The sequence below is a fragment of the Hordeum vulgare genome, chromosome 4H (assembly GCF_904849725.1).
Source record: "Hordeum vulgare subsp. vulgare chromosome 4H, MorexV3_pseudomolecules_assembly, whole genome shotgun sequence".
NCBI lineage: Eukaryota > Viridiplantae > Streptophyta > Magnoliopsida > Poales > Poaceae > Hordeum > Hordeum vulgare.
The window spans coordinates 304290604-304434371 of record NC_058521.1 but is presented as its reverse complement, the minus strand read 5'-3'; the positions used below and the strand labels follow the sequence as shown (position 1 = coordinate 304434371).

General features: G+C 50.1%; 2 protein-coding genes across 11 annotated transcripts; both read left to right on the top strand.

Moving 5' to 3' along the window:
* The first annotated feature begins 23907 nt into the window (after positions 1-23907).
* On the top strand, positions 23908-100943 carry LOC123448538 (ATP-dependent DNA helicase At3g02060, chloroplastic). Of its 10 annotated transcripts, none has more exons than XM_045125473.1 (16): positions 23908-24594; positions 25832-26057; positions 26879-27193; positions 33177-33422; positions 33821-33955; positions 34235-34359; positions 55778-55917; positions 61312-61382; positions 66432-66593; positions 66706-66792; positions 83262-83435; positions 95450-95494; positions 95621-95791; positions 95876-96061; positions 99985-100385; positions 100479-100943. In XM_045125473.1, exons 1-15 carry the CDS (start codon positions 23984-23986, stop codon positions 100084-100086), a joined length of 2796 nt encoding a protein of 931 aa, XP_044981408.1. In that variant the 5' UTR covers positions 23908-23983; the 3' UTR covers positions 100087-100385; positions 100479-100943. The 10 variants fall into 10 exon arrangements, with proteins under 10 accessions (XP_044981408.1, XP_044981407.1, XP_044981406.1 ...); XM_045125472.1 differs by having other exon boundaries at positions 26792-27193; positions 66435-66593; XM_045125471.1 differs by having other exon boundaries at positions 26792-27193.
* Positions 41982-43079, top strand: LOC123448540. The gene has a single exon (XM_045125482.1). It carries the CDS (start codon positions 41982-41984, stop codon positions 43077-43079), a length of 1098 nt encoding a protein of 365 aa, XP_044981417.1.
* Positions 100944-143768: the final 42825 nt, after the last annotated feature.

Below are 143768 nucleotides of genomic sequence, written 5' to 3'. Positions count from 1 at the left end.
TCGCTCTCTCTCCCTCCCTCTCTCTCTCCCTCCCTCTCCCTCCTCTCTCGCTCTCTCCCTCCTCTCTCTCTCGCTCTCCCTCCTCCCGCCCTCTCACCGTCCCTCCCTACCCACATCGCTCTCTCTCTCTCCCTCTCTCCCTCCCTCCCTCTCCCTCCTCTCTCTCTCTCTCCCTCCTCTCTCGCTCTCTCCCTCCTCTCTCTCTCTATCCCTCTCCCTCCCTCCCTCCCTCCCTCCTACCTCCCTCCCTCCCTCTCTCCCTCTCTCTCTCCCCCTCCTCTATCTCTCTCTCCCTCTCCCTCTCTCTCCCTCCTCCTCCTCTCTCTCCCTCCTATATCTCTCTCTCCCTCTCTCTCCCCCTCTCTCTCCCCCTCTCTCTCCCTACCTCTCCATCCTCTCTCGATCTCTCCCTCCTCTCTCTCTCTCCATCTCCCTCCATCCCTCCCCTCTCTCTCTCCATCTCCCTCCCTCCTCTCTTCTCTCCCTCTCCCTCCATCCATCCCTCTCTCTCTCTCCCTCCCTCCCTCCCTCCCTCTCTCTCTCACCGTCCCTCCCTCCACCCCTCGCTCTCCTCCCTCCTCTCTCTCTCCCTCCTCTCTTGCTCCCTCCCTCTCTCCCTCCTTTGTCTTTCGCTCTCTCCCTCCTCCCTTCCATCTTTCTCTCTCCCTCTCTCTCTCCCTCTCCCTCTTTCTCTCTCCCTCTCTCTCTCCCTCTCTCTCCCTCCCTCACTCTATCCCTATCTCTCTCTCCCTCTCTCCCTCCCTCTCCCTCTCTCTCTCCCTCTCCCTCTCCCTATCCCTCTCTCTGTCCCTCTCCCTCTCCCTCTCCCTCTCCCTCTCCCTCTCCCTCTCTCTCCCTCTCTCTCTCTCGCTCCCTCTCTCTCTCTCTTTCTCGCTCGCTCCCTCCCTCCCTCCCTCCCACTCACCGTCCCTCCCAACCTCCATCGCTCTCTCTCCCTCCCTCTCCCTCCTTTCTCGCTCTCTCCTTCCTCTGTCTCTCTCCCTCTCCCTCTCCCTCCATCCCTCCCCTCTCTCTCCCTCTCCCTCCCTCCCTCCCCCTCTGTCTCTCTCTCTTTCTCTCTCTCTGTCCCTCCCCTATCTCTTTCTCTCCCTCCTCTATCTCCCTCCCTCTCTCTCTCCCTCTCCCTCCCTCTCCCTCTCTCTCCCTCTCTCTCTCCCTCCTCCTCTCTCTCTCCCTCCTCTATCTATCTCCCCCTCTCTCTCTCCTTCTCAATCCCTCCCTCTCCATCCTTTATCGCTATCTCCCTCCTCTCTCTCTCTCCCTCTCCCTCCATCCCTCCCTCTCTCTCTCCCTCTCCCTACGTCCTCTCTCTCTCCCTCTCCCTCCATACCTCTCTCTATCTCCCTCCCTCCCTTCATCCCTCCATCCCTCTGTCTCTCTCTCACCGTCCGTCCCTCCCTCACTCGCTCTCTCTCTCCCTCCAATCTCTCCCTCTCTCTCCCCCCTCTCTCACTCCCTCACTCTCTTCCTCCTCTCTCTCACTCGCTCTCTCCCTCCTCCCTCCCATCTCCCTCTTCCTCTCTCCCTCCCTTCCTTCTCTCTCTCCCTCTGTCTCTCTCTATCTCTCTCTCTATCCCTCTCTCCCTCCCTCTCTATCCCTCCTCTCTCGCTCCCTCCCTCTCTCCCTCCTCTCTATATCGCTCTCTCCCTCCTGTCTCAGTCTCTCCCTCTCTCCCTCCCATCTCTCTCCCTCCCACTCTCTCTCCCTCCCTCTCTCTCTCCCTCTCCCTCCATCCCTCCCTCTCTCTCTCCCTCCCTCCCTCCCTCTCTCTCTCTCACCGTCCCTCCCTCCACCCCTCGCTCTCTCTCCATCTCTCTCCCTCTCTCTATCTCCTTCCTCTATCTCTCTCTCCCTCCCTCTCCCTCTCTCTCTCTCTCTTCATCTCTCTCCCTCCTCCTCTCTCTCTCCCTCCTATATCTCTCTCCCTCTCTCTCCCTCCCTCTCCATCCTCTCTCGATCTCTCCCTCCTCTCTCTCCCTCTCCCTCCATCCCTCCCCTCTCTCTCTCCCTCTCCCTCCCTCCTCTCTATCTCTCCCTCCCTCCCTCTCTCTCTCTCACCGTCCCTCCCTCCACCCCTCGCTCTCTCTCTCCCTCCTCTCTCTCTCTCCCTCCTCTCTTGCTCCCTCCCTCTCTGCCTCCTCTGTCTCCCGCTCTCTGCCTCCTCCCTCCCATCTTTCTCTCTCCCTCTCTCTCCCTCTCCCTCTTTCTCTCTCCCTCTCTCTCCCTCCCTCATTCTATCCCTATCTCTCTCTCCCTCTCTCTCTCCCACTCCCTCTCTCTCTCCCTCTCCCTATCCCTATCCCTATCCCTCTCTCTCTCCCTCTCCCTCTCCCTCTCTCTCTCCCTCTCACTCCCTCTCTCTCTCTCTCTCTCTCTCGCTCGCTCGCTCCCTCCCTCCCTCCCTCTCACCGTCCCTCCCAACCTCCATCGCTCTCTCTCCCTCCCTCTCCCTCCTCTCTCGCTCTCTCCCTCCCTCTCCCTCCTCTCTCGCTCTCCCCCTCCTCTCTCTGTCCCTCTCCCTCTCCCTCCATCCCTCCCCTCTCTCTCTCCCTCTCCCTCCCTCCCTCCCTCCCTCTCTCTCTCTCTTTCTCTCTCTCTGTCCCTCCTCTATCTCTCTCTCCCTCCTCTTTCTCTCTCTTTCTCCCTCTCTGTCCCTCCTCTATCTCTTTCTCCCTCCTCTATCTCTCTCTCCATCTCTCTCTCTCCCTCTCCCTCCCTCTCTCTCTCCCTCGTCCTCTCTCTCTCCCTCCTCTATCTCTCCCCCTCTCTCTCTCCCTCTCTCTCTCCCTCCTCTATTTCTCTCTCCCTCCTCTCTCTCTCCCTCTCCCTCCATCCCTCTCTCTCTCTCCCTCTCCCTCCGTCCTGTCTCTCTCCCTCTCCCTCCATCCCTCTCTCTCTCTCTCCCTCCCTCCCTCCCTCCATCACTCTATCCCTCTCTCTCTCTCACCGTCCGTCCCTCCCTCACTCGCTCTCTCTCTCCCTCCTCTCTCTCTCCCTCCAATATCTCCCTCTCTCTCCCCCCTCTCTTGCTCCCTCACTCCCTCCCTCCTCTCTCTCTCTCTCGCTCTCTCCCTCCTCCCTCCCATCTCCCTCTCTCTCTCCCTCCCTCCCATCTCTCTCTCCCTCTATCTCTCTCTATCCCTCTATCTCTCTCTATCCCTCTATCTCTATCCTTCTCTCCCTCGCTCTCTCTCCCTCCTCTCTTGCTCCCTCCCTCTCTCCCTCCTCTCTCTCTCTCTCTCTTGCTCTCTCCCTCCTGTCTCTGTCTATCCCTCTCTCCCTCCCATCTCTCTGTATCACTCTCTCTCCCTCCCACTCTCTCTCCCTCCCTCTCTCTCTCTCTCTCTCCGTCCCTGCCTCCCTTCCTCCTTCCCTCCCCCCTCTCTCGCCTCTCTCTCTCTCTCTATCTCGATCTCTCTCTTCCTCCATCTCTCCCTCCCTCCCTGTGTGTGTGTGTCTCACTCTCTCCGTCCCTGCCTCCCTCCCCCCCTCTCTCTCTATCTCTCTATCTCTTTCCCCGGTCCGCCCAGCTTCGCCTTCGCCTCCCTGTTCGCCGCCTCCGCCTCGCTTCCACGGTCTCTCTTTCTCTCTGTCCCTCCATATCCTTCTCCCTCCCTCCCCACTCTCTCCCCCCCCTCTCCCTCCCTCTCTCTCCTCTCTCTCCCTCTCACCATCCCTCCCTGCCTCCCTCGCTCTCTCTCTCTGCCCCTCTCTCTCTCTCTCTTTCCCTCTCTCTCTCCCTCTCTCCCTCTCCCTCCATGCCTCCCCTATCTCTCTCCCTCTCCCTTCCTCCCTCCCTCTCTCCCTCTCTCTCTCCCCCCCTCTCTCTCTCCCTCTCCCTCCATCCCCCCTCCCCCTCCCTCTCTCTCTTTCCCTCTCTCTGTCTCCCTCCTCTGTCTCTGTCTCTATCTCCCTCCATCCCTCCTCTCTCTCTCTCTCTCTCTATCCTCTCTCCCTCAGCCTCCATCCCTCCCCTCTCTCTCCCTCTCCCTCCCTCCCTCCCTCCCTCTCCCTCTCCCTTGTTGGGGAACGTCGCATGGGAAACAAAAAATTTCCTACGCGCACGAAGACCTATCATGGTGATGTCCATCTACGAGAGGGGGTGAGTGATATATGTACCCTTGTAGACCGTACAGCAGAAGCGTTAGTGAACGCGGTTGATGTAGTGGAACGTCCTCACGTCCCTCGATCCGCCCCGCAAACTATCCCGCGATCAGTCCCACGATCTAGTGCCGAACGGACGGCACCTCCGCGTTCAGCACACGTACAGCTCGACGATGATCTCGGCCTTCTTGATCCAGCAAGAGAGACGGAGAGGTAGAAGAGTTCTCCGGCAGCGTGACGGCGCTCCGGAGGTTGGTGATGACCTTGTCTCAGCAGGGCTCCGCCCGAGCTCCATAGAAACGCGATCTAGAGGAAAAACCATGGAGGTATGTGGTCGGGCTGCCGTGGAAAAGTCGTCTCAAATCAGCCCTAAAACCTCCATATATATAGGTGGGAGAGGGGGGGCCTTGCCTTGGGGCTCAAGGAGCCCCAAGGGGGTCGGCCGAGCCAAGGGGGAAGGTCTCCCCCCCCCCCAAACCGAGTTGGACTTGGTTTGGTGGGTGGGAGTCCTTCCTTCCCTTCCCACCTCCTCCCTTTTTTTCTCTTTGATTTTTCTTCCAATGCGCATAGGGCCCTTTTTGGGCTGTCCCACCAGCCCACTAAGGGCTGGTGCGCCACCCTCAAGGCCTATGGGCTTCCCCGGGGTGGGTTGCCCCCCCTGGTGAACTCCCGGAACCCATTCGTCATTCCCGGTACATTCCCAGTAACTCCGAAAACCTTCCGGTAATCAAATGAGGTCATCCTATATATCAATCTTCGTTTACGGACCATTCCGGAAACCCTCGTGACGTCCGTGATCTCATCCGAGACTCCGAACAACATTCGGTAACCAACCATATAACTCAAATACGCATAAAACAACGTCGAACCTTAAGTGTGCAGACCTTGCGGGTTCGAGAACTATGTAGACATGACCCGAGAGACTCCTCGGTCAATATCCAATAGCGGGACCTGGATGCCCATATTGGATCCTACATATTCTATGAAGATCTTATCGTTTGAACCTCAGTGCCAAGGATTCATATAATCCCGTATGTCATTCCCTTTGTCCTTCGGTATGTTACTTGCCCGAGATTCGATCGTCAGTATCCCCATACCTATTTCAATCTCGTTTACCGGCAAGTCTCTTTACTCGTTCCGTAATACAAGATCCCGCAACTTACACTAAGTCACATTGCTTGCAAGGCTTGTGTGTGATGTTGTATTACCGAGTGGGCCCCGAGATACCTCTCCGTCACACGGAGTGACAAATCCCAGTCTTGATCCATACTAACTCAACTAACACCTTCGGAGATACCTGTAGAGCATCTTTATAGTCACCCAGTTACATTGCAACGTTTGATACACACAAAGTATTCCTCTGGTGTCAGTGAGTTATATGATCTCATGGTCATAGGAACAAAATACTTGACACGCAGAAAACAGTAGCAACAAAATGACACGATCAACATGCTACGTCTATTAGTTTGGGTCTAGTCCATCACGTGATTCTCCTAATGACGTGATCCAGTTATCAAGCAACAACACCTTGTTCATAATCAGAAGACACTGACTATCTTTGATCAACTGGCTAGCCAACTAGAGGCTTGCTAGGGACAGTGTTTTGTCTATGTATCCACACATGTAAATGAGTCTTCATTCAATACAATTATAGCATGGATAATAAACGATTATCTTGATACAGGAATTATAATAATAACTATATTTATTATTGCCTCTAGGGCATAATTCCAACAGTCTCGCACTTGCACTAGAGTCAATAATCTAGTCCTCACATCATCATGCGAATTACATTGTAATAAATCTAACACCCATACAGTTCTGGTGTTGATCATGCTTAGCCCGTGGAAGAGGTTTAGTCAGCGGGTCTGCTACATTCAGATCCGTGTGCACTTTGCATATATTCACGTCCTCCCCTTCGACGTAGTCGCGGATGAGGTTGAAGCGTCGTTTGATGTGTCTGGACTTCTTGTGAAACCGTGGTCCCTTTGCTAAAGCAATGGCACCCGTGTTGTCACAGAACAAGGTTATTGGATTCAGTGCGCTTGGCACCACTCCAAGATCCTGTTGGGGAACGTCGCATGGGAAACAAAAAATTTCCTCCGCGCACGAAGACCTATCATGGTGATGTCCATCTACGAGAGGGGATGAGTGATCTACGTACCCTTGTAGATCGTACAGCAGAAGCGTTAGTGAACGCGGTTGATGTAGTGGAATCGTCCTCACGTCCCTCGATCCTCCCCGCGAACAATCCCGCGATCAGTCCCACGATCTAGTACCGAACGGACGGCACCTCCGCGTTCAGCACACGTACAGCTCGACGATGATCTCGGCCTTCTTGATCCAGCAAGAGAGACGGAGAGGTAGAAGAGTTCTCCGGCAGCGTGACGGCGCTCCGGAGGTTGGTGATGACCTTGTCTCAGCAGGGCTCCGCCCGAGCTCCGCAGAAACGCGATCTAGAGGAAAAACCGTGGAGGTATGTGGTCGGGCTGCCGTGGAAAAGTCGTCTCAAATCAGCCCTAAAACCTCCGTATATATAGGTGGGAGGGAGGGGAGGAGGCAGCCTCAAAACCTAAAGGTTTGGCCGAAATTGGAGGTGGAGGAGTCCTACTCCAATCCTACTTGGAGTAGGATTCCACCTTCCCACTTGGAAACTCTTTCCACCTTGTGTTTTTCCTTCTCAAACCTTATGGGCCTTAGTGGGAACTTATTCCAGCCCACTAGTGGCTGGTTTATCTCTTACCATAGCCCATGAGACCCCTTGGGGCGTGACACCCCTCCCGATGGTCCCCGGCACCCCTCCCGGCACTCCCGGTACACTACCGATGAGCCCGAAACTTTTCCGGTAATGCACGAAAACCTTCCGGTAACCAAATGAGGTCATCCTATATATCAATCTTCGTTTCCGGACCATTCCAGAAACCCTCGTGACGTCCGTGATCTCATCCGGGACTCCGAACAACATTCGGTAATCAACCATATAACTCAAATACGCATAAAACAACGTCGAACCTTAAGTGTGCAGACCCTGCGGGTTCGAGAACTATGCAGACATGACCCGAGAGACTCCTCGGTCAATATCCAATAGCGGGACCTGGATGCCCATATTGGATCCTACATATTCTACGAAGATCTTATCGTTTGAACCTCAGTGCCAAGGATTCATATAATCCCGTATGTCATTCCCTTTGTCCTTCGGTATGTTACTTGCCCGAGATTCGATCGTTAGTATCCGCATACCTATTTCAATCTCGTTTACCGGCAAGTCTCTTTACTCGTTCCGTAATACAAGATCCCGCAACTTACATTAAGTTACATTGCTTGCAAGGCTTGTGTGTGATGTTGTATTACCAAGTGGGCCCCGAGATACCTCTCCGTCACACGGAGTGACAAATCCTAGCCTCGATCTGTACTAACTCAACGAACACCTTCGGAGATACCTGTAGAGCATCTTTATAGTCACCCAGTTACGTTGCGACGTTTGATACACACAAAGCATTCCTCCGGTGTCCGTGAGTTATATGATCTCATGGTCATAGGAACAAATACTTTACACGCAGAAAACAGTAGCAACAAAATGACATGATCAACATGCTACGTCTATTAGTTTGGGTCTAGTCCATCACATGATTCTCCAAATGATGTGATCCCGTTATCAAGTGACAACACTTGCCTATGGCCAGGAAACCTTGACCATCTTTGATCAACGAGCTGGTCAACTAGAGGCTTACTAGGGACAGTGTTTTGTCTATGTATCCACACAAGTATTGTGTTTCCAATCAATACAATTATAGCATGGATAATAAACGATTATCATGAACTAAGAAATATAATAATAACTAATTTATTATTGCCTCTAGGGCATATTTCCAAGAGTCTCCCACTTGCACTAGAGTCAATAATCTAGTTCACATCACCATGTGATTCCAACGAATCCAACACCCATATAGTTATGGGGTCTGATCACGTCTTGCTCGTGAGAGAGGTTTTAGTCAACGGTTCTGAAACTTTCAGATTCGTGATTTCTTTACAAATCTTTATGTCATCTTATAGATGCTGCTACTACGTGCTATTCGGAAATGCTCCAAATATCTACTCTACTATACGAATCCGTTTCACTACTCATAGTTATCTGGATTAGTGTCAAAGCTTGCATTGACGTAACCCTTTACGACAAGCTCTTTAACCACCTCCATAATCGAGAAAAATTCCTTAGTCCATTAGTTACTAAGGATAAATTTCGACCGCTGCTAGTGATTCAATCATGGATCACTCTCTGTACCTCTCAACATACTTTGAGTCAAGGCACACTTCAGGTGCGGTACACAGCATGGCATACTTTAGATTCTACAACTAAGGCATAGAAGACGACCTTCGTCTATTCTCTTTATTCTGCCGTGGTTGGGTTTTGAGTCTTACTCAAATTCACACCTCACAACGCAACCAAGAACTCCTTCTTTGCTGGTCTATTTTGAACTCTTTCAAAAACTTGTCAAGGCATGCATCTTGTTGAAACTTTCATTAAGCGCTTTTGATCTATCTCCATAGATCTTTGATGCTCAACGTTCAAGTAGCGCAATCCAGGTATTCCTTTGAAAACTCCTTTCAAACAACCTTGTATGCTTTACAGAAATTCTACATTACTTTTGATCCAAAATATGTCAACCACATATACTTATCAGAAATTCTATAGTGCTCCCACTCACTTCTTTGGAAATACAAGTTTCTCATAAACCTTGTACAAACCCAAAATCTTTGATCATCTCATCAAAGTATATATATTCCAACTCCGAGATGCTTGCACCAGTCCATTGAAGGATCGCTGGAGCTTGCATACTTGCTAGTATCTTTAGGATCGACAAAACCTTCTGGTTGTATCACATACAATGTTTGCTCAAGGAAACCGTCGAGAAAACAATGTTTTGACATCTTACGTGCAATATTTCACAAATAATGCATCAACAACTAACATAATTCTAACAGACCTTTAGCATCGCTACGAGTGAGAAAGTCTCATCATAGTCAACGGTTTGATCTTGTCGAAAACATCTTTGCGACAAGTCGAGCTTTTCTTAATAGTGACTTGTCACCATCATTGTCTGTCTTCCTTTCAAAGATCCATCTTTACTCAATAGTCTTATGACCATCAAGTAGTTCTTCCAAAGTCTACACTTTGTTTTCATACATGGATCCTCTCTCGGATTTCATGGTTTCCAACCATTTGTCGGAATCCGGGCCCACCATCGCTTTCTCCATAACTCGTAGGTTCACTGTTGCTCAACAACATGACCTCCAAGACAGGGTTACCGTACTACTCTGCAGCAGTACGCGACCTTGTCGACCTACGAGGTTTGTAGTAACTTGATTCGAAGCTCAATGATCATCATCATCAGCTTCCACTTCAATTGGTGTAGGCGCCACATGAACAACTTCCTGCGCCCTGCTACACACTGGTTGAAGTGATGGTTCAATAACCTCATCAAGTTCTACTACCCTCCCACTCAATTCTTTTGAGAGAAACCTTTCCTCGAGAAAGGATCCGTTTCTAGAAACAAACACTTTGCTTTCGATCTGAGATAGGAGATGTACCCAACTGTTTTGGATATCCTATGAAGATGCATTTATCCGCTTTGGGTTCGAGCTTATCAGACTGAAACTTTTTCACATAAGTGTCGAAACCCCAAACTTTCAAGAAACGACAGTTTAGATTTCTCTAAACCTCAGTCTATACTGTGTCATCTCAACGGAAATACGCGGTGCCCTATTTAAAGTGAGTGCGGTTGTCTCTAATGCATAACCCATAAACGATAGTGGTAATTCGATAAGAGACATCATAGTATGCACCATACCAAATAGTGCGTGGCTATGACGTTCAGACACATCATCACACTATGATGTTCCACGTGGCATGAACTGCGAAACAATTTCCACATTGTCTTAACTGTGTACCAAAACTCGTAACTCAGATATTCATTTCCATGATCATATCGTAGACAGTTTATCCTCTTGTTACGACGAACTTCACTCTGAAACGGAATTGAACTTTTCAACATTTTAGACTTGTGATTCATTAAGTAAATACTCCTGTATCTACTCAAATCGTCAGTGAAGTAAGAACATAATGATATCCACTGCGTGCCTCGGCACCCATTGGACTGCATACATCAAAATGTATCACTTCCAACAAGTTACTATCTTATTTCATCTCAATGAAAACAAGGCCTTGCTCATGTGGTATGATTCGCATGTCACTAGTGATTCGAAATCAGATGAGTACAAAGATCCATCAGCATGGAGCCTCTTCATGCAATTTATACTAACATGACTCAAGCGGCAGTGCCACAAGTAAGTGGTACTATCATCATCAACTCGTATCTTTTGGCACCAGTATCATGAACATGTGTAACACTACGATCGAGATTCAATAAACCATTGAAGGTGATTATTCAAGAAAATAGAGTAACCATTATTCTCTTTAAATGAATAATCGTATTGCAATAAACACGATCCAATCATGTTCATGCTTAACGCAAGGACCAAACAACAATTATTTAGGTTTAACACCAATCCCGATGGTAGAGGGAGCGTGCGACGTTTGATCATATCAATCTTGGAAACACTTCCAACACGTATCGTCACCTCGCCTTTAGCTAGTCTCCGTTTATGCCGTAGCTTTCATTTCGTGTCACTAATCACTTAGCAACCGAACCGCTATCCAATACCCTCGTGCTACTAGGAGTACTAGTAAAGTACACATCAACATCATGTATATCAAATACACTTCTTTCGACTTTTGCCAGCCTTCTTATCTACCAAGTATCTTGAGTTGCTCCGCCTTAGTGATTGTTCCCCTCATTACAGAAGCACTTAGTCTCGGGTTTGGGTTTAATCTTGGGTCTCTTCATTAGTGCAGCAACTGTTTTGCCGTTTCACGAAGTATCCCTTCTAGCCCTTGCCTTTCTTGAAACTTAGTGGTTTTACAAACCATCAACTATTGATGCTCCTTCTTGATTTCTACTTTCGCAGTGTCAAACTTCGCGAATCGCTCAAGGATCATTGTATGTATCCTTGATATGTTATAGTTCATCACGAAGCTCTCACAGCTTGGTGGCAGTGACTTTGGAGAACTATCACTATCTCATCTGGAAGATTAACTCCCACTTGATTCAAGCGATTGTCGTACTCAGACAATCTGAGTACATGCTCAACGATTGAGCCTTTTCTCCTGTGCTTTGTGGACAAAGAATCTTGTCGGAGGTCCCGTACCTCTTAACAAGGGCGCAAGCATGAAATCACAATTTCATCTCTTTAGAACATCACTTATGTTCCGTGACGTTTTACAACGTTTTAGGCGCCTTGCTTCTAAGCCATTAAGTATTTTTGTACTGAACTATCGTGTAGTCATCAGAAACGTGTATGTCGGATGTTCACAACATCCACAGACGACGCTCGAGGTGCAGCACACCGAGTGGTGCATTAAGGACATAAGCCTTCTGTGCAGCAACGAGGACAATCCTCGGTTTTACAGACTCAGTCTGCAAAGTTTGCTACTATCAACTTTCAACTAAATTTTCTCTAGGAACATATAAAACAGTAGAGCTATAGCGCAAGCTACATCGTAATTCGCAAAGACCATTAGACTATGTTCATGACAATTAGTTCAATTAATCATATTACTTAAGAACTCCCACTCAAAAAGTACATCTCTCTAGTCATTTGAGTGGTACATGATCCAAATCCACTATCTCAAGTCCGATCATCACGTGAGTCGAGAATAGTTTCAGTGGTAAGCATCTCTATGCTAATCATATCAACTATACGATTCATGCTCGACCTTTCGGTCTCATGTGTTCCGAGGCCATGTCTGCACATGCTAGGCTCGTCAAGCTTAACCCGAGTGTTCCGCGTGCGCAACTGTTTTGCACCCGTTGTATGTGAACGTTGAGTCTATCACACCCGATCATCACGTGGTGTCTCGAAACGACGAACTGTAGCAACGGTGCACAGTCGGGGAGAACACAATTTCGTCTTGAAATTTTAGTGAGAGATCACCTCATAATGCTACCGTCGTTCTAAGCAAAATAAGGTGCATAAAAGGATTAACATCACATGCAATTTATAAGTGACATGATATGGCCATCATCACGTGCTTCTTGATCTCCATCACCAAAGCACCGGCACGATCTTCTTGTCACCGGCGTCACACCATGATCTCCATCAACGTGTCGCCATCGGGGTTGTCGTGCTACTCATGCTGTTACTACTAAAGCTACGTCCTAGCAAAATAGTAAACGCATCTGCAAGCACAAACGTTAGTTATAAAGACAACCCTATGGCTCCTGCCGGTTGCCGTACCATCGACGTGCAAGTCGATATTATCTATTACAACATGATCATCTCATACATCCAATATATCACATCACATCGTTGGCCATATCACATCACAAGCATACCCTGCAAAAACAAGTTAGACGTCCTCTAATTTTGTTGTTGCATGTTTTACGTGGTGACCATGGGTATCTAGTAGGATCGCATCTTACTTACGCAAACACCACAACGGAGATATATGAGTTGCTATTTAACCTCATCCAAGGACCTCCTCGGTCAAATCCGATTCAACTAAAGTTGGAGAAACCGACACTTGCCAGTCATCTTTGAGCAACGGGGTTACTCGTAGCGATGAAACCAGTCTCTCGTAAGCGTACGAGTAATGTCGGTCCAAGCCGCTTCAATCCAACAATACCGCGGAATCAAGAAAAGACTAAGGAGGGCAGCAAAACGCACATCACCGCCCACGAAAACTTTTGTGTTCTACTCAAGAAGACATCTACGCATGAACCTAGCTCATGATGCCACTGTTGGGGAACGTCGCATGGGAAACAAAAAATTTCCTACGCGCACGAAGACCTATCATGGTGATGTCCATCTACGAGAGGGGATGAGTGATCTACGTACCCTTGTAGATCGTACAGCAGAAGCGTTAGTGAACGCGGTTGATGTAGTGGAACGTCCTCACGTCCCTCGATCCGCCCCGCGAACAATCCCGCGATCAGTCCCACGATCTAGTACCGAACGGACGGCACCTCCGCGTTCAGCACACGTACAGCTCGACGATGATCTCGGCCTTCTTGATCCAGCAAGAGAGACGGAGAGGTAGAAGAGTTCTCCGGCAGCGTGACGGCGCTCCGGGGGTTGGTGATGACCTTGTCTCAGCAGGGCTCCGCCCGAGCTCCGCAGAAACGCGATCTAGAGGAAAAACCGTGGAGGTATGTGGTCGGGCTGCCGTGGAAAAGTCGTCTCAAATCAGCCCTAAAACCTCCGTATATATAGGTGGGAGGGAGGGGAGGAGGCAGCCTCAAAACCTAAAGGTTTGGCCGAAATTGGAGGTGGAGGAGTCCTACTCCAATCCTACTTGGAGTAGGATTCCACCTTCCACTTGGAAACTCTTTCCACCTTGTGTTTTTCCTTCTCAAACCTTATGGGCCTTAGTGGGAACTTATTCCAGCCCACTAGTGGCTGGTTTATCTCTTACCATAGCCCATGAGACCCCTTGGGGCGTGACACCCCTCCCGATGGTCCCCGGCACCCCTCCCGGCACTCCCGGTACACTACCGATGAGCCCGAAACTTTTCCGGTAATGCACGAAAACCTTCCGGTAACCAAATGAGGTCATCCTATATATCAATCTTCATTTCCGGACCATTCCAGAAACCCTCGTGACGTCCGTGATCTCATCCGGGACTCCGAACAACATTCGGTAACCAACCATATAACTCAAATACGCATAAAACAACGTCGAACCTTAAGTGTGCAGACCCTGCGGGTTCGAGAACTATGCAGACATGACCCGAGAGACTCCTCGGTCAATATCCAATAGCGGGACCTAGATGCCCATATTGGATCCTACATATTCTACGAAGATCTTATCGTTTGAACCTCAGTGCCAAGGATTCATATAATCCCGTATGTCATTCCCTTTGTCCTTCGGTATGTTACTTGCCCGAGATTCGATCGTTAGTATCCGCATACCTATTTCAATCTCGTTTACCGGCAAGTCTCTTTACTCGTTCCGTAATACAAGATCCCGCAACTTACATTAAGTTACATTGCTTGCAAGGCTTGTGTGTGATGTTGTATTACCGAGTGGGCCCCGAGATACCTCTCCGTCACACGGAGTGACAAATCCCAGTCTCGATCTATACTAACTCAACGAACACCTTCGGAGATACCTGTAGAGCATCTTTATAGTCACCCAGTTACGTTGCGACGTTTGATACACACAAAGCATTCCTCCGGTGTCCGTGAGTTATATGATCTCATGGTCATAGGAACAAATACTTGACACGCAGAAAACAGTAGCAACAAAATGACACGATCAACATGCTACGTCTATTAGTTTGGGTCTAGTCCATCACATGATTCTCCTAATGATGTGATCCCGTTATCAAGTGACAACACTTGCCTATGGCCAGGAAACCTTGACCATCTTTGATCAACGAGCTGGTCAACTAGAGGCTTACTAGGGACAGTGTTTTGTCTATGTATCCACACAAGTATTGTGTTTCCAATCAATACAATTATAGCATGGATAATAAACGATTATCATGAACTAAGAAATATAATAATAACTAATTTATTATTGCCTCTAGGGCATATTTCCAAGAGATCCGTCATGAATTGCTTCATCCAGACACCCTCCTTAGCCGCCTCCGAGGCAGCCATGTACTCCGCTTCACATGTAGAATCTGCTACGACGCTTTGCTTGGAACTGCACCAGCTTACCGCACCCCCATTAAGAATAAATACGTATCCGGTTTGCGACTTAGAGTCGTCCAGATCTGTGTCAAAGCTTGCATCGACGTAACCTTTTACGGCGAGCTCTTCGTCACCTCCATACACGAGAAACATCTCCTTAGTCCTTTTCAGGTACTTCAGGATATTCTTGACCGCTGTCCAGTGATCCACTCCTGGATTACTCTAGAACCTATCTACCATACTTATGGCCAGGCTAACGTCCGGTCTAGTGCACAGCATTGCATACATGATAGAACCTATGGCTGAAGCATAGGGGACGGAACGCATATGCTCTCTATCTTCATCAGTTGCTGGGCACTGAGTCTTACTCAATCTCATACCTTGTAAAACTGGCAAGAACCCCTTCTTGGACTGTTCCATTTTGAACCTCTTTAAAACTTTATCAAGGTATGTGCTTTGTGAAAGTCCTATCAGGCGTTTTGATCTATCCCTATAGATCTTAATGCCTAGAATGTAAGCAGCTTCTCCTAGGTCCTTCATAGAGAAACTTTTATTCAAGTAATCCTTTATGCTCTCCAAAAACTCCACGTTGTTTCCAATCAGCAATATGTCATCCACATACAATATTAGAAATGCCACAGAGCTCCCACTCACTTTCTTGTAAATACAAGATTCTCCAACCACTTGTATAAACCGAAATGCTTTGATCACCTCATCAAAGCGTTTGTTCCAACTCCGAGATGCTTGCACCAGTCCATAAATGGATCGCTGGAGCTTGCACACCTTGTTAGCATTCTTAGGATCACAAAACCTTCGGGTTGTATCATATACAATTCTTCCTTAAGGAAACCGTTAAGGAACGTCGTTTTGACATCCATCTGCCAGATTTCATAATCGAAAAATGCAGCTATTGCTAACATGATTCTGACAGACTTAAGCATCGCTACGGGTGAGAATGTCTCATCGTAGTCAACTCCTTGAACTTGTGAAAAACCCTTTGCCACAAGTCGAGCTTTATAAACGGTCACATTGCCGTCAGCGTCCGTCTTCCTCTTAAAGATCCATTTGTTCTGAATAGCCTTGCGGCCCTCAGGCAGTACCTCCAAAGTCCACACTTTGTTCTCATACATGGATCCTATCTCGAACTTCATGGCTTCTAGCCATTTGTTGGAATCTGGGCCCACAATTGCTTCTTCATAATTTGTAGGTTCATTGTTGTCCAACAACATGATTGACAAGACGGGATTACCGTACCACTCTGGAGCAGCACGTGGTCTCGTCGACCTGCGTGGTTCGACAGAAACTTGAACCGGAGTTTCATGATCATCATCATTAACTTCCTCCTCAACCGGCGTCGCAACGACAGAGGTTTCCCCATGCCCCGCGCCACCATCCAGAGGGATGAGAGGTTCGATAACCTCGTCAAGTTTTATCTTCCTCCCACTCAATTCTCTCGAGAGAAACTCCTTCTCGAGAAAAGCTCCGTTTTTAGCAACAAACACTTTGCCCTCGGATTTTAGATAGAAGGTGTACCCAACTGTCTCTTTTGGGTAACCTATGAAGACGCACTTTTCCGCTTTGGGTTCCAGCTTTTCAGGCTGAAGCTTTTTGACATAAGCATCACATCCCCAAACTTTAAGAAACGACAACTTTGGCTTTTTGCCATACCACAGTTCGTATGGTGTCGTCTCAACGGATTTTGATGGTGCCCTATTTAAAGTGAATGCAGCTGTTTCTAATGCATAACCCCAAAACGATAACGGCAAATCGGTAAGAGACATCATAGATCGCACCATCGCTAATAAAGTACGATTACGACGTTCGGACACACCATTACGCTGTGGTGTTCCAGGCGGTGTCAACTGTGAAACAATTCCACATTGTCTTAAGTGAGCACCAAACTCGAAACTCAGATATTCACCCCCACGATCAGACCGTAGGAACTTGATCTTCTTGTTATGATGATTTTCAACTTCACTCTGAAATTGCTTGAACTTTTCAAATGTTTCACACTTGTGCTTCATCAAGTAGACATAACCATATCTACTCAAATCGTCAGTGAAGGTGAGAAAATAACGATATCCGCCGCGTGCCTCCATGCTCATCGGACCACACACATCGGTATGTATGATTTCCAACAAGTCACTTGCACGCTCCATTGTTCCGGAGAACGGAGTCTTAGTCATCTTGCCCATGAGGCATGGTTCGCACGTGTCAAGTGAATCAAAGTCAAGTGACTCCAAAAGTCCATCAGCATGGAGTTTCTTCATGCGCTTTACACCAATATGACCTAAGGGGCAGTGCCACAAAAATATGGCGCTATCATTGTTAACTCTAACTCTTTTGGTCTCAATGTTATGTATGTGTGTATCGCTATCAAGATTCAATATGAACAATCCTCTCACATTGGGTGCATGACCATAAAAGATGTTACTCATAGAAATAGAACAACCATTATTCTCTGACTTAAAAGAGTAACCGTCTCGCAATAAACAAGATCCAGATATAATGTTCATGCTCAACGCAGGCACTAAATAACAATGATTCAAGTTCATAACTAATCCTGATGGTAACTGAAGTGAAACTGTGCCGACGGCGATTGCATCAACCTTGGAACCATTTCCTACGCGCATCGTCACTTCATCTTTCGCCAGCCTTCGTCTATTCCGCAGTTCCTGTTTCGAGTTGCAAATATGAGAAACAGAACCGGTATCGAATACCCAGACACTACTACGAGAGCCGGTTAAGTACACATCAATAACATGTATATCCAATATACCTGATTTTTCTTTGGCCGCCTTCTTATCTGCCAGATACTTGGGGCAATTGCGCTTCCAGTGACCCATACCCTTGCAATAGTAACACTCTGTTTCAGGCTTAGGTCCAGCTTTGGGTTTCTTCGTCGGATTGGCAACAGGCTTGCCACTCTTCTTTGAATTACCCTTCTTGCCTTTGCCGTTCCTCTTGAAACTAGTGGTCTTATTCACCATCAACACTTGATGCTCTTTACAGAGTTCAGACTCTGCGACTTTCAGCATCGCAAACAACTCGCCGGGAGACTTGTTCATCCCTTGCATGTTGTAGTTCAACACAAAGCCTTTATAGCTTGGCGGCAGTGATTGAAGGATTCTGTCAGTGATAGCCTCTTGCGGGAGTTCAATCCCCAGCTCAGCTAGACGGTTTGAGTACCCAGACATTTTGAGCACATGTTCACTGACAGACGAGTTTTCCTCCATCTTGCAAGCATAGAATTTATCGGAGGTCTCATACCTCTCAATCCGGGCGTTCTTCTGAAAGATAAACTTCAACTCCTGGAACATCTCAAATGCTCCATGACGCTCAAAGCGACGTTGAAGTCCCGGTTCTAAGCCATACAAGACTGCACATTGAACTACTGAGTAGTCCTCCTTACGTGCTAACCAAGCGTTCTTAACATCCTGATCAGCCGTAGCGGGTGGTTCATCTCCTAGCGCAGCATTAAGGACATAATCCTTCTTCCCAGCTTGTAAGATTAGCTTAAGATTACGAGCCCAGTCTACAAAGTTGCTTCCATCATCTTTCGACTTAGCTTTCTCTAGGAACGTATTGAAATTCAGGGTGACTATCGCGTGAGCCATGATCTACAACACAAATATATTCAAAATGGACTTAGACTATGTTCAAGATAATTAGAGTTTAACTTAATAAAATTATTCGCTAAACTCCCACTCAAAAAGTACATCTCTCTAGTCATTTGAGTGGTTCATGATCCACTTACACTAGCTCAAGTCCGATCATCACGTGAGTTGAGCATAGTTTCAGTGGTAAGCATCCCTATGCTAATCATATCATCTATATGATTCATGATCGACCTTTCGGTCTCATTTGTTCCGAGGCCATGTCTGCACATGCTAGGCTCGTCAAGCTTAACCCGAGTGTTCCGCGTGCGCAACTGTTTTGCACCCGTTGTATGTGAACGTTGAGTCTATCACACCCGATCATCACGTGGTGTCTCGAAACGACGAACTGTAGCAACGGTGCACAGTCGGGGAGAACACAATTTCGTCTTGAAATTTTAGTGAGAGATCACCTCATAATGCTACCGTCGTTCTAAGCAAAATAAGGTGCATAAAAAGGATTAACATCACATGCAATTCATAAGTGACATGATATGGCCATCATCACGTGCTCCTTGATCTCCATCACCAAAGCACCGGCACGATCTTCTTGTCACCGGCGCCGCACCATGATCTCCATCAACGTGTCGCCATCGGGGTTGTCGTGCTACTCATGCTATTACTACTAAAGCTACATCCTAGCAAAATAGTAAACGCATCTGCAAGCACAAACGTTAGTATAAAGACAACCCTATGGCTCTTGCCGGTTTTCGTACCATCGATGTGCAAGTCGATATTATCTATTACAACATGATCATCTTATACATCCAATATATCACATCACATCGTTGGCCATATCACATCACAAGCATACCCTGCAAAAACAAGTTAGACGTCCTCTAATTTTGTTGTTGCATGTTTTACGTGGTGACCACGGGTATCTAGTAGGATCGCATCTTACTTACGCAAACACCACAACGGAGATATATGAGTTGCTATTTAACCTCATCCAAGGACCTCCTCGGTCAAATCTGATTCAACTAAAGTTGGAGAAACCGACACTTGCCAGTCATCTTTGAGCAACGGGGTTACTCGTAGCGATGAAACCAGCCTGTCGTAAGCGTACGAGTAATGTCGGTCCAAGCCGCTTCAATCCAACAATACCGCGTCATCAAGAAAAGACTAAGGAGGGCAGCAAAACGCACCTCACCGCCCTCTCTCCCTCTCTCTCCCTCCTCTATCTCTCTCTCCCTCCTATACATCTCTCTCCCCCTCTCTCCCTCTCTATCTCCCTCCTCCTCCTCTCTCTCTCCCTTCTCTATATCTCTCTCTCCCTCTCCCTCTCAATCCTCTCTCGCTCTCTCCCTCGTCTCTCTCCCCCTCTCCCTCCATCCCTCCACTCTCTCTCTCCCTCTCCCTCCCTCCCTCCCTCCCCCTCTCTCTCTCTCCCTCCCCCTCTCCCTCCTCTCTCTCTCCCTCCTTGGACTTGGATAGACACATTGATTACTCAACAGTTACCGACTAGGACTTGGACGTCACACACATTGATTACTCAGCAGTTTCCCCCTCTCACCGTCCCTCCCTCCCTCGCTCTCTCTCTCCATCTCTCTCTCCCTCCTCTCTTGCTCTCTCCCTCTCTCTTGCTCTCGCCCTCCTCTCTCTGTCTATCTCTCTCTTCTCTCTCTCTCCCTCCCTCTCTCTCCCTCCCTCCCTACCTCCCTCCCCGCTCTCTCTCTCCGTCTCCCTGCCCACTCTCTCTCTCCGTCTCCCTACCCACTCTCTCTCTCCCTCCCTCTCTCCCTCTCCCCCCCACTCTCTCTCTCCTCTCTCTATCTCCCTCTCCCTTTCTCTCTCCCCTCTCTCCCTCTCCCTCCATCCCTCCCCTCTACCTATCCCTCTCGCTCCATCTCTCTCTCCCTCTCCCTCCATCCCTCCCTCTCTCCCTCTCTCTCTCCCTCCCCTCTCTCTCTCTATCTCTCCCTCTCTCTCCCTCTCTCTCTCCCTCACCTTCCCTCCTTCCCTCCTTCCCTCCCTCGCTCTCTCTCCCTCCTCTCTCTCTCCTCTGTCCCTCCTCTCTCGCTCCCTCCCTCTCTCCCTCCTCTCTCTCTCGCTCTCTCCCTCCCCTCTCTCTTTGTCTCCCTCCCTCCCTCCCATCTCTCTCTCTCCCTCTCCCTCCCTCTCTCCCTCCCACTCTCTCCCTCCCACTCTCTCTCTCCCTCTCTCTCTCTCACTCTCTCTCTCCCTCCCTCTCTCTCTATCTCTCTCCCTCTCTCTCTATCTCTCTCTCTCCATCCCTGTCTCCCTTCTTCCCTCCCACTCTCTTTCTCTCTCCCTCCCTCCTTCCCTCCCCCCTCTCTCGCTCCCTCCCTCCCTCCCTCTCCCCTCTCCCTCTCTCTCTCGCTCTCGCTCTTTCTCTCTCCCTCTCTCTCTCTCTCTCTCTCTCTCTCGCTTGCTCTCTCTCTCCCTCGCTCCCTCTCACCGTCCCTCCCTACCTCCCTCGCTCTCTCTCCCTCTCTCTCTCCTTCCCTCTCCCTCCTCTCTCTCTCCCTCTCCCTCCATCCCCCCCTCTCTCCCTCTCCCTCCCTCCCTTCCTCTCTCTCCCTCTTCTATCTCTCTCTCCCTCCTCTATCTCTCTCTCCCTCCTCTATCTCTCTCCCTCTCTCTCCCTCTCCCTCTCCCTCCCTCTCTATCTCCCTCCTCCTCTCTCTCCCTCCTCTATCTCTCTCTCCCCCCTCTCTCTCCCCCTCCCTCTCCATCCTCTCTCGCTCTCTCCCTCCTCTTTCTCGCCCCTCTCCCTCCATCCCTCCCCTCTCTCTCTCCCTGTCCCTCCCTCCCTACCTCACTCCCTCTCTCTCTCTCTCCCTCCTCTCTCTATCCCTCCTTGGACTTGGATGGACACATTGATTACTCAGCAGTTACCGACTAGGACTTGGACGTTGGACACATTGATTACTCAGCAGTTTCCCCCTCTCACCGTCCCTCCCTCGCTCTCTCTCTCCATCTCTCTCCCCTCCTCTCTTGCTCTCTCCCTCCTCTACCTCTCTATCTCTCTCCCTCTCCCTCCCTCCCTCTCTCTCTCCCTCCCTCCCTCCCTCCCCCGCTCTCTCTCTCCCTCCTTCTCTCCCTCTCCCTCCCCACTCTCTCTCTCCTCTCTCTATCTACCTCATCTCTCTCCCCCCTCTCTCCCTCTCCCTCCATCCCTCCCCTCTCTCCCTCTCCCTCCCTCCCTCCTTTCCCTCTCCCTATCCCTATCCCTCCCTCTCTCTCTCTCTCCCTCTCCCTCCATTCCTCTCCTCTCTCTCCCTCTCCCTCCATCCCTCCCTCTCCCTCCATCCCTCCCTCTCCCTCTCTCTCTCCCCCACTCCCTCCCTCCCCACTCTCTCCCTCCCCTCTCTCTATATCTCTCCATCTCTCCCTCTCTCTCTCCCTCCCTCTCTCTCTCTCTCACCCTCCCTCCCTCCCTCCCTTGCTCTCTCTCCCGCATCTCTCTCCTGTGTCCCTCTCTCTCCTTCCTCTCTCGCTCCCTCCCTCTCTCCCTCCTCTCTCTCGCTCGCTCTCTCCCTCCCCTCTCTCTGTCTCTCTCCCTCCCTCCCATCTCTCCCTCCCTCTCTCCCTCCCACTCTCTCTCTCTCACTCACTCACTCACTCTCTCTCCCTCTCCCTCTCTCTCCCCCTCTCTCCCTCCCTCTCTCTCCCCTCTCTCTCTCTCTCTCCGTCCCTGCCTCCCTTTCTACCTCCCACTCTCTCTCCCTCCCTCCTTCCCTCCCCCTCTCTCCCTCCCTCTCTCCCTCCCCCTCTCTCTATATCTCTCTCCCTCCTCTCTCTCTCCGTCCCTGCCTCCCTTCCTCCCTCCCACTCTGTCTCTCTCTCCCTCCCTCCTTTCCTCCCCCTCTCTCCCTCCTTCCCTCCCTCCCTCCCCCTCTCTCTATCTCTCTCACCCTCCCTCTCTCCCTCCCTCCCTCTCTCTCTCTGCGTGTGTCTCACTCTCTCCGTCCCTGCCTCCCTCCCTCCCTCTCTATCTATATATGTATATATTGTGCGAGAGCGCGCGTTACATTTTAGCACGTGTGTTGGAGCTAGTCGCGCTGCATCCGCGCCAAAACTGACGAACGACGCATTGCAAATTCATTTTTAACGCGTCGGGCGTTGGACGGCGGCTGTTGGAGATGCTCTTAGAATTCTGTTGACATGCAACAAAATCCTAGTAGAAACGTAGAACCTAACGGGGTCCTTAAAGCCATGCTGCTCCCATGCTGTTCCTGACCCCCGCCTCCACGACACATCTATGGCCACCCTCATCCCTCGTGGTCCACCACCAAATCCCCACCGCAGTTCCTCCTCCACCGACCACCAACCCTATCCACCCAGCTTCACCTCCGCCTCCGTGTTCGCCGCCTCCGCCTCGCTTCCCCTGTCTCTCCCTCTCTCTCCCCCTCCATGTCCATCTCCCTCCCCACTCTCTCCCTCCCCTCTCTCTCCCCTCTCTCTCCCCCTCTCTCTCCCTCTCTATCTCTATCTCTCTCTCTCCCTCCCTCCCTCTCACGTCCCTCCCTCTCACCGTCCCTCCCTCTCTCTCTCTCTCCCTCCCTCCCTCTCCCTCTCTCTCTCTCCCTCTCTCGCTCCCTCTCTCTCTCTCCCTCCCTCTCCCCTCTCTCTCCCTCCCTCTCCCTCTCTCTCTCTCCCCCTCTCCCTCCATCCCTCCCCTCTATCTCCCCCTCTCCCTCCCTCCCTTCCCCCCTCTCTCCCTCCCTCCCTTCCTCTCCCTCCCTCTCTCCCTCCCTCTCTCTCTCCCTCCTCTCTCTCCCTCCTTGGACTTGCATGGACACATTGATTACTCAACAGTTACCGACTTGGACTTGGACGTCGGACACATTGATTACTCAGCAGTTCCCCCTCTCACCGTCCCTCCCTCCCTCCCTCCCTCCCCCCCTCTCTCTCTCCCTCTCCCTTCCTCTCCATCCTCTCTCTCTCTCTCTGTCCATCTCTCTCTCCCTCCCTCTTTTTCTCTCTCTCTCTCCCCCCTCTCTCTCCCTCTCTCTCACCGTCCCTCTCTCCCTCCTCTCTCTCTCACTCTCTCACCTCCTCTCTCTCCCTCCCTCCCTCCCACTCTCTCTCTTCCCCTCTCTCTCTCCCTCCCCTCTCACGCTCTCCCTCTCTCTCTCTCTCTCCGTCCGTCCCTCCCTCCCTCCCTCCCTCCCTCTCTCTGTGTGTGTCTCACTCTCTCCGTCCGTGCCTCCCTCCCTCCATCTCTCTCTCTCTATATATATACATTGTGCGAGAGCGCGCGTTACATTTTAGCTAGTCGCGCTGCACCGCGTCAAAACTGACGAACGACGCGTTGGAAATTTATTTTTAATGCGCCGGGCGTTGGACGACGGCTGTTGGAGATGGTCTTAAAATTCGGTTGACACACAGCAAAATCCTAGTAGAAACCCACAACCAAACGGGGTCCTTAAAGCCATGCTGCTCCCATGCTGTTCCTGAACCCCGCCTCCACGACACATCCATGGCCACCCTCATCCCTCGTGGTCCACCACCAAATCCCCACCGCCAGTTCCTCCTCCACCGACCACCGACCCTATCCGCCCAGCTTCGCCTCCGCCTCCCTGTTCGCCGCCTCCGCCTCGCTTCCCCGGTCGCGGCCATTGCCACGGCGACGGCCGCCGTGCCCCCCGACGACATCTCGCAGCTCAATAACCGTCTCCGCGCCCTCGTCCGCCGCCGTGGTGTCTCTTCCGCTGCCTCATCCCCCATGGACCCCGCCCAGGCGGAGGCCTACCTCCACATGATCCGCGAGCAGCAGCGCCTCGGCCTCCGCCAGCTCCGCCGGGACGCGGCCGAACCGGAATACGAGAGAGACGTCGGCAGCAACGGGGAGGACGAGGAGGAGGGCGGCGGAAGGAGGAAGGGGATGGCGGCCGGGAGCTCGTTGGGGCACCGTGTGGACCCGCGTGAGCTGGAGCCTGGCGAGTACGTCGTTCACAAGAAGGTCGGCGTCGGCAAGTTCGTCTGTATAAGCGGAGAGGACGGAGAGGACTACGTGTTCATTCAGTATGCGGACGCCATGGCCAAACTTGCAGTCGACCAGGCCGCACGCATGCTCTACCGCTACAACCTGTATACCTCCGCGGTTAACCTGCTCACCTCTCTTCTCCTATTGTTTGTACTCCCTCTCTCCCGGTTTAGAAGGCGTGCTTGAAAATTCTCTGAAACCTAGGTGATTATTGATTGACTGTGAGGTGGGATAGAAAATAGCATTCACCCTAAGTATGCATATAGAAATAATATAACGAAGTACTAATTAGCTGTTAGAAGTAATGCAATGCGCCCTAAACCTTGTCTATTGTGAAAATGCACGTAAATTTAACCGTGCCTTCTAAACCGTGACGGAGGGAGTAGGATATATTTATGTGGCTAATGCTGACGTTGATACTGGGCAGTATATTAATTAGCAGAAGGTGCTAAATGTGTGTAGTACCATGAATGTGTTAAACCCCGGAGCAACGTAGACCATTGGATATATGCTGTTGAACGGTTGAGAACTTGAGATTTGTTGGATCTTAGCAACTCACTATTTTAGCAATGTAGACCATTGGATATATGCTGTTGAACGGTTGAGAACTTGAGATTTGTTGGATCTTCGCAACTCACTAGTTTTATACCCAAATGATAAGTTCCATACGTGTGGCACTAAGCACTCTGGCCCGACGTTTTTTAAACTAAAGTTGCCATCCGAAAATGATAGGACAAACAAAAAAACCTGAAATTTGCCATCCCAGAAGGAAGTTGTCATGCTTGACAACTAAATTGCCATCCTCGCGTCACTAAACTTGTCATAAAAATTGTTCGGAGTTGTCATGTGTTCGTGCCACACCTGTGGCACTTATCAGGGTCCTTTTTATATTGGTATATAGGTATATAGATTGTATGTAGGACTGGAATTGTTGGATCAACTTCGTTGTCCAGACGTGTCTAAACAAATGTTATTTTATGTATTAAAGTAAACAAAACTATATCATTGCCACATTGCAAAGTGGTGGTGATTAGGTTAGCCATGTGACTGGGATTGGTTGAAAACTTACAATTGCCAATTTTATGCGAGGTGCATGCCATATTTTCCAGTTTTCAAGTTTGATGCAATTTAAAAGAATGTGATTCCTTATCTGAGTAGTTGCCCTACTGAGCACACTAAGAAAATTTGCTTATGGATGCACTTTAGTTGCACCTGTTCTTTAGTTAGCTGGTATCTGTGCTTAAATTTTGATTTACATGCTATGTTGTGGGATGGTCACTTGAGTTCGATGGAAATTAAAAATGCACGTTGACCATTTATCCAGTCTGAACTTTTATGCAGTCCTCATGAGAAAAAGAGGCCAAGGAATCTAAGCAAGCTGAATGATCCTTCTGCATGGGAGAAGAGGAGGCTGAAAGGAAAGCTTGCTGTTCAAAAGATGGTGGTCAACTTGATGGAGTTATATTTACAAAGGATGAGGCAGAGAAGGCCGCCGTACCGGAAGCCTGAGGCGATGGATCAGTTTGCTTCTGAATTTCCTTACGAGCCTACCCCAGACCAAAACCAGGTTTGCTAACAACTAAAAGCCGTGTTCTTTTCTTTATGCAGTTAATGTTCTTTATAAAATTGTTAATCTTTCATGGATGTGGTTGGCAACCATATGTTTGCCTGTTATTTGTTTACATCAAGGGTGAAATGTAAGGCGATGATAGTTTGATTACTTCTGAGGTCAGAAACACTTTGTTTGGGTTACTTCACATCAGCTTGGAAGCTTAAATTCAGATCTTTTTACAGTTTAAACTTGCTTGAGAAATTTGAAATTACCTATTCATTTCCTGCATATGATACTTGTTGTGAGTAACATATTTCCATTACGCTGTAGTGTGGACAACTTTTAGATTTTGCGTGTGTGTTGTGACACAATAAATGTAAGGTTGTCGAATGATCTGTTGGAATTTGCTAATAGGCTTTTGGCCCACAGCCCAACAAATTTTTCAAATTTTCATGGTCCATTCATGCATGGCTGTGTGTGGTGTGAGTGGGACTAATGTTTAGTCCTATACCGCTAGTTGGGAGAGAGTTGCACCACGTTATAAGGTGAGCTCTTCTAGCACTTGTATGAGCATGAGAAGAGGAGACCTATACGCACGCTCCTCCTCCTCGCTCGCCCCGTCGCGTCGTGCTGGGTTTCGGGAATGAGCTGAGCCGAGGACAAAGCTATGCATGTTGTCTATATTTTTGCTGCTCGGGAAAATTAATGTCATTAATTGATAATTAACGGACACATTGATTACTCAGCAGTTTCCGATTCTTTTGGATCGTGGGGCTGTTACCGGCTTGGACGTCGGTTTACTCCCACGACCTACCCGATCTGCACTATATAAACAGGCGAACGTCTACCCTAGTTGCTACCTCAACATATGGTTTTGCACCGTTCCAGAACATTGCGCCGTCATACAAGTCTTCTCCATCCCTCCTTTCGGCGTGCACTGCGAGAAGGGACAACAGGCCTCTAGAACCCTGCCCCTCGTGAAAGTCATGATCCTGTACGAGAGAGGGGCGATCAGGTTTTTGGGAGGGCACTTGCGTGACTGCTGGCAGCAACTACTACCCGGACGACGACTTCTTCCCCGATCTCGGGAACCTCTTCATCAACGACATGGGCGACGACACCAACACCGGTGGTTCTGCTCCTGTTGCACTGTATGCAATCCCCTCTTCTCTGTTTGAGATCATGCTAAAATTCCGTTTCTAATATGTGTCTTAGATTCGATCTATTCACCTAGTCCTACTCGCTGGTACTATCATGATGCTTTATTTACTATTTATTCGAATTAAAACTCATAGTAATTCGCTCATATTTTCAACAATCCAAAAACCTGATTATAAGCAATTTACTCCGAGTAGTTTTGCTGCGCATCTGAAGCCGCCCACCTTAAGGGGTGCAATATAAGAGGTGGCGCAGAAGAGCAGTTTACTGGTTTCAGACTATGTACTGCTATGGTGCCATCAAGGGCAAGCCTGAGGGCGATCTTAATTCTGCACAACAGGAAGCTTTTGAGAAGATCAATACCCTCTTCAAGGGCGCCCTTTTGAGTGTTCTTGATGACACCATTGTGGATTCGTATATGTCATTTGAAAATGGCAAGGACACGTGGGCTGCGCTCGAGGCCAAGTTTGGCGCCTCGGACGCTGGCAGCGAGTTGTGCATAACTGGAGAGGGCCCAAGGGCGCAGCCACTTAAGGGCCGGTCCAACTTATCTTATAGTTATTAGGGGCTTATCCCAGTTTATCTTATTTGTTAGCGCTAGGGAGATTATATATACTCATGTAAGGACTCAATTTTGGTTAAGCAGAAGCAATCATATTTGCTCGACTCCCAACAGGTGCCGACGCCTAAACCCTAGCCGCCTCGTCTCTCTCTCTTGTTCGCGCGATCATGACGCCCCGTTGCCGCCGGCCGTGCGCCTCGCCCCGCCAACCTCTCTTCCACCCCTATAACCTAAGACCTAGACCTGGTAGGGATCCTATTACTATCACCATCTTAACGAGGTCAACCATGGAAGAACTCACAACATTAGATACAACCACTGTTGAAGCAGAGTGGCATAGTTAGCTCTTGATGGATTTACATGTGGTTGAAAAACCAATACCCGCTATCCCGATGAACTATGATAATCAAACTATGATCAAATATAAACAGTTCTAAGGATAATATGAAGTCCTCAAGGCATGTGAAGAGGAGATTGAAATCTGTCAGAAAATTGAAGAACTTCGGAGTTACAATGGTATGAACAACTTCCCTACCAGGGCGTGCTTGCAGGTTGTAGGGGTGTTGCGGTGGATGGCGAGGCGGCTGGCGCGGCCGACGGTGCTGGGGCGCCGTGGTCGCGAGCGCGCGAGAGAGAGAGTTGGGCGCGACTAGGGTTAGGGCGCCGGCTCCTTCTAGGAGCCGATAAAAATAGATTGATCTTGCTTAATCTCAAAGGTGTTCATTACACGAGTATATATAACTCCTCTAGGCTATCAACTATAATAAACTGGGCTAAGCCTCTAATACTATAAGATAACCGGGCCAGCTTGGCTAACTGGGCCTCCTCCGGTTATAATGTAAACCGGTCATAACATCTCTCCCCGTCTGCGCAAACAGCGCGTCCTCGAGCTGGGAATCTGGATAATGCTGATGAAACTCCTCCAGGTTCTCCCACGTAGCATCCTCCTTTGCAAGACGTGCCACTGGATCAAAAGGCGCCATACACCACGGCTTTGCTGGGCCTTCAATACCTTGGCTGGAGCAGGAAGTAAGCGGCCGTCAGAGGTTGGCGGAAGATCTGGTCCAGACGCGGGCGGCTCCCGATGGAAAGGCTTCAATAAGCCCACATGGAAGACATCATGGAGACGTGCACCAGGAGGAAGCTTCAGTCGGTAGGCGACGCCGCCAATGCGCAAGCTGGGTCCTCGCTATGCAAGGCCCTTTCAGGTGTTGGAACGCCCTGGGGAAGGCCCTGGGGCTCGTCGAAGAGATCGCGGTGCTGCTGCAGGAGATGGGCCAACAGGGGCCGCTCTGAATCGGCGGTTGCTGTCAACAACTGTGGTGGGGCAACTGCCGACGACGCACCACCCTCACCCTTCCACTGCACCTTGCGGCCTTGACGCCAACACGTCATGGTCAGGGCGTCGAAGTTCCAAAGGATGGGACCGAGGGTCCGCAAGAAATCCACGCCGAACATGAAGTTGAAGCATCCCAAGTCAATGCCCACGCAAGTAACGGCGAAGTGCTCGTCGCCGGTGATGATGGGAACTTGCCGTGCAATCCCATGGCAGCGAAGACAATCACCGTTAGCCACGGTAACCCAGACCTGCTCTTCGCCGGTTGGTTGAAGGGTTAGCCGACGCATGGTAGACTCAGGCAGGAAGTTGTGTGTAGAGCCCGTGTCTATTAGAGCTAGGAGACGCTCCCCATTAACCGTCATTGGCAGCATCATAGTCTATTCCTTGCGGATGCTTGTGAGGGCATGGAGGGAGACGACGAGGGCGGTGGCAGCATCCGGTTTCGTCTCCTCAACCAGCTCTGGAGAGGCTGTATCCTCCTCGACGTAGTCCGCTGCCTCCAGGTAGAAAAGGCGTGGGCAAACGTGGCCCGACACGTAGGATTCGTCGCAGTTGAAGCAGAGCCCCTGGCGGCGACGCTCGAGCTGCTCAGCTGGAGTGAGCCGGCGGAACGGGCGAGTCGCGACCGTGGTGGGGGACCCTGTCGCCGCCTGTAGCCCGAGCCGGAAACGCCTGCTGCATGGTGACGGCACACTGCTCGAATGCGCGGGCGTAGTACATAGCCGTCTGGAGGTCCTACGGTCCGCGCGTCTCGACGTCCATGCGGATGTGGTCGGGGAGGCCGCTTACAAAGAGTTCGACCTGTTGGAGGGCCGAGACGCCTGGAGCGTGGCAGGCCAGCGCTTGGAAGAGCTAGGCAAAATCCTGCACCGAGGAGCGGAACGGGAGGCGTCCGAGTTCTGCCAGCCTGCTGCTGCGGACGGGTGGCCCGAACCGTAGAAGACAGGTCGCGGAAGCGTTCCCATGGCGGCATCCCGCCCTCGTCCTGCTCGAGGGCGTAGTACCACGTCTACGCCGCTCCCCGGAGGTGGTACGAGGCGATCCAGGTGCGGTCGGACGCGAGCGTCCGTTGCCCCCGGAAAAACTGGTCGCACTGGTTGAGCCAGTTCAGGGGGCGCCGGTGCCGTTGTAGGTGGCGAACTCCAGCTTGGAGAAACGCAGCGGGTGTTGGCCGTAGCCGGCAGCCATTGGCGGCTCGGCCGCGCGGAGCAGTGCGCCGACTGACCCGGGAGGACGGGTTGCAGTGGCCCGCCGTGGAACAGGGGGCCGTCAACCCCCGCGTAGGGTCCCACCGGTCCAGCGGAGCCGGTGGGTGGCCCGGCCAGGTGCACCGCGACTGGGGCCGGTAGGGACGGCTGCATCGTGGCCGACATGTAGACGGGCTCGGTGAGCCAGGCGGTGAGCGGGGACGGCGACGGAGGGAACCGCACCTCCTGAATGGGTGCGCCCGGGTCGGAGGCGGCCCACTCAGCGCGGAGGTGGATCCCAGGTGTTGCGCCGTCGCGAGGCTTGGTGGAGGCGCTACGGCGGGGAAGAAGGCCGCGACTGGCTGGTGCGGCACGGGGTTCCCCGCGAGGAGCGCGCGTCGAGCTCCAGCAGCGCGGCGGTAATCTCCGCGGGGGAGAGAACCAGGCCGGCCGAGAGCGGCGGAGGGCAGGCGGCCTCAGGAGGCAGGCCGGTGACGGCTGCAGCAGCGACCGCCGTGGCCATCGGCGTGGTGGCCAGCAGCGGTGGGGGGGACGCCGGCGGAAAGCTGGAAGCGGGCGGAGGGGCAGACATGGCCGAACCTGTGCAAGCTGATACCAAATTGGTAGGAACTGATTCCCTACCAGGGCGTGCTCGCAGGTTGTAGGGGTGCTGCGGTGGATGCGAGGCGGCTGGCGCGGCCGACGGTGCTGGGGCGCCGTGCTCGCGAGCGAGAGAGAGAGAGTTGGGCGCGGCTAGGGTTAGGGCACCGGCTCCTTCTAGGAGCCGATCAAAATAGGTTGATCTTGCTTAATCTCAAAGATGTTCATTACATGAGTATAACTCCTCTAGGCTATCAACTATAATAAACTGGGCTAAGCCCCTAATACTATAAGATAACTGGGCCAGCTTGGCTAACTGGGCCTCCTCCGGTTATAATGTAAACCGGTCATAACATACAACTCCGGAATTATCGCGTTGAATTATATCCATAACATCTAAAAACTTGACAGATCCTTTCACAAAGGGTTTATCACGTAATGTGATAGAAATTGCATCGAGGAAGATGAGTTTGAGACCCACCATATGAGTTGTCCATAGTGGTAATCAAGATCGGAGATCCCGTGAAGTTGAAGTGGGAGACAAGCTGTTGGGCAGCTCGAAGGAGTGTATCCCTATATTTGTTATCCCACTACGTGAAGATGCAATACTCTCATAATCTGCATGGCAAGTTGATACTCATCTTAGTGTGTTCCAAGTGGCCTATTTGTGTAAGCAGAGACTCTCATAATCTGCATGGCAAGTTGATACTCATCTTAGTGTGTTCCAAGTGGCCTATTTGTGTAAGCAGAGATGTTGTCCTGCAGAGCATCTCCTGAGGAACACACCTATGAGTTTGACTGTCAAACGTCGCAGTATGTGAGAATTGGGTGTTCTCTAATAAATTCATGAAAGACCCTGGAGTATGACGTATACGCTCCACTCGCGGGGAAGCCTTGCGGCAGCCAAGTATCGGTCAAGGATTTATGTGAAACTAGTCCAATAGAAAGCTTGTAGTTCAAGGCATAGTCCACTATTCAAGTTGTGATCTAGTGTAGCATAAAATTCTAAATGGAAGTTCAACTTAACCGTCTCCATTAAGCACTGGTATATAAACAATGTTTTGGAACTAAATGATGAGATGTGCCAATGAGACTTTGTGGGGGATTGTTGGAATTTGCTAGTAGGCTTTTGGCCCAAAGCACAACAGAATTCTGAAATTCTCATGGCCCATTCACGCATGGCTGTGTGTGGTGTGAGTGGGACTAATGTTTAGTCCCATACCGCTAGTTGGGAGAGAGTTGCACCACCCTATAAGGTGAGCTCTTCTAGCAGTTGTATGAGCATGAGAAGAGGAGACCTATACGCGCTCCTCCTCCTCCTCGCTCGCCTCGCCACGCCACGCCTCGTCAGACCCCCACGCCGGGTTTCGGGAATGAGCCGAGCCGAAGACAAAGCTATGCATGTTGTCTATATTTTTGCTGCTCGGGAAAATTAATGAGTCATTAATTGATAATTAACAGACGCATTGATTACTCAACAATTTCCGATTATTCTGGATCGTGGGGATGTTACTGACGTGGGCCACGACCTACCCGATCCACACTATATAAACAGGCAAACGTCTACCCTAGCCGCCACCGCAGCATATGGTTTCACACCTTTCCAAAACATTGCGTCGCCACCCAAGGCTTCTCCATCACTCCTTCCGGCGTGCACCGGGAGAATCGACAGCTGGCCTCCAGAACCCCGCCTCTCGTGATCCTGTATGGAAGAGGGGCGATCAGGTTTTAGGGGAGGGCACTCGCGAGACTTCTGGCACCAACTACTTCCCGGATGACGACTTTTCCCCCGATCTCGAGAACCTCTTCATCAACGACATGGGCGACAACACCAACGCTGGCGGTTCTGCTCCCACTGTTTGAGATCGTGCTAAAATTTCTGTTTCTAGTCTGCCTTAGATTCGATCTATTCATCTACTATACTAGTCCGCATGATTAGTTTACTCTTTGTTACTATCGTCATGATTTATTTACTGTTTGTTCGAATTAAAACTCATAGTAATCTGTTCATATTTTCAACATGACCTTGGTTGACTTGTGTAGATGTCCAGCTTAGATATACATAGCCTTTGGCACAATACTGATTGCTATTTATTTCCAGTCATTGCCAATTTTTTCTTTTGCTTCTCATCTTCTTTAAACTTTTACCTTGCCCGTGGTTTCTTTTCTTTTGCTTCTCATCTTCTTTAAACTTTTTACTTTGCCTGGGGTTTCTTTTCTTATCTACTTACACTGTTAATGGATAATTTTAAAAAGAGCTTTTTTAACGGTGCTCATACTGATGACAGGCTTTCATAGATATTGAGAATGATCTGACTGAAAGAGAAACACCAATGGACAGACTGATCTGTGGAGATGTCGGGTTTGGTAAAACGGAAGTTGCAATGCGTGCTATATTCATCGTTGTATCTACAGGATATCAAGCTATGGTTCTCGCACCAACTGTAATACTAGCCAATCAACACTTTGACGTAATGTCTGAGCGTTTCTCCAACTATCCTGATATAAAGGTTGCCATATTCAGTGGTGCTCAGGTATGCCACGATACAAATTGAGTATAACCCATAATACAACTCATTATGTAAAATTATCTTTCTTTGTTTATGCTTCCAAATAACAATTTTAGTAATTATTTAATTATTTAGTTTGTGTAATTCATCTTGACCCTAGAAAACATTCCACTCTTGTTTTGTTGTAATACTTTAATTTGTATATGTGGCTTTTGTTGTAGCTGTACAAAAAATGTTTATATAATCTATACTTTATGCAATCTGGGGCAGCGCTATCTCATTTCCACTTTTCATATTCACCGACTGTTCTTAACTCAAATCATGATCAATTTTGGTAACGCGACTTATACAATGCCAAGTACATTTGTTTGCTGAAGGGATTGACTATCTTTTGCATGGCTTGGTATGTGTTTTCCTTGCAGAGCAAGGATGAAAAGGATGAGCTAATAACAAAAATTACGAATGGGCATTTGCAAATAATTGTTGGAACTCATGCTCTTCTTACAGAACGGATGGCCTATAACAATCTTGGTCTCCTAGTGGTGGATGAGGAACAGGTACTCTATAATGTCTCTCTCACGGTGATAGCATATCCATGCCGTGTATTCATTTGACATTATTTTTGTGTGGTTGCTGGTCTAGTCTGCCAATGATACACTTCAGTTTGATGGTTATAATTTGGGTACTAATAACATAAAAATGTTCTCTTTTTAGGATAAGCAAGAGAGAGCTCTGTCGTTAGTAATCTGTTAAAAAGATCAGAAGATATAATATCTTTGAAGCAAACTCTGCCTATTTTTGTATGCACACCTCACAAACTCCATCTTCTCCAACAGAAGTTCGGTGTGCAACAAAAGGAGAAGATTGCATCACTCAAAGCTTCTATTGATGTTCTTACCCTGTCCGCAACACCCATTCCGCGAACTCTGTATCTTGCTTTAACCGGTTTCCGTGATGCAAGGTACGATTTTATTGCAGTGCTTGATGAGGAACACTAGATGAAAATAATAATAATCATATGTCAGATTTGTTTAGTTACTTGTAGATGCTTCCACACTAGTGTAGTACTCCCTCGGTCCCAAAATAAGTGTCATTGAGCTAGTATAAAATTTGTACTCCCTCCTTCTCGGTGCATTAGACATCTTAGAAGGTGCACTGCAACCTAGACACACAGAGATTGGGTAGGAGAAGAAATTTAATTGCAAAAGAAGCCAATCATACTATTCCTTTCTCAACTAAAAACGTGCTATTAATTAGGAGACCTCTTCAAATCCAAAAAGCGTGCCACATAAATTGCATGCATTGGTCCTTCAGTTAATAGATGGTGTCTAATTAATATGCATGCAACTAGTACTAATGTAATATGCCTTAGCGTTTTGGGATTATTTGATTTTCGTAAGATGCCTAATGCACCGAGACGGAGGGAGTGCTAGTCTAGGATTAAATTTGCAACACTTATTTTGGGACGGAGGGAGTATTTCTTTTTCTTTTCTACCTTACCTACTGTTTTCTAGAGTCCTCTAGTTGTGGGTAGCTATGAGTAGAATGGTGAATCTTAAGTAATGTTTTCTAGAGTGTTCTAGCCATAAGTACAAGTATGTGAAGGCTTCCCAAAGCCCTATAAATAGAGGTCCTCACCTCTAGTTTGTGACCAGACTATGTACCCCCCACTACCTATAATAGAACTTGGTGTTCTTATCTAAGATCTTGTGTCTAGGAGTTCTAGATTGAACTCTTGTTGCCATATTGGCCTACACTCTCCTCTAGAGCGATATCTAGCGCAGCACGTTGAAGTAGTTCCTTCAACACTTGTGCTATACACATTGTAGCAGCAAGGTGGAGTTGCTCCTCCACAACCTTGTGCTGCTTCAGGTGGTACCAGAGCCCCGTTGGTCCATACAAGTTCTTGCTGTTCTCTTTGAGAGCAAGCTGCAGCAAGCAATGGAGCAATTGGAGAAGAGGATGGATGCTGCAGAACAACAAATCAAAGAGTTGCGTGAAGATCTTAATCAGAGGTTTGACCAGCTGGTTGAGATGATAAGAAAAGGTGCCCCCCCTGCTGCCAATCAAGGAGATTCATCTAAAGAAGAAGAGGTTCAAGAAAGAAGGAGAGGTAATCTTGGGGCAAGATCGCCACAACAACGTGGTGTTCAACGTACTTCAAGAAGGCCAACTTATGTTGAAGCTTCTGAAGGTGAAGAATATGATGGTGCCCTCAAAGAACCTGATCTCTATGCATATCCGAGAGTACTCAACTCTACATATGCAAGGTATACATACAAGGTGAAAGCTGAGATCCCAACTTCTCATGGAAATGTTGATATTGAAGGGTTCCTTGATTGGTTATATGAAGTGGAGACTTTCTTTGGGGTCATGGAGGTTTCGGAAGATCGTAGAGTTCCTTTGATCGCGTACAAGCTGAAAGGAGGAGGCGGTGCGTGGTGGCATCGCGTTCAAGAAGAACGCAGACTGAGAGGAGAACCTCATGTGAGAACTTGGCGGCAAATGAAGTCTTTTGAAAAGCAGATCTTTACCCGCTCATTATGACCAAATCCTATTTATCCAATTTCAAAATTGTGTTCAAGGGAATAGGACTGTTTCAGATTACACGGTGTTGGCTTTTCGCCCTCAGGATCGAACACACGATCACCCTGCAGCTCGACTAGTTGTATACACGTAACTCGGCTTGACGTATACGAACTAGCTGTGGCACTCGATATCTCGTCGGTGCTCACGCAAACACCGGGATCAGAACACACGCGCACGAATGCAGCAACACAAAGATGGCCAGAGGCACGTGTCGTGCCTCACAATAATCTCTTTATTGCTTTTCGCTTTTCTTCAATACAACTCGATACACGACCCGGTGCATATATATGCACAACACTTCTCTTCTCGACCAACACAAGTCTAATCCTACTCGTACTGGATATCCTAGCACTACATGGACTGCTAATACATAGCTGACTCGGGCACACACTGTTAGGAAAGCAACTTGTCTATTATTGAAGGCCCAAGGGGCATATCTATATTACACATGACTTGAGGTGCAAGGAAAGTAAACATAGACTAATAAGGACTCCTAGACTAATACTAGTAGACTAATAAGGACTCCTAATACTAATACTTCCTAACACCCCCCCTCAAATGCAAAGCGTATGCAATAGCATTGCATTTGAAGAAGTGTAATACTAAAAACAATGATAATCCAAATCCGCGTCTTGAGAGTGTCGTCGTAGCATGAAGAGTCTTCAAAACTTGTCGAGTCGCCGAAGGAGATAACGAAGAGATGGCACATCAGAGGTAGACACCGCATCACATGAAGATACAACAAAAGTATCAGGAGAAGATGGGTTGTCAAAAGAAGATGGCACATCGAGAGGAATAAAGCATTGTGCAGAAAATCATAGTCCACGACAACCGTCGGCGAAGGAAGCTCGGCGGATAAGGCACGATGGACGTAGATCGACAATGCAAAAGAAGTCCAGAAAATCCTATAGAAAACAACAAGGGCAAATAGACCACAAAAGTTGCATAGAAAGGATCAGGACCGGAGAAAGGCTCACGGACTAAGTTATGGTGGACTCGCATGTCATGAGAAAACACAAAATATCAACGGATTTGGTGGACGCAGCGGAAAACAAGGAAAACTAGAAAACACACTAGATTAGAGATGATGGCAGCGGAAGAGAAAAAAATAAGATCATGGCGGCGAAGGCCAATTCCAACCAGAGTGTGCGTGAGACGGTCCCGACTGTGTAGGAGGTGGTTGCTCAGTGCGGGAAGCCTGAGTCAGAATACCAGCAGTACCCGTCGAGAAAGAACCTGAAGCAGCGAGCAGACGCTTAAGGCGCAGAATATCCTGCTCAGTCAAAGCGATGGCTGAAGCTGTCGAGGTAGATGACGAAGTCTCTGTAGATGATGATTGCGCCTGGCGCAAGTGGTTCTTCTTCGTGTAGCAGTGGGACTCAATATGACCATCATTGTTGCAGTAGCCACAATATGGATGGGGGCGACCTGAGCCTCCAGAAGGAGTGGGTAAGAGCGACGGAGCACTCGAGTGAGAAGGGGTCGGTGCAGCAGGGGGCGTAGAAGTAGCCCGAGCAGTGAGCACCGAGGGAGCCTCCAGCAAACCAGCACCACGTAAGCGAGTCTCCTCAGCACGAATCTTAGAAAGCGCCTCCATGAGAGAAATACGGCCACGAGCAAACAACTGAGCACGCCGAGGCCCAAACTCCTTACGGAGCCGAGACAGGAATTCGTAGACGCGATGAAACTCCAAGTTGGTCTGGACAGCCTGGCAACAGGGGCAAGTATGACAACCAGCAGTGCGGAGAGAATCGAGCTGGCGCCAGATAGCAGAACTCCGTGCATAGAAGTCATCAACAGTAGAGTCACCTTGCTGAAGAGCATGCTCCTGACGAACCACGGAGAGGTATAAGGCATCACCAGAGGGCGCATAGCGCTGACGAAGGCGAGTCCACATCTCAAAGGCAGTAGGAAGGCCCAAAAACTCAGAGGCAAACTGAGGCAGAACACTAGCAGTGAGAACAGCTGCAGCACGGGCATCATCATCAAGCCACTGGGTGTAAACGGTCAGAGCACCACGATACACCTGAAGAGCCTCCTCATAAGCCAAGACCTTCTCATCATAAGCACTCACAACGGCCTCATCAGCAAGTTTAGCCGGATCCTTTGCGGTCTGAGAAGCATCCGTAGGAAGAGCCGGTGGGGTCGGCGGAGTGGGAGCCACGGGAGGAACCGGACATGGCGGACAGCAGACCTCGCCAGAAAGAACACCCCATAGACGGATGCCACGCATGTGAATGCGCATAAAGCCAATGAACTCAGTGTAGTTACTACCATCGAAGATCACCGAACAACGAGGGACAGCAACATAGCCCGATGCAGTAGACATCTTCTTCTTCTTTTTTTTTTTTTTTTTTTTTTTAGAACTCAGTCAGCAAACCGCGTCCACGTATGACAGCAGCGGACTCGATCTGGCGAGATGTAGCGTCAGATCTGGCTGCAGCGGACTCAATCTGGCTCTATTGGACTCGATCCCTTTGCCAGACTGGTTGTAGCAGACTCAATCCCTCTGCCAGATGCGAGCTGCAGCGGCTACTAGTTGTAGACAGCCTCGAGCTGGAGCGACCAAAGCTGCTGGCGACCTTGAAGCAGAACCGGGCGAAGCGGGATGGGAGACCAAAGCTGCTGGCGGCGTACAGCAGCGGGAAGGGGCGGCGGCGTCCAGATCGATCCCCTGCTGGGCTCTCCGCCTTCGTTCCTTCAGGGTCGAGACAGGTGGAGTCGGCCTCCAGATTGAGGCAGCGGCGAGGACAAGATATCCTGCAGCCAGGGAGAAAACGGATCGGGAGCGAGATCCAGCGGCGTTGGACAGACCGCGGCGGGGTGGGGCAGGCTGGAGACGCGGCTGCAGCACGAGCACGACGCGAGAGGAAGCGTCGGCTAGAGAGGCTGTAGCGAGAGCGTCGGGTTAGAGGAAAAAGCACGAGTTGCGCGTGCGAAAAAAGAACCTAGGGCTCTAATACCATGTTAGGAAAGCAACTTGTCTATTATTGAAGGCCCAAGGGGCATATCTATATTACACATGACTTGAGGTGCAAGGAAAGTAAACATAGACTACTGATTATACTACTGATTTTAACCCGGCACAACTATCACATGTTTAGATTACTCCAACATTCACCCCCTAATCTAAACATCGACTTGTTGACTTGAAACCAACATATTACCTGGATTACCAGCCCACGCCGTCACATCTTAGCGTGCTACATGCAGACTAAACACATAGCCTCTCATGCAGGAACTCAACTTAACTGGTGCGCATCCATCTTCACGTTGGCCTTCGTCTTCTCGTCGAGACACACTAACGACTCAGACACAAAAAAAAACTAGACACAACTCTTTTTTTGTTTTTTTTCCCGCCGCAGCTTCATCAAAGCAACCCTGGGCCGTCATCCACGCCCACTTTAGCTAGTTGCAGAATCTCGTGCTCCTTTTTTGCCTCCTTCCGCGGATGAGGACACTCTCAAGAATAGTGTCCATAGTCCTGACAATCGTAGCACTGAACTTTAGATTTGTCAAACTTTCGATACTTCTGCTTATCTTTCTCCTTATTACGCGAGAACATCAACTGCTCCTCTCCTTGGTCGCGTTCCCGTCCTTTCAACGTCAACTCATAGGTCTTTAGTCGCCCGATCACCTCCATCACCGACATCTTCGCCACATCGCCCCACTGCTCGATGGTGCCAACGATCGGTAAAAACTTGTCGGGAACAGCTTGTAGTAATTTCTCCACAACCACAATGTCCTCCATCTTTGATCCAAGAGCTCGCATCTCATTAACCGGGGAGGTTAGTTTTAGCGCAAATTCACCAACCCCTTCTGACGCCTTCATGCTCATCCTCTCGAACTCCCTCCTTAGAGCTTGAACACGTGCCCTCTTGACACGATCATCTCCAGCATGCATCTCCTTGAGCACTTGCCAAGCTTCCTTTGCCGTCTCTTTCTCCGATATAGACATGAAAACAGCATCAGACACACCTTGGGCTATGACGGCGAAAGCCTCTTGGTCCTTTTTCTCTTCGACCGCGCCGTCACCTTCCACCGCTGCCCAAACTCCACGCGCACGCATGAAGATCTTCATCTTCGCGGCCCACACCCCATAATTGTCACCATCAAGCATGGGGTACTGGATGGTCACACCACCACCACTCGCCTTCGAAGTCGACATGATCCTCCTCTTCGATTTTCCGTCGTCCGTGACACAACTTGACGGCGATGACAACTCCACCGTAACGCAACTTGACGGCGAAGCCTCCACACCTTGCTCTAGATACCAATTGTTGGCTTTTCGCCCTCAGGATCGAACACACGATCACCCTGCAGCTCGACTAGTTGTATACGCGTAACTCGGCTTGACGTATACGAACTAGCTGTGGCACTCGATATCTCGCCGGTGCTCACGCAAACACTGGGATCAGAACACACGCGCACGAACGCATCAACACAAAGATGGCCAGAGGCACGTGTCGTGTCTCACACACAGAGGAGTTTCTAAGGCTACAAGTGAGGTGCAACCTTGCTGAAACTGAAGATCAACAAGTTGCAAGGTACATCAATGGTCTCAGTGATGCTATTCAAGATCGATTGATGATGCAACAAATCTGGTCCATTGATCAAGCACAAGCTCTAGCCTTGAAGGACGCGAGGCTTGTGAGGACGAGAAAGACAATTATGGCTCCATATCCTCCATATCCCCATACCGAAGGCTCGTCTAGGAGTCAGCCTAATAGAGTGGAAGAAAAGACCGCTCCACCAAAGGCAAAATGATCCATCCAGAAGCAAACAGAAGGCAAGGCTAAGTCCAATGAATGTCCAGAATGCTATAAATGTGGTGAAGAGGGGCACATATCTGGCTGTTGCCCACTAAGGAAATTTGTTAACACAACTATCCATGATGGTGAAGACAATGAGGAGGAATACGAATCTGAAGATGTAGAGGGACAAGAGGTTTGTCAAGAAGAAGGTGAAGAGGTGGTATGTGTGATTCTGATTCAACGTCTCCTATGTTCCACACCACAACCTGACGACACACAACGGAAGAAAATATTTGAGAGCAAATGCACGATGAATGGCAAGGCATGCAAATTTGTGATTGATAGTTGCAGCTGTGAGAATCTTATCTCCCAGAAGTTGGTGAACCATTTAAAACTTAAAACCCACAATCATTCAAATCCCTACACTATTGGATGGATCAAGAAAGGAGTGACTATGAGGATCACCAAACAATGCAACCTGCCACTTTCTTTGGGCAAGCATTATCGCTCAAATGTGTTGTGTGACGTAGTTGATATGGACGCCAACCATCTTCTTCTTGGAAGACCTTGGCAATTTGATGTGTATAGTCCCTTTACTGCCTTTTACCACATGTATATGTACCGGCCCTTGCCCCCTGTGAATGTCAATTGCCCATTCATAAAATGGTATCAGATGCTTAGGTTTTTCCTCCCGCACGTTGCAACTCGCGTGCTCCACCTTCACCGCTGCCGCTAGCTCCGGCCGCCCCGCTCGCCCCGAGCCTCTCCGGCCACCTTGTCGGCCGGCCTCCTCCCGCCCGGCTGCTCCAGCGTGCGTTGCCGGACCCGTTTTGCCGGCCTTGCCCGGGATCCGGCGCTACGGCTGTCCCTTTTCTTCGCCAGGCCCCGCCCCGCCGGGATCCGTCGCTGCCGTTTCCTGTTAGCTTGGCCGTGCCCAGATCCGCCGCCGACGGCTGCTCTGCGCCCGGCCTTCCCCAGCCTTGCTGCCGCCGGCGGTGCCTCTGCGTCTGGCCGACGCTCTTCGTGGCCGCTGCTTCCCTCCTCTGCCGCGGCCGCCTGCCTGCCTCTGCCGGCTGCTGCCACTCTGCCCGACTGCTGCCAAGTCGCCTGGCCTCTCGTCGCTCGGCTGCTGGTAGCCGCCCCTGCCGCTGCCGGTCTCCGCTCGGGCCCGATCCAGATCGGGATTGGGTGGGTTGACTCTGTCAAAAAAAAGAAAAAAAAGAAAAAAAGGCAGATCAGCATGACTTCTTCAAGCTATGTTGCTGTTCCTCGGTGCTCGGTGATCTTCGATGGCACCAACTATGCTGAGTTTGTGGGCTTCATGCGCATCCACATGCGCGGTCTTCTGCTATGGGGCGTTCTCTATGGTGAGCTCCCCCGTCCGCCATGCCCTGTTGCTCCCATGGCTCCTACCCCGCCGGTGCCGCCTATTCTGGCTGCTGATGCTTCCCAGGCTGATCGGGATGCAACCAAAGCTCTCGATGATGCTGCGTTCGATGCCTATGATCAACAGGTATCAGCTTATTCAGATGCTCTTTCTGTCTACCGTGATGACCTGTCTGCTTACATTCAATGGCGCAACGATGATGCTCGGGCTGCTGCTATTCTCACTGCGGCTGTTCTCCCTCAGTTTGCCTCAGAGTTCATGGGTCTTGGCACTGTTGCAACAATGTGGTCTTTCCTCTGTCAGCGCTATCAGCCCTCTCGTGATTCTCTCTACTTATCTGTGGTGCGTCAGGAGCATGCTCTTCAGCAAGGTGACTCTTCTGTTGATGAGTTCTACACACAGAGTTCCGCCATCTGGCGCCATCTTGACTCTCTTCGGACAACTGTTTGTGGAGCTTATCGTTGTTGCCAGACTACATGGTCAGACTTGGAGTTTCAGTGTGTCCATGAGTTCTTAGGTGGCCTTCGCCCCGAGTTTGAGCCTCGACGTGCTCACTTGCTTGCTTGTGGCCGTGTTCCTATCACAGAGGTACTTGCTGAACTTCGTGCTGAGGATACCCGCCTTCCTTCTGCTGGTTTGCTTGCGGCTCCTTCTGTGTTGGCTGTCCGAGCTCTTGTGCCATCTGCTCGTCCCACTGCACCGTCGCTCCTGCCCACACCTACAGAGGGGTGGGTCGCCCTCCTTATGCCGAGAAGGGCCGGTCACGCCGTGATACATTTTGTGGCTACTGCTCCAGGCCAGGTCACCCAGAGTCTGATTGTCGCCAGAAACAACGAGACCAGAGACGTTCTTCCTCCAGTGGGAGTCCTGCATCTTCCTCGACTTCGTCACTCACTGACCAGGACATTATACAGCTCAAGCGCCTCTTGGCTTCCTTTGGCTCTTCATTGACGGGTTCCGCTGCCGCTGTGACCGCTCCCACCCCTGCATCACCATTGACACCTTCACAGTCAGGTACATCTTTGTGGGTTTTGGATTCTGGATCTTCTTTTCATATGTCTTCTGATTCTTCCACGTTGTCTTCTCTTCAACCTCTTGATTTGCCTGTTAATGTTCTCACTGCCGATGGCACTCCTCTTCCTGTTGCTAGTCGTGGCACTTTTGAGTTGGAATGTGATGCAAGTGGAGTAGGCATTGGAGTTGTTCTATCTCAAGAAAGGAAGCCCATTGCTTTTTTTAGTGAGAAGTTAAGCGAAGCTAGACAGAAATGGAGTACATATCAACAAGAATTGTATGCCGTTTTCATAGCCTTGAAGACTTGGGAAGTCTATTTGCTGCCTAAATAGTTCATTGTTTATAGTGACAATCAATCCTTTTTTTCGGAAAACGCAACAGACCTTTGTGTTTCATTTCATTGAAAAGAGAGATAGTTGTGAAATTACAGTCCTCCTAGGAGATGGTTACACATATCGGATGGTCACTAGTGCACATCCCATGAGGCTGGCAGCACAACCCTAAGCCCTTCGGCACCAGCAGTGGCCCAAAGCCTGGCCTCGTCTTTGATCCTACCCACGAGAGTGTGGAGGGCGGATGCACGTGATCGAAAAGGCAATCGTTCCTATGCTTCCAAATCATCCAAGGTGTCAGGAGCGCCACAGATGCAAGTCCCTTGCGCATCAGCTGAGGGGTGTCCTGCCTAGCATGGTGCCACCAGTCGAGCAGGGAGCTTTCATTGTCGGGCGGTCTGCAGGTTGCACACACCCAAGCACGGAGCTCATGCCAAACCTGCCGCGAGAAGGGGCATGATAGTAGGAGGTAGTGCGGCGTCTCCGGGGCCTAGTCACACAAGGGGCAAGCCGCATGGTGCTGCATTCCATGCCGAGCGAGCCGATCTGCCGTCCAGTAGTGATCTAAGCTGGCGAGCCAGTGGAAGAATTTCACTTCCGACGGCGCCCAACTCTTCCAGATGAACTTCCAGTCATCGGAGGCGATTGATCCGTGGAAGGATGCGTGGTAGGCAGATCTAGCGTGTATGTGCCGGCCTCGTTCCACTTCCAAACCAGCTTATCCGGCTCGATGGAGAGTGACACGCTCTCAAGGAGACTCCAAAGCAGCAAGTACTGCCCGATCTCGTGGACTCCCAGGACGCCGTGGATGTCGCGCGCCCAAAGGTGGGCCTGTAAGCCCTCGACCACCGTCCCGTTCTTTCTCCATCGAGCGTGGAGCAGGGACGCGATCTCGTAGACGGAGCGCCCATTGATCCACCTGTCCTCCCAGAATCTAGTGCTCTCGCCGTTCCAGATTATCGTGTGGGTGCTCGCGAAAAAGAAGGCGCGTTCCTCAGCAGAGAACTGGAGGTCGAGCCCAGCCCATGCACGACGTTCATCAGTTTTGCTGAACCATAGCCAACGAGTCCTCAACGCCATGCCGGTGCGCTCCAAGTCATGCACACCGAGCCCACCAAGGCATTTGGTGCGCGCAACCCGACGCCAGCTAACGTGACAGTGACCACCGTTAGCCTCGGCGTGGCCGGCCTAAAGGAACCCTCGCTCGATCCTCTCAAGCATCTTGAGGATCTTCATTGGCAGCGCCAACACGAGCAGCTGGTGTAGTGGGATTGCATCGAGCACAGATTTCACCAAGGCAAGGCGACCCGCTTTATTCATGAGTCAGGCCTTCCATGTGGGCAACCTCCCAGCAACCTTGTAAACGAGAGGGAGCAGTTAAGCTGTGGCCGACTGCCTGATGGTGAACGGGATGCCCAAGTATGTGATGGGGAGGCCAACAATTGGGCAGCCTAGGCTCCCAACGATGGGCCTTCTGGTGTCGTTGTCGCATCTGATGAGCATAGCAGTGCTCTTGCGAAATTGACGCGTAGCCCAGATGCTCGGCCAAAGAGCAACATGATTGCCCTCGCGGCCTCAATGTCGTCTGGCAGAGGATGGCAAAATAGGACCACGTCATCCGCATACAACGAGATGGGGGGGATCGACCTTGTGGGGTGCAGCTGTCAGATGACGCCGAGCTCGGTGGCGCGCTTGAACAGGCGTTTGAGGGCGTCGACGGCGAGGACGAACAACTGCGGTGACATGGAATCACCCCGACGCAGGCCCTGCCGATGCCAAATAGGCGGGCCATGGCTTCCATTTGGCAACACCTTGGTGCTGGCCGAGGATTAGCAGGATCGCCACCCACTCTAGAAATCTGTCCCCGAAGCCATACTGCCTCACCACCTCGAAGAGGAAGGGCCAGGACAACGAGTCAAAAGCCCGCGCTAGATCGAGCTTTAGTAAGACGTGTGGCACGCCCAGCTGGTGCAGCAAGCGAGCAGATTGGCGGATCAACACAAAATTGTCATGCAGGCTTCGCCCGTGGATGAAGGCATTCTGGTTGCTGACGAGGGCGTCGAGCCGTGGCACGAGACGGGGCGAGAGCACCTTGTTGAAAATCTTGGCAACAAGGTGTATGAGGTTGATCGACCGATAATCGCTCAGGCAGCCCGTGTCGGCGCGCTTGGGGAACAGCAAGAGCAACGCTTGGTTTAAGCGCGAGAACCCACATCCGCACAGGTCGTAGAGCTGCCGGAGAAGGCGACGAAGTAGGCCTTGATCATGGGCCAGCAGACGCGCAGAAACTCGGCGGTGAAGGCGTCGGGTTCGGAGCCTTGCGTGCCGGCAATCTTGTGACCGCGCACTAGATCTCCTCGTCATCAAAGGGTGCGTCCAGCTCAAGGAGGGGAGGGCATGATCAACTGCAAGAGGCCCCCCCCCCTCGACGACATCGTAGCATGCTAGCAAGATGGATAACATATCTGGACATATTTAACTATCTCATCGTGCATAAATCTGGAACAACTAACCGAGTGGCCGATGCTTTGAGTCGTTGTGCATTGCCTCTTGACTTGATGAAGACTTTGGCCATGTTTGGGTAAAGCACCTCAGGGACCAGCCATTAGGTGATGACTATTTGGTGCAGGTGGCCATCTCTTAAAAAATGATCGTTTGTGCATCGCAAGGAGTTCTTTGCGTGACAAACTAATTAGAGAACTCTATTCAAGTGATCTTAGTGGTCATGTTGGATGAGATAAGACAATCACTAACCTAGAAGCTCGCTACTTTTGGCGACAACTAAAGAGAGATGCTGAAAATTTTGTTCAGCAATGCCCTGTATGTCAAACCTGCAAAGGCCAAGTGCAGAACACATGGTTATACATGCCTTTACCTGTTCCTGTTGCTCCATGGGAGGACATCTCTATGGACTTCGTCTTGGGTTTGCCAAGAACAAGACGAGGGAGTGATGCCGTGTTTGTGGATAGATTCTCTAATGTTGGAAAAGAGAATAGGGATTGGTGGAATAATTGTTGTATTGCTTGAGCCTCGTGGGCATATATATATATGAGTACATGATCATCTTGGAGTACAAGTCAAGGCAGGAACAAATCCTAGTCTATCTATGTTTCCTAAGCAATCACGTTACTCAACATCCCCCCGCAGTCACAACGGTAGCGACACAGACGGTGAGACTGGAGAAGAATCCGAAGGTAAGCCGACGGTCATCCCCCCACAGTCGTAAGGGTCGATGCATCGCAGAAGTTGTAGCTGGAGTGGAAACCGACGAGGTTGCTCAAGCAAGGCGGTAGCCCTTTGTTCGTTTGTCGAGGTAGCCGAGAGCGTAGGGTGGTGTAGCCGTGGTCGAGGTAGCCTGCGAAGAATGCCGTGGTCGATGTCGAGTTGGGGTAGCCGGTGTCGAGGAAGTCGTCGTGAAGCCGCGGGCGCAAGGAGGCGTCGAGTTAGTCATGGGTGCAATGGTGTCGAAGTAGTGATGCGCCGGGAAGGAGACATAGTTGACGATGCGTCGCGCCAGGTTTGCCAAGCCCGAGGACACTTCGTGGACGAAGGCACGCATCGGTGTTGCCAGCATCGGGCATGCGTAGACGGATGAAGACGATGTTGACGATGCGTCGCTCCAGGTTTGCCAGGCCCGGGAACACACCGGCGACGAAGGCACGAGACGGTGTTGCCAGCACCGAGCATGGGTAGATGGGGACCTGCACACAACTTGTACGGCATGTTGAGGAGGCTAGCAGAGAAGGATTCGACAATGGTTGCCGAGCAAATCGGCGGGGGCCGATGTAGCCCGCGGTGGTCGGGAAAGACGACAGCGACACTGGCGATGAGCTGGTGCTGGACGGAGATGAAGGAGGTGGACGGGCGGCGCGGCTTGGGTGAGCGAGCTGCAACAGCGCCAGAGGAGAGCGGCGGCAGCGGCCTGATGGCGGTGGCGGCGGCTGATTAGGAGCACGACGGCGATGCTCAAAGTTGGCGAGGAAGAGCCCGACAACATGACGAAGACCGGCGCGGACGATGGCGTTCACGCGTCGAAGGAGACGGCGCGGCGCATACCACAGGAAGTCGACGCGCGGGGACGACGGAGTGGATCGCGTGCCGCGGCGCTACGACCCGAAGGGGCGACGAAGCGGCAACATGCGGGTCGGGGTGACGGCGAGAAAACCTTGGGGTGGCGGCGTAGACCGCGTGCCGCGACGCTACGGTCTGAAGGGGTGATGCAGCGGCGGTGCGCGGGTCGGTGCAGCCACGGGGACGGCCTCGGGTGACGGCGAGGACCGCGTGCCGCTGCGCTACAGCCCGAAAGGGCGGAGTAGCGGCGGGTCGCGGGTCGGTGCAGCCGCGAGGAGAACCACGGGGCGGCGGCGCTACGGCCCGACGGGGCGACGCAACAGCGGTTCGGTGCTCGATCGGTAGAGGGCCGCGCTTTACTCGGGACAGTCTTCATGGGATCTGCAAAGGCACGCGCAACCGATGGGCCAGATCGGTCGCACGGCGTAGCTGAGGTGGATCGCGGACGGGCGGGTGATCAATCCGACTTCGCGCGAGGTCGGGGACGTTGCTCGATGGAGGCGGTGTGGCGGCGTCCGAGATTAAGCCGTCGATGACGATTGCAGCCGGAGCCGACAGTCGGCCAGAGGCAGCCGGCGAGGCCGACGCAGCCGACAGCTAGCAGCCGGCTTGAGGCAGCCGACGATGTCGATGGTCGGAGCCGGCAGTCGGCCAGAGGCAGCCTACGCAGCCGACAGCGAGCAGCTGGCACGGCCGTCCCGAAGATGCCGATGAGGCCGACGCGGCTGGAGCCGGGAGCCGACCCGACGCAGCCGGTGCACGAACGTACGAAGCGCCGGCGGAGGCGGATGGTGATCAAGCAGTCCCGGTCGGAGAAGAGCGACGACGGCCGGTGCGGGATGACGACGGGAAGACGCGTGGTCGACGGCTAGAAGGGGCCGCTGCGTGAGGCCGCCGGGTCGGTGTAGGTGATGATCGCGCCGATGTCGAAGTAGAGGCGCGGTTGTCGACGGCAGCAACGGGCGACGTAAACCAATCTTAGATCGGAAAACAAAAAAGGAAGAACGCCGATCAAGAGACCGAAAAAAGAGAGAAAACCCGGATCAAGAGATCATGAAAAAGACTCTCTAGGGCAGCCGGTCAACAAGGTCGGCGGACGAACCCTAGGTATGGGTGGCGCAGCCCCTGGCGGCGGTCATGGAGGTCGACCGACCCGGGGGCGGCGCGCGGCGGCTAGGTCTAGAAACTTGCGGTAGATACCATGTTGGAAGGGAATAGAGATTGGTGGAATAATTGTTGTATTGCTCGAGCCTCGTGGGCATATATATAGGAGCCTCCTAAGCAATCACCATACTCAACATCTAAGATGGCTTATTTCATCCCATGCCGCAAGTTGATGGATGCTCATCATGTTGCAAACCTATTCTTTCGAGAAGGTGTCAGACTTCATGGAGTTCCAAGGCCCATCGTCTCAGACCGTGATAGCAAGTTTCTTGCTGCATTTTGGCTCACTTTGTGGAAGCAATTCAGCACCGAATTGAAATTTTTTAGCACCGCCCATCCACAAACAGATTGACAAACTGAAGTGGTGAACAAAATTTTGGGTAATCTGATCCGGTGCATTTGTGGAGAAAGAAAGGGACAATGGGATTTGGCTTTATCTCTTGCAGAGTTCTCCTACAATAACTCCAAGCATAGATCCACAGGAAGGAGTCCTTTTCCCATTGTTTACACTGAAGTTCCAACACATGTGGTGGACCTGGTGAAGCTACCATCAAGGGAAAGCTCAAAATCAGCATTGTCCTTTGCTGATAATTACACCAAGTTATTTGAAGAAATTTGTGGTGTTTTGGAAGCACAAAATCAGAAGTATAAACAACTTGCTGACTGCAAAAGGAGGCCGAAATCATTCCAAGTTGGTGATAAGGTCTACCTCCGAAAAGAGAGGCTGCCTTTAGGCAGCGAAGGCATGGGCCCTTCTCTATCGTGAGGAAGATAAATAAATCTGACATCCGAAATCATTCCTCATCATTCTCCCCTGGTTGTTTGGAACTCGCACTAGATGAAAAGATAATAATCGTATGTCAGATTTATTTAGTTACTTCTAGATGCTTCCACACTAGTGTAGTATTTCTTTTTCTTTTCTACCTTACCTACTGTTTTCTAGAGTCCTCTAGTTGTGAGTAGGTATGAGTAGAATGGTGAATCTTAAGTAATGTTTTCTAAAGTGTTCTAGCCATAAGTAGAAGTATGTGAAGGCTTCCCGAAGCCCTATAAATAGAGGTCCTCACCTCTAGTTTGTCACCAAGCTATGTACCCCCCACTACCTATAACAGTGTTAGACCTTTCAACCTGAGCATTGATAGTTGTGGATGACACTAGGAGAGTTGGGACAATTTTCGTTGGTTTATTTCTCACACAATGCCATGCCAACCTGAGGGGTTGGGGATACATATTTATAGGCTGCTAGCCAGCCAAGCATATGCTAAGATGCTAGTCTAAGATGCTAGTCTAAGATGCTGCTAAGATGCTAATCCAAGATGCTATCCTAACTGCCAGTCCTTGATGGTCAAGGATTCTATCCTAACAGCCACAAGGACCATGTGCTGCAGCCCCACAAAGGACTATGTGCTGCAGCCCCACAAAGACCATAGTACATAGACTTATCCATCATTCTCCCCCTAAGTCTTGTACGTCGTCTTGTGGGAGAGTCGAATCATCCCAATCCTGGAGCAGAGTTCGAGGAACTTGATCCTCCCAAGAGGCTTGGTGAGCAGGTCTGCGAGCTGGTCCGTGGTGTTGATGTAGCTCGCCTCGATGCTCCCTTCTTCCAAGCAGCTGCGGATGAAGTGATACCTCAATCGGATGTGCTTGCTCCTTTCGTGGAAAACGGGGTTCTTTGCCAGAGCCAGGGCGGACTTGCTGTCCACCAGGAGCTGCACCGTTCTGGTGTCTCGGACGAGGAGATCACCAAGCAGTCGAGCGAGCCAGAGCGCCTGAGTGCAAGCGGTGGAGGCCGCTATATACTCGGCCTCACAGCTGGACAGGGCCACCACCTGCTGCTTGACCGATTGCCAGCTCACGAGACATTTGCCGAGGAAGAAGAGGATCCCGCTCGTGCTCTTGCTGGTGTCGATGTCGCCGGCGTGGTCGCTGTCGCTGTACCCGACGAAGTGTGCCGCCCCCGGACACCTAGGGTAGTGGAGGCCGTGGTCGAGGGTCCCTGCCACGTAGCGGACGATCCTCTTCACTGCCTGCTGGTGCTCCGACGTCGGTCGCTCCATGAACCGACTGACATAGCCGACGGAGAATGCCAAGTCCGGCCGTGTGTGAGCAAGGTAGCGAAGGCTCCCCACAAGGCGTCGGTACTACGTAGCGTCCACTTCCTCCGTCGTGCTGTCGCGGCTCAGTTTCAGCCTCTCCTCCATCGGAGTGAGAGCTGGGTGGCAGTCGGTGAGCCCAGCTAGCTCAACGATGCGCTTGGCGTAGGCGGACTGTCGAAGCGCGATCCCGGAGTGATCCTGGTGCACCTCGATCCCTAGATAGAAGGAGAGGAGCCCCAGATCACTCATCTGGAAGGTGGCCTTCATGTCTTCTTTGAACGCCGCCACCTCTGCATCTTTGATGCCGGTGATCACCAAGTCGTCAACATAGACGCCCACCAGCAGGGCATTTCCTCCGCTGCCCCGTCGGTAGACGGCCGCCTCATGCGGGCTTTGCTCGAAGCCCATCTTCTTTAGCGTGGAGTCCAGCTTGGCGTTCCACGCCCTAGGTGCCTGCCGTAGGCCGTAGAGGGCCTTACGCAGGCGGAGTACCTTGCCCTCCTGGCCAGGGATCGCAAATCCCGGTGGTTGATGCACATAGACTTCCTCCTTCAAGTCGCCGTTGAGGAATGCCGACTTGACATCCATGTGATGGACACGCCAGCCCTCCTGGGCAGCTAGCGCAAGGAGAAGTCGCACGGACTCCATCCGTGCTACGGGAGCGAAGGCGTCGTCGAAGTCGACTCCTTCCTGCTGCAAGAAGCCTCGAGCCACCAAGCGAGCCTTGTGCTTGATGATGGCGCCGGTTCCATCCCTCTTCAGCTTGAACACCCACTTAAGGGTGATTGCGCGGTGACCACGAGGGAGGTCAGCGAGCTCCCAGGTGCGGTTCTGCTCGACCGCATCCATCTCCAACTTCATCGCGGCGCGCCATGCCGCGTCTTTCTCGGCCTCTGCAAAAGACCGAGGTTCGCCGTCCTCACACGCGAGTTGTAGCTGTGCCTCCAGGTCGCGTGGCACCAGTCCCGGCACCGGCTGGTCGCCGAGTAGATTATCCATCGTACGATACCGTAGCGGTTCACCGCTATGATACGCGTCGATGCGCTCCTCGTCGTGAGTGAGCGGGGAAGCGAACTTCATCGGGTTGTGCTCTGCGTGAGCTGGTGCTGATGAAGACGAGCCCGGAGTGGTGACTGCCGGGGCTGGAGTATGCGGCGTCGCCGGTTGTGGTGCCGTCGGCGTAGCAGGCACCGGAGTCGATGTAGTTTTGGGGGCTGGGGTAGACGTGCTCGGCGAAGAGGAGCTGCTTGCTCCCCCAGCTTCCTTGAAGTGGACGTACTCGACAATGAAGTCGTCATACGTCGGCGTCGAGCCGTCGTCCACCGCCTTGTCCCATTTCCACCCTCGCCCTTCGTTGAACACGACGTCTCGCGCCGTGCGCACACGCTGTGTCTTTGGGTCGAGGATGCGGTAGGCCTTTGAGCCCTCCGCATAGCCGATGAAGACTCCCGGAGTACTCCTGTCGTCGAGCTTGCCGATGTGGCCGAGCTCTTTGGCGAACGCAAGGCAGCCAAAGACCCGCAAGTGAGAGACCGCCGGCTTCCGCCCATGCCAGGCCTCGTACGGCGTCCTGCCGTCGAGTGCCTTAGTAGGCGAGCGGTTGAGGATGTAGACGGCCGTTAGCACCGCCTCTCCCCAGAAAACAGCCGGCATCCCTCTCTGCTTGAGGAGAGCCCGAGCCATCCCCACAACCGTCTGGTTGCGCCGCTCGACGACGCCGTTTTGCTGCGGGCTGTACGGTGCGGAGTAGTGGCGCTGGATGCCCTCATCAGCGCAGTACGACGCGAATTCAGCCGCCGTGAATTCGCCACCGTTGTCAGTGCGCAACACACGCAGTTTGCGGCCGCTCTCCGCCTCCACAGCAACCTGCGCACGCCTGATGGCGTCCGGCGCCTCTCCCTTACTACCGAGGACCATCACCCACATGTAGCGAGAGAGGTCGTCGACGAGCAGCAGGAAGTAGCGTCGACCTCCTGGTGTGGCTGGCGTCACCGGGCCGCACAGATCTCCGTGCACGAGCTCCAGCCTCTCCTTGGCCCGAAAACTCGCCTGCTGGGGAAAGGGGAGTCGTCTCTGCTTCGTCAGCACACAGATGTCGCAGAACTGCTCCACATGGTCGAGGCATGGCAGGCCTCGCACCATCTCCTTGGCACTTAGACGCTTCAGGGCCTCAAAATGAAGGTGCCCAAAGCGCTCATGCCATTGCCACGCCTCGTCGTCCCGACGGACAGCGAGACAGACCGGTTGTGCCACCTGCACATCAAGGACGTAGAGTCGATTTTCACCTCTGGGTACCTTGGCGAGAAGGCGACGCTGGCGATCCCAGATGCGTAGGACCCCATGCTCAATCAGCACGCGTGAGCCGTTCTCATCCAGCTGTCCCAAGCTGATGATGGAGTTCCTTAGCGCGGGGATGTAGTAGACACCGGTGAGCAGCCGGTGCTCTCCCGTCTTGGTGGTGAAGATGACGGAGCCGACGCCCTTAATTTCCACAGCTGAGGCATCCCCAAACTTGACGGAGCCTCGCGCGTCGGAGTCGAGCTCGGCGAAGAATTCCCTTCGACCGGTCATGTGGTGGGTGGCGCCGGTATCGAGGCACCACCCCGCAGTCTTGTCCTTCCCGGAGCCATCGCCGAGAAGAGCGTGTGCTTTTGGCTCGTCGAGGTGGAGGGGAGCCTTTGCGACTGGTGTCGCTGAAGGTAGCTCGATGCTTGCATGCGCCATGAACAGAGCCGTCTCCTCCTCCGCCGCCTGTGCGACGTGAGCCTGGCCTTGTCGTGGTTGGCGACACTCATTGGCCCAATGGCCAAGCCGGCCACAGTTGTGGCAGCTGTTGTCCTGTGCCGGCTTGGGCTTGCCAGCGACGCCGTCCTTGGCGCCTCCGCGGGCGTCACCTTCGGCACGTCCTTGTGCCTTGCCGCCCCTTCGCGCCTTGCGCTGCTTGCCGCGCTTGCGGCCGCCCGTCGTGGAAGAAGGCTCCCCCTTCTTCTTGTCACCAAGGCTGGCATCCCACTGCTCCCGAGTTAGGAGCAGCTTCCCGCCGGTGGTGGTGGGCCCCGAGGGAGGCTGTGGCTCGTCGGTGTCGACGACCTTGAGGCGACCTATCGCCTCCTCGATCGTCATCGTGGAGAGGTCCAGCAAAGACTCGATCGAGCGAGCCATCTGCTTGTACTTCTCGGGAATGCACCGGAAAAGCTTCTCGACAGCTCTCTCCTCGGTGTAGGTGGCATCGCCGAACTTCACCATCTTCTGCAGTAGAGTGTTGAGACGGAGAGCAAAGTCATCAACGTCCTCACCTGGCTTGAAGGCCAGGCTCTCCCACTCCTTACGAAGTGCCTGCAGTGTGGACTTGCGAGCACGGTCGCTGCCGATGCGTGCCGCGGCGATGGCGTCCCAAGCCTCCTTGGCAGTCCCCTTGTTGGAAAGCGAGAACTGCATCTCGGGCGGGACTGCGGCGATGAGGGCGTCCAGCGCCCGTCGATCTTCTTGGTGGTCGACGTTGCTGTCCTGGACTGCTTCCCACAGCCGCCGCACCTGGAGCCTGATCTTCATGATCGCGGCCCACTCGACGTAGTTGGTTTTAGTGAGGGTAGGCCACCCAACACTGGGACCAACATCCCTGACCACAGTCCGGACCTCGTAGAGGCCGCGGTCCTGGTCGTTGCAGCCGCCGTCGCCGTGCGCACCTGCACCCGGAGCGCGGGCGTGCTCGGCTGCCCACTGTGCTGTCCGCTCTTGCGCCACTTTGGCACGGTCTGCGTCGGCACCGTCGTCCGCAAGTGCGGAGCCGTTGGAGCTGCCGGAGCCGACGCGGAGTGCCTTGGCACCCGCTGTAGCCTCACGTGCTGCCTCCGCTGCTGCTGCTGCTTCTACCTCCGCCCTGGCTGCTTCTACCTCCGCTCTGGCTGCTGCCAGCTCCGCTGCAGCCAGCCTTGACACCCTTGCTGCCGCAGCAGCTGCTGCTACAGCTGCTCGCTCACGCTCCTCTGCCACGGCGCGCTCGGCCTCCTGCCGGCGCCGTATGCTCGAGGTAGCCGTGTGCTGAGAGCGACCTGCAGACATGGCTCGCTGCAGGGGGGCTGTTGCGTGAAGAGGAGGCTGTTGCTGACGAGCTGCTGCTCGACAGTCCGGAGGGAGGGAGGTAACTAGGGGCAGTCGGAGCAGCAGCTGCTACCGGCTTAGGCTGCTCAGCTCCCGGTGAGAGAGGTGAGCAAGAAATGCTCAGGGTGCAAGATAACCTGGCTCTGATACCACTTGTTAGACCTTTCAACCTGAGCATTGATAGTTGTGGATGACACTAGGAGAGTTGGGACAATTTTCGTTGGTTTATTTCTCACACAATGCCATGCCAACCTGAGGGGTTGGGGATACATATTTATAGGCTGCTAGCCAGCCAAGCATATGCTAAGATGCTAGTCTAAGATGCTAGTCTAAGATGCTGCTAAGATGCTAATCCAAGATGCTATCCTAACTGCCAGTCCTTGATGGTCAAGGATTCTATCCTAACAGCCACAAGGACCATGTGCTGCAGCCCCACAAAGGACTATGTGCTGCAGCCCCACAAAGACCATAGTACATAGACTTATCCATCAAACAGAACTTGGTGTTCTTATCTAAGATCTTGGAGTAGACCTTGTGCTCTAGGAGTTGTAGATTGAACTCTTGCTGCCATATTGGCTTACACTCGCCTCTAGAGCGATATCTGGCACAACACGTTGAAGTAGTTTCTTCAACACTTGTGCTGTACACATTGTAGCAGCAAGGTGGAATTGCTCCTCCACAACCTTGTGCTGCTTCAGTGCTTGCCATTTTTTCCTTTTCATTTCAGTTGGAAGGGAAATATTGCTCTTCTTAAAAGAGATGATAATTTTTTGTGGGTTTTTTGTTCATCATAGCTTCTGTACTTTGGTTTCATTCAACTTTTGAACTCCTTTTTCTGTTCTTAACAGAACTGTATGCTTGCTTTCAGTTTAATGTCTACACCACCTCCGGAAAGAGTTGCTGTCAAGACCTATGTGTCAGCATTTAGTAGAGAAAGTGCTCTATCAGCTATCAAATTGGAGTTGAAGCGTGGAGGTCAAGTTTTCTATGTTGTTCCTCGAATAAAAGGTCACATCTTTGTTATCTTCAGATGACATTTTGTTTATGATAAAAAATTCAGTTTAATGCATGAACCTGAAGATATATGTCGAAATTTTTAGTTTAGTGTTTTTTTATGTGTGGCTTGTGACTATGGATGGCACTACATCTGTAAACTAATATAAGACGAGACACTTTAGATCACTAATTATATTAGTTTACAGAAGGAGTAGATCTTGTTTGGTTTGGTTGGCTGGTAATCTTACTACGCGGGATCAGATCCCAGCCCAATAAGAAACCGATTCCGGTAGGAAACCGATGTAAATCTGAAAGCGATACAACCAGTCTCTCACATAAGCGACTCCTCTACATGAAGCGAACTATCCTCCATGATCTCCTCCGGTAACAACATTTGAACCAAACATGTTATGTTTTCTGTCAATTATGTTTACAGTCCCGGTGCAATTCCATCATGTTCACATTTGCGTTACCTGTTGGGACCATACACCTTCCAAACATTTGCTTGATCAAATGTTGCATTTGTTGTCCATGAATCATTATATAATTTTGAGATCAAGGGCTAAGAACTAGGGGGGGGGGATAGTTCTCTGAAAATCACTACTACAAATTTTAACCAAGCTGGCATTGCTTAGAACAACTACTACTATAGTTTATCCTTGTGCCTAAAGAAGACGAGTTAAAGAGTATGTCAGTGGAACAGAGTACCTTGCAAGAATGTAAATGGTGATTTAGAGGATGCACACACAAGGGGCTCAACGATGTTTTTCCCGTGGTACGGATAGTTGGCGCTATCCTACCCCATGTTGATGGAGGCTTCAAACCAAATGGTTTCTAGGATCACTCGCGAATCTTCCGTTGTGTCACCCACCAAAGGTCCACCAAGCACAACCAAATCTACCATGGCTTGAACCGAGAAGCCTCACTAAGCTCTTGTTCGGTTGCAAGGGGTTTGAAGGGGATTGGAGTGGATTGGAGAGGATTAAATCCTCTGCAAGTCAAATTCCCCCTCAATCCCCTCCAAACCTCTTCAATCCTCTCCAAGAGAGGTTTAACCGAACAAGGCCTAAAGGTTCTAGGATCACTTGGGGATCTTCGCAAAGTAGGTGATCACCTTGCCTTCACAAACTCTCGAGTTCTTCACACATAGATGACCTCAAGTGACTCCTATCCGTTTAGGAGGTGCACACCCTCCCTCCAAGAGTAACAAGCAAAGCAAAGTCACTTGGTAGTACTTCCTCAAAAGATCTTCAACCAAAGTATCTGTCATGAACCCATAGGATCTCTCTCTCTCTCACAAAGGATATGATTGTGGTGACGAATATATGAAATTGAGGTGCAGGGTTCAAGAAAGGGAGTAGTTTTTGCCCTCAAGAGTCAAGAAGCGTCCTTGGAATCACCCAACACTTGTCTTCTTGGCTTCTTCTTTCTTGCCTCAGAGCTCTCTCTATCTCTTTTTGCAGTTGGATGGAGTGAGTGGGGTGGTTGCTTTCTTGCTGCCACTGGAGCGAGGAAAGAATAGACGGACACGAGTGCCACGAAGATATTGGAGAACACGAAGGAGGTGACTATAGTGAACCGAAGTGGGAGCAGAGACAAATTGACTCAGAATATGAACCGGATAAGAGATATCTGGACGAGTGACAGCTAGATACACAAGACTCCCAACAAGATGACGGTAACGCGTCGGATCAAGCAAGGGATCACCATCAGTATCACAGAGGTGAACATTGAGCTCCATGGGAGTCTCAACAATGCACTCATGGAGGTGAACATTGAGCTCCATGGGAGTCTCAACAATGCACTCATAAGTAAGAGCAGCACGAGCAAGAAGATCTTGGATATACTTTTCTTGAGATATAAAAAAGCCATTAGAGGTAGTAGAGACTTCAATCCCAAGAAAGTAGCGAAGAGGTCCAAGATCGGACATAAGAAATTGCTCACTAAGAGGGCCTTTACAAAGGTAATATACTCAGGGTCGTCGCCAGTGATGATCATGTCATCGACATAGAGAAGAAGAGTCTGCCCACAAGCTGAAAGGTGGACAAACAACGCCGGATCATGAGCACTCGCTGAAAAACCAGCGGCGTTTACCATAGAGGCAAAATTCTCAAACTACGCACGGGGGGCTTGCTTAAGGCCATAGAGAGAGCGACGAAGACGACATTACATGTCAGCAGGAACAAAATACCTAGGTGGTGGCTGCATGTATACCTCCTCACGCAACTCACCATTAAGAAATGCATTCTTAACGTCAAGCTGAGATACAGACCAGTGGCCTGCAGAGGCCACAACAAGAAGTGTATGAATAATGGTCATATGGGCCACAAGAGCAAAAGTCTCGTCGTAATCATGACCATGCTCCTACTGAAAGCCACGAGCCACAAGATGAGCTTTGTAATGCTCAAGAGAACCATCAGAGCGAGTCTTAACCTTGTAGACCCACTTACAAGTGATGGGACGAACACCTGGAGTAAGAGAAACAAGATCCCATGTACCGGTGCGTTCAAGAGCAACAATCTCATCTGCCATCGCAAACTGCCATTCAGGATGAACAATAGCCTGATGATGAGAAGTCGGCTCAAGAACAGCAGCACCAGCGGTGGAAAAACCAAGGCGATAAACAGGCGGAAGCGGACAAGGACGCAAGCCATAGGTAAGCTGAGATGAGGAGGACACATCAGTAGACGCATCCACATTATGTGAACGACGAGTATAATATTGAGGAAAAGATGGAAGAATACGAGGAGGAATCGTTGAGGTAGAATCAGGGGGTGGAGACGAAGAAGTCACCGGAGATGAAGGAGCAGAATCCGATGACATGCGAGATGAGGAAACCGTGGGAGATGGTGGCGGTGAATCAACAACAGATGCTTCCGAGTCCAGAACCCACGAGGATGTACCTGACTGTGTAGAGGGTGGTTGCTCAGTGCGGGAAGCATCAGTCACAGAACCTACAGTACCCACCTAAGAAGAACCTCAAGCAGCAAGCAGACGCCTAAGCCTTAGAATATCCTTCTGAGTTAAGGCTGTGGCTGAAGACGTCGAAGTAGAGGTCCCTAAAGAGGATGATCGCGCCTTATGCAAGTGTCGCTTCTTCTGGAAGCACTGAGACTCAACATAACCATCCATATTGCAGTAGCCGTAGTGAGGACGAGACCGACCCTGACCGCCCGTAGGAGTAGGCAAGAGCGGAGGGGCATTGGAGCCGGATGGAGTCGGTGCAGCAGGTGACATAACAGGAACTCGGGCGGCAAGCACAGAGGGAACCTCAATTAAACCAGCGCCATGTAGGCGAGTCTCCTCAGCACGAATATCAGAAAGCGCCTCCATGAGGGAGATACGACCACGAGCAAACAACTGAGCGTGCCGGGGCTGAAACTCCTTATGTAGCCGAGACAAGAACTCATAGACACGATGAAACTCCAAATCAGCCCGCACAGCATGGCAAGACTGACAAGTACGACAACCAGCAGTGCGGAGAGAATCAAGCTGACGCCTGATAGCAGAACCCTGTGCATTGGAATCATCAACAATGGAGTCACCATGCTGAAGAGCATGCTCCGGACGGACCGCAGACAAGTATAAGGCATCACCAGAAGCCTGATAGCGCTGACGGAGATGGGTCTACATCTCAAATATTGTAGGAAGGCCCAGAAACTCAGAGGCAAACTAAGGTAGAACACTAGCAGTGAGAACGGCTGCAGCACGAGCATCATGATCAAGCCACTGGGTGTAAGCAGATAGAGCCTCATGATAAGTAGAAAGAGCCTCCTCATAAGTCAAAACCTGCTCATCATAAGCACTAACAACAGCCTCGTCAGCAAGCTTAGCTGCATCTTTCACAACCTGAGTAGCATCCGCAACAAGAACCGGTGGCATCGACGGAGTAGGAGCCACACGAGGAATTGGACACGGTGGACTGGGAACCTCGCCAGAAAGAACGCTCGAAAGACGAAGACCACGCATATGAATGCATGAAGCCAACAAACTCAATGTAGTTGGTACCATCAAAGATCATTCGACAGCGAGGAACAACGACATAGCCTGACGTCGAAGACATTTGTTTTTAGTCAACAGGCAGCAAACAGAGGCACGCAGGTATCATCCAGCGATCGTGCGACAGTTGCCCACGGGATCAGGCGGCAATAGAGACGGCCATGCGATCAGGCGGCAATAGAGATGGCCATGGGATCAGGCGGCGGAATCTGGCAAGACGGCGACGGAATCCGACGGGACATTAGCGGGAGCGACAAGATCCGATGCAGGGAGCAACAGAACGGCCAGATCGACCATATTGAAATCCGCCAGTATAAGTAGCGGACTGGGGCGACGGGAACCAGATCGACCAGCAGTCGGTCGACCAGATCGAAAGCCGCTAGTATATGTAGTGGGGCTCAGCAGTCGGTATCCAGCAATCGATTGATCCAGCCGACGTGATCCAGCAGGACTCGGGGAGCAGTTGGAGCAGGACTCGAGAGCGGTTGAAGCTGGACTCGGCACAGATAGGGCGGCCTTTAGCGGGGAAGAAGGGACAGCCACGAGACGACTGTCGGCAGGAACAGCCTTTGGCGGGTAAGAAGAGACAACGCCGCCGGCGGTTGTGCCAGAAATTGGATCGGGAGGAGCACGAGTTGCGTGTGTGAAAAAAAGAACCTAGGCTCTAATACCATGTTAGGAATTATGGAACTTGTATTTCCAGGAGACCAAAGGCCAATATATATATACATGTACATGTGTAGAATATGCAGGAAACCCCTTATACAATGGGGTAAATACGAATGGTTACATGGCTATATATATATATATATAACTATAACAGTGTCAACTGGTCTTTATGACTTTATCAACCACTTCTTCCACATGTTTAGTTGAACCAGTTAGCCCATGGTTGTAGACTTATAGTTATGCATATGTGTCTTGAACCTTGAAGACCCAAAACAGCGTAACGTGCTGAAGATAGTCGCATTACATGCCTGCAGGAGGTTGGTAGACATCAGTTGAGATGCGAGATTAACTGGAGAGGATAGTTTGATTGTTCTTGCTTGACTCAAAAGCAGATACATGATGTCCTTATATAAAGGATGCTCAGGTTTTTGACCTCTCCTAATAAGATTGGAGCTGGTAGATCTTTTCAAATACGGTTGGACTCTTCAATAATCCAATTCATTTGTCACCATCTCTGCTGCTATTCTCTCATGATCTTCTCCCATGCTGCTGCTCCTTGATAAAGTGGACTCATGTCCACATAATATGGTTGCCCTTTTTTTTAATATGTTATGAACTAATGATGCACCAGATCTAATCTGAGATGAGGTGCATTTATTTAAACTAGTTGGTATAACAATGCACTTTGGCCTTTTGAAGTATCTATGAAGTAAACATGTTTCATTTCGTATTGAACAGCCATAGACGATGTATTGCAATTTCTCAAGGACTCTCTTCCAGATGTACCGATGGCTATTGCTCATGGAAAGGTTAGTCGGCTAAGCTGATTCAGAATGCAAGAATTTTGCATTTACAACATAATATCTTGAATACTATCTACATTTTTGTCACTGCTTTGTGTTAAAAGCCAAAGTGCAATTTTCTACTCATGAAGTTTAGGCTCTCTTGTTTTGGTGTAGCATCCTTGTATGGTTGGTTACTAACCAAATTCATATAGCACAAGTGTGTGTCGGTGCATCAGGAAGGACCTTGTTTTTTTACGTCCATTTTTCTGCTTTGATCAACGATGGATATTTATTACATTAAATTTTTGTAAGCTTATTTTGCAGCTTCATTTAGGTCTGCATCTTAAATTGCTAGGGACTATAGGGAGTTAGCTTATCGTATGGAGTACACCTAGATTTTGTTAGGAAATATGTGACTTGTATTTCCTAGGTGCCAATGCTGTGGTGGTCGCTTGATGGCAGGAGTGGATCTCACAAGAGCATGGTAGGGTGACGGCGTGAGGCGTGTGCCCTTGGTGCTGCATCTGTCGCGGGGTGGCTTGGAGCTGGTGCAAGGATTCGAAGGTGCTGCTCTGCGTGACGTTCGACTGTGACTTTGACTGTGATTGCGGTAGCCTCCTGTGTGCCCGTTCCGATCGCGAGCTGCACATTGTCGTCACCATGGAGGCTTGGCGCGTTAGGATGTGGCTCGTGTGGTCTCGCGCGGAGGTGCGGCGGCCGGTCCGCGGCACCACGACGGTGGGTTTGGAGGATGCAGCGCCACACTTGGTGGTAGGAGCGGGGTGGTTTGACGGCTTGAGGTGTTATGGTGGTTCTACTGGCTGTGTGTGGGTGGTGATTGGCGGCTGCTGTTACGATGGGTTTGGTGAGCTCCGGGCGAAAACCTAGGTCGACCGTAGTTGATGCCGACGTTGGCATCATCCTTGGACGTTGTTTCCCCCCTTGGAGGTGTTGTCGTGAAGCCCGTTCGCCTCCCTCATCGTCTTGATCTCAGACTCTCCAGGCAAAAACCTAACTTCCGGCCTTGGTCACATCTCACCTCCCTCGTCGTCTTGGTCTCGGACTCTCCGGGCGAAGACCTAAGTTCCGGCCTTGGTTGCATCGGGCATCGACGCGTTCAGTTGCTTCCTTCTTGGGTGCGATGCCTTTTGGAGGTCCGGTCCTTCGTTAGTTGCAGGTTGTTTCTCTGACTTAGGAGTTCCGTCGTCGGCCAGGCGAGTGTGCGTCCTATTGGGCGGTATGGAAGTCGGAACGGTGGCTGTAAAGATCTCCCGCGCATACGGTGTTGTCTTGGGTCGATTGAGCAGCAGAGCCATCGACTCAACTGGATCGCAACCTCGGGGCCGGTGTGGATGTTGGAGCGGTGGCTTTGGAGATGGTTGTAGGGTGTTGGCTTCGGTTGCCCTTAGGGTGACGGAGCAGGCGGCTGGTGGCAGGGGGTCGGCGTGTGCGTTGTTTTCGTTTGTAAGACGTGTCTCTTCAGCACGAATCTCAAAAAGCATCTCCAGAAGAGAAATATGTTCGCGAGCAAACACTGAGCGCTGCGGGGCTCATACTCCTTGCGGAGTCGAGACAAGAAGTAGACGCGATGAAACTTCAAGTCTGACAGCACAACCTAGCAGCACTGGCGAGTGTTAGAGTTATATTAGTAATGTCTTTTGGTCTTTTGCATTCTAGTCTCTTGGAATCCTCATGTAGCCTTTTGTTGTCCTCATGTATGTGTATATATGTTGGCTTTGGTCTCCTAATAATACAAGTTGCTGTTTCTCTAACACGGTATTAGAGCTTAGGCCATATTTTTAGCACGCGCAACTCGTGCTTGATCCGTCCATTGCGTCGCTGTCGTCTTCCTACCGATCGTCGCAGATTCCTCTTTCTCGTTGCTGCGCACCACAACACGATCTACCTTGCCCTTGGTCTGATCCGATCTGCTCCAGGCTGCACGCGTTCCACCCTGCTGGCCTCCCGCTGTTCCCGTCGACCCGTCGCTGCCGTCGGTCGCCTCCGTCCGCCAGTCATCGCCGCTGCTGCTGGCTTTTGCTCTTCCGGCCCCACCCTCTTCGCACCGCGGCTGGCTTCCGTGACTCTTCGCACCGTGGCTGGCTTCCGCGACTGCCCTCAGGTGCTCACATGGTCGCGCGTGTGTTTGCAACTGCGGCCAGATTGAGGCTCTGTTCGTTCACTCCTATGGATCGATTTGGTCCTCGTTCGGCCTGCTGTTCCTATCGGCCTCCATCTCGCTTCAATTCGTCCGTCCGTCGGGCTGCACTGCACTCAGCCTGCTGGTGAGTTGCATGAGGAGGTTTATGTGCAGCCACCACCCGGGTATTCTGTTCCTGATGGCATGGTATGTCGTCTTTGGCGCTCTCTTTATGGCCTTAAGCAAGCCCCTCACGCCTGGTTTGAGCGTTTTGCCTCTGTGGTGAACGCCTCTGGTTTTTCAGTGAGTGCTCATGATTCGGCGTTGTTTGTCCACCTTTCAGCTCGTGGGCGGACTCCTCTTCTATATGTTGATGACATGAGTACATTGCCTTTGTCAAGGCCCGTCTTAGTGAGCAGTTTCTTATGTTCGATCTTGGTGCTCTTCGTTACTTTTTTGGAATTGAGGTTTCCTCCACCTCTGATGGTTTTTTTATTTCCCAAGAAAAGTATATCCAGGATCTTACTCGTGCAACTCTTAGTGATGAGCGCACTGTTGAGACTCTTACGGAGCTCAATGTTCACCTTCGTCCTTCTTATGGTGAGCCCTTGTCTGATCCGACACGTTATCGTCATCTTGTCTATCTCGCTGTCACTCGTCCGGATATCTCCTATTCAGTCCATATCTTGAGTCAGTTTGTTTCTTCTCCCACTTCGGCACACTATAGTCACCTTCGTGTTCTACGATATCTTCGTGGCACGATCTTTCACTGTCTCTTCTTTCCCCGCTCCAGCTCGTTACAGCTCTAGGCCTATTCAGATGCTACGTGGGCTAGTGATCCTACGGATCGCCGTTCACTTTCTGCTTACTGTGTTTTTCTTGGTGGTTCTCTCATCGTCTGGAAGATGAAGAAACAGACTGCGGTTTCCCGTTCGAGTGCAGAGGCTGAGTTGCGAGCCATGACTCTTCTGACGGCAGAGGTGGCTTGGTTACAATGGTTACTGGAGGATTTTGGTGTTACTGTTACTACACCTACCATCATCTTGTCAGACAGTACAGGTGCTATCAGTATTGCGCGCGATCCCGTGAAGCATGAGCTTACCAACCATATTGGTGTTGATGCTTCTTATGTGCGCGTTGTTGTGCAGGATCATGTTGTTGCTCTTCAGTATGTGCCTTTTGAGTTACAACTAGCAGACTTCTTCACAAAGGCCCAGAGTAGAGCGCAACATGGATTTCACCTTTTCAAACTTAGTGTTGTGGATCCACCATGAGTTTGAAGGGGGGTGGGGGGTGGGGGTGGGGGTGGGTGTTAGAGTTATATTAGTGATGTCTTTTGGTCTTTTGCATTCTAGTCTCTTGGAATCCTCCTGTAGGGTTTTGGCATCCTCATGTATGTGTATATATGTTGGCTTTGGCCTCCTAATAATACAAGTTGCTATTTCTCTAACAGCAAGAACCACAACCAGCAATGCGAAGAGTGTCAAGTTGGCGCCAGATAGCAGAAGCCTATGTGTAGAACTCATCAACAGTGGAGTTGCGCTGCTGAAGAGCATGCTCCTAGTGAACCGCATATAGGTACAAGGCATCACTCACCAAAGGGCTGATAGCGCTGGCCAAGATGGCTCCACATCTCAAAGATGGTAGTGAGGCCCATAAACTCAGTGGCAAACTGAGGTTGAACACTGGAAATGAGAACAGCCGCAGCATGAGTATCATTGCCAAACCACCGAGTGCAAGCACATCTAGCCTCATGGTAAGTGGGAAGAGCCTCCTCATAGGCCAATATCTGCTGGTCATAAGCATGAACCACAGCATCATCAGCAGCCGCAGCATGAGCATCATCATTAAACCAGCGAGTGCAAGCACATATAGCCTCATGGTAAGTGGGAAGAGCCTCCTCATAGGCCAAGATTTGCTGGTCATAAGCATGAACTGCAGCATCATCAACAGCCTTAGTTGGATCCTTAGCAGCCTGAGTAGCATCCTCGACAAGAGTTGGCGGCGTCGGCAGCGTAGGAGCCACAGGAGGAACTGGGCGTGGCAAACAGGGGACCTCACCAGAAAGACCACCCTAGAGATAATGCCACGCATATGAATGCGCATAAAGGTAACAGACCGAGCGTAGTTAGTACCACAAAAAAATCACCGGGCAATGGGGGATGGTGACATAGCCCGACGGCGAAGCCCGAGTGAACATCAGCAGCCAAACGAAACAACCAACGAAGATGGCACTGACGCGATGAAATCCGATGGGATCCGGGCGGAGTCGGGCCGGAGGCGGATCGGGGCCGGCGGACTCTGGTGGGAGGCAACAAACTCAGGCGGTGGCCGGCGGGATTTGGCAAGCAGAGGTCTAACAGGTGACGGGCAGGCGGGGATCAGGTGGTCTCGCCCTGAAGAGGTACCATGGGGGCATCGACCAGGCGATGAGTACTTCCATCAAGAGCGAGCGATGGGCGCTTTGACCGGGAGTCGGGCGGCTAATGTCGGGCATTGACTTGGGCCTGGTGGCTGAAGGCATGACGCGGGTCGGGCGAGAGAAGCATGGGCAAGCGGCGGCCAGTGGGAGAGAAAACAACGATGACCGGCGAAGAAAACAACATCGCCAGCGGCAATGCGAAAGATTGGATCGTGAAGAGCATGAGTTGCGCATGCGAAAAAAAATCTAGGGCTCTAATACCATGATAGGAAATATGCAACTTGTATTTCCTGGGGGGCATTTGCTGGTATATATATACATGTACAAGTGGTTAATATGGGAGGAAATCCCTCATACAACGGGGAAAATATACAGGCCATACATGGAACATAGTATAACTCTTTTAACACATTTGATGTTAAAACTTCCATATAATTTATGTTCTTGTTGCATAGTTGAATGGTGCTTTGGCTTCAATGACCAATTTTATTGCTATATATTTTTCTCACAGAAGGTGTCAAAAAATATACAACTTGCTATGGAAAAGTTTTCTTGTGGGGAAATAAAGATTCTTGTATGCACACATATCATTGAAAGTGGAATAGATATTCCAAATGCCAACACGATGATAGTCCAGTATGCAGAACTATTTGGGCTCGCACAGCTGTATCAGGTGGTTTTAGTTCTCAGTTTCTTACTTTGCCTTTTTGGCAAAAAAAATAAAAAATGTTGTATGAAATCTGAGGTCTGGACCTCAAGTTTGCTGCTTTTCTTTTCAACCGCAGTTGCGAGGAAGAGTAGGAAGATCAGGCAGAGAGGGTTTCACACACCTCTTCTATACTGACAAGTCTTTGCTTTCCAGAATTGCCATGGTGAGCTGCTGCAGCAGTGCTTTATAATTTTTTGTTTTTGTTCAATATTTATGCTCTTAGCATTCAAGGTACCTTATGCTGAAAGCATATTTAAACATCAACATAAAATGTTCTAACCACCATCTCCAGCTTCTCCTTTCTTTCCTGCAGCTTCAAGGCATAATATAGTGTTCTCCAGCCCTTACTGAACTCTGCATGAGTATTAGTTCATTGTCTATGCAATTTTTCTGATAAGTGGGGTCACCTTCTCTTGGTGGTTCTAGAAGCAGCACTCAGTTTGATTATAGAAAGTTAAGAATGTCTTTGTGAATCGGGAGAGAAGTACCTTCAGACGGGGTTCCTTTTCGTGTCTGGTGGCTCGTGCGAGGACTCACTTGTGTGGCGGCTCTCACGGAACTGGAGGATTTATGCCCCCTTCTAGGTCAGCCTGCTCACATGGGTTTGGCCCTAAGTGACAAAGCTAGATGGGCTTGGGCCCTTATCGGCTCAACAAGATGGATGGTAGATATCTATCATTCCCATCTTGTCACATGCCTAAGTTACAGTCCTTTGTTCCCAGCCCCTTTGTCAAGCAATCTGTAAACTGTTGCCCAAAGCTTGACATGAGTAAGGCTAATGATCCCAGCATCAAGTTTCTCGTGAATGAAGAAGCGATCAATTTCCACATGTTTTGTTCTATCATGTTGAATTGGGTTATTAGCAAGGGATTTCTATTTCTGTGCCCCCATTGCTTATTCCTCCTCAGTTTTGCCCAAGCCAACTCTTTTTGCTCACTTTTCCCTTCCCCCGTGCCACCCACCCTCACCAATGCCCAAATGGGGGTATGCCGTTGGTCAAAAGGGTTGACTGTTAGCCTCCGCTGTTACTGGACACACCGTGCCACGTGACGCTCTCAAAATCGGCCGTGGTCGTGCCCGCATGCATGAGTAGTCACATCGTGGTCACGTCCGTGCTTTCACACGAGCGGAGAGTAGTCACATCATGGTCACGTCGAGACACATGAGCCTGAACATGCACATCAACACCAGTGGGAGTACTAATTGGAATTGTACCCACAATTGGTTGGACTTGAACCTGCACATCATCATCAGTGTTGGTGTACACAAAATAATCATGAGTGTGAGATACAACTTTCTCCCCCGCTTGACTATCGTGCACAGAGTGTGAATGGTCAAGCCCTTGAAACAACACACTTGGCTCACCATATAATGGCTCAAGCTCCCTGAAGGTGACGTCCATACTGAGAAACCTGCGTTTCTCGAAGGGACACCAACATGTATACCCCTGCTGACTAGAAGAATAGCCTAGAAAGATACACTTCACTGCTCGCGGACCAAGTTTCTCAAAAGAAGGACGATGATCACGAACAAAACAAGTACTGGCAAACAACTTTTGGAGAACGACAAACTTAGTTTCTTCATATACTAGCTCACATGGAGATTTCATGCCTTGTATTCTTGATGGTGTCCGATTGATCAAGTATGTGGTTGTCATAGCTGCTTCACTCCACAAGTACTTGCGCACATTCATGGTAAACATCAATGACCAAGTAACCTCAAGAATATGTCGATTCTTCCTTTCTACCACTCCATTCTGAGGAGGGGTGTCTGGGCATGAGGTTTGATGAAGAATACCTTGATCAGACAAGAAGGCCCCAAAGGTGTTGTTCACATACTCTGCATCATTGTCAGTCCTGATCACCTGAAACTTATTCTTCACGAAGACATGAAAATTCTAAAAAAAGCTAAACACCTCATCTTTGTGACACATCAAATAAAGCCAAGTCATACCAGAATAGCAATTGATGAATGTAACAAAGTACTTCATTCCATTCATTGACTGGTAGAGGCTAGGGTTGTACCAGGTCTCGGACGTAGGTTGTAGGGGTGGAAGTGCGGGCTGCGAGGTTGGGGACGCCGGCGCCGGCGGTTGGGCGCCGCCGCGGCGTGAGAGAGAGAGAGGCGGCTAGGGTTTGGGGCTCCCGTCTCCTGAGGGAGACGACAACAGAATATTGTTTATTGTCTGCTTAATATCGAAGGGGTACATGTGTTTATAAAGGAGGACAACCTCCACTAAACCCTAGATAACTTGGATCTAATATAACTTGGACTCTAGTATAGCTAAGATAACTTGGGCTAAGCCCGTAACTAACCCTGCCCATTGGGCCTCCTCCGTTGGTACGTTGTACCGGTCATAACATCTCTCCCCGCCTTCTCAAACAGCTCGTCCTCGAGCTGAACATCTGGAAAATGCTGGCGGAAATCGTCGAGCTTCTCCCAAGTCGCTTCCTCCTTTGGCAGGCCAGTCCACTGTACCAAGACATGCCAGACGCCGCGACGCTGCTGCGCCTGCAGCACCTTTGCCACCTGTGCGGAAGCTGGAAGGAGGCGGCCATCCGAAGTAGGAGGAAGGGCCGGCGTCGCTGCAGGAGGGTCCCCGCGGTAGGCCTTCAGTAAGCTGACATGGAAGACGTCGTGGAGGCGAGAACCAGCTGACAGCTCCAAGCGGTATGCGAGTGTGCCGACACGCTCGAGCACACGAAAGGGACCGGCGTAACGAGGTCCCAATTTGCGCTTGGAGCGCGGGTCCAAAGACTGCGTGGTCCTGTGAAGGAGGCGCAGCCACACCCAATCACCCACCGCGAACTCCGCCTCGCGATGATGAGTATCGTAGTACTTCCGAGCCAGCTGTTGTGCTTGGAGAAGACGCTGGCGCGCCTCAGCCAGAATGTCGTCGCGGGTGCGGAGTAAGTCGCCGCCGTCTCGGACCGAGCCGTCCCAGACTCGTAAGGGAGCATCGCCGGAGGTGGGCGCCCGTAGACCACCTCGAAAGGTGTGGTGCGCAGGGCGGAGTGATAGGAGGTGTTGTAGCAGTACTCCGCCCACGCCAACCAGTCCACCAAAGCTCGTGGACGATCACCAGTAACACAGCGCATGTACATGGCGATCACCTTGTTGACCACCTCGGATTGGCCGTCTGTCTGAGGGTGGAACGCCGTGCTCATGCGGAGCTTCACGCCCGCCAGTCGAAAGAGATCCCGCCAGACATGTCCCGTGAACACGGGATCACGATCGCTGACGATGGACGAAAGAAAACCGTGGAGGCGGACGATGCCGTCGAAGAAGGCCCGCGCCACGGAGGCGGCTATATATGGATGACCCAGGGCGATGAAGTGCGCGTACTTGGGGAAGCGGTCAACCACCGTGAGGATGACGGACTTGCTGCCCACCTTGGGAAGGCCCTCGATGAAGTCTATGGAAATATCCGCCCACACCTGGGAGGGTACGTCCAGCGGCTGCAGTAGACCCGCGGGTCGTAGTGTCCCCGTCTTATTTCGCTGGCACGTCACGAACGACCGCAGCCAGTCGCGGACCATCGCGCCATCACCGGGGATGTAAAAATCAGCACGGAGACGATGGAGAGTCTTCTGCACGCCCTCGTGCCCTGCAGAATGCGCCAAGGTCAGGACCTGGTGGCGCAGGTCGCCATGGTCGGGCACGAAGATGCGGCGGCCATGTAGGAGCAGCCCCTCGTCCAAGCGCCAGGGCGCGTCCAGCTCGCCGGCGTCAATGCGCTGGCGCAGGCCCTGCGCGTCCGCGGCCTTCGAAGTTGCCCGGTGAATGTCGTCGATGAAGGCGAAAGATAGCCCGGAGCAGATGCACATGATAGTGCCAGCCATGGCGACGTCGTCCGCGACATCCTCAGTGTCGCGGCGGGACAAGGCGTCGGCGACCGTGTTGAGACGGCCGGGGCGGTACTCGACGGTGAAGTCGAAGCCGAAGAGCTTGCTAATCCACTGGTGCTGCGGAACTGTGGAGAGGCACTGGTCCAGCAAGAACTTGAGGCTGTAGTGGTCCGTGCGCACATGGAAGGACCGGCCCCAAAGATAAGGCCGCCAGTGGCGCACCACCTGAACCAGCCCAATAAGCTCGCGGTCGTAGGCCGCGAGCTTGTGATGGCGAGCGGCGAAGGGGCGGCTGAAGAAGGCGAGCGGTCCCTCGCCATGGTGGAGGACGGCGCCGAAGCCGATGCCAGAGGCGTCGCAGTCCACCACGAACGGCATATCAAAGTCCGGCATCTGGAGGACGGGTCCCGTCGTGAGCGCCCGCTGGAGAGCCTCAAATGCCGTAGTCGCCTCCTCGTCCCAAGAGAAGGCGTCGCGTCGAAGGAGACGCGTCAGTGGCGCGGCGATGAGGCCGAAGTCCCGGATGTACTTCCGGTAGTAGCCGGCGAGGCCCGAGAAGCCGCGGATCGCCCGCGGTGACCGCGGGGTCGGCCACGCGGCGACGGCGGCGACCTTGTCCGCGTCCATCGCTACCCCATCCGCCGAGATGACGTGCCCCAGGTATGCGACGGAGGTCGTGCCGAACGAGCACTTCGAGCGCTTGAGGTGAAGACGATGTGCTCGAAGCTCGTTGAAGATGATGGCCATGTGCTGTAGGTGCTTCGCCCAAGTTGCACTGTAGATAAGAATGTCATCAAAGAAAACAAGCACAAAGCGACGCAAGTATGGGCTGAGCACGTCGTTCATCAGGGCCTGGAAGGTCGCCGGCGCGTTGGAGAGGCCGAACGGCATCACCAGGAACTCGAAGTGGCCATGGTGAGTGCGGAACGCTGTCTTCTCGATGTCGTTAGGGTGCATGCGCACCTGATGGTAGCCCGAGCGAAGGTCGAGCTTGGTGAAGAAGCGTGCTCCGTGTAGCTCGTCCAAGAGATCATCCACGACGGGGATGGGGAACTTGTCCTTGGACGTCAGGGCGTTGAGGGCGCGGTAGTCGATGCAGAAGCGCCATGTGCCGTCGGGCTTGCGCACAAGGAGCACCGGGGCGGAGAATAGCGATGTCGAAATTCAGATGATGCCCTGCGCGAGCATGACCGCCACCTGACGCTCGAGCTCGTCTTTCTGCAGCTGAGGGTACCGGTACGGGCGCACGGCGACAGGTGCCGTGTTCGGCAGCAGGTGGATGCGGTGGTCACAGGGCCGTGCGGGAGGGAGGCCATGTGGCTCGTCGAAGATGTCGCTGTGCTGCTGCAGGAGGTCGGCCAGTAGGGGATGCGCCTCGTCCAGTGCGGCTGCCATCAACTGGAGCTGCGGAGTCACGGCGCTGGAGCCGTCGATGCCTGTCCACTGAACGCGACGGCCGCCCTCGCGCCAAAAGATAAGGGACAGCACATCGAGGTCCCAAAGGATGGGGCCGAGAGTGGACAGGAAGTCGATGCCGAGGATGAAGTCGTAGCAGCCCAGGTCGATGCCGACGCAGTCGATGGAGAACGACTCATCGCCGATGAGGACGGGAACCTGCCGCGCCACCCCCTGGCAAGCAAGGCGGTCCTCGTTGGCGACGGTGACACTGAACTTCTCCGAGCCCGCCGGTTGGAGTGCAAGGCGGCGCATGGCGTCCCCGGACAGGAAGTCGTGCGTCGAACCCGTGTCCATGAGCGCGGTGAGACGCTCCCCGTTGATCGTCATCGGAAGCAGCATCATCTTTGCCGTCTTGATGCCAGCCATGGCATGAAGGGAGACGACGAAGGCGGTCGCGTCGACCGGCCCGTAGGTCGTGACGCCGGCCTCGGAGAGTGTGGTGGCGTGGAGCTCCGCGGTGAGGGCCTCCACCTTCGCGTCGTCGACGGTCTCTAAGTAGAACAGGCGGGCGCACGTATGACTCGGCGCATACGGCTCGTCGCAGTTGAAGCACAGGCCCTTGCGGCGCCGCTCGAGCTGCTCGGCCGACGTCAAGCGCCGGAAGGTGCGTGTCGGCGCAGGGGCAGTAGTGGCCGGCAGGGCGGGGCGTGTCGGGGTGGCGGCCGCTGGGGCGGGGCGGGTCGAGGGACGCGTGCCGCGGCCCGGGAACGCCTGCTGCAGGGCGTTGGCGCGCTGCTCGTACGCGCGTGCGTAATACATGGACGTCTGCAGGTTCTGGGGGTCGCGCATCTCGACGTCGATGCGGATGTGGTCGGGAAGGCCGCCGACGAAGAGCTCGGCGCGTTGGCGAGCCGTGACTTCAGGCGCATGGCAGGCCAACGTCTGGAAGCGGTCGGCAAAGTCCTGCACCGAGGTGGTGAAGGGAAGGTGACCGAGCTCGGCCAAGTGGCTCCCACGTATGGGGGGGCCGAACCGGAGGAGACACAAGTCGCGAAAGCGCTCCCATGGAGGCATCCCACCCTCGTCCTGCTCGAGGGCGTAGTACCACGTCTGGGCGGCGCCACGGAGGTGGTAGGAGGCGATCCACGTGCGGTCGGATGCCATGGTCCGCTGCCCCCTGAAAAACTGGTCGCACTGATTGAGCCAGTTCAGGGGGTCGACGGTGCCGCGTAGGTGGCGAACTCCAGCTTGGTGAAGCGGGGCGGCTGCTGCACGTGTGGCGAGGCCGCGTAGGTGCCCTCGTGACGACCCAACGCGGCGGAAGGAGAGTCCTGCGGCACCACGGAGCTCCCGGCGTACTTGTCAGTGTAACCACCGAAGGTGGGGGCGGGTGGCTGCAAAACCGTCGGCTGTAGCGGCGCCGTCGTGTAGGTCGGCGTGTCGATCCACGTCGGTAGCGGGGACGTCGACGGCGGCCACTGGGCCTGGGTGATCGGCAGGCCCTGGGGCGCGACGGTAGCCGGGGGCGGTGGCGCGAAGGGCGCCGCCGGCGGAGGCGGTGGTGGCGGGGTTGCGTACGGAGCCTGGAGGAAAGTCCGGAGGTTCGAGACCGCCAGGTTGAGGTCGCGGATCGCCGAGGACATCTCCGCCGGGGAGAGGACGGGGGCGGGTTCGGCCGCCAGGGCCGCGGTACCGGAGGCGGCCGGACCTGAGGTGGCCGACGGCGGCGACTGGTGCGGCGGCGGCGGCTGCTGCGAGGTGGCGGGGAAGGCGGTGGTGGCGGCGGCGGTGGTGGTGGGAAGGTCCGACAAACTTATCGAACCCAAGCTACCTGATACCAAATTGGTAGAGGCTAGGGTTCTACCAGGTCTCGGACGTAGGTTGTAGGGGTTGAAGTGCAGGCTGCGAGGTTGGGGACGCCGGCGCCGGCTGTTGGGCGCCGCCGCGGCGTGAGAGAGAGAGGCGGCTAGGGTTTGGGGCTCCCGTCTCCTGAGGGAGACGACAACAGCATACTGTTTATTGTCTGCATAATATCGAAGGGGTACATGTGTTTATAAAGGAGGACAGCCTCCACTAAACCCTAGATAACTTAGACTCTAATATAACTTGGACTCTAATATAACTTGGACTCTAGTATAGCTAAGATAACTTGGGCTAAGCCCGTAACTAACCCTGCCCATTGGGCCTCCTCCGTTGGTACGTTGTACCGGTCATAACATTGACACAACTGGGCACGTCCATAGATCTACATACATCTGAATGAATCAACACAAAAGGGGATATGCTTCTAAGTCCCGTACTCACATATGAGGCTCTTGCGTGTTTGACATATTCACAAACATCACATGTCAACTTGCCCTTGCCTATCCACACATAACATCTAGAAAGATTCTACTCATCTTATCAAAACATACATGCCCCATCCTAGAGTGATGGATCATCGCCTCCTTCTCTTTGTCCTCCATGGTTGCGGCACACACCAAGTCCGGCTGCACCTCCTGGTCCATGTACCAAAGCCCACTATGACTGGTGCCAGTCCCAACCATCTACCTTGTCTGTCGCTCCTGAATCACGCAACCGAATCTGTCAAGGATCGCACGACAATCTATTTGATCAATGAGAGCACTGAAAGGGACCAAATTGGTCGGAAAAGCGGGCGCATGTAAAACTGAGGATAGGGAGATGGTCAGAGTGCACTTTACTGTACCAACCCCTATGGCAGGCTGTTTTGTGCTATCAACTGTTTGTATAGTAACCGTGTGAGAAGGAGGATGCCTATTGTAGGACTCGAATACGCAGGATTTACTAGCAACATGCTTAGATGCTCCAGAGTCAAGAACACACTCTAGAGCACTCTCATTAGTAGCAAGAGATGCTCTTTCCGGATTATCTTCATTAGTGGAGGCCCGATGAGCAAAGTCTCTATAGGCAGCATCATGGACAACTTTGCCTTTTGACGTCCCAGTGTCTCTTGCAACGGCCACATGAGCCCCCTAACCCCCTGAGTGTCTTGGATAGCCACCTTTGCCTCTAGCACTCCTGCCTCTGACAGGTCACCCGTCTGTTGTATCCCCTGCCTCTGCCATGAGTTGGATATTCCCTCTTCCAATGTCCTACCTCCTCACAGATATGACATTTGTTGGGATCTCCCCATTCCATGCGCCCACTGACTGCAAATTTTGAAACTGGCACAACCTTCACGTCTGCATGCTCAATAGATAGGGCACCTCCTCTTGAGTCGTCACTTCAATAGCCTTGACAATAGTAGACAGACTTGGTTGGTGCAGCAGAGAAGCCTTCCTGCCATCAAAGCAACCTTTGAGGCCAGTCAAAAGTTTCAGCACACGCCTGCGTGCCTTCCATTTGTGTCCTGACTCGATTGAAGCTGCATCCTAGAGTTCTAGAGGATCACAGTTATCTTGGTCTGCCTGCCCACAGAGCCTGTAGTTCTGCCACGTATGCCATCATTGACATGCCATCATCTTGGCGCAACAACTTAATCTTGTCCTTGACCTGTGCAATGAGAGCGTCTAATGGAGGGCACCACGGAGTTCAACAACCACACCATAAGTACAGAGTGGATGACCTTGCACCTCTTTCCCTCCGCACTACTCTTGCCTCCTGGTTCTGCAACGGTGCCCAACAAATGTCCATCAAGCTCCTTCTGCTCCACAGCCCACAAAAGCCTTCCTGGACCAACTCAAATAATTTGTGGCCTCTCTAGCTTCATGTCCAGGGGCGACATTTCGATCTTCTGAGACACTTCTTGTCGAGGAACAATGGCCCCAGAGTTGGAGTTGGACTCTGCAAGGATCTTAGCGAGCTTGCGAGCTTCTTGAAAGCCTCAGCAAGAGCATTTGGTTCAGCCATCTTTGGTGCTCCAGCAGCACCACATCCACACTTCTTCTCCACAGCAGCACCTGCACACAGCAGCAAAACAGCAACTCAGATGCACAGCAGCAGTTCCAGCAGGAACAGCACAGCAGCAGCTCCAGCAGGAACAGCAACAGCAGCAGCTCCTGCAGGAACAGATCGATCCTTGAAGAAGGAAAAAGAATCCACAGCAGCTACCCTTCTTCTCTCCCCTGGCGCAGCGCAGCAGCGGACCTCTTCTTCTCTCCCCTGGCGCAACGCAGCAGCAGCACATTCTCTCCTGTGGTACAGCTGCACCTCGCCTGACTCCTCTTCCTCTGCCACACAGCAGCACCCGCGTCACCGCCGCGCGCACAGCGCCTGTGCAGCCATGGCGAGCAGCCGTCCTGCCACAGTAGCGAGAGCAAGAACCTCCCCTTGCCTGACCCCGTCGGGACCCACCGCCTCGCCAGCGCCGCCGCAACCTGGCTTGATACCATGTTGAATCGGGAGAGGAGTACCTTCAGACGGGGTTCATTTTCGTGTTTGGTGGCTCGCACATGGACTCACTTGTGTGGCGGCTCTCACAGGAACTGGGGGGCTGGATGCCCCTTCCTAGGTCAGCCTGCTCACATGAGCTTGGGCCCTAAGTGACAAAGCTAGATGGGCGTGGGCGCTTACCGGTTCAACGGTCTTACATGACAGATGACGGATATCCAATCATAACTATAAACATCAGTTAGCTGGCCTATAACTATTATTCACCATCTTGTGGACCTTGTAACATCCCGGGGTGCTACAAGTGGTATCAGAGCCCAGGTTCCGAATGGTTTTCGCAGCGGTATGGTTCGCAAAGCCTGTAGGATAACCTCACTAACAGTCACATTTATGTCTAGTGCTATTTTGCAAAATGTGTTGGATAGATCTAAATAGGACTTCTTTTATTCCTCATCCCATTCCACTTCCTCTCGTACCTCCTTGCGAGTTTTAAGTCTACTCTCTTCCCGTCTTTCAAAGCTTAGGATCCCATCGTGGGTGGACGTTTCTCTTGACCAGTTAGTTTCAAGTTATGCAATTGACTCCCCTCAACCGGAAGGATCTCGACAGAAGGATGCGACGTTCGACATGATGCAAAGGACCCTTGTTAGTGGTGGCGAGATGTTCCGTTCCCGTGCCTCGCTGTGGATCTCGGGGTAGTGCGGGCGATTGTAACATCCACGGGTGCTGCAGACCTCTATATTGTCTATGCTCATCCTGTTAGCCCTATTGTAGCCTATCAAGTACTTCCTTGGGGCCTGCATGGAGAACATACCCAGTGCATCAGCCCAACTGGTGCAGCGGCTCTATTGTCTATGCTCATCCTATCAGAAGTTCTGTAACTTTGCCTCTCCCTCCACATGTCGGTCCGATGTACATATGCTTAAATTAAGTTTCAAAAATAAAATAAAATAGAATTTCAAAAACATATTCAACACTGATCTTGTTTCAAAGATCTCATCAAGACAAAGTTGCCAAGTCAAGACGGAATCGAAACCAGACTATCGGTTCAGAATATGACCATTGTAGTGTTTGGGCTAAAAAATTGAACACACAGATTTATTGATGGAAGAGTGGGATGTGAAGTGCGGGTTGAAACTAATAAGGTTGCTTCTGCAAATATGATATGGTCCAAGTTTTGACCAAGATCTGATCCGTTGCTTTCATCTAATGGTCCAAAAGCTATTGGTGCACCTGGTTCACAGATTGGCTGGTGCAGTGGATATGCTCTTGCCTACATGTCCCAAGCTTAATCACATGCACTATCTGTTCCATTGTTTTCTCTTGTCGAACACACATCTAAGCGCTGGTCATTTTGTATGAGTAACAACGACACACTAAAACTGCAGAAGTTGTAAAGGCATCTGGTGGTCTGGCTTGCAACGACAATCTCCAAAGCTCTTTAGCTCCAACCAACTTGACACTGCTCTACCTCGATCAAGATGACCTCAACCAAAGCCCTGTTAAAGACGCACAAGTAGTGCAGAAGTGCAATCCACTAGAGTTAGGATGATGAGAGATTGCAGCCCCTTATAGCCTTGACGCTCGTACGTTCTGCAGCTGTTTCAAGCCATGAATTGAGCTTGTTGTCTACAGGTCCAACACTTGACACTGCTCTTCCATAGAGTAAGCCGGAGTTCCTTCGGGCTGCTGGAGTTATGTACATTTAGCTGTGTCCCCCTTTGTATTTTTCCCGTTTTATAAGAGGTTTTCTGCATATTGTACCACGCCTGCACGTGTATATATACTGGCCTGTGGCCACCTGGATATACAAGTTGCAATTCCCTAACACAATCATCCAAGAAAGAAGTAAGGATCAAAATCGACCTTTCCAAGGAGATGGCCATTGTCCAATGCCAAAACAAATGATCCTTTAGTTCTTTAGATAATCAGATTTTTTGACAACTAGATTAAGGTACTCCATGATTACCTTGGACACCGAGCTCGCTTGTGATGTCGTGTAACCATAGGCCTTGAGGCAGATCCTCGCTCTGTCATCCCCCAAGCCGTGTGTGTGTGTGTGTTGCCAACTGCCCATAGAATCATAGTTGTGTCCATAGAATCATAGTTGTGAGTGTTAAGGAGTAATATTATAGGTCTAGGTCTAGGTCTCTCTACGAAGTCATATTAATCTATATTTCCTTTCTTGTACCTCAAGTCTTTTGTTGTACGGAAGGTGGATGTGGGCGACGTCGAAGTCGATCTTCTCGGTACGGAAGTTGGAGCGGGTCCCGAAGGTGACGGGGAGGCGAATCCATCCCACAGGGGTGACAGATCCTGCCGCCACCCCGGAGAAGGGCTTTGAAGGCACAAGCTGCTCTCGGGGTAACTGCAGCGCGTCGAAGGCCTCTATGGAGATGATGTTGAGGCCCACGCCGCCGTCGATGAGGGTCTTGGAGACGGCCACGCCGCGCATGGTCGGCGTGCAGAACATAGGAAGTGTCCTGGTGGCCGTCGTAGAGTTAGGGTGATCGTCGGGGCCGAAGGTGATGTTGACCTTCGGCCATACCCGGTGTTCCGCGGGCTTGGGCCTTGGATGAGTCCCCCCCCCCCCCCCCCCCCGCGTTGCAGGAAACGCTTGACGTGACGGGCGGAAGGTAGCACCTGAGATCCGCCGAGGATGCAGGCGACCGCCGGGGCAGCCCTGCCCGCCCGGACGCTGTTCACCGCCGAGGACCGCCGGCTGTCGGTGGTTGCACTTGCCATGGAGTCGTCGAGTCGAGGTCTGGATCTTGCTGTTGGCGTGGAGCCTCCGACACGCGCCCCCTACCTGGAGCGCCAAATGTCGGATTTCGGGCTCTGTAAAACCCGAAAGATTCAGGACACGACAAGGGGGGCGTGCGGAGACCTTCTGCAACTTGGATTCGCCTAACTCACTACTTGTCGGGGATGGCAAGGAACTCATCGATGGTGAGGAAGACACAGGACACGAGGGCCTTCTCTTGATGGTGAGGAACTCACTCGATGGTGAGGAACTCACTCGATGGTGAGGAAGACACAGGACACGAGGAGGCTCCCTGCGGGTCTTGATGCTGCTCTTCCTCGCGAGGGCCTTCTCTTGAGCGGTGCCGGGCCCGCTGGTTTGTGGTTGATGAAGTGGGCCAGCCCTGGGCCGCAGGCAGGCAGGTCTGGGTACCCCCATTCCCAGAGCGCCGACAGTGCTTGTCTGCATACGGCCTCGTCTTCACCATCGGCCTTTGCAGACGATACTGGTGATGCTACGTCGTCATACTTAGCGGCTTCCACAAATGGTGGTGGCCGCTTCTCTCCCGGTGCTATTCCGTCGCCTGCTTTAGCTGTGTACTTCACCGAGGAGGAGATTGGGTGCCTTCGCGCCTTGCTGATTGCCTCCGACACTCTGTTATCGGGTGCATCTACATCGACATCTTCAGTTGCGCCACTGACTAAGCGGAGATTGTGCGATCTCGATGCCTGATAGCTCCATCTTTTGGTTCTTCATCGACAGGGTCTGTTGGTTCTGCTACGGACTCTTCTGGCATTGTGAGACCACCTTCTACACAAGCAGGTACATCCCCATGGATTCTTGATACGGGAGCATCTTTTCATATGACTAATGATTCATCCACTCTGTCATCTACTCGACCTCTCGATTCTCCTGTTCATGTTCTTACTGCTGATGGTACTTCTCTCCCGGTTACTGGCCGAGCCACTCTTAGCACTGCATCTTTTCATGTTCCCGATGTTGCTCATGTTCCTCGGCTTACCATACAACTCATTTCTGGTGGTCAGATTGTTGACTCTGGTTGCGGAGTCATTCTTGACTTTGACTCATGTTCAGTTCTGGACGGTCACACTTGTGCTCTTCTTGGTGCTGGTCCCTGACGCAGTGACTCTCAGGGTCTCTGGGAGCTTGACTGGCTTCACCTTCCATCTGCTGCTACCGCAGCCAGTCTCTCCACCTCTGCTGCCTTGCCTACCGGTTCTTTTCAGCAGTGGCATCATCGCCTTGGTCACTTATGTGGCTCTCGTCTCTCATCCTTAGTTCGGCGTGGTCTTCTTGGATCCATCTCTGGCGGTGTGTCTTTAGACTGTCAGGGTTGTCGGCTTGGTAAACAGGTCCAGTTATCTTATCCTCATAGCGAGATTGTGTCTCAACATCCTTTTGACCTTGTTCACTCTGATGTCTGGGCTCCAGCTCCCTTTGCTTCGAAGGGATGCCATCGCTACTATATTATCTTTATAGATGATTTCTCTCGACATACGTGGATATATTTCATGTCTTCTCGTAGTGAGGTCTTATCTATCTATAAGCGTTTTGCTGCCATGGTTCACACTCAGTTCTCTTCGCCTATTCGAGTGTTTCGTGCTGCTGACTCTGCTGGAGAGTATATCTCCAAGATGTTGCGTGGATTTCTTGCTGAGCAGGGTACCCTTGCTCAATTTTCTTGTCCTGGTGCTCATGCTCATAATGGTGTGGCTGAGCGCAACCATCGTCACCTTCTTGAGACGGCTCGTGCGATGATGATCGTTGCCTCTCTCTCTCCTCATTTTTGGGCTGAGGCCGTCTCCACCTCCACCTATCTCATCAATCTACAACCTTCCGCTGCTCTACAAGGTGGTGTTCCTTTCGAGCGTCTTTTTGATCGTTCTCCCGATTATTCGATGCTTCGTTTGTTTCGTTGTGTTTGCTATGTTCTTCTTGCCCCTCGAGAACGCACCAAACTGACCGCTCAGTCTGTTGAGTGTGTCTTCTTAGGCTATAGTGATGAGCATAAGGGCTATCGTTGTTGGGATCCTATCAGTCGTCGGATGCGTATCTCTCGGGATGTGAATTTTGATGAGTCTCGTCCCTTCTAACCGCGCCCATCTTCCTCGACCTTTTCAGTGGAGGATATCTCTTTCCTCACTTTTTCTGACACACCTATCACCCCCATCAAGCCTTTGTCTATTCGTTCCGCTACCTCTGCTTCTCCACCTCTTGCCGATTTGCCGCCACCATCTCCCACGATTTCCTCACCTAGCATGTCACCGGATTCTGCACCTTCATCTCCGGTGACTTCTCCGTCTCCACCCTCGATTCTACCTTGGCGATTCCTCCTTGCATTGTTCCATCTTTTCCTCAGTGTTACACTCGTCGTTCACGTCATGTGGATGCCTCTGCGGATGTGTCGTCCTCTTCGTCTCAGACTACCTATGGCTTGCGTTCTCGTCCTCGTCCGCCTGTTGATCGTCTTGGATTTCCCATCGCTGTTGCTGCTGTTCTTGAGCTGACTTCTTATCGTGAGGCTGTTGTTCATCCTGAATGGCAGTTTGCGATGGCAGAGGAGATTGATGCACTTGAATGCGCTGGTACATGGGATCTTGTTTCCCTTCCTCCTGATGTTCGTCCCATCACTTGTAAGTGGGTCTACAAGGTTAAGACTCGCTCCGATGGTTCTCTTGGGTGTTACAAAGCTCGTCTTGTGGCTCGTGGCTTTCAGCAGGAGCATGGTCGTGATTTCGACGAGACTTTTGCTCCTGTGGCCCATATGACCACTGTTTGTACACTTCTTGCCGTGGCCTCTGCACACCACTTGTTTGTATCTCAGCTTGATGTTAAGAATGCCTTTCTTAATGGTGAGGTGCGTGAGGAGGTGTACATGCAGCCACCACCTTGGTATTCTGTTCCTGATGGCATGGTATGTCGTCTTCGTCGCTCTCTCTATGGCCTTAAGCCGTGCCTGGTTTGAGCGTTTTGCCTCTGTGGTGACTGCCGCTGATTTTTCAACAAGTGCTCATGATCCAGCATTGTTTGTCCACCTTTCTCCTCGTGGTCGGACTCTTCTTCTCTATGTTGATGACATGATCATCACTGGTGATGACCCCGAGTATATTGCCTTTGTAAAGGCCCGTCTTAGTGAGCACTTTCTTATGTCTGATCTTGGACCTCTTCGTTGCTTTCTTGGGATTGAAGTCTCTTCTACCTCTGATGGCTTTTTTATATCCCAGAAAAAGTACATCCAGGATCTTCTTGCTCGTGTTGCTCTTACCGACGAGCGCATTGTTGCCCATGGAGCTCAATGTTCACCTTCGTGATACTGGTGGTGACCCTCTATCTAGCCCGACGCGTTATCGTCATCTTTTTGGCAGTCTTATATATCTAGATGTCACTTGTCCGGATATCTCTTATCCGGTTCACATTCCGAGTCAGTTTGTCTCCGCTCCCACCCCGGTTCACTATAGTCACCTCCTTCGTGTTCTCCGATATCTTCGGGATACGATCTCTCACCATCTATTCTTTCCTCGCTCTAGTTCTTTACAGCTTCAAGCCTATTTGGATGCTACGTGGGCTAGTGATCCTTCAGATCGCCGTTCACTTTCTGCTTACTATGTTTTTCTTGGTGGTTCTCTCATTGCCTGGAAGACGAATAAACAGACCGCAGTTTTCCGTTCGAGTGCAGAGGCTGAGTTGCGAGCGATGGCTCTTTTGACGGCAGAGGTGACTTGGTTACAGTGGTTACTTCAGGACTTTGGTGTTTCTGTCACTACACCTACTCTGCTTTTATCTGACAGTACAGGTGCTATAAGCATTGTGCGTGATCTTGTGAAGCATGAGCTCATCAAGCACATTGGTGTTGATGCTTTCTATGTGCGCGCTGGTGTGCAGGATCAGGTTATTGCTCTTAAGTATGTGCCTTCCGAGTTACAGTTGGCGGATTTCCTGACAAAGGCCCAGACTAGAGCGCAACATGGCTTCTATCTCTCCAAACTCTGTGTTGTTCATCCACCATGAGTTTGAGGGGGGGGGGGGGGTGTTAGAGTATATATAATATAGCCATGTACCCTTTTGTACTTATCCAATTGTATAAGGGGTTTCTTGCACATATTCCACACCTGTACATGTATATATATCGGCCTATGGCCTCATGGGAATACAAGTTGCATTTTCCTAACAACAATGACCCAAAATATAGTCAACTTTAAACAATGCGCTTTTCCTGCAATCTAATAGATCTTTTCGTATCTTCATCTGTAAACTTAATGTTTCCATCTACAGGATAGACTTGGAGCTATTGAAGAGCATTCGGATCTTGGTCAAGGTTTCCATGTCGCAGAGAAGGATATGGGTATTAGGGGATTTGGAAGCATGTTTGGTGAGCAACAATCTGGAGATGTTGCAAATGTTGGCGTCGATCTGTTCTTTGATATGCTTTTTGATAGCTTGTCCAAGGTATCTCTATTTTACTCAACCGCAAGTTCTGAGAGGTGTGCAACCCATTTTAAATAATACTAGATGATGCCCCCATGCCCCCCAACTTCAATGAGTATTAGAACTAAAGCTGAAAATATATATGTTTTGTTGTACTTGATTTGTATAGTTGTAAAATATTTATTGAAAATAGGTAGCATAATAGCACACAATATAAGCAACATTAAATTCCATGCCTGGGTGCATGTTGAGGTGGATCTTTTCCATGCATGGTTGGGTTTTGAGGTGCACCTTTGCCCGTACATGGTTGCATGTTGAGGTGTCATGCTTGCATGTTAAGATAAGTAAGTTAGACGGATCATCTGTTTAGTTATGTAATTATATATTGATTTCAACTATCACAAAAGCTATCTACTTATTCTATTGTGGAAAAAGTCCATTTTAGTCCATTTTGTGGCTCACCTAACCACCTTAACTTTAAAAACTGTATCACTTTACCTTTTATGACGATTTCTATGGTCTTACGTCCATGTAGCGGCCACTGAACCTGGTTTTGCATGTGTGTCAGCTGCATCACCCTTTCGTCCTTTCCAACTCCCATATCTCCCTCGCAAAATCTATTATATGTCGCTGCTGATTTTTTTGTCGAGCATGTGTTCTCATGCTCACGTAGATCCAAACATCAGATACTACATCAACATGCTCTTTGCTGATGGGCCATCGAATTTAGTGCCCATTCTCCAACTAGAAAGGTGAACCCAAGCATGCATCTATCCCTCGTTCTCGGACCCCCTCACCGGTTAGGTCAGCGAGGCTGCCCGTGATGGCCCCAAAGGCACGTTCTGTTCGTGTGTGCTACTACCTTTAGAAACCATTATAGTCGATAGAGTGAACTGGTGTTGGAAGTGGGGTTAAGTGAGATGGAAAATAGTTAGGTGTCAAGTACCCCTCGTTGATAGTTCCAGGGAGTAAAGTGTACTTTCTCCTTGTATGATCATCGTTGTTGCACGTTGCCTAGTGGATTTGGCAATCAATTTATTTTGATATCCTCTTAGACAACCAACACAAAAACTGAACCATTTCTTTGCACCATTCACCATCCAAATCTTGGCACATTTTATAAGCCATATCCAGTTATGTAAAGGCTGCTCATAATGCAAGCTACTCCCTCCGTTCCTAAATATAAGACCTTTTAGAGATTCAATGCGAACTACATATAGAGCAAAATGAGTGAATCTACACTCTAAAATACGTCTATATACATCCTGTTAAACTGGTATGAGCTGTCTGACCCATCTCACTTAAGCCCACAAGGCCCAGTCCTTGTGGTGACCTAGAAATAGGTGCTCCCAGTCCTCCCCTGATGAGAGAGCCGCCACACACACGGGAGAGGAACTCACGCGAGTTGCCAGACTTAGCTCGAGCAGTCTGAAGGTACCGCTCTCCCTCTCGATCCTAACATGGTATCAGAGGCCATGGACGGCGGGGCCTGAGGTTACAACGACGGCGAGGCCTGGCAAGGCGTCGGCGCGGATCTGAGCGAGCCTCTCGCGCGGAGAGGCTGCGAGGAGGACGGGGCGGTGGCTAGGGCTGGTTCTTGCTGCCCCGGACCATCTCCGTTCTGCTGCGTTTCGAGAGGAGGAAGTAGGGTAACTGCATCTGAGGCAGTTGCTGCTGCTGTTTGCCCAAGGAGTAGGTCGCAACTGCTGGTGCTGCTGAGGGGGAGAAGGAAGAGGAGGTGCTGTGTGCTGTTGCTGCTGCGTGCTCTGCTGAGCTGTTTGTGCTCTCACTGCTGCTGCTGGTGGTGTGATGTACTGCTGGAGAAGGGTGCAGCTGTATGCTGGTGGCTAGTGCTGGTCTGCTGTGCTCACTACTGCTGTTTGCAGAGGAAGGAGGAAGAGGCTGTTGTTGTTGCTAGTCAGGGGGGTGTGAGCAGTTAGAGAGAATGATCCTTTCCTTATCTCTATCTGTTACACAATACAAGGGATATATACCAACCCGAAGGTGGAGAACGATCGCCCTACTAATGCGGCACGCAGGCCTGGGCGTCGTGGGTTCCTGAAGACTAGGACTGTTACAACAGAGATTAACGTTACAATGCACAGGTTGTTTAACACCCCCCTCAGCCGGAACTCCATGGCCATGGACGTTCAGGCTGCTACGAAACTCGTGCGCTGCTACGAAACTCGTGAAACACCGGTGTCGGTAGTCCTTTCGTGAACAGGTCCGCAAACTGTGAACTGGATGGAACATGGAGAACTCGGACCTCCCCAAGTGCGAGGCGATCTCGAACAAAATGAAGATCGATCTCAATATGCTTTGTTCGTTGGTGCTGCAGAGGGTTGTTGGCGAGGTAGGAGGCGCTGCTGTTGTCACAGTAGACAATCGTCGTGCGTGTGGGGTGCGCTTGAGCTCAGAGAGGAGCTGCCGGAGCCAACAGGATTCAGCAACACAATTTGCGACGCCACGATATTCCGCCTCAGCACTGGATCTAGAAATAGTAGGTTGCCGCTTGGAAGACCATGAAATGATATTGTTGCCAAGGTAGACACAAAACCCGGAGGTGGAACGGCGTGTATCCGGACACCCAGCCCAGTCGGCATTTGTGTAGGCAACAAGATCCGCGGTAGAGGACCAATAGAACAAAAGTCAGTAGTGGGTGGTGCCACGCAAGTAGCGAAGGATACGTTTGATCAACTGCATATGTGTATCACGCGGTGCATATATAAATAGACAGACTTGCTGGACAGCATATGCAATATCCGTGCGTGTCAAGGTGAGGTACTGTAGGGTGCCTGCCAAGCTGCGATACTTGGTGGGATTGGCGAGGGGAGAACCAGCCGAAGATGATAGTTTGGAGTTGGTGTCAATGGGTGTAGGGACGGACTTGCAATTAAGCATGTTGGCGCGCTCTAGAATCTGAAGGGTGTATTGCTGTTGGCAAAGGAACAGTTCGGAGTGATTGGGCGTGACATTGGTCCCAATAAAATGCTGAAGATCCCCTAAGTCTGTCATGGCGAATTCAGACTTGAAAGAGCCGATTATGGTGTGAAGTGTGTGGGTGGAGTTGGCTGTGAGGATGATGTTATCCACATATAGTAGGAGGTAAGCAATGGTAGTCCCACGGTGGAGTATGAATAATGAGGAATCACATTTAGATGCATGAAACCCAAGAGAAAGCAAGTAGGATTGGAAACGAAGAAACCAGGTCCGGGGGGCCTGTTTGAGACCATATAGTGACTTACGAAGAAGGCAAACATGATCCGGAAAGGAGGGGCTGACAAATCCAGAGGGTTCAGAGCAGTATACCGTCTCACTCAAAGTACCATGGAGGAAGGCATTCTTGACATCGAGCTGATTGATGGGCCACGATTGAGAGGTGGCAAGGCTAAGAACGACTCGAATGGTGGCCGGCTTGACCACGGGACTGAATGTTTCGTCGTAGTCCACGCCTTTCCGTTGAGTGAAACCCCGGACAACCCAGCGGGCTTTGTACCATGCCAAGGAGCCATCCACGTTGAATTTGTGCCGAAAGATCCATTTCCCCGTGAGCACATGAGCACCTGCAGGTTTAGGCACCAAAGACCAAGTAGAGTTTTTCGTTAAAGCATCAAATTCATCAACCATAGCTTGGTGCCAATTGGGATCTTTTAGGGCAGATATGTACGTGGATGGAATGAGTGAGAGGGGAGTGGAAGTGGTGTCGGCAAGAAATAACCGCTTAGGCATGCAGAAACCGGATTTAGAACGAGTTCCCGTGGGGTGTGAATTTTTGGTGGGTGCAATCGGTATTGCATGGGCAGGTAGACGTGGCAGAGGTGTACTGGGTGGGTCGGAGCCCGTGGCTGATGCGGTGGGGCTCGTGGCAGGAACGGATCGGGCGGGAGCGGAAAGTAAGGAGGATCCGGTCGTGCGGCGTGGTTGGGCGGGGCTGCATGCAGGTGGTGGGGACGGGGTGGACGAAGCGCACGGGCCCGATGATGGGGGTACGGCAGGTGAGGCCGGACAAGTAGGGATGGACCGCGGGGCAGAGGGTGATGGGGGAGGCGAGTCGCGACGCGGTAGCGTAGGAGCCGAGTGGATAGCTGGGGGCCAGGGTGGAGATGGTGCTGGATCTGAGACTGGTGGTGGCGAGAGAATCGGACCGGTGGGATTGTTTGTGGACGTAGAGGGATGCGGCAGCATTGTGGTAGGCTCGTAGGGAAAACAGCTCTTGTAAAAAATGACATGGCGAGAGACAATAACGCGGCGAGACTGGAGGTCATAGCAGCGGTATCCCTTGTGCTTGAGGGGGTAGCCTAAGAAAATGCAGCGCGTCGAGCGAGGGGCAAGTTTGTGGGGGGGGGGGGGGAAGTGGTGTAAAGTTAGGAAAACAAAGGCAGCCAAAGACCCTAAGGTGATCGTATGACTGGTGTGTGCCGTAGAGGAGGAAGTATGGTGTATAATCGCGAATGGCACGTGAGGGACGCCGGTTGAGAAGGTAGGTCACGGTGTGAAGAGCTTCAACCCAAAATGGTGGAGGGAGATGGGCATGGAGAAGAAGGGTGCGGACGATGTCATTGGTCGTCTGAATGAGACGTTCCGCTTTATCGTTTTGGGGCGAGGTATGTGGGCAGGAGAAGCGGTAGGCGATGCCGTTTGAGGAGAAGGAGTGAAGGGATGTGTTGATGAATTCACCACCGTTATCACACTGCATGCCGCGAATGACTACGTGAAATTGGGTGTAGACAAAGGAGAAGAACCGTTAAAGGATTGTGGAGGTGTCGGACTTGTGACGTAATGGGAAGGTCCAGGAGTAGTGGGTGAAATCATCCAAAACGACTAGGTAATACTGATAGCCGGAAAAACTTACAACCGGAGACGTCCATAAGTCACAGTGAATTAAATCAAACGGAGCATATGTTTTGCTAAAAGAGGAAGGAAAAGGGAGTCTAGGTTGCCGGCCTAATCGGCACGCAGTACATGGGGTATGGGGTGCCTTATTACATGAGCTAAGAAAATCCGTAAAAATGGTGGAGAAGGAGTGGGCGCTGGGTGTCCAAGCCGTTGGTGCCAGAGATCCACCTTGGTGGTGGAGGCGGTGAGAGCGGCGGGCCACTTCAGATTGGTGCCGAAGAAGGGGTAGAGGCCACCAAAGCTAGTGGAGATCAGAAGCACCTTCCGCGTGCGAAGATCCTTCACAATGAAACCATAAGGGTAAAATTCAATAGAGCAGTGATGAGGTTGGTAACGATGGATGGGGAGACAAGTACATCATGCAAGCGGAAAGTGGAGGGGTGAAGGGTGGTGGAACCGGATGCAGTGATGGGGAGATGGTGCCCATTGCCAACAAGTACAGTAGATGGATGCAAATGCTTTAAAGAAGAACTAGACGAGGTGAGGATACCTTGATTACTAGTGACGTGGGAGGATGCGCCGCTGTCGAGGTACCATTCGGAGGATAGAGAGGACTGGAAACCACCATTGTTGTAAGCAGCGTTGAGCATGGCAAGGTATTCCCAAGACGGCGGGTAGTAGGTGGCTGGTGGGTACTGTGGTGTGGATGGCGCCGAGGGACCCGTCTGAATCGGGTAGGCATGGGCGTGGGAGCCTGGAGCAGGACCCAACACGTCGGCAACATTGGGGGGATCCAGCGGGCCGCGGGGAAGGGAGGGCCATCACGTATGACGCAAAGTAGCCGGTGAAAGGAGCCATACGGGGCGCAGAGGAGTGGCCACACCCATCGGAGTCGCCTCGCTCGCGATCAAGGCCGTGGTCACTCTCACGGGCACCATCGTCATTGTTGCGGTGGCCGCGGCCAGAGTGCTGATGGTGGGGAGGCGGTCCGGGGGTGCGGTCAGGAAGGCGATCCCCGCAATCGCCCGAGCCGCGGAAGCGGGGGCAGAGCCGCCGGCACTGGTAGAGCCACCTCCCTGGAGAGCAAACACGGAGGCGCTTTCGTCAGTCGTGCGTTGAATCATGGACTCCTCGGCGAGGATGACACGTGAGAGCACGGTGTCGAAGGGCAACGACTGATCGTCGAGGACCACACGAATCGTGTCGAGACGCTTGTCCAGGCCATGCACGAACTGCTTGATTAGATCATCCTCGGTGACGGCGCGGTCGATGTCGGCGAGGCTGTCCGTGAGGAGATTCATGCGGCAGGCGTAGTCAGCGACCGACGAGTCGCCCTGCTTGAGGTTGCGGTACTGCCGATTGAGCAGCATGAAGCGGGCGGCGCGATTGGCCAGGTAGTCCCGACATTTCTGCCAGATGGCATAGGTGGTGGTGGCGCCGACCACATGGTCGAGGAGGGGATCGACAAGAGTCGCGTAGAGCCAGAGCACGACGTGGGCATCGAGTTCCTGGTAGTGAGCATCAACGTTGGGAGGTGGTGGGGTGGTGGGTGCTCGATGAGAAAGGAGACACCGTAGCGGATCAAGATCATGAGGAAGGACTTCCACTTTGGTAGTTGTGCTCAGCGGGGTTGAGGAGAAACTTGATGTGATTGGTTATGTGATCATGTTTAATTTGTTGTATGGTGTCATAGCCATGTAGAGTTGCATCAGTGTTACTAAGTTATGGTTAGTTGCATGCTCGGCAGCATGGTGTAGCTACCGAATCAGCAGCACAGAGATAGAGCAAGTGCACGCGAGCGGATAGGAAAGCCAGGAGATGAATAGCCGTGACTTTACTTTAGTTAGACTGAGTCATGTACGTGTGTATTAGGTGACCACCCACTACGGACTTCAGTTCTAGAAGTCCCCTACCACGGATCTCATTGCCTATACAGATGCCGACTGGGCTGGGTGTCCAGATACGCGCCGTTCCACCTCGGGGTTTTGTGTCTACCTCGGCAACAATCTCATTTCATGGTCTTCGAAACGGCAACCAACTATTTCCAGATCCAGTGCCGAGGCAGAATATCATGGTGTCACAAACTGTGTTGCTGAATCCTGTTGGCTCCGGCAGCTCCTCTTTGAGCTCAAGCGTCCCCCCCACACGCGCGACGATCGTCTACTGTGCCAACATCATCGCCTCCTACCTTGCCAACAACCTGGTGCTGCATCAACGAACCAAACATATTGAGATTGATCTTCATTTTGTTCGAGATCGCGTCGCACTTGGGGAGGTCCGGGTTCTCCATGTTCCATCCAGTTCACAGTTCGCGGACCTGTTCACGAAAGGACTACCGACGCCGGCGGACGACGCAGACCGCGCCAAAGTGGCGCAAGAGCGGACAGCGCAGTGGGCAACCGAGCACGCCCGCGCTCTAGGTGGAGGTGCGCACGGCGACGGCGGTTGCAACGACCAGGACCGCGGCCTCTACGAGGTCCGGACTGTGGTCAGGGATGTTGGTCCCAGTGTTGGGTGGCCTACCCTCACTAAAACCAACTACGTCGAGTGGGCCGTGATCATGAAGATCAGGCTCCAGGTGCGGCGGCTGTGGGAGGCAGTCCAGGACAGCAACGTCGACCACCAAGAAGATCGACGGGCGCTGGACGCCCTCATCGTCGCAGTCCCGCCCGAGATGCAGTTCTCGCTTTCCAACAAGCGGACTGCCAAGGAGGCTTGGGACGCCATCGCCGCGGCACGCATCGGCAGCGACTGTGCTCGGAAGTCCACACTGCAGGCACTTCGTAAGGAGTGGGAGAGCCTGGCTTTCAAGCCAGGTGAGGACGTTGATGACTTTGCTCTCCGTCTCAACACTCTGCTGCAGAAGATGGTGAAGTTCGGCGATGCCACCTACACCGAGGAGAGAGCTGTCGAGAAGCTTTTCCGGTGCATTCCCGAGAAGTACAAGCAGATGGCTCGCTCGATCGAGTCTTTGTTGGACCTCTCCGCGATGACGATCGAGGAGGCGATAGGTCGCCTCAAGGTCGTCGACATCGACGAGCCACAGCCTCCCTCGGAGCCCATCACCACCGGCGGGAAGCTGCTCCTAACTCGGGAGCAGTGGGATGCCAGCCTTGGTGACAAGAAGAAGGGGGAGCCTTCTTCCACGACGGGCGGCCGCAAGCGCGGCAAGCAGCGCAAGGCACGAAGGGGCGACAAGGCACAAGGACGTGCCGAAGGTGACGCCCGCGGAGGCGCCAAGGACGGCGTCGCTGGCAAGCCCAAGCCGGCACAGGACAACAGCTGCCACAACTGTGGCCGGCTTAGCCATTGGGCCAATTAGTGTTGACAACCACGACAAGGCCAGGCTCACGTCGCACAGGCGGAGGAGGAGATGGCTCTGTTCATGGCGCATGCAAGCATCAAGCTACCTTCAGCGACACCAGTCGCAAAGGCTCCCCTCCACCTCGATGAGCCAAAAGCACACGCTCTTCTCGGCGATGGCTCCGGGAAGGACAAGACTGCGGGGTGGTGCCTCGATACCGGCGCCACCCACCACATGACCGGTCGAAGGGAATTCTTCGCCGAGCTCGACTCCGACGCGCGAGGCTGTTTGGGGATGCCTCAGCTGTGGAAATTAAGGGCGTCGGCTCCGTCATCTTCACCACCAAGACGGGAGAGCACCGGCTGCTCACCGGTGTCTACTACATCCCCGCGCTAAGGAACTCCATCATCAGCTTGGGACAGCTGGATGAGAACGGCTCACGCGTGCTGATTGAGCATGGGGTCCTACGCATCTGGGATCGCCTGCGTCGCCTTCTCGCCAAGGTACCCAGAGGTGAAAATCGACTCTACGTCCTTGATGTGCAGGTGGCACAACCGGTCTGTCTCGCTGTCCGCCGGGACGACGAGGCGTGGCAATGGCATGAGCGCTTTGGGCACCTTCATTTTGAGGCCCTGAAGCGTCTAAGTGCCAAGGAGATGGTGCGAGGCCTGCCATGCCTCGACCATGTGGAGCAGTTCTGCGACATCTGTGTGCTGACGAAGCAGAGACGACTCCCCTTTCCCCAGCAGGCGAGTTTTCAGGCCAAGGAGAGGCTGGAGCTCGTGCACGGAGATCTGTGCAGCCCGGTGACGCCGGCCACACCAGGAAGTCGACGCTACTTCCTGCTGCTCGTCGACGACCTCTCTCGCTACATGTGGGTGATGGTCCTCGGCAGTAAGGGAGAGGCGCCGGACGCCATCAGGCGCACGCAGGTTGCTGTGGAGGCGGAGAGCGGCCGGAAACTGCGCGTGTTGCGCACTGACAACGGCGGCGAATTCACGGCGGCTGAATTCGCGTCGTACTGCGCTGATGAGGGCATCCAGCGCCACTACTCCGCGCCGTACGGCCCGCAGCAAAACGGCGTCGTCGAGCGGCGCAACCAGACGGTTGTGGGGATGGCTCGGGCTCTCCTCAAGCAGAGAGGGATGCCGGCTGTTTTCTGGGGAGAGGCGGTGCTAACGGCCGTCTACATCCTCAACCGCTCGCCTACTAAGGCACTCGACGGCAGGACGCCGTACGAGGCCTGGCATGGGCGTAAGCCGGCGGTCTCCCACTTGCGGGTCTTTGGCTGCCTTGCGTTCGCCAAAGAGCTCGGCCACATCGGCAAGCTCGACGACAGGAGTACTCCGGGAGTCTTCATCGGCTATGCGGAGGGCTCAAAGGCCTAACGCATCCTCGACCCAGAGACACAGCGTGTGCGCACGGCGCGAGACGTCGTGTTCAACGAAGGGCGAGGGTGGAAATGGGACAAGGCGGTGGACGACGGCTCGACGCCGACGTATGACGACTTCATTGTCGAGTACGTCCACTTCAAGGAAGCTGGGGGAGCAAGCAGCTCCTCTTCGCCGAGCACGTCTACCCCAGCCCCCAAAACTACATCGACTCCGGTGCCTGCTACGCCGAGGCACCACAACCGGCGACGCCGCATACTCCAGCCCCGGCAGTCACCACTCCGGGCTCGTCTTCATCAGCACCAGCTCACGCAGAGCACAACCCGATGAAGTTCGCTTCCCCGCTCACTCACGACGAGGAGCGCATCGACGCGTATCATAGCGGCGAACCGCTGCGGTATCGTACGATGGATAATCTACTCGGCGACCAGCCGGTGCCGGGACTGGTGCCACGCGACCTGGAGAGGCCGAGACCGAGAGAGACGCGGCATGGCGCGCCGCGATGCAGTTGGAGATGGATGCGGTCGAGCAGAACCGCACCTGGGAGCTCGCTGACCTCCCTCGTGGTCACCGCGCAATCACCCTTAAGTGGGTGTTCAAGCTGAAGAGGGATGGAGCCGGCACCATCATCAAGCACAAGGCTCGCTTGGTGGCCCGAGGATTCTTGCAGCAGGAAGGAGTCAACTTCGACGACGCTTTCGCTCCCGTGGCACGGATGGAGTCCGTGCGACTTCTCCTTGCGCTAGCTGCCCAGGAGGGCTGGCGTGTCCATGACATGGATGTCAAGTCGGCATTCCTCAACGGCGACTTGAAGGAGGAAGTCTATGTGCATCAGCCACCGGGATTTGCGATCCCCGGCCACGAGGGCAAGGTACTCCGCCTGCGTAAGGCTCTCTGCGGCCTACGGCAGGCACCTAGGGCGTGGAACGCCAAGCTGGACTCCACGCTAAAGAAGATGGGCTTCGAGCAAAGCCCGCATGAGGCGGCCGTCTACCGACGGGGCAGTGGAGGAAATGCCCTGCTGGTGGGCGTCTATGTTGATGACTTGGTGATCACCGGCATCAAATATGCAGAGGTGGCGGCGTTCAAGGAAGACATGAAGGCCACCTTCCAGATGAGTGATCTGGGGCTCCTCTCCTATCTAGGGATCGAGGTGCACCAGGATCACTCCGGGATCGCGCTTCGACAGTCCGCCTACGCCAAGCGCATCGTTGAGCTAGCTGGGCTCACCGGCTGCCACCCAGCTCTCACTCCGATGGAGGAGAGGCTGAAACTGAGCCGCGACAGCACGACGGAGGAAGTGGACGCTACGCAGTACCGACGCCTTGTGGGGAGCCTTCGCTACCTCGCCCACACACGGCCGGACTTGGCATTCTCCGTCGGCTATGTCAGTCGGTTCATGGAGCGACCGACGTCGGAGCACCAACAGGCAGTGAAGAGGATCGTCCGCTACGTGGCAGGGACCCTCGACCACGGCCTCCACTACCCTAGGTGTCCGGGGGCGGCACACTTCGTTGGGTACAGCGACAACGACCACGCCGGCGACATCGACACCGGCAAGAGCACGAGCGGGATCCTCTTCTTCCTCGGCAAGTGTCTCGTGAGCTGGCAATCGGTCAAGCAGCAGGTAGTGGCCCTGTCCAGCTGTGAGGCCGAGTACATAGCGGCCTCCACCGCCGCACTCAGGCGCTCTGGCTCGCTCGATTGCTTGGTGATCTCCTCGTCCGAGACACTAGAACGGTGCAGCTCCTGGTGGACAGCAAGTCCGCCCTGGCCCTGGCAAAGAACCCCGTTTTTCACGAACGGAGCAAGCACATCCGATTGAGGTATCACTTCATCCGCAGCTGCTTGGAAGAAGGGAGCATCGAGGCGAGCTACATCAACACCACGGACCAGCTCGCAGACCTGCTCACCAAGCCTCTTGGGAGGATCAAGTTCCTCGAACTTTGCTCCAGGATTGGGATGATTCGACTCTCCCACAAGACGACGTACAAGACTTAGGGGGAGAATGATGGATAAGTCTATGTACTATGGTCTTTGTGGGGCTGGAGCACATGGTCCTTGTGGCTGTTAGGATAGAATCCTTGACCATCAAGGACTGGCAGTTAGGATAGCATCTTAGACTAGCATCTTAGCATATGCTTGGCTGGCTAGCAGCCTATAAATATGTATCCCCAACCCCTCAGGTTGGCATGGCATTGTGTGAGAAATAAACCAACGAAAATTGTCCCAACTCTCCTAGTGTCATCCACAACTATCAATGCTCAGGCTGAAAGGTCTAACATCTATATCACGGTCAGCTCTATGTCTTGCAGTCATTCATCGGAGGACAACCAATCCATTTCCGTCTTTGCCGTCATTGTGCAATGTATTTGTATTTCGGTTTTGTCATTTTAGACATGTTTAACTCATTCTGTGAGCCGAATTTCCTTCTAAAAATTATGTCATGGTGTGTTTCTTGATGTGATTATTTTGAGTATTGACAATTGTTTTTGTTTTTTCAGGTTGATCAATTTCGTCTTAAACCCATTCCTTACAAAGATGTTCAGGTAAACCTGAAAATTCTCATTTGTTGTGTGAAATAGTTTCATGTAAACATGGCTAATTTCGTTCAAATGATTTTACCTTCTCGTATTCATGAATGTTACATCTGATTTGCTATATTCTTTCCACAGCTGGACATAAACATTTCTCCACATCTCTCCTCTGAATACATAAGTTATCTTGAAAATCCTGTTGAATTGCTCAATGAAGCAGCAAAAGCTGCAGAACAAGATATATGGAACTTAATGCAATTCACAGAAGGTCTTCGTCGACAGTATGGGAAGGAGCCCCGTGATATGGAGGTCTGCTGTTGCTAAAATTTCATGTGGATATTAAGTGTTGATTATGTTAATTTTTTGTGTCTTATTGCCCTTCTTTTTGTGTAGTTGCTATTAAAAAAGCTCTATGTAAGGCGGATGGCAGCTGATCTTGGTATCAGCCGGATATATCCATCTGGCAAAATGATCATCATGAAAACAAACATGAACAGGAAAGTTTATAGGCTCATGGAAGAAACAATGGCTTGTGAGACACATCGCAATTCTTTGTCATTCACTGGGAAGGAAATTAAGGTAAATATCAACAGTCTCCACATAGATCCGTTGTGAAAAGTAACGGTGTGCTAGGGACAATGGTTTATAATACGTAGTAGTATGCGAGAAACCCCACTTGAAGGAATCATTGTGCAAAATGTTGGTCTTCTAGGTTCATGCATAATGGATAAGAATCTACTCCCCCTGTTCCTAAATATAAGTCTTTTAAAGATTTCACTAGGGGTCTACATACGGAGCAAAATGAATGAATCTACACTTTAAAGTATGTCTATATACATCCGTAACTAGTGAAACCTCTAGAAAGACTTTTTTTCGAGAAAACGCAAAAAGCCTTTGCGTTTCATTGTATTGAAAAGGAAGGGGGGGGGGGGGTTACATCCTCCTAAGAGGCCAGTTCTGTAACGCTACATGAAGATCAGTGGACGTCCCAGGATGGTGGCAAGGCTACCCTGAGCCCTTTGACACCGGCCCTTGCCCAGCATCTGGACTCATCCTTGATCCTGTCAACAAGCTCATCGAGCGATGGGGTTACATGATAAAAAACACACGCGCTTCTATGCTTCCAGATCATCCAAGGCACTAAGAGTGCTCCAGAGATCAGCGCCTTGCGAAGCGTGTGTGGCGTGGCATCCCTCGCCCGAAGCCACCAGTCCTGAAGCGAGGCGTCATGCTCGGGCGCCGGGGCCGGCAGGCGCAGCCAAGAGAGGGTCTCATGCCAGGTCTGCCTCGCGAATGGGCACGTGAGCAGCAGGTGCCGGATCGTCTCCGGCTCTTGGTCGCATAGGAGGCATCGAGGGTGGTGATGAAGGCCGTGGCGAGCGAGCCGCTCTGCGGTCCAACAGCGGTCCTGGTTTACCAGCCAATGAAAGAACTTCACTTTCGGCGGCGCCCAGCCCTTCCATATAAGCTTCCACGAGCGCAAGTCGTCGATCCATGGAAGGTGGCCTGGTAGCAGGACCGCGCCGAGTATGCACCATTGGCCGTCCAGATCTAGACGAGCTTGTCCGGCTTGGTGGACAGGGTGGGGTGCATCACAAGATGCCATATCCGCAGGTACTGCCCAATCTCATGCAGGCCGAGAACTCCGTGGATGTCACACGCCCAAGCGTTGCCGTCGACGCCCTCCGCCACCGTCCGCGATTTCCTCCGGTTTTTGGGGATTCATAGGTAGAGCAAGGGCGCGTGCTCGCGAATGGACTGACCTCTAGAAAGACTTATATTTAGGAACGGAGGGGGTATAATGCTTTTACATAACGGATTAAAATACACAATGCTTAATAGTTTCATGTCCAGGAATCCATTGAATAATACTCCCGCTGTTCCAAAATATAAGGTATTTTTTTCAGAAAGTCAAAATCTTCTATGCTTGACTAAGTTGATATTTTTTCCATAAACTTGGTCAAACATAGAAAAGTTTGATTTCTTGAAAATAATAATTCACCTTATATTTTGAAACAGAGGGAGTACTAAATAAGTGAAAATAATTGGTTGCTGACACGCGATAGCACATTTGACATGTTGTCTTTTGGTGTCATGTTCTACACATATACTTAATTTCTTCCTGAAAAGGAGTGTAAATGCTGGACGCCGCTTCCATGCTCATTAGTTTTGCTCCCATCCATGCTCCAGACCTACTTAATTAGCATGGGAGGGTTGTTTCACTTTCCTCTCTGCAAACGCGTTTTTCCTTGAAAAAACAAATTGCAATACTATCAGAAATACCGATTGTTCTTGTAATAGTAGGGCTACATTTAAACTGGAGGGAAATATACATGGCTGGACGCGCCAATGCATCCAGAATACACGACATCTCATCATTTGTTAATACATACATACAACAGCAGCAACAACAAAGCCTTTAGTCCCAAACAAGTTGGGGTAGGCTAGAGCTCAAACCCATAAGATCTCGCAACCAACTCATGGTTCTAGCACATGGATAGCTAGCTTCGACGCACCCCTGTCCATGGCTAGTTCTTTGGTGAAACTCTGGTCCTTCAAATCTCTCTTTACGTACTCCTCCCATGTCAAGTTCGGTCTACCCCGACTTCTCTTGACATCATCAGCACGCTTTAGCCATCCGCTATGCACTGGAGCTTATGGGGCCTGTGCTGAATATGCCCAAACCATCTCAGACGATGTTGGACAAGCTTCCCTTCAATCGGTCGGTGCTACCCCAACTCTATCCCGTATATCATCATTTTGGACCCGGTCCTTCCTTGTGGCCACACATCCATCTTAACATGCGTTCTCCGCTACACCTAATTGTTGAACATGTCGCCTTTTAGTCAGCCAACACTCAGCGCCATACAACATTGCGGGTCGAATCGGCTCCTATAGAACCTGCCTTTTAGCTTTCGTGGCACTCTCGTCACAGAGAACGGCAAAAGCTTGGCGCACTTCATCTATCCGGTTTTAATTCGATGGTTCACATTTCATCGATACCTCATCCTTCTGCAGCATTGAACCCAAATATATTTGATGACATAAGGAAAAGACCATGAATTCACTCCATTCGGCGTGTCTTTTATTTAACTTAGTTTGGCCCTTAAGGTACTTGCGAGTTTCGTGGTTGGTGTGAATAACGAACTCTCTAGGTCGAAGGTAATGCTCCCAAACATGGAAGACTTTCACCAAATCATATAATTCTTTATCATAGATGGGGTAATTCAATTGCACACTAGATAGTTTCTTACTAAAATACGCAATTAGTCGCTTCTCTTGCATCAACAGACCACCTATGCCATTACGTCACAATGCAATTCAAATGTTTTATCAAAATTGGCTGAGTCATCAACCGGAGACTTGATGATGCTAACCTATTGGTGAATCTGAAAAAAACTAGACTGAGGATTCTTCATATCTCCAAATTGCTTCATCTTCGTGAACATTGAACATAGAAAAGAAACGGGAGTTATGAATCTTTAGCTTACCTAATTTGTTCCCTGGAGTTATTACGGGGGAAAAGCTTCAGTCCAGCCATAGTACACAAAGGCGGCGCTCATGGCGGCGGCAGGGTTGCCATATGGACCTGATTGATAACCTGCACCAAGAACTTGGGCTTAACATTCCGCAGAAGTGCATGCGATTTTTGAAGGATTAGGATAGAGGGTATTAATTCGTAGGTCAGTCGGACCCTCGTAGATGTATGTCGTGTTATCGAAGGAATACATGGCTATGCTAGCGTGTACCACAAATCTAGGATCTTTATTAGCAGTCAATCATTGAGAAATATGGGTTTGATCCTTTCACATTGGTTATTCTCTAGGATTAAAGTGCAGGCGTGAAAATAGCCTGAACCTTGAAGAAAGGGACCTCAGGACTTGAATTTATCTCTATAAAAAAAAAAGGGCAGCCCGGTGCATGTAGTTCTCGCTTGCGCAGGGTAATCATTGAGAAATATGGGTTTGATCCTTTCACATTGGTTATTCTCTAGGATTAAAGTGCAGGCGTGGAAATAGCATGAGCCTTGAAGAAAAGGGACCTCAGGACTTGAATTTATCTCTACCAAAAAAAAGGGCAGCCCGGTGCATGTAGCTCCCGCTTGCGCAGGGTCCAGGGAAGGGTAATCATTGAGAAATATGGGTTTGATCCTTTCACATTGGTTATTCTCTAGGATTAAAGTGCAGGCGTGGAAATAGCCTGAGCCTTGAAGAAAGGGACCTCAGGACTTGAATTTATCTCTACCAAAAAAAAGGGCAGCCCGGTGCATGTAGCTCCCGCTTGCGCAGGGTCCAGGGAAGGGTCCGGCCACTTTGGTGTATTATACGCAGCCTTTCCCTACATTTCTACAAGAGGCTGTTTCCAGGACTAGAACCCGTGACCTCATGGTCACAAGGCAGCAGCTTTACCACTGCGCCAAGGCTCCCCTTCGAATTTATCTCTACCAGTTTTAAGTTTTTCATTCCAGGTGTTACCTTATTAACAGGTTTGCTATTTCGTAGGCTGAACTTCTGGTCAATCTGCCAGACACACTACTTCTGAACTGGCTTTTTCATTGCTTAGCGGATTGCTATGCAATTATGCCAGCCCTTGTGAGATACTAGATTCTTTGATTGAAATGAAGGTTATGACAACCACTATCACCTGGAACAAACTATTCATGTTCGAGAAAATGAAAAGGCAAGACACGAATATTCAATTGATCGGTCAATTTTCAATTAATTGGCCATGGGACGGTCTCTTCTTCTGTTGGTGTTGTCACTTCAGGCAATTAATCAGCCACTGGACGATCTCTTCTTGTGTTGGTATTGTCACTTCAGGCAAATGTGTACCAATAATATGCGACATTGTTAAGAAAATCTATGAAAGTGTAGCGTCGAGGACTATACCTACACAAAAACTGGTATATATTATCTTAAAGCTCCAGATTCTCCTACAGTTCCCAGTACTTTCATATATGGCACTCGATATCTGACTTCCTGGGAAAACTTTTCAGGATGCCCAAATCGAAAGGCATGAACTACATTTCTGCATTCACTGACAGTTTCGTTTAGCTAGCAGTGGCTGGTGTGATGCGCAATTGATGTCCTGAAATGTTGTTCGTTAATGGCGTTAAAGAATTCAGGTTCAGATTCTTATTCAGAGAAATTCTCCCAAGATTCTTCTGAGGCTTTCTGATGGAGAAAATCCAGCATTGTGACTAACAGGTGCATAGATCACGTTTTGTTCATGACTGGTAACATATAGTTTTGTAATCAGAATGCGTTGTATTAGGTGGGGAGATTGAGCGATTGATTACTTGATCTGTTTGATTCAGCAAAGGGTTGGTTTCTCATTTTCTTTTTTTGAGGGGAACTAAAACTTTATTGATTAACTCGTTCGAGAGGTATGATTACAGTGTCGTGCGGCTCAAGTAGCCACACATGTCTACCTATGTCTAAGTACAAAGAATATTTTGCTAGACTATCAGCTTCATGATTTCTTGATCCGCTCTCATGACTGCAATTGCACTCCTCAAAAGCTTGTAGTCTGACCTCCCTGACTATAGCTTCTTGGGCATCTCCTGTGTTTGCTTTAAGCCAATGACTAGCTGAAGACAGTCCGACGAAACCATAATCCTTTTTAACATTAAATCATCAGCAAGGGCCAATGCTTCCAGCACAGCTAATGTCTCCAAAATCGTTGTGTTTGAAATCCCTGCCCAGGTGATCGAAGATGATACCGTAAATTTTCGTTCATCATTCCGGCAAACAGCTGCAACCGCTCCATGGTCTCCATGCGTAGATGTAGCTCCATCTACGTTGAATTTAAATATACCCGGAGGCGGCAGACCCAGTGTTGTATCGTCGGCTTGGGTAATCTGGGTGCTGCCGCTTTTGGAGCAAGAGCATCAAGCTCTGCAATGAAGTGTTTGATGAATAAGTGTGGTCACATGGGGGGCTGGAACACATGTTGGAAAAGAATGCCTGGCGTCCGGCCGTCATGTGCAAAACCCACAAGACACCAAGAGCCGGGAATGCCTATTCAACGTGGAAACACACCAAGTTGAGGTAAATGCATGGAAGGAGTTTACAGAGAAGATTAGCATGCCTGCGCAAGGATGATACGCACAAATAAAAAAAAAATGCATGAAAGGATACCAAGGTTCGCGCCGCATGGATGTAAAATCTTTTCTTTTTCAAATGTTGGTAGTTGCTCTACCAAATTCATATATCAGAGGGGAACACAGAGAAAGTGTCCGAGGGCAAAAGCATTAAAGGAGGGATGCCATAAAAAGAAGAAAATACAAACGAGTGAAGTCCTCGGCCTGGGTCGAAAGGGATCCCAGCACCTGCCATGTTCCAGAAGGCGATTTCATCCATAAGCCGTTGCGTGAACATGCGCATGTCCATATGTCTATCCTGAAATATTCGTCTATTGCCCGCCTCATAGTTTCCATGCAGCTAGGTGTAGCAGTGACAATACGCCCTTCCTCTTGCTGATAGTAGCCATCGTTCAACAAGTTGTCATCCAATTTTTGATGTTGGTAACGTCCGTCGAGCTAGACGATTTGATTGAAGGCAAATTAGCCAATCCAGCCCGGTGATCCAGGCCCTCTCGTGCATTCAACAAGCAAGTGTAAGACCGTCTCGAGATTGCGTTCACATAGCGGGTAGAAGTAGTTATTTTTCGAACCTCGTCGAAGAAGAAGGCCAGTCGTCGGGATGCGGCCTAGGGCGGCCGTCCAAAGGAAGAAGCGACACTTGCTGGGAGCCCACCCAGTCCACAGCAGTCTAACCGCCTCCGGTTGCACCGATCCCTTGAATTGCAGAAGGTAGGCAGATCTAGCAGAGTACTCTTGGCTCGGATTGAATCGCCAAACAATCTGATCAGTTGTGCCCTCGACAAGGAGGACAGAGTCAAGAAGGGAGGTGAGATGAGACAGCTCCTCCTCCATCCATTCTGTTAGCCCGTGCGCGAGGTCATGAAACCACTGTTCGTTGTGCAACGCATCCCTAACCGAACGATTTTTCGGATGGAAATCTTGTACAGGTTTGGCGCAAGGGACAAGTGTCTTTGCAGCCAACGATCGTGCCAGAAGCTTGCAAGCCTGTCGTCATTGACGGTTATCAAAGTTGTTGTGGAGAACAATGCCCGACTAAAATTGTCACATGGCAACGAGGAGCCAGCCCAAGGCCTCGGCGAGTCCTGCCAAGACATCCAAAACCAACAGAGGCGCAACGCACGGCCAAAATTTTCTAGGTCAAAAACCCCCAGTCCACCCAATTGCTTCGGTCGTGCCAACAACTTCCAGCTGACCCGGCACTTGCCTCCGCTGCAGGATGCTTCTCCACTCGGATGTAAAATCTTATTGTTGCTGTTTGTTTATGTGTGATGGACATAGAGCTACAAATGTTGGATGCAGTCCTCCCATGAAGGGAAAGGTTCTCTATGCGTTCTATTGTTAGTGTCACTGCTGATATTACAAGTGATCCAGGCCAGGTCAGCCAAGACCTCGTCAACTCTCCAAGCTCTTGCAGCGACACTGGCCCAGCAAGAGAGTTGCGTCCATCGACTCGCTACGTAGGAAAGGAGTGGGTGACTACCAGTTGGCACGGCTGATGCGGTTTGTTTGTAGCTCTCTTCCTCCTCTCCAATTTCGCTTTCTCCTTCGTTGTAATTTGAATTAAGCCATGGATCGGACCTGTTTATGGAAAATAGAGATATCCTAGCTCGTTGCTAACAATTGATACTCATAGCAAAAAAAAAATCGGGATGCGACTTTTGATGTGTCTCGTCCCTTCTACCGGCGTCAATCTTCCTCGATGTTTTTAGTGAAGGATATCTTTTTTCTCACTTTTCCTGACATACCTATCACCCCTTCGACCCTTTGTCTATCCGTCGTGCTCACTCTGGTTCTCCACCTCTTGTCGATTCGTCGCCACCGTCTCTCATGTTTCTCACCTCGCATGTAACCGGATTCTGCACCTTCCTCCCCGATGATTTCTTCATCTCTACCCCCTGATTCTATGTCAACGATTCCTCCTCGTATTCTTTCATATTTTCCTCAGCATTATATTCGTCGTTCTCGTAATGTGGATTTGTCTACTGATGTGTCATCCTCGTCCTCTCAGCCTTTCTATGGCTTGCGTCCTCGTCCGTTTCCCTCTGTTGACCGTCTTGGTTTTTCCATCGCTGGTGCTGTTGTTCTTGAGCTGACTTCTTATCGTGAGGCTATTGTTCATCCCGAATGGCAGTTTGCGATGGCAGAGGAGATTGCTGCTCTTGAACGCACGGATACATGGGATCTTGTTTCTCTTCCTCCACGTGTCCGTCCGACCACTTGTAAGTGGGTTTACAAGGTTAAGACTCGCTTCGATGGTTCTCTTAAGCGTTACAAAGCTCGTCTTGTGGCTCGTGGTTTCCAGTAGGAGCATGGTCGTGATTACGATGAGACTTTTGCCCTTGTGGCCCATATGACCACTATTCGTACACTTCTTGTCGTGGCCTCTTCACGCCACTTGTCTGTCTCTCAGCTTGATGTTAAGAATGCCTTTCTTAATGGTGAGCTGCGTGAGGAGGTATATATGCAGCCACCACCTTTTATTTAGAAAAGGAGGATTCCCTTCGGCCTCTGCATCAATACGATGCATGCATCCACTTTATTTGTGAAAGTAACTAAATAGTCTGCGGTTCTGAACAAGCTCTAAAGGAGCAGCAAAATAATCCAAAGTAAACAAAAAGATGCCACAACCGGCTAACATAGGCCTAGATGCCTAACCATCTATCCTATTACTGGACCGTCATCCAAACCAGTTGTAGATATCCCGAGCTACCATCTCCCACCGGATAGACCTGGTAACCAAAGGCTCCTTGGTTTCCGCAGGAGTGAGTAACGATCATGTACGGATCAACGCAGATGCCCTGTAAAGTACCTGCAAAAAATTTATATGTGTTTGTGTGTTAAAAGTCATATCATTCCTGCAGTTTCATATAGCCAAAAGCAATGCACATACTCCTATACGAATATGTCTAGCAATAATTATGTCCACTCCATTTAGCCACATCCCAAACAACGTTTCAATGCTATCCAGAGGTATGATATTAAAGGCTATAAGAATTGTTTGCCATAATTTTTTTCTAGTGGACATTGGAGAAAAAGGTGTTTGATAGTTTCATCATGATCACAAAAGCTACATCGTATACTTCCCTCCTAATTGCGCTTTGCCAAATTATCCTTAGTGAGAATCGCCTTCTTTTGAACAAACCACATGAATACTTTGATTCGTAAGGGTACTTTGACCTTCCAGATATGAATCGACTTGGGGATTGGTGTTGCGTCAATAAGGTTCAAATACATCGTTTTCACTATAAATATGCCATTAGTTGTTAGCTTCCAATGAAGCCTAACAGACTCGTTCGATAACTGGACATCCATGAGTATTCTGACCAAGTGTAACCACGCCTCCCATTGATGACCTATTAAAGCTTGTCGGAATTGAATATTTAGAGGATTAGTCAGTAATATAGGAGCGACGTACGCCTCCTTACGTTGCACAATATTATAGAGAGATGGATATTGTATGGCTAGAGGCATCTCCCCCAACCACGTATCCTCCCAGAATCTCATGGACTCTCCATTTCTGAAGATAAATTTAGCTCTATGGAAAAAGGCCACTTTTATTTTCATCAAGCCTTTCCAGAATGGTGAATCATTGGGTCTGACTGTGACCTGGGCCAGGGTTTTAGATTGTAAGTCCTTATTACGCAAAATTTGCACCCACATACCTTCTGTCTTCACAGATAGTCTGAACAACCGTTTACTGAGCAGACACTTGTTCTTTACCTCTAAATTCTCAATCCCGAGACCTCCCTCGTCCTTGGGTCTGCAAATAATATCCCACCTAGTAAGTGTGTGTTTCCTCTTAACTTCATCACTCTGCTAGAAAAAATGGGATTGATAAAAGTCCAACCTTTTGCGTACCCCTACCGGTACCTCAAAGAAGGACAAAAGGAACATAGGCATACTCGTAAGAACCGAGTTAATCAATAGTAGCCGTCCTCCGTAAGACAAAAGATTACCCTTCCAGCAGCTTAGTTTTTTCTAAAATTGACCCTCGATACATTTCCACTCTTTGTTTGATAGCTTACGGTGGTGAATTGGTATTCCTAGATAACAGAACGGTAAGCTTCCCAATTCACATCCGAAAAGTTGTTTATATATATCTTGTTCATCTTTGTCTCTCCCAAAACAGAACAATTCACTCTTGTGAAAATTAATTTTCAAGCCCAACAACTATTCGAATAAGCAAAGTATAAGTTTCATGTTTCTAGCTTTTGCAATATCGTGTTCCATAAACAAGATAGTATCATTAGCGTGCTGTAGAATAGACACACCACCATCCACTGGATGTGGTATTAGTCCACTTATCTGGCCTTCCTCTTTAGCCCTTCCTATTAGAATTGCCAACATGTCCACAACTACATTGAATAGGATGCGGGACATTGGGTCTCCCCGCCGAAGACCTTTGTGCGTTTGAAAGTAATGGCCAATATCATCATTAACCTTAATTCCAACGCTTCCTTTTTGTACAAAGGATTCAACGTGTTTCCTTCATATATCGTCAAATCTCTTCGTACGTAAGGCTTATTGTAGGAATGGCCATTTAACCTTATCATAAGCTTTCTCAAAATCCATCTTGAAGATAACCCCATCTAGTTTCTTTGAGTGAATTTCATGCACGGTTTCATGGAGGACAACCACACCCTCTAGTATGTTTCGACCAGGAATGAAAGCTGTATGACTAGGCGGCACTACCGCATGGGCAATCTGCGTCAATCTATTCGTCCCGTCCTTTGTAAATATTTTGAAGATCACATTAAGAAGACAAATAGGCTGGAATTGTTCGATGCGCATCGCCCCCTTCTTTGGCAACAATGTAATTGTCCCAAAGTTTAGGTGGAAAAGCTGCAAGTGGCCATTAAACAAATCCTGAAAATCGGAAGTAAGTCACCTTTAATAATGTGCCAACATCTCTTATAGACCTCAACCGGAAACCCATCCGGACCTGGTGCCTTATTGTTTTTCATTTGTGATATGGCCTTAAACACCTCTTTCTCCGTAAATGGCGCGGTTAATATCTCATTCTCGTCTGTCCCGAGCTGAGGAATATCACCGACCATCTGCTCATCCATGGACACAAAATTGTCATCAAGAGCCCCGAATAGTTGCTTATAATATTCAGAGATATGCAACTTCAGGTTTTCGCGCCCTACAATTGTACATTCATCTTGCTCTACCTGGAATATTTTTTTTCTTTTTGTGTTTTCCATTCGCAATCAAATGGAAATACTACATGTTGTCACCCCCTTGAACTACATGTCGCACTTTCGCTCTAAGTGCCCATTTCAACTCCTCTTCTCCGAGGAGCTGTTTGAGATTTTGTTCCACCTCCGCTCTAGATGCCCTCTCATTTTCATCTAACAACGCGGATTCGACTTTTATGTCTATCTCAGTTATAAGATTGAGAAGTCTTTCTTTCTCCTTATATCTGTCGCTCTCATGTTGTGCGCAGCCCCGTAGGAACTGCCTGAGGTGTCTAATTTTATGTTGCCATCTATCGACATTTGATCTCCCCCCTGTGGCCCTAGCCCATTCTCTAGTTATGAGGTCCACGAAGCCTTCTCTCTCTCAAACCATGCTAACTCAAAAGAGAAGGTGTTCTTGTTACCCGCATGAGTTGCTTCACCCGAGTCAACAAGCAATGGGGTATGATCAGAAATCGCTCTCGGCATCGCTCGCAGTGTCACGAGAGGGAATTTCTGCTCCCAATCCACACTAGTGAGAATCAGATCCAACTTCTCAAAAGTTGGATTGGGCAAAGCATTTGCCCAAGTAATTTTTCTGCGTGATAGCTCAACCTCTCGCAGTTCTGGGCTTTCGATTATTGTATTGAACATGAATGACCATCTGCCATCAAAGTTATCGTTATTTTTTCATCTCTTCGCCTAATGATATTAAAGTCACCCCCAACTAAAATTGGTAGCCGCTCGTTCCCACAAATCCGGACGAGGTCAGCCAAGAAGTCCATCTTTAGCTCCAGCTGGGCGGCACCATACACTGTCACAAGCGCCCATTGGAAGCCATCCTCCTTCGAGCGCACCCTAAATTTTACGGCGAAGTCCCCGAACACTACGTTTCGGACTTCGAGCTTCTCGCACCTTACCCCAAGTAAGATCCCACTGGACCTTCCTCTTGGCGGTAGATAGTGCCAATCAAAATCAATGCCACCGGAGAGAGTACTATGAAATTGTGACATAAAATTGTCTCTACCGGTTTCCATTAGTGCAACAAAATCTAGTTTGTGTTCAAGTGTTGCTTCCACTAGAAATCTTCTTTTAGCCAAGTCCGCTAGACCTCTGTTGTTCCAAAAGATTCCTTTCATCTTTCATCATATTTTTTTGCAGTCTGAAGTCTTGAGCTTTTGCGTACTGCAGATTCAGGATAAACTTTCCTCTTCCAGGGGCGTTTTGGCTTATCCTGTTTAGCCATCCGGTCCATATAACCGATCTCAGACTCTGCGCACGCATTAGGTTGCGAAGGGGCCATAGACCCCTCCGAACCGATTTTGTTATATTCTTCACACATCAGTGATGGTGGCACAAGATCCTCAGATAGACACTCTAACACCGCCATCCCGAGTGCATTAATACCAGAGTCATTCATAGCCTTCACCGCCGCAATATTTCTAACCATCTTCATAGCCCTCTGAGCCTCTAAGTCTAAAAGATCATTCACAGTTTTTGAAAATTCCTTCCCATAACACCCAGAGATACCCCGAGTTTGGTTGCATTTAAAATAATATCATCATCAGAGAAATGCAAGATAGAACAACTTGTGTTGATCGCCATACCCGTAGTTGCCTCAATGTCACGAAGCGTAGCAACCAGCATGGCACGACCCATCTGTAGATCGTCGACGTCCGACTGAGCCTGGAGACGGAGACTCATCCGCCTATCCCCCATCGCCGAATCGGGGATCCCTCCGAAGGCGATAATCTCCTCGGTGGTGGGCCCAGTCAGACCATGGCCTCCAGCCTCTTGTCCAATGGGACTAGCATGTGTTTCGCCGACAGACACACGATCGTCCATCGCATGCCCGACAAGGCTATCTTGCCCACCTTCACCACTACGAGCCGCCACGCCCATCGCTGGGCTGTGGTCACATACCATGCACCCAACATAGCGCCTCGTCGTCGAAGCTGTTGGGGTATGGCCACCTGCCAGCATCCCAACCGCATCCGTGTCCCCAGACCCACCATGTGCTGTAGTATTAATCCGACCCGTCCCGAGCTGCGAGGAGGCCGCAATCCCAGGCGAGGCCGTTCGTCATACCTGACTCCGGTCCCTGGACGGTGATGCTGCACACACGATCATCCTTGGAAGGCCTCCCCCAATGAGGGCCTCACGGACGGTGATGGTGTCACATGTGCCATCAATGTCACCGGTGGTGAGAGTGGTGGAAGCTCCTGCTCCACCGGATCGTCCATCTCCGCCCTGACACCCAGAGTCGCCGAGGTGCCGCCGATGTAGAGCTTCCTGAATGCGGACTAGGACCCTCCAAAAACAGAACTTGCGAGGGCCTCTTGAACGTCTAACGATGCTCCTCAGCATCACGCATCAGGAATCTTACCGGTCATAAAGCCAGCTGGTACCCGGCTGCCAGGGCCTTGTTCCGCGTGGGGCGACCTTGACAGGTCGTGCCACATAGCAGGGAAATGTGCGGGACTGGGACCTGTCGACGTACAACCGCTTGAATGTCTAAGGGGGCTCGTGAGTATAACGCCTCAGGAGCCTTACCTGTCAGAAAGCCACCTGACACCCTGGTGCCAGGGCTTTGCCCCGTGAGGAACAATCTTGGTAACAGGTCGCGCCCCACGGCGGCAGGCAGATGTGCTAGATCGGGGCCGGTTGACATAGAGCATCGACCCACTTCACCTACATCAAGGAAAAAGCAAACCGACCAACAGGCCCCCACAGAGCGCCACAGTCATGCGTCACAACAAAGGAGTTCCTTGGAAACATACCAAGCTAAGTATCTAAACCAGCAGAGAAGCATAATCACTAACAAAAGGGGGCGGCCGCCCAAATCCATTACACGCTCGAAGGGCCTATCTCTGTTTCTATGAATGCAAGATCAAAAGCAAGGAGGAGACAGCTAGAGATGAAGATCCCGGAGGAGGGCTGCCGCCGCCAACGCCCGACACCCGTAAGCCAACACTCAGTCCGTGTCCTCCTTCTCCTTCACAGGCGCCGCAGGAGCAGACGGCGGCGTAGTGCTTGGGGGCTCCTCCCTGAGGTTCGAGCAGGGCGGCGAGACGGCTCGTCGTAGCTGATGCTGCTGCTATCGCTCGGGCTCCTTCCGGAGGGGGTATCGCCACTTCCGGAGGATCGGCGCCCGTCATCGGAGACGGGTTCGACCCTGAAGATCTTGACGAAGAGCGTCGCCTCACCATTGTACTTGAAGTGGAGGTAGCACCTCCCCTTCAGGCCTCTGGCGCGGGCAAAGGTCTACCACCCGCGGTTCAGGTACACATAACCGTCGGGGGTAACCTCAACCTCCACCCAGGATGCCCCACTGCAGTAGCCGCCGGCCTGCATCCAGGGGCCCCAAGTCCCGCCGGTCGGCAGTGCCTTCGAGAAGAAGTTCGGAAGGTGGAGCCAAGCAATTTCTGACCTCTCCACCCACATCATGAACTCTATCGCCGTATCGGGCGAGTGGAGCCACGGGCAAGGCGGCCGGGTGGCCATCACCGACCTCCCACTCCGACCGCTACGGGCACCCGCACCAATCTACGTTCCGCCATTGACGCCGATGGAGATCCCCGGGCGTGCAGAACCACGACCGCGTCTGCTGGAGGCCGCTAACGGCGCCGCCACATACTTCCAAGGGAAGCCTCGTCCCATCTTGGTAGGAGGAGCAGCAGGACCTTCGCCAGGGGCGTTCCCCTTATCGACAGCAGAGAATCTCCTCATCGGTGCCATGCTAAGAGAGTGAAGGGATCAAGGTGGGAGGCGAGGAAGATTGAGGCGACGCGAGCGTCATCAGCCTCACCGTGTCAATTAGGGAGCCGAGAGCAGGCTGTCGTCCCTTCACGTCCCTGGGCCCGCACAATTCATGAGGGGACGCGCCCGCATGGGGTGTGTACAAGCATCGCCCCCAAGGAGCAATGATGGCTAGCGCCACATCCAAGCGTCGCGTCAATCTGACCAGGCGCGCCTCCCGGCGCCACAGGACCTGGAGTGTTGCCACTCGGCTACGTGGCACGTGTGAAGCGTGACCCACAGAAATTTATTGCTCGCGATGCTTCATGCTGCCTCCAAGGCTTCGCCGGGAAGCTAGCCCGGGCACGCCTTGGGTCCGGGGGCTATTGTTAGCGTTCTAGGAATGGGGGTACCCAGACTCGCATGTCTGCGGCCGATGGCTAGCCCACTCCATCGACCAAGAATCAGCAGCCTTGACAAGGCCCTTGTGAGGAGCCAGGCCTCACGAGGAGGAAGGACATCAAGATCCGCACGGGGCCTCCTCAGGACCACTCAGGAGGAGCGGACATTCCGAGGCAAGGCCCAGCCTCAGGAGTCGAGGGTGACGCAAAAGGAGGACAGTAGAACCACGGATGGTAGAGCAGTGCAGCTCCCCATTTGGTTCAAAGGGGCCAAGACGTACGCTGGACCCGATGGCATCTACCAAGGGTTCCACTTCAATGTAACCAAGCCACCGCCTCCCGCCCGTAGGGCGGACGTCACCCCTGCAGCGCGGGCAGCCACTTTGTAGGCGAAGTCCACCCTTGGACAGGGGAGCATGTTCCCGTGTCCCCCTTTAAAATTGGTTGTTGTGGGATCCCTTCCAGCTGAAATGATAAGGGAAGAGGAACGTGGCCGCCACTATACATAGAAGATTGGTTACTTCGTAGGAGGGGATTGGAACCCTAGCCATTAGCTCACGCACCATCACACCGCTAAGGCCTCCTAGCCTTAGGAGGCCGACGAATATTGTACTAGTTCATTCGCCAACCTCCACGAGAGGCAATCCACCAAAGCAGGAGTAATGTTTTACGCTTCCCAGCGGCCTGAACCTGGGTAAACTGTCGTGTTCCTTGTCTCCCTCACCATTGCTTGGGTTCTTAGCCTTGCCCACCGAGTAACAAGACTCGTAAATTGAACCTGTTGAGTGGCCCGCGCGCACACCCTTGTGTTCGAATACTTAGGGTTTTGCAGAGACCGAAATCCGATAGTCTCCTCCTTCATCTGGCGACTAAGCATCCATAAAACTGCCACCCCTTGTTCGTCTCACAGGGTATGTTACTATGTGTTGTACGAACCCGTGTTTCAATAATTCATATGTCATTCACATGTCATTACATATGTGTTAACCTCTCATTTTTTAGAGCTTAAGCAAAGAAACGGAAAACCGGCGGGTCAGCCCCAAATATTGAAAAGACTGAAGTTGAAGAAAGAGATGCATCTATTCACGATATTCCAGATGAACCAACTGGAACTTATGATGATCCTCCAGAAAGCACTGCCATGGATAATATCCCTAATGTTCAAGCCAATCTGCCAAAAACTGATGATATGACCATGGATCCGAGTTAGAAGGAAAATCTCAACCCGCCATGTCCCTTGAAGTCATCCAAAGACCCCATGACTGAAGAACATGATGTTATCATTATTGGGACGGGTCATACGATGCCCGTCCGTAATGTGTTGGCTAAGCATACTGTCGAGGACGCCTTAACTAAGATAGTCAAAGGAAAATATGCACTTGAACTCCCCAATATCGAGAAGCTAAATTTTGAAGAGCGACATGCAGGATATTTAACCCGCATTTCCATGAGCCGAGACTTTGAAGCTGGCCTGGTGAACATGATGAAGAAAAGATACGAGATATGGATTAAATTACCCCATATATCCCTCTGTAGCCCCAAGGGTCGGGTCATCTTCTTGAAGATGAGCCGGGTATTGTTCAATAACCTTATAAAACTTCAACCTGTAGCCCCCAAGCTCCAGGTCATCTTCTTGAAGATGAGCTAGGTCTTGTTTAATAATATTGAAAAACATCAACGTGTAGCTCCCAAGGGCCGGGTCATCTTCTTGAAGATGAGGTGGGTCTTGTTTAATAACCTTCAAAAACTTGAACCTGTTGCCCCCAACGGCCGGGTCATCTTGTTGAAGATGAGACGGGTCTTGTTTATTAATCTGCCCCCTTGTTTGGAGAAGCAAATACATTAGCCCCCAAGTGTAAGTGTATTGCTTGCAATGTGCTTGAGACATGATGTCCAATGATCAATGCAACCAAGTTGCGATAAGGTCACTGATCCTTCCTGATTGATTTTGTAGGATACTATAAGTCAAACTGATGCATCATTAAGTGGGATGATAAAAAGTTTGGCAAGCCAGCAAGCCGCCAAGGCTACGGCGGAGGAAAAACTTTGTGCCACGTTGACAGAACTTGAGAAGGTCAAGGCTGAGCATCTTTGTTACAAAGAGTCAGCTGAAGCTGAGAAAGCTGCCCTTGTGAAACGTGTTGAAAATGCCGAGGGCCAATTGAAACAAGTCACACAAGAATTGACTGGTCTTCATCACACTTCTCCAATATGACCAATGCTATCTTTGGTAAGTCCTTGATATAGTGCTTGTTATAATTTTTGTAAAGGACACAAGGCGCCAGGCGACTTATGTTTCATTTGCTCCTTGCAGGCCCTCGATCCGCCAATCTTCAGGATGATTTTGTATTGAAGCTAAAGGCGATATATACGCTTATAGAGCAATTCTATGCTGGTGGCTCACTGACCGTCAAGGTTGTTTGGGGAAAAAAGATCCAGTGGAACATCTCAAGGATATGCTAAGGCGACTCTCAACCATTCCCCAACATATAGAGGAAATAAGGACATCATCTGCACGGAAAGGCCTGATCGCAGCTATGAGCCGATCAATAGCCTAAGCTCCAGAGCTCAAGCCGGATGAAATAGCTGGCGGGTTTCCTGAATATAAGGATGACGGCTCAGAGTTTACACAAGAACACTACGCTTAGTGCGTAAATCATGTTCTCCCTGCGGCAAGCCGGCTTGCTGAGAGCCTTTATTTGTCAAAGTATCAGGCAGCTTATGATGATGACTGTAAGCGTGTGGTGACTCCCAGTTTTTCACCAATGGAGTTGACTCCTCAGCGCCGTAAGCATATTTTTGCCTATGACGCTGACTCGTCAACCATCTTGACACAAGAAGCTGAATTTCATGCCCTAATCAATTGCACCTGGGATGTGGATAACTTCCAGATCCAAGACCCGGTAAACTCGGCATAGGGTGACCCGGAGGCGTCTTAGATGTGGCAACTTTCGGAACTTCAACCTGAAGAAGAGACTAAACCCGGAGGAAACTTGACACCGGGTTAATATAGAAAAACTTTTGGCCTTTACGAGCCATGTAATTTGCTTTTGAACATACTTTAAACTACTTATGTACTTGCATTAAAAGGGATGCCAAACTTAGCTGGCGTTACCTTGTAATATAAGTCACCTTGTTTTGGCCATCGGCGGTTTAGGAAGTATTGTGTTCTTTTTTCTTTGATCATCGCCTAATTTGAATGAGTCAACAGAATTGTTGAAGCTCTTCTTGAAAGTATAACACCATATGAGTCATGGCGGGTAGACGGGCTAGCAAGGCTCTAGTCATACCCTAAGAGGTTTTTGCAAAAACCTTTATGTGTTTAGACTGGCTGATCAGGCTCAAGTCAAGCTTCAGTGAAGCGTGTTTAGTGAACCCATGGTTTGTATATTTTCCATATGCTGGCTCTCGCAAGTACCTCAATATTTTAACTTTGGAAGTTCAGGATCCAATATTGGATTGACTTGCAGAGAGTACACGGGTCTTATGGGCGAGTCGCAAAACATATAGTCGAGTATAACCATTGTAATGCATTAATTTTTCGCTAGCCAAGAGTGTAGTAATGCAGGACTCAATGAGTCAGAAGCCCCAAATGACCAATGATCAAGGAAAAACGGGCATATGATAGCAGAAGGCAATGCCATTACTGCTAAACGACCTAGGGACTAGTAGCCCCCAAGTAAGCCGATTTTTATCGTTCACGGTCATACATAGGCGCCTATGTTTGAACCATGCATCATGGCACTTGATCCTCTTTGGCTTTACTAGTATCCATGTTTGAGAAATGACATTAGGGCGACTCACTCTCTTTGATACTAGTAGCTTTCATGTTTGGATGGCCTCCTTGGCGATGACTCATCCTCTTGGGCGGCTTATTTTAATTAATAAAGATTCATGCTCCAATATAGGCTGAAACGGCAAAGGCCCCAAATTTCATGGGCGCCGGCTTTATTGATGTAATGTAAAGTGTACACAATTACCTAAGTATGTACATGGATAAGGAGCCAATGGCTCTAAGTATAATAGGGTCGTAGATGAGCAATGTTCCACATGCGGGTTGTCTCTTCCTCCGTGGTCGGCTTGTCAGGGCGTAGATCAATCAAGTAGTACAAGCCGTTGCGGAGGTTTCTGGTGACGACGAAAGGTCCCTCCGATGGAGGTGAAATCTTGTTAATACACGTATGCTCTTGAATCAATCGAAGCACCAAGTCTCCCTCATGGAAGGCCTTACTCTTGACTCGTTGACTGTGGTAACATCGCAAGTCTTTTTGGTAGATTGCTGATCGTGCTACGGCAAAATCATGCTCCTCCTCCAGAGCATCCAAAGAATCCTGACGTGCTCGCCCATTGTCGGCTTCTACCTATGCAGCGACTCTTGGAGAATCATGCGTTATATCACTTGGGTGAACCGCCTCCGTCCCATAGACAAGGAAAAACATAGTGTAACCAGTAGATCTATTTGGTGTTGTATCGATACTCCAAAGTACAAAAGGAAGTTCTTCGACCCAACAACCCGGAGTATGTTGTAGAGGAACCATGAGCCGGGGCTTGATCCCACGCAAGATTTCCTGGTTAGTCCGCTCAGCTTGACCATTAGACTATGGATGAGCTACTTCAGATACATCAAGCCAAATACTGTGGATGAGCTACTTCAGATACATCAAGGCAGAACTTCTTCATTGCCCCTTAGACAAATTAGTACCATTATCAGTAATCATGCTATGGGGATAACCAAAACGAAAAATCAGCTTCTTGAGGAATTTCACCGCCGCCTCTGCTTCGCAATTGCTGACAGGCTCTGCTTCAACCCACTTGGTAAACTTATCAACCGCCACCAGCAGATGGGTCTTTTTGTCGGAAGACTTTTTAAACGGGCCGACCATGTCAAGCCCCCAAACTGCAAAAGGAAATGTGATTGGGATCATGCGCAATTCCTGAGCCGGTACATGTGCCGGACGTCCAAACTTCTGGCATCCGTCATATCGACGCACTATGTCCTCTACATGGGCATGAGTCATCAACCAGTAGAAACCATGGCGAAAAGGTTTTGAAACCAAAGATCGTGACCCGGTGTGGTGTCCACAGTCGCCCGCATGTATCTCATTGAGAATATCGCGGCTTCTTCCGGCGAGACACAACGCTGCAAACCCCCACAAGTACTTCGTTTGTGGAACTCGCCTTTCTGTATAACCATGGACTTTCTCTGCCACACGATTTGTCTAGCAAAAACTTCATCAGCTCGCAACTCGCCTCGACCTAGATAATCCACGTAGGGTATCGTCCAGTATGGGGCTGCCCGAAGAGCTGCCGCCAACTGTGACTCCGGGTCCGGAACCGCTATGTCTTCTTCAGAAAGCAACTTCACTGACGGATTGTGTAAGACATCCAAGAACTCATGGGGGGGGGGGCTTACATTTTGATCTGAGTCGGGAGAGAGCATCAGCCGCCTCATTCTGTCGATGATCGATATGATCAACATGATAGCCATGGAAATAACGCGCCACCTCGGTTACGCACGCCTATAAGTTGCCATCAATGGATCTTTAGAGTCCCAGGTTCCTGATACTTGCTGAGCCACTAAATATGAGCGCCTAAGCACCTGACTAGGATCAGGTTCATCTCCTTAGATATCCTAAGCCCATGAAGCAAAGCCTCGTACTCAGCGGCATTGTTTGTGCAAGGAAACATGAGCCACAGATCATAGCAAAACTTGTCTCCTCTTGGCGACGACAACACCACTCCAGCTCCTTAGCGTTCCAACTACCTAGAGCCATCAAAATAGATGGTACAATATGTGTTATTAGGCCTATCTTCCGGAATCTGCAACTCAGTCCAATCATTGATGAAGTCTACCAAAGCCTGAGATTTGATGGCTGTGCTAGGCATATACTTCACATGATGAGGACCAAGCTCTATGGCCCATTTAGCAATCCGCCCAGTGGCTTCTCGGTTCTGTATAATGTCTCATATTGGTGCAGAACTGACCACAGTGATTGGGTGCTCCAAGAAGTAGTGCTTCAACTTTCGGCTTGCCATAAAAATCCCAAAGACCAACTTCTGCCAATGTGGAAACCGCTCTTTGGACAGGGTCAATACCTCATTGACGAAATACATCGTCCGCTGAACAGGTTATTCCTTGCCTTCTTCTTTGCATTCAACAACCACTGCCATACTCACCGCCTTAGAATTAGCAGTAACGTACAAGAGCATTGGCTCTTTGTTAGCTGGGGCTGCTAGCACGGGCGCCTCAGCAAGTTGCTTCTTGAGGGCCTCGAAAGCCTCATTGGCCGCATCGGTCTAGATAAAGTGATCTGTTTTCTTGAGCAACTCATAAAGTGGAATAGCTTCCTCACCGAGGCGACTTATAAAACGACTCAGTACCGCAATACGACCCGCCATACGCTAGACCTGATGTCACACCCTGTTTTCACTACCACTTTCTCTATAATGCAAAAATCTGAGCTTGTTAAAACTTTTTCTAAAATAATGTTGTGAGTGCCATGGTTGTCATTGTATGCTTGTGTGTTTGAACATGTGATGATAAAAACCCCATTTCACAATATTGAATTGTTTCCAAAACCTTTTCCCCATTCTAATTAAGGTAAAACACTACTTTGAGTTGCACTACATGCCCTTGATGGCAAGGAGTGTTCCTACCCAAAGTTGGTAATCTGATTTTAACTTTATTCTAGTGCTCCAAAACCAGAAAATAATTATTTTGTGAATTATTCTCTTAATTTATTGACATGTCCATTTCTGAGGCCAGAAATGGTATTCCTACATGGAAAAATAATTTTCCGCCTTAGAAAAATCAGATTAAATTTGGAGATGATTAGAAGCACATATATTTTCCATACATAAGATTTTTAACACCTATTTATATTATTATTATTTGAGTAAAAACCTGAAAACCATTTCTATCTGTTTTGATCTTTTGAAATATTTCCAAAATAAAATTCTCAATAAAATCCTAGAAAATTCCAGTGGTACCCCTAAGCCATATTTGGTGTCCACATAAAGTTTCACTTTGATCCAAGGTGATTAAGGACGCCAAATAACTGTAAAACCCCTTCTATCCATATTGAAGTTAGATCAACTCAACACAGCAAAGTTTGTCCTATGATGTTGAAACTTTGCAGGAGTGCCTAATACCTCAAATGAGGGTTCCACACCAAAAATGGGATTTGTTGGACTAAATTTACCCACACTTTCTTTGGAAGGGACGAACCTGGTCAAATGGTGAAGTTTTCAAGTTTACAAAGCTAAACTTTTCCAATGGAGCTCAAACTTGGTGAAACCCCATGTTTTAGCACCAAACCCAAACCTGTTAAGTTGCAGCACCACTGGTGGGGTGCAACCACCCCAAACAATTGTCGAGCACCTTCTGACAGATGGGTAAAAGACCCCTTAGCCATAGCTAAACCCAACCCGTTTGCTCCAAACTCTGAGATTAGGTGGCCAGTACCAATGCCCAGCCCCAGACGACTGACCCCTCTCTGGTTCAAAGTAGAACTGCCAAGAACCCCAATCTATGCTTCAGCTCAAAGCTGACAACACCAATTTCTCATGTCTCCCTTGACCAACCGAAGCTCCCACGGGACTTCAACGGCTAGCCTTATCCCAGCCATTGCCCAGGACATGCTAGACACGTCCAAAGCATCTCAGAGCATACCAGCATGCCGTGGCATGCCAAAACTATGGTCTGGGCGCGCTACAGGAAGCCACCGACCTGGGGGCGACACTCTCAGTTAGTTCTAGCCTCCCCCGAGGTGTCCAACCTCTTCCCTGACAACCCCGCTGCATCGAGCGACCATCACGGCCCCTCCTCTCCCGTGCTAGAGCTTGTGCGACGCGTGCCCGCGCGCACCAGTACCGGCCAAAGTTGCGCGGCCACTGATGCTCGACTCCCCTTTCTCTCCCTCTGTTGCAGATGGTTCTGACAGTCCAAAACCACGTCCTGAGACCGTGGTTTCGACCCCAGCTCCACTCTGCACCCCCATGCGCACCACGGTGAATAACTGGCACTTCCGAGTCGGCTCACCGTCACGGGCCTATAAATAGCCCTCTCCCTCGCTCTAGCACCCCTCAGATAGCTTCGTCGCAACCCCTAGCACCTCCCTAGCCACCGAGCAAGCCAGCATAGCCCCGGTGCTCGAGATCGATCGAGGCCCCTCCGCCTTGGAGCTCCGGCCGATCTCCGGCTACACGACGGCTCATTTGTCCCTCGACCCACCAAACCACTCCCCTTGACCCCAGGAATCTTTCCCCCAACTTTTCCAAGCTTATCCGAGCCCCTAGCTACCCTCTCGACCACCTCCCGAAACTCTTCCGCCGTGGCCTCCTCGTGGTCGGTGAACCTGAGCCTCTCCGTCATTGTTCATACCACCAACAGGTAGGCAGCCTCGCCGGCCTGCTCCTCCTCCTCTCTGGCCAGAGGTAGGAGACGACCCCGGCAGGTGTGCCCCACCTGTCGGTGGCCCAACCCCCTCTCCTTTGCTGCCCGCAGCCACTGGCCGCTTGGCCCCGCACGTCAGGTTCAAACCCGACGGCGCGCGCGCTTGGCAGGCTGTCGGCTCGCCTTTGGGCCGGCCTAGTTCCAAGCCAAGCCAGGCCAGGGACCGTTGCCCATTTTCTTTTATTTTTAAACTAGATTTTCAAAGATTTTTATAAAAAGATTTAACCAGTGTAAAAATATAAATTTTCTAGTGATATTCTTCTAAAAATATGTAGTATTTAATAGGACCATTAGTTGAATTTTTCAGCAACTATTCTGTTTCACAATAATAAAAACTACTAAATTGGAATAGTTTTGCTTCTGTTTAGTTGATTTTAAAAATATTCCTTCATTGGGATCAGAGGGAAAATATTTTAAAATAACAACTTAGATTTATCAGAAATAACCAGCATTTTAAAAATGACTGTGATCTGTTTTTGAGTGAGCTATTTCTTATTTATTCTTTTGTCAACGATAGAAAATCCGTGTGACGAGGGAATCGGAGCGGAAGACCTCGAAGACCGTGGATACCTAGCTGACCAAGGCAAGCAGCCCTTTGACCATGACTGAGCATATGTTATGATGCATGCTGGAGTAGCAGAATCATAAGTGCCGGTAAATCACTGAAGTGATGTTACCGATGGCTCCTCCGGAGGAAATGCATTAAGCTTGATCCTAGCACCAATGAGGGTCATGCTAGTATCATGTTGACAAGTAAAGTTAGAGTAATATTAGCATGAGCATGTTGTTGGTATAAATCAAAGATTTAAGAAAACTCCGTCGGGTGCCACTAATGACCGAGGGTGATGATGAGTTAGGTGGCCACTTTTGGTGAAGTGGTGCACCGGGTATTTTGAGTTAGTATGGTTTCGGAAATGGGATTAGATTTATGATGTGTCGACCGTCCCAACCTTACATGTACGACCACGTTTCCCCTTTATGGGATGTGCCTATGTTGATTACTCTGGTCGGTGCTGGCAAAGAGACACATTACTAGTGGCGGGAGTGATGTGTGGTCACTCTTGTGATGGGGTCGTGCGAGGTAGGGCGACTATGCTGTTTTTACGTGTTCCAGGCACACCATTGGTCCCTGCATGGTTAATACTGTCCATAGTCGGTGCTCGTAAGACGTACAACATGTGGGCTGGGTACCAATCGAGTGGACCTCTTTTTCTAGTATCATCAGGGGAAAGGCATTGATCGGGTACTTCCCTTGGGTATGTTATATACCGCGAGTCGTGGATGACACGGAAGTTTCCCGGATCACGTGGGTCCAGCGTACTACCTATGGAGAGTGTAAAACTATTCGAATAGCCATGTCTACGATCAAGGACAGTTGGGTGGTGCTGCTTAAACTACGTCCAGTTGTTTCCGCATGAACCAAGTGTGTGTGAGTTGTGATAAAAAGGAGTTATTATGAAAGTAATGATATGACCAAGTTTGGTGAGTTGGTATATAGGGTGAACCCAGAAGGTTCAGCCCGCAACAGATATATTGATATATGTAACATGTTCTTCAAAAGTAATTCTTTAACTTGAAGCATATTCATGATTATTACCACCAAGTAGAATTCCACCAAAGATGCATGTTATTGTTATTCTTCACTTTCATCGTTCATATCATGGGCTGTTTGCGAGTACATTCAAAGTATTCATTGGCTTGCCACTGGTTATATTATTGACCAGACATGGAAGGACCAGAGTTTGGAGATGAGTACATCTTCGGAGACGCCCCTGCGAACTAGGACGCTTCCCAGTCAGAATGCCTGTCGGTGTAGGCTTGATGGCATGGGCACCCGCTTAGCCCTATGATTTTCGCTATTGGTTGTATCAGTGTGGTTTGGCCTTAGGCCCTACCTTGTGAACCTAACCATTTGGTCATGTGATGTAATAATTCGGTACTTGGATGTGAGGCTCTACTTATTCAGTATCTGTGTGTTCGGTGAGCATTGATCTTTGGAATCACTCAGCACGTTCATTCGGCGATACCGACTCATAAGTCGGGGCCCCCACAGTGCTGGTATCAGAGCCATCCTGACTATAGGAAGCCTTAGGTAGCATGGACGATAGCCGAGACGATTAGTGCACATATATCATAACCAGAGATTCCGCACCCACTAAAAACTTTCTAACCCTCTCCTCTACATCTTGTAGATGGGAGCCATACCTGAGACGCTTCTGGAGACGGGCTTTCCTCTACTTTTGAGTGACAGCCTCGAGAAGTGCCAAGTACGCCGCACACCCATCTTCCTCTACCACGAGCACAGGGTCAACACTGACACTAAGGAGTATCATGTGGACGTGATAGTGAAGGCTAATGACTCCCCGACAAGCTGGTTCTTTGAAGGTCCACAGATGGAGAATCTGATGTTGGCATTGGAGACAGCAGCCATGAGGCGCTCGTGCGACTCTACGACATCCTTCCCGAGATGGCTAACGACCCAGCTACTCGTCACCTACCTTTCATTAAGGATGGGATAGACGGGAGTTGGACACTCAACCCATCTTCTGAGGACGGGACACCACTTAGGTTTCAGACTTACTTCAGTCTCTCCTCTAACACTTTGACGCACCTTTTGATCAACGAGTCAACGAAGATTCGCCAAGAGCTGCACCAAGTTAAGGATCGACTTCGCATGGAGAAGATGAAGAACCGCAAGGTGAAGAAGGAAGGAGCACCCGAAGGACGATCTGGCATCGCCTTCCGAGGAGGAATACCACCGCTTCAGCCCACTCATCTTTAGAGTCGTCGCGTGACCGCGGAAGAGTACACCAAACTCTTCGCTACCTCGCCAACCAAGAGACGTCGTGATGGACCGCTTCCTTTTCCTACTCCTTTAAAGGGGGGAAGTACTGATGAAGATGAAGATGAAGAAGAAGATCCCGTAGAACCCGCCTATGAGACCGCGCAATCTGCCGCTTAGTATTACAAACGTAGGCAATTAGGAGTTACTCCCCGAGCGTAGGAGTTCATGTATCTGTTCAAGTAAACCATTAGTGTTGTGTAAGCATGTTGGATGCAAGTCGCATTCTTCCTTAGGCAGCTTGTGAGCGACTACATCACTTGTTTTGATCTAATGCATTGAACTTTTCAAAAACCTTTGGCTTAAAAATTTCTTTTTACACTAGCACCACACCAGACCCCTCTTTACTAGAGCATCATCCCTTATGATTTCGGCCAGTTTGACAAATTGACATGTCTACTCCCCTGACAGGATGGTGAATGCAACTCGCAACAGCACCATCGACAACCCCGGATCTGCCTCTTTAGGTCAGCAGCAGAGAACCGGAGGGGAAGCTCAAGCTGGACATCACCATGAGCAGCAAGACAATGTTCCACCGCCACCGCCTCCTCCAGAAAGATTGACTATGGCTCAGTTCCTCCAAGCTCTTCGAGAGGAGCATCAAGCCAACAATGCCGCTATTTAGCAGCTGGCTCAAGCCTTGGTGAACAACCCGCCGTAGAACGGGAATGGCAATGGTCTCTCTACTCTCTCCGAGATCATGCGAACTACGCCACCCATATTCACGGAGGCGACTGAACCATTAGATGCCGATGACTGGATCCCTACTATCGAAGACCTCCTCGTGCTGGTCAAATGCACTGATGATCGTGAGAAAGTCCTCTATGCTTCTCACTGTCTCGGAGGCACAACCAGGGCTTGGTGGGATGGATTTCAGATCATGCGAGCAGGGCAAGTCATCACTTGGACAGTGTTCAAAGATGGATTTCGCGCTGCTCACATTCCTCCCGGAATGATGACCATTAAGAAGCGGGAATCCCGAGCCTTAAGGCAAGGCAGTGGATCTGTCAAGGAGTATTTGCAGAAGTTCAACCTCCTATCAAGATATGCACCGGAAGATGTCAACACTGAGACCGCCAAAGTGGAACGCTTTATGGAAGGACTACAACAGTCACTCCAGTATCAGGTGGTTGTTTGTGAATGCCGAACCTTCAACGATCTGGTTAATAAGGCCCTTATGTTGGAAGATAAGCATCGTGCTACGGACGACACCCGTAAGTGCAAGTTAATGGGTAGTGGAGGACCGAATAACCCGAAGCCACGCCCATGGCAGTCAGCTCCAGCAAGACCAAACTATCAACAACAGCAGTACAAGACTCCCACATTTCACCAGAGCAACCAGCCTCAGTAGCAAGCGAACACCAAGCCAGCATTCAATCCACCGAACAACAGTGGAGTCAGGACCAATCTTCGAGTGCAAATTACCTATTTCGGATGTGGGCAGACAGGGCACTATTCCAGGCAGTGTCCCAACAAGAAGCCCGACGCACCGCGCCCCAATGCACCAAATCAAGGCCAAGGAGCACCAGGCAGGGACCAAGCTCCATGCAATCAGCAGTATCACAGCAGGGGACGGATTAATCATATCTCCACAAAAGAGGCACAAGAAGACCCGGACTACATTCTGGGTACGTTCCTTGTCAACTCCACCCCAACAACAGTATTGTTTGATTGTGGTGCCTCACATTCTTTTGTTACAGAAAGATTTGCGGAAACATGTGGTTTAAAGCCCACTCTGCTTCGCGGGCGAATGGCAATTCAAACCCCGGGAGCAGTATTGAGGACCAACCTAGGATGTAGGAAGGCCCAGATTGTTATCAATGGGATAAGCTTCTCAGCGGATCTCATTGTACTTAATTCACAAGGCCTAGAAGTAATTCTCGGCATGGATTGGTTGTCCAAACACCAGAGCATCTTGGACTGTGCCAACATGGCTATTACCATGACAAGCGACCAAGGGGTCAAAGTCAAGTATGGCTCTCAGCCAGTAACCACTCGAGTACCACGGGTTAATAGCCTGTCAGAGGTAGAACTCGATCGGGTGCCAATAGTCTGTGAGTACCCGGACGTCTTTCCTGATGAGCTACCAGGGATGCCTCCTAACCGAGACATCGAGTTCATGATTGAGTTCATGCCCGAATCAAGGCCTATCTATAAGAAGCCTTAAAGGATGGGATCCGAAGAGCTAGCGGAGCTGAAACAGTAGCTGGATGAGCAACTCAGGAAAGGGTTCATTCGTCCGAGTGCGTCACCTTGGCGATCACCTATTCTGTTCGTGTCCAAGAAGGATGGGACTATCAGCCTGTGCGTCGATTACCGTTCTCTCAATGAGGTCACGATCAAGAACAAGTATCCACTCGCCAAGATTGAAGACTTGTTTGATTAGCTAAATGGAGCTAAGGTATTCTCCAAGATCGATCTCCAATCTGGATATTACCAACTGAAGATACGACCTGAGGACATACCCAAGGCTACGTTCGTGAACCGGTACGGTTTATACGAATGCACTGTTATGTCTTTCGGATTGACTAATGCACCAGCTTACTTCATGATCCTCATGGACAAGATCTTCATGGAATACCTGGACAAGTTTTTCATCGTATTTATTGATGAAATATTAATCTTTTCCAAGTCCGAAGAAGAGCATGAGCAACACTTGAGGTTAGTGTTGGAAAAGCTTCGAGAGCACCAACTTTATGCCAAATTCAGCAAGTAACAATTCCGGCTGAACGAAGTTGGATTCTTCGGTCATACCATGACGGCAAGTGGATTGGTAGTTGATCCCTCCAAGATTACTACGGTGACCAACTGGGAATTGCCAATTGATGTGAAGGAAGTCAGGAGCTTCCTTAGACTCGCGGGATATTACCGCAAGTTTGTGGAGGGATTCTCCCGCATCGCCCGATCCATGACTCAGCTCTTGAAGAAAGGAAAGAAGTTCGAATGGACGTCAGAGTGTGAAGCAAGCTTCCAAGAGTTGAAGAAGAGATTAACTACCGCCCTGGTATTGCCAACTCCATATATCAGCAAGGAGTTTGTGATATATTGTGATGCCTCCAGGACTGGGCTCGGTGGGGTTCTAATGCAGGACGGCAGAGTTGTGGTGTATCTGTCACGACAACTGTGCCCGCATGAGGAGAATTATGCAACCCATGATCTCGAGTTGGCAGCAGTAGTGCATGCCCTGAAGACATGGCGACATTACCTTCTGGGGAAACGATGTTAAATATACACTGACCACAAAAGTCTGAAGTATATCTTCACCCAAAGGGAATTGAATATGAGGCAACGAAGATGCTTGGAAATAATCAAGGATTACGACCTCAGCATTCAATATCGCACCGGTAAGGCCTTTGTAGTGGCTGATGCCTTAAGCAGGAAGACCAGCACCTTGAACGTTATGCCCAAGGAAAGGCAACCCGCCTTATATGAATAGATGGAGAGCTTCGGATTGGAGCTAGTTGGATCGGGATTCCTAGCTAACCTCGAAGTCAAACCAACGCTGGCTGACAATATCAAGGAGGCCCAAAAGGGTCATAAGAGCATTGAAGGCATCAAGAAGAAGATTCAAGAAGGCAAGGCCCCAGAATTTTTGGTGGATGAACAAGGAGTAGTGTTGTTTGGGAAACGTTTATGCGTACCCAACAAGGCTGAACTCAAGGATTTGATCCTACATGAATCACATGATGCATCCTACTCTATTCACTCTGATGGTATCAAGATGTATCAAGATCTCCGAGAAAGATTCTGGTGGCATGGCATGAAAAGGGAAATTGCATCTAACGTTGCCAATTGTGACGTGTGCCAGCGAGTCAAGGCTGAACATCAGCCACCTGCTGAACTGCTACAACCGCTTCAAGTGCAAGAATGGAAGTGGGACAAAGTTGGCATGGATTTTATCACTAGATTGCCCAGGTCAAGCAAAGGGCATAACTCCATATGGGTCATTATCGACCACCTGACCAAGGTGGCCCATTTCATTCCAGACAACACAACTTATGATGGAAGCCAATTGGCTAGTCTGTATATCCATCGTGTTGTGAGCCTTCATGGAGTTCCCAAGGAGATTGTATCTGACCGAGGCACACAGTTCACCTCAAGATTTTGGAAAAAGTTCCAAGGATCCCTCGGAACCAAGCTCTCTTTCAGCATCGCTTTCCACCCGCAAACGGGCGGACAAACGGAGAGAGCAACCTAGATACTCGAAGATATGCTTCGCGTTGCGTCTTGGCACATGGTGCCAAATGGGAAGACTGCATGCCGTTCACTGAGTTCTCATACAACAACAACTACCAGTCCAGTCTCCAGATGGCCCCATTTGAAGCGTTATACGGACGGAAGTGTCGCACCCCGCTGAACTGGTCCGAAACCTATGAAGGGTTGATTTTCGGGCCGGATGTTTTGCACAAGGCAGAAGAGAAGGTGCAGCTTGTCCGAGAAAATCTAAAAGCAGCCAAGTCGCGACAAAAGAGCTATGCGGATTCTCGACGCAGGGATGTGGAGTTCATTCTCGGAGACCAGGTGTACCTCCGTGTTACCCCTCTTAAGGGAACCAAGCGTTTCCATGTTAAAGGGAAACTTACTCCACGGTTCATTGGTCCTTTTAAGATCACGACAAGGCGTGGAGAGGTTGCGTACCAGTTGGGGCTACCTCCAGAACTTTCGGTTGTGCAAAACGTCTTCCACGTGTCTCAACTTCGGAAGTGTCTTCAAGTGCCAAATCGTCCCGATCTTTACAAGGACATTGACCATCATGCCCTTGACCTTCAGCCAAACCTCACCTACCGCGAGAAGCCAATCCGCATTCTGGATAAAGCTGAGCGTTGCACCAGAAGCCGCACCATCAAGTATTTCAACGTTCAGTGGAGCAACCACACCGAAGCCGAAGCAACATGGGAGCGTGAAGACTATCTCTGATCTGAGATTCCGGACCTTTTTAGCACCAAGCTTAGGAATCTCAGGGATGCGATTCTTGTAAGGGGGATAGGTGTGTCACACCCTGTTTTCACTACCACTTTCTCTGTAATGCAAAAATCTGAGCTTGGTAAAACTTTTACTAAACTAATGTTGTGAGTGCCTTGGTTGTCATTGTATGCTTGTGTGTTTGATCATGTGATGATAAAAACCCCATTTCACAATATTGAATTGTTTCCAAAACCTTTTCCTCATTCTGATTAAGGTAAAACCCTACTTTGAGTTGCACTACATGCCCTTGATGTCAAGGAGTGTTCCTACCCAAAGTTGGTAATCTGATTTTAACTTTATTCCAGTGCTCCAAAACCAGAAAAAAAATATATTTTGTGAATTATTCTCTTAATTTAATCACATGTCCATTTCTGAGGCTAGAAATGGTATTCCTACATGGAAAAATACTTTTCTGCCTTAGAAAAATCTGATTAAATTTGGGGATGATCAGAAGGACATATATTTTCCATACATAAGATTTTTAACACCTATTTATATTCTTATTATTTGAGTAAAACCCTGAAAACCATTTCTATCTATTTTGATCTTTTGAAATATTTCCAAAGGAAATATTCTCAAAAATCCTAGAAAATTCCAGTGGTACCCCTAAGCCATATTTGGTGTCCACATAAAGTTTCACTTTGAACCAAGGTGATTAAGGACCCCAAATAATTGTAAAACCCCTTCTGTCCAGATTGAAGTTAGAGCAACTCTACATAGCAAAGTTTTTCCAATGATGTTGAAACTTTACAGGAGTGCCTAATACCTCAAATGAGGGTTCCACACCAAAAATGGGATTTGTGGGACTAAATTTACCCACACTCTCTTTTGAAGTTTTCAAGTTTACAAAGCTAAACTTCTCCAATTGAGCTCAAACTTGGTGAAACACCATGTTTTAGCAGCAAATCCAAACCTGTTAAGTTGTAGCACCAGTGGTGGGGTGCAAGCACCCCAAACCATCGTCGAGCACCTTGTGATAGATGGGTAAAATCCCCCTTAGGCATAGCTAAACCCAACCCCTTTGCTCCAAACTCTCAGATTAGGTGGCCAGTATCAATGCCCAGCCCCAGACGACTAGCACCTCAAAGCTGACGGCACCTGGTTCAAAGTAGAAATGCCAAAAAGTCCAATCTTAGGTTCAGCTCAAAGCTGACGGCACCTGGTTCTCGTATCTTCCTTGACCAGTCGAAGCTCCCATGGGACTTCAACGGCTAGCCTTGTCCCAGCCAGTGCCCAGGACATGCTAGACACGTCCAAAGCACCTAAGAGCGCACCAGCATGCCGTGGCATGCCAAAACTGCGCTCTAGGCGCGCTACAGGAAGCCACCGAGGTGGGGACGATGCTCTCGGCCAGTTCTAGCCTCCCTCGAGGTGTCCAACCTCTTCCCCGACTACCCCTCTGCATCGAGCGACCATCAGGGCCCCTCCTCTCCCGCGCTAGAGCTTGTGCGACGCGTGCCCGCGCGCACCAGTAGCGGCCAAAGTTGCGCGGCTACTGACGCTCGACTCCCTCTCTCTCCCTATATTGCGGATGGTTCTGGCAGTCCAAAACCACGTCCTGAGACCGTGGTTTCGACCCCAGCTCCTCTATGGACCCCCATGCACGCTACGGTGAGTCAAACCGGCGCTCCCGAGTCGGCTCACCATCATGGGTCTAAAATAGCCCTTCCCCTCGCTCTAGCACCCCTCATATACCTTCGCCGCAACCACTAGCACCTCCGTAGCCACCCCAAGAAGCCAGCAGAGCCCCGGTGCTCGAGATAGACCAAGGCCCCTCCGCCTCGGAGCTCTGGTCGATCTTGGGCTACACGACTGCTCATGCGTCCCTCGACCCACCAAACCACTCCCTTTGACCCTAGCGATCTTTCCCCCAACTTTTCCAAGCTTATCCGAGCCCCTAGCTACCGTCTCGACCACCTCCCGAAACTCCTCATCCGCGGCTTCCTCATCACCGGTGAACCCGAGCCTCTCCATCATAGTTCCAATCACCAGCTGGTAGGCGCCGACGAGACGGACCCATTTCTATCTTCGTTGGGCCCCGAGGACGCCGGCATTCTCCTCCTCCTCTCTGGCCAGAGGTACGAGACGACCCCGACAGGTGTGCCCCACTTGTCAGTGGCCTAACCCCCTCTCCCTCACTGCCCGTAGCCACTGACCGCAGGGCCCCGCACGTCAGGTTCAAACCTGACGGTGCACGCGCCTGGGCAGGCTGTCGGCTGGTCTTTGGGCCGACCCAGTTCCACGCCAAGCCAGGCTAGGGACTGTTGCCCATTTTCTTTTATTTGTAAACTGGATTTTCAAAGATTTTTATAAAAAGATTAAACTAGTGTAAACATATAATATTTCCACTAATATTCTTCTAAAAATAAGTAGTATTTAATAGGACCATTGGTTGAATTTTTTAGCAACTATTCTGTTTTACAATAATAAAAAGGACAAAATTGGAATTGTTTTGCTTATGTTTAGTTGATTTTAAAAATATTCCTTCATTGGGATCAGAGGAAAATATTTTTAAAATAACAACTTAGATATATCAGAAATAACCAGCTTTTTTCAAATGACTTTGTGATCTGTGTTTGAGTGAGCTATTTCTTATTTATTCTTTTATCGATGATAGAAAATCCGTGTGACGAGGGAATCAGAGCAGAAGACCTCGAAGACCCGGGATACCTAGCTGTCCAAGGCAAGCAGCCCTTTGACCATGACTAAGCATATATTATGATGCATGCTAGGGTATCAAATATTTGTGTTTCATATGATCATAAGTGCGGGTAAATCACTGAAGTGATGTTACCGATGACTCCTCTGGAGCAAATGTAGTAAGCTTGATCCTACCACCTATGATGGTCATGCTAGTATCATGTTGATAAGTAAAGTTAGAGTAATATTAGCATGAGCATGTTGTTGTTAAAAATCAAAGATTTATGAAAATACTATCGGGTGCCACTAATGCCCGAGGGTGATGATGAGTTAGGTGGCCACTTTTGGTGAAGTGGTTCAACGGGTATTTTGAGTGAGTATGGTTTCGGAAATGGGATTAGATTTATGATGTGTCGACCATCCCAACCTTACATGTATGACCACGTTACCCATTTATGGGACGGGGCTGTGTTGATTACTCTGGTCCGTGCTAGCAAAGAGCCCCATTACTAGTGGCGGGAGTGATGTGTGGTCACTCTCGTGATGGGGTCGTGCCAGGTAGGGCAACTATGCCGTTTTTACGTGTTCCAGGCACGTCGTTGGTCCCCGCATGGTTGATACTGTCCAGAGTCGGTGCTCGTAAGACGTACAACATGTGGGCTGGGTACCAATCGAGTGGACCTCTTTGTCTAATATCGTCAGGGGAAAGCCATTGATCGGGTACTTACCTCGGGTATGTTATATACCACGAGTCATGAATGGCACTGAAGTTTCCCGGATCTCGTGTGTCCAGCGTACTACCTCTGTAGAGTGTAAAACTATTCGAATAGCCGTGTCCACGATCAAGGACAGTTGGGTGGTGTAGCTTAAACTACGTCCACTTGTTTCCGCATAAACCAAGTGTGTGTGAGTTGTGATAAAAAGGAGTTATTATGAAAGTAATGATATGACCAAGTTTGTTGACTTGGCATATAGGGCGAACCCAGAAGGTTCAGCCCGCGATAGATATATTGATATATGTAACCTGTTCTTCAAAAGTAATTCTTTAACTTGAAACATATTCCTGATTATTACCACCAAGTAGAATTCCACCAAAGATGCATGTTATTTTTATTCTTCACTTCCTTCGTTCATATCATGGGTTGTTTGCGATTAAATTCAAAGTACTCATTGGCTTGCCACTGGTTATATTGTTGACCAGACATGGATGGACCGGAGTTTGGAGATGAGTACGTCTTCGGAGACGCCCCTGCGAAACTAGGATGCTTCCCAGTCAGAATGCATGTTGGTGTAGGCTTGATGGCATGGGCACCCTCTTAGCCCTATGATTTCCGCTATTGGTTGTATCAGTGTGATTTGGCCGTAGGCCCTACCTTGTGAACCTAACCATTCGGTCATGTGATGTAATAATTCGGTACTTGGATGTAAGACTTTAATTCAGTATCTGTGTGTTCGGTGAGCATTGATCTCTGGGATCACTGAGCACGTTAATTCGGCGATCTCGACTCGTAAGTCGGGGTCCCAACACGTGATTAATGTTAGCCCGCTTCCCAAGCGAAGTTATCACCTTGATCTTGTCTGGGTTAGCTTCTATGCCCCGCTCGGACACGAGGAATCACAGTAATTTTCCCGAAGGAACCCCAAACACGCAGTTGGTCAGGTTAAGCTTCATCTGATACACCCGGAGGTTGTCAAACGTCTCCTTCAAGTCGCCTAGAAGCGTTTCCTTCTTCTGTGACTTTACCACGATGTCATCGACATAAGCATGGACGTTATATCCAATCTGACTGTGCAAACAATTCTGAATGCAACGTTGATAAGTCGGCCCCGTGCTCTTGAGCCCAAAAGGCAATGAGACATAGCAAAAAACACTAAAGGGGGTGATAAAGGTCATCTTCTCCTGATCCTCCTTGGCCATCTTGATATGATGATACCCAGAGTACGCATCCAGAAAGCATAGCCTCTTACAACCGGTCATAGAGTCAATGATTTGATCGATACGGGGGAGGGCAAAAGGATCCTTCGGCCAAGCTTTGTTAAGGTCTGTATAGTTAATGCACATGCGAAAAGTGCCATTCTTCTTGAGTACCAAGACTGGGTTAGCCAACGACTCAGGGTGTCGGGGAAATCGACACCTATGGGAAGCTCTAAGGGTCCCTTGATCATTCGGCGGAGGGAGGGAGGTGGCGCTGAGAGCGGAGCTAGCGATCAGCACCGGCAAGGTCGTTTACCCAGGTCCGGGCAGCTTGGCGCGTAAAACCCTACTCCTTCATTGTTTTGTATTGGTGGCTTACTGTAGGGTTATGTGGTACAGTAACTTAACTGGTGATTAGGGAGTCTAAAACACAATAGGTCCAACACCTAGAAAATGAGCTTTGGGCCTCCTTTTATAGGCAAGGGGGTCACTAACAGTGTGCTCATGGGTTACATAGTGAACAGGGTTCACCGCTTGTCTTTCTACAATGGTGTCAGGGGCAGTAAATGCCTTGTGTGCGCCCTGGCCTGCATCAAGGTGGCTTCGAGACATACTCAGGTGGATTGACACCCGGGTTTTGCACGTGCGCACGAGGGATGCTCTGGAGCGATGGGACTGTGGTGAAAACAGGGGAGGACACATGTCGAGCGAAGGGAGCTTGCTTGCGTGGTGTCCCTGTCGGCGGACTAGATTATCTTGCCCGCAAGGAGGGCTTGCCGGGGTCTTCAATGCCTTCCTGGCAAGGAGGGCTTACCTGGGCCTGGCGAGTCTTCCCGGCAAGGAGGGCTTGCCGGGGCCTTGCGATTCTTCTTCGAGTCTTCCCGGCAAGGAGGGATTGTCGAGGCCTTGTGAGACTTCTCGGCAAGGAGGGATTACCGGGGCCTTGTGTATGTAACTTCTGTACTATACACCCTCGGAGAGGGGGCGTGGCCTTGTTGGGTTTTGGTTTGTCTTCTTGCCAGTCTTCCTCGCGTGCTGCCGCCAAGGGCGTTGCGGGTGCCCATGCACAAGTCTGGTGCACAGGAGACCCCAGTCTCTAGTGCACAGACACAGGGTGAAAAAACTTCGATGATGAACCTGGCGGCCAGAAGCCTGGCGACTTCTTCTACAATTGCCTTGCGCTTCTCCTCATTTAAACGATGAAGGTACTGATGAAACAACTTCATCTTAGGATCTACATTGAGTTGATGCTCAACGAATTCTCTCAGTACAACTAGCTAGTCAGAAGGTTTCCACGCGAAGATGTCCCGATTCTCACGGATGAATTTGATGAGCGTGCTTTCCTATTTGGGATCCAAGCCGGTCCGAATAGTAAACTGCTTGGAAGAGTCGCCAGGAACGAAATCAACTTTCTTGGTATCATCTGCCGGTTTGAACTTAAGGGGCACCACAGAATCAACCGTTGGCTTTTTCAACACGCTCATGTCAGCTGGATCCACATTGGCCTTGTGGAACTTCAAGTCCTCGGCAGCGCAGGCCGACTCAACATATGTAGCATCTCCTTCTTTGCACTCATGAGCTATCTTTCGGTTCCCATTGACTGTGATGGTGCCCTTGAGACCCGGCATTTTAAGCTTGAGGTACACATAACAAGGTTGGGCCATGAAATGAGCATAAGCTGGCCGCTCGAACAGAGCATGATAAGGGCTTTTTATTTTGACTATCTCAAACGAAAATGACTCGCTCCTGTAATTGGACTCATCACCGAAAGCCACATTCAACTTGAGCCGCCCAACAGGGTATGCCGATTTGCCCAGAACAATGTCGTCAAAAAACATGGTGAGGGCATTAAGTCCTTCTCGTCAAAGTTCATCCGCCGGAAGGTGTCATAGTATAAGATGTTGATACTACTACGCCCATCCATGAGGACCTTAGAGAGCGTATATCCACCAACCTGAGGCGCCACCGCCAATGCCAAGTCGCCAGGGTTATCAATTTGAGGCGGGTGGTCAGTTCTACTCCATGTCACAGGCTGTTTAGACCAATTTAAGTATCTGGAAACCGCCATCTCAGCCATATTGATGGCCCTCTGCTTTACCTTCTTATCTCTTTTACATGTGCCTCTGGTGAAGACATTGTATTTCCCACCATTCAACTGCTTAGGGTTACTCTGAAAACCTCCCTTGTTGTTCGGTTGCTGGAAATCGCCCTGGTCATTATCCTGCTGACTACCTTAGCCCGGTGACTGTCCACAATTATGATGTGAGCCGCCTCGCTCGTGAGGCATTGGGTGAGGAAAGTCACTGAACGAAACACCTTGTGACCCGCCCAGGCCAAACTAACCCTGCTACACTCCCTCATTGCCTCCTTGGTGATCTCGTGACTCCTGAAGACAAAACTCCTGCATCACAAAACAGTTTTCCCAAGAGTGAGTAGACGGGGCACCTACGGTACTATGTTTAGGGCAAAGTTGTCAACGTTCTGGGAATGGGGGTACCCAGACCTGCGTGCCTGTGGCCCAGGGCTGGCCCACTTCATCGAGCAAACACAATCGAGTGCGGCACCACTCAGGGCAAGGCCCTCGCGACGTCCCGAGCCTCATGAGGAGGAGCAGCATCAAGACCCGTAGGGGGGCTCCTCAGGACCCTTCTGGAGCGGCGGAGATTCTGAAGCAGGACCTGGCCTCTGGAGTCAAGGATGACGCGGGGAAGGACTGGCGAGCAGCGGATTGGAAGATGGTGCAGTTTCCCCTTTCATGCATAGGAGGGAAGGACGTACGCGGGTTCCCAAGGCATGTTCCTAAGGTTTCCATTATGGTGCAACAAGGCCACCACCGCCCGCCAGCAGGACGGACGTTATCCCTGGACCCGTCCCTGCTGCGTTGATCACCACATTGCAGGCGAAGACCACCTTTGTGAAGGGCAGCATGTTCCCCTGTTCCCCTTCAAAATTGGCTATTGTGGGATCCCTTCCCGGTGAAACGATAAGGGAAGAGGACCGCGGCCTCCACTATATATATAGAGGGTAGGTTACTTCATGGGGGGGGGACCTGATACATTCATTCGTCCACCGGCACCACAAAAAGGCCACCCAGCCTCCGGAGGCCCAAGAACACTGTAATTGTCCATCCACCAACCTCTATCGGATTTCGTGTTCCGCAAATACCTAAGGATTCGAACTCAGGGGCGCGTGCGTAGACCACATAGCAGATTCGATCCTTAGGCTCTCTACTCGATGGACAAAGCAAAGAAGTCACTCGATGGCGACGAAGGCACACGACACGGCAGTTTACCCAGGTTCCGGCCGCTGGGAATCGTAAAACCCTACTCCTGCTTTGGTGGATTACCTCTCTTGGAGGTGTAGGAATGATCTAGTACAGCGTTCTTCCGCCTCCTGAGGCTAAGTGGCCTTAGCTGTGCGATGGTGGGTGAATGAATGGTTCAGGGTTCGATCCCGCCTACGAAGAAACCTATCACCTATTTATAGTGGCGGCCCCGGTCCTCTTCCCTTCTCGTTTTTGCGGGAAGGGACCCCACACTGGCCAATTTTAAAGGGGGCAGGGGAACATGCTCCCCTGCCCAAAGGTGGTCTTCTCCTGCAAAGTGGCTGCCCGTGTTGCAGGGGTGACGTCCGCCCTGCTAGCGAGCAGTGGTGGCTTGGTTACTGATAACCAACAAGTATAGGGGATCGCTACAGTTTATGAGGGTAGACTATTCAACCCAAATTTATTGATTCGATTCAAGGGGAAGACAAAGAATATTCTCAAGTATTAGCAGTTGAGTTCTCAATTCAACCACACCTGAAAGATTTAGTATCTGTAGCAAAGTATCAGTAGTAAGCTAGTATGATAGCTGCAGTAGCAATAGTGCAGCAAAGTAACAACAGTAGCAACAGAGTAACAGTAGCAGAAGTGACAGCAGTAGCGGCAAAGTAACGTAGCAAGGACCAGTAGGAAAAGACTCGTAGGCATTGGATCGGTGATGGATGATTATGCCAGATGCTATTCATCATGCAACAGTTATAACACGGAGAGATAAGTAACTAGCTCCAATTCGTCAATGTAATGTAGGCATGTATTCCGTATGTAGTCATACGTGTTGAGGGAAAAGAACTTGCATGACATCTATTGTCCATCCCTCCCGTGGCAGCGGGGTCCTAATGGAAACTACGGGATATTAAGGTTCTCTTTTTAATTAAGAACCGGACCAATGCATTAACACTTGGCGAACACATGAACTCCTCCTACTATGGTCATCTCCGGGAGTGGCTATGACTATTGTCACTCCGGGGTTGCCGGGTCATAACACATAGTTGGTGACTACAAATTGCAAGATGGGATCAAGAACACACATATATTGGTGATAACATAATACGTTCGGATCTGAAATCATGGCACTCGGGCCCTAGTGACAAGCATTAAGCATGGCAAAGTAGTACCAACATCAATCTCAAAACATAGTGGATACTAGGGATCAATCCCCGTCAAAACTAACTCGATTACATGATAGATCTGATCCAACCCGTCACCGTCCAGCAAGCCTACGATGAGATTACTCACGAACGGTGAAGAGCATCATGGAATTGGCGATGAAGGAAGGTTGATGATGACGATGGCAACGATTTCCCCTCTCCAGAGCCCATAACGGACTCCAGATCTGCCCTCCACAGGAAGAACAGGAGGTGGCGGCGCCTCCATATCGTAAAACGCGATGAACTCTTCTCCTTGATTTTTTTTCCGGGCGAAATGGACTAAATAGAGCTGGATTTGGAGGTGGTGGAGTTTTGTGGGCCCCATAATCCTGCCAAGCGCGGCCAAGGGGGTGCGCCTGGTGGGCTTGTGGGCTCCACGCTCCACTTCCTCCGCTGATTCTTGCACCAGTATTTTTATATATTCCACAAAAATTCTTCGTAAATTTTCAGGTCATTCCGAGAACTTTTATTTCTGTGCAAAAACAACACCATGGCAATTCTGCTGAAAACAGCGTTAGTCCGGGTTAGTTCCATTCAAATCATGCAAATTAGAGTCCAAAACAAGGGCAAAAGAGTTAGGAAAAGTAGATATGATGGAGACGTATCAACTCCCCCAAGCTTAAAACCTTGCTTGTCCTCAAGCAATCCAGTTGACAAACTGAAAGAGACAAAAGAAAAACTTTTACAAACTCTGTTTGATCTTGTTGTTGCAACTGTGTCTAACTCATAACCAGAATTTCAGCAAGATCACAAGCTAGCCACATAAGAAAATGATATCTAGGTCTCGCGGTAAACTCATATCAATGGCATAATCAACTAGCGAGCAAATAATAATAAGTCTCAAACGTCAACATTTCAATCAAAACAATCATGAAGCAGTACGGACAGATGGTATCTCGCTAGCTCTTTCTGAGGCCGCAAAACATAAATGCAGAGCACCTTCAAAGACCAAGGGCTGACTAAACATTGTAATTCATGGCAAAGAAGATCCAGTCAAAGTCATACTCAATAACAGTTAAAAGCAAAGCATAAAAATGACACAGGTGCTCTCTAATTGGTGCTTTTATAGGAGGAGGATGACTCATCAGGAACATAAATAGACAGGACCTTTGCAGAGGGAAGCATTGATTTGAAGAGGTGCCAGAGCTCAAGCTTTTAAAACAGAGACAAATAATTTTGGGTGGCATGCTTTCATTGTCAACGCAATGACTAATAGTTTTCACCATCTTCCACGCTACACATGCAATAGGCGGTTCCCAAACAGAAAAGTAAATTTTTGATTCCCCCACCACCGATCAATCACACTCCATGACTAGCCGAATCCTCGGGTGTCGTCCATACCAACATCAATCCAGGGGGAGTTTTGTTTGCAATTATCTTTTCGATTTGAGCATGGAACTGGGCATTCCAATTACCGCCCCCTTTCTCGTGAATGATAGTGAATAAACACATATCGAGGATAACACGCCTAGCATGGAAGATACTGATAGCCCCCTGTCACCACATGAGCGGTTCGGGCACGCAAATTTACTTGGAACGGCAGGTAGATACCGCATATAGGTAGGTATGGTGGACTCATATGGAACAACTTTGGGTTTATGGAAGTGGATGCACAAGGAGTATTCCCGCTTAGTACAAGTGAAGGCTAGCAAAAGACTGGGAAGTGACCAACTAGAGAGCGACAACAGACATCAAAATGCATTGAGATTAACCAACATTGAGTGCAAGCATGAGTAGGACATAAATCACCATGAACATGAATATCATAGAGGCTATGTTGATTTTTTTCCAACTACATGCGTAAACATGCGCCAGGTCAAGCCACTTGAATCATTCAAAGGAGGATAGCATCCTATCATACAACATCATAGTAATCTCAAAATTCATGTTGGCATCCAAGACAAACCATTATAAGCTCCTAGCTAATTAAGCATGGCATCAAAAAATATGATCTCTAAGTTGTCATTGCAAACATGTTTCTCTCACAACAAAGCTGAATCAGGAACGATGAGCTAGTCATATTTACAAAAACAAAATAGATCGAGTTCATACCAGCTTTTTCAGGCTCAGTGACTTCATCATATATCGGCATTATTGCCTTTCACTTGCACGACCGAATGATGTGAACAATAATAAGAGTGCTCGTGCATTGGACTAAGCTGGAATCTCCAAGAAAACACAAAGGAGAAGACAAAGTAATATGGCTCTTTAACAGATAAACAGGTATGCATGCGAGAGCCACTAAACGTTGTAACCATGGTCTTCTACCTTGACCCAAAGAAAAAGAAAACTATTTACATGGGAAAGCTCCCAACAAGCAAAAGAAGAATAAGAAAATCTTTTTGGGTTTTCTCAAACTAGACAGACACACGAAAAGAAAACGAGAAAAATAAAATAAACTAGCATGGATGATACAGTGCCAAAGTGTGAACACCGAAAAACAAAGTGAAAGCATAAGCAAGAGTGTAAAGTCGGTGAGAAACACGTACTCCCCCAAGCTTAGGCTTTTGGCCTAAGTTGGTCTACTCACAAGGAGGGAAATAACCAGCTCCGCGGTACTCCAGAGTGGACTGAGGATGCCACTGCTGTGTGAGCTCCTCTGGCTCCCACTGATAAACTGGCATCTGGTACTCGACTGGTGGCTCGGTTACGGGCACCTGTGGTTGGTCTATGCCCCAATATGCATAGATGTCCGAGCTCATAATAATGTACCTACCTACATGAAGATTGAACGAAGGAGCAGGCAAAGTAATAGTCTCACGAGTACCTTGACTAAATACGAGGTTATAAATCATCCTTCTATTTATATCTCTATCAAGAAAGTCATGGCGAACCATGCTATCATAATCTAGATATCTCTCGGGAAGAAGAATCTCTTCTTCCTTGTCTAGTCTAATAGGTATCTCAAAATGTCTAGCAAGACGAGTAGCATAGATACCTCCATAGACAACGCCTTTAGAATGGTTCGTGTTCAACCGTTGAGCTACTATAGCGCCCAAGCTATAACTTTTGTCATTATTAAGGGCTTCGCACAAGACCGCAAGATCTGGGGAGCTAAGGGACCCAGCCTTCCCACAAATAATGAGAAGTACCGAAGCACGGGAAAATGTATGCTAGCAGCTCTAGCGCAAGACACTCCTCTCTCCTCTCCTACGACAATAGTATCTATGAAAGCCTCTAAGTCCCGTGGACGAGGTTCGTGAATATCCCCAACAAAACGCAATTTGCAAACATTGCAAAAATCCTGGAGTGACATGCGCTGGGGGATATCATATAATTTGTACTCAACCATAGGAGAATTCTTCCTCGAAAAGAAGTTAAAGCTTTGCACGAAGATATTAGTGAGGAGGAGGTATTGCGGACACTTATCTTCAACCAAGGCGGTAAGGCCTGCGTTCTCCACCAAGTAATAAAAGTCCTCATAAAGTCCGGCGGCGCGTAAGAACACATCGCTTGGCCACTCGCACGCTCGAACTTCTGCAACTCGGGGGAGAAGATACTTGGGCTTCTTCTTCTCACTTCCATCATCCATGGGGTCACTACTAGAAGAGCCTCTTAAGAACCTCCTCATCTTTTCCCTTTTCTATCTCTGAAAATTTCTGAAATTTTAGTGACTCTAAGGAAAAGAGAGTAAGGCCCAACGAAATTCATAGCAACTACTCCCACAAGTGCCTAGAAGCCATATTACGCATCAAAACTACTTGGGACCAGCTAAAATTAGCATGCAAAGCTCAAGAACTTGGTTACCAAGGCAACAAAAATACGCGATGTATAAGGCACTAGATCAAAAATTAATTGGACCAATGCAGGAGTCACTTACCAAGGAGCAATTTCCCCAAAACAGTTTGGTGAATGGTGCTTTGCACAAGGAGATCTAAAATCCCAGCAAGAAGAGCAAGAACACGGGTTTGAGCTGCGAAACGATTTTTTCTGGAGGTAGGAGAAGCAGATGGGAGCTAGAATGAGTGGATGGGGTGCACAAGGGCCCCCCAAGCTTGGGTGGCGCGGCCAAGGGGTGCCCACGCCTCTCGGGCTTGTGGCCCACTGGTGCAACCCCCATACTAGCTCTTCATCTAAGTATCTTTCAAAAATTCCAGAAAAAATCATACTTGATTTTCACGGCATTCGGAGAACTTTTATTTTCGAGTTACTTTTCAACGGGGCGCTAAAACAGAAAACAGGGAAAACTAAACTAAATCTGTCATTTTTCTTCTAAGCAACCGAAGGTGAAAGCTTGGAACAGAGGTTTGTGACTCCTCGATTCACCCATCTCATGGTCATCGAAAGAAATCCGTCAATGAGGTTGCTCAAGTCTCCTTGACAAACCTTTTCGAATCGCAAAAGAGAACGGAGAATTTTCGAATAGTCATTAGGTCACCTCAATGGGGATGTGCATATCCCCAACAATCAAATCATACTTCATCTTAACATGAGTTATAGGGCATTCAAACCTCCCAATAAGAATCGATGAAGTTTTTTCGATAGCATTGATGCAATGTACTTGATATTGTTTCTTCGGAAAGTGCACTGTATGCTCATTACCATTGACATGGAAAGTGACATTGCCTTTGTTGCAATCTATAACAGCCCCTGTAGTGTTCAAAAAGGGTCTTCCAAGGATGACCGCCATGGCATCATCCTCGGGGATATCCAGAATAACAAAGTCTGTTAAGATAGTGACATTCGCAACCACAAGTGGCATATCCTCGCAAATGCCGATAGGGAAAGTAGTTGATTTGTCGGCCATTTGCACAGAGATTTCAGTGGGTGTCAACTTATCCAGTTCAAGCCTACGATAAAGAGAGAGAGGCATAACGCTAACAACGGCTCATAAATCGCATAAAGCAGTTCTAATGTAGTTTCCTTTAATGGAGCAAGGTATAGTGGGAACTCCGGGATCACCTAGTTTCTTAGGAGTTCCACCCTTGAAGGTATAATTAGCGAGCATGGTGGAAATGTCAACCTCAGGTATCCTCCTTTTATTAGTCACAATATCCTTCATGTACTTAGCATACGGAGACATTTTGAGCATATTTGTCAAACACATTTGCAAGAAGAGAGGTCTAATCATTTCAACAAATCGCTCAAAATCCTCATCATCCTTTTTCTTGGATGGTGTTGGAGGAAAGGGCATGGGTTTTTGAACCCATGGTTCCCTTTCTTTACCATGCTTCCTAGAAGCAAAGTCATTCTTATCATATCTTCTATTCTTTGGCTGTGGGTTATCAAGATCAACAGGTTCAATCTCCACATCCTTATCATTGCTACGTTGAGCATTATCATGAACATCACTATTGATATTATCATTAGGCTCATGTTCATCACCAGACTGCGTTTGAGCATCAGAGACAGAGACATCGTTTGGATTCTCAGGTGTAGCAGCAACAGGGTTGCTAGCGTGCAAATCCCTATCATCTTTCTTCTTCTTCCTAGGATGACTACGTGCATGAGTGCTAACTCCTTGAGAATCTTGTTCAATTCTCTTAGGATGACCCTCAGGATACAAAGGTTCGTGAGTCATTCTGCCGCCTCTAGTGACGACTCTAATAGAATTGTCATTCAACCCATTGAGCAAGTCATTCTGAGCCTTAAGTACTTGTTCTACTTGAGTAGTAACCATAGAGGCATGTTTACTCAGAAGCTTAAGATTATTGACATTTCTGTCCACTAAACCACTTAAATGACTAAGCATACGAGCATTCTGTTCCAATTGTCTGCTAACATAATCATTGAAACTTTGTTGTTTGGCAACAAAGTTATCAAATTCATCCAAGCATAAGCTAGCAGGTTTATCAAAAGGAATATCACTCTCATCGAATCTACGCAGAGAATTTACTTCTACTACCTGTATCGGGTTATCAAGACCATGGATCTCTTCGATAGGTGGTAGATTTTTGACATCTTCAGATTTAATGCCTTTCTCTTTCACAGATTTCTTAGCTTCTTGCATATCTTCAGGACTGAGGAATAGAATACCTCTTTTCTTTGGAGTTGGCTTCGGAGGTGGTTCGTGAATAGTCCAAGCATTCTCATTGCACAAGATATTATTCAATAGGATCTCAGCTTGTTCTACAGGTGGTCTCTAGAAGCATCGGTAAGTCCATTATAGAAGATATCAAGTATTTTATTCTTCTCAAGAGGGTGATCAGGCAAAGCATTCAGCAGCTGGACGAGCCTCCCCCAAGCTTGTGGGAGACTCTCTTTAACTTGTGCAAAGTTGTATATTTCCTGCAAGGCAGCTTGCTTCTTATGGGCAGGGGAACATTTTTCAGAGAAGTAGTAGACCATATCCTAGGGGCTACGCACACAACCAGGAGTAAGAGAAGTGAACCAGGTCTTAGCATCATCCTTTAGCAAGAAAGGAAAGAACTTGAGGATATAGTAGTGGCAGATCTTTTCCTCACTCGTGAATAGGGTCGCTATATCGTGCAGTTTGGTAAGAGGGGATACAACCGTTTCAGACTCATAACCGTGAAAAGCACCAGATTCGACCAGAGTGATTAACTCGGGTCGACAGAGAATTCATAATCCTTATCGGTCACAAAGATAGGCGAAGTAGAAAACTTCGGGTCGTATCTCATCCTAGCGTTCAAAGATTTTCCTTTCCACTTGAGCAGTAATTTCTCAACATCATAGCTATCCTTACAAGCAAGAAAGTCCTCAGCTATCTCTCCCTCCATAACATAACACTCAGGCATATCAGGCAATTCATGTCTAGGAGAGCTGGTTCTAGAAGGCAAAATAGCAGGTTCTACTTCAATAGTATCAACAGTTTCAAAAGTATCATCACATCTAGCAGCAACTCTAGCAATTTTTGCACAAAGGAATGCACCTAGTGGAAAAGCAGTATCAAGCATAGCATCATCATAAGCATCATGGGCAGCAGAAGTAGCATCATCAAGCACAGGCGACATATCAAGATTTCTAGCAGGAGGTGGTGTCGCAAACTTACTCATAACTGAAGGTGAATCAAGTGCAGAGCTAGATGGCAGTTCCTTACCTGTCCTCGTAGTTGAGGGCAAGACTTTAGTTCTTGGATCTTTCGGATTCCTCATAGTGATCAGTAGACGTAAATCCCAAGTGACACACAGAATATAGCTGTGCTTCCCCGGCAACGGCGCCAGAAATTAGTCTTGATAACCCACAAGTATAGGGGATCGCAACAGTTTTCGAGGGTAGAGTATTCAACCCAAATTTATTGATTCGACTCAAGGGGAAGCCAAAGAATATTCTCAACTATTAGCAGTTGAGTTGTCAATTCAACCACACCTGAAAGATTTAGTATCTGCAGCAAAATATCAGTAGCAAGGTAGTATGATAGCAGCAGTAGCAACAGTAACGAGTAGTAGCAAAGTAATAACAGTAGCAACAGAGTAACAGTAGCAACAGTGACAGGAGTAGCGGCAAAGTAACATAGCAAGGACCAGTAGGAAAAGACTCGTAGGTATTGGATCGGTGATGGATGATTATGCCGGATGCTATTCATCATGCAACAATTATAACACGGAGAGATAAGTAACTAGCTCCAGTTCATCAATGTAATGTAGGCATTTATTCTATATGTAGTCATACGT

What these genes read in the sequence shown, in the direction of transcription:
- LOC123448538 (XM_045125471.1), top strand. Translation starts at nt 23,984, where the DNA reads ATGGCCACCCTCATCCCTCGTGGTCCACCACCAAATCCCCACCGCCAG. An exon ending in TTCCTTACAAAGATGTTCAG is followed by an intron (nt 95,495 to 95,620) that starts GTAAACCTGAAA and finishes TTCTTTCCACAG; the next exon opens with CTGGACATAAACATTTCTCC. An exon ending in TCACTGGGAAGGAAATTAAG is followed by an intron (nt 96,062 to 99,984) that starts GTAAATATCAAC and finishes GCTATTTCGTAG; the next exon opens with GCTGAACTTCTGGTCAATCT.
- LOC123448540 (XM_045125482.1), top strand. Translation starts at nt 41,982, where the DNA reads ATGACTTCTTCAAGCTATGTTGCTGTTCCTCGGTGCTCGGTGATCTTC.